Genomic DNA, 142,880 nt, shown 5'->3' on the forward strand with positions numbered 1-142,880 from the left:
ACAGGTGACAAGGGTTGGTTTCAATGGGGATTTTGTTATACCAACAGTGAGGAAAAAGCTAGGGTACCAAGGGACTTCTGAAAAGAGAGAAAGACGACTTTTCTTCTTGCAGTGACGGAAGAGAGAAAGGGCCATGAAGGCTTCGAGGGACTTAAGGATCCCACTAATCAAACTGCTCCACCGTCTAGCGCACTCATTTTTATTCAAAACGTAGAAATGCTAAATCATTCCAATCGGATTGATCCCTATGTCAGTGCCTGTGTGGCATTTTTATTCTCTTCTTTCCGCCATGTCCTCAACTTTGACATATCAGTCAAGCAAGGACAGAGCTGCTACAAAGAATACTGATCCAGAGGCAGCCTAATGGTTAAGAAGTGGCATTTTAAATGTTGTTTGCAAATTTGCATAAATTAATAGGCCATCCTGAAACTAACGGCTTCAAATCGCTTTGTCTACAGAACGTTTTGCCAAACGTTTTCGAGGATTAATATGATATCTTTGTCTCTATTGTTTCTCAAACGTTACTTAATACTGTGTGATATTATCAAAACTAGTACAGTGTTTGAATAAAGGGTGTGTAGCAACACATCATTCAATCATAACTGTTTAATACCTGATAACATTTCCTACACTCATTTAATGTTGAATTTCCACTAATGCCACTCTCACACCAACTGACGCTTCAACTGTTTGCAATGCACACCGTTCGCTAAATGATGATCACACTAAAAGTGAGGAAGCAAAAGGCTAGACGTACATTTAATGGAAGTTGAGAATCTCTTTAAAGCTATCCAATACCAGCGACTCTTAAACAGCAAATCAGTGACAGTGTGGATGACACACTTATCGATCGTATTTTTAACATAGCATTAATCTTAAACTTTCAGTTCAATAGATTCAGTTGACATTGCAAACTCTGCCACAAACATATATATTTCGACATCAATTATAATGTCAGCTTCTTTCAGACTTTGACCAATCACAGGTCTTCTCAGAAAGAGGGCACACATGGCGAATATACAAATGCATGTTGTGCATGCCCTTCACATCTGATGCAACGGTGGGAAAAAAAGCATGAAAAGATGCTATTCCAGTATTGGCAACAACTGCCTACGCCTAAAAGACAACCCAAAAAAGCATTTTTTGCTGTATCATGTGTCGAAAAAAGCATGTTGCATACCCCAGCTTTGACAAACTTCATTTATAAAACACAAAATATATATAAAAATGTTTCAATATTTATTTTCGACCATTTCACACTATAACATTTGTTTAATTCAAACGTTTACTTAAACTTTCAGTTTTGGGGAAATGTGGTTATAAATTTGATAATCTGTCTGCGTGTTTTATCTTATCTTGTCGGGTCTGGCCTGTCTGTGTGGATGTGTGTGTCTGTGTGTCTGTGTGGATGTGTGTTTCTGTGTGGATGTGTGTGTCTGTGTGGGGGGTGTTCCGTGTGTGGCATTTGGGAGGCATAATATCTGCATGGTTTATCTCAGTGGGCGGCGCTCACATGTTGTGGCCACTTTTTTCCTTCAACACATCCTCACACCAGACTTGTAAGCCTCTGTGCCTTTTAACTTCTCTTGTCGCGTTAAAAATTACTTATTTTCCACGTTACATTCTAAACCTTTACAAAGCTTCAGTTTGTGAAACTCATTTCAGCTCAGTTTCTTGGTCACAACATACAGGATAAATCAGTTTGTAATTGTTCTATTAAGGATTTCCTTGCCGTGTTAACACCAAAGTGTTTTCACCATATGGAGTACTGCTCAGCAGGTGAAAACAATCCTCTGTAGACTTCGTCTTTGCTTTGGCATCGCAGACTGGGGGCACGGATCTGACAAAACAATGTTGTTGTTCGCATTCTACGATGTGTGGGCCATGCACTTCTTTAGATCTTGACCCAAAGTCTGGTGTGAGTCCCCCAACTTAAAGAAATGCAATGTTAAATTGTTTGCATTCAACCCCCTCTCAGGTCCATACTTGACCTACAGTACTCAACCCCAGATCTACCATGTTGGCATATATTTACTTTATAAAACAGCCTATTGTTGATGCTTTTTTAAATACAGAACAAACTTCCCCATGGTGACAATATACCCGGTGATGGACAGTTGACCTGAGCTTAGCCTTAACATTACTTCCCCTAATTATGACGCTCTGTTAGGAACCATTAAGTAATAACAGGGACGTCATGTCCCAGACCAAGAACAATGTGTTATCATGTACAATAATTTACACGTTAGGAGCTCAATCAAAGCAATGCATGTGTTCTCAAGTTATTGAGCGAAAAAAACAATGTTAGTTATGTTTTTCTAGTAATTTCTTTACATCATACACACGTCATATGCAGAGTTGTTACACTAAATGTGCTCCCCTCGGTAACTGGACTAACACCAGAGTGGATTAGAGGCTGCAGTGAACAGAGAAACTGGTAATTGTATCTAAAAGAGACAAGTTTTGAGGGTTAAATACCCCTGCTGTGGCCCAGCCTGCCCGACGGAGAACATTTACCCAGGCAAACAGTGGCCTCTCCCCCAGCCCCCACCTCCACCCAGACACACCCACTGTGGTGGCAAAAAAGAAACAAGCACACTCAAATCTCATCCTCTGCACCACTGTCCGAGATTAAATCTTGAAATCATTTAGTGTTTGTGTGGTCTTCCCTGGCTGTGAGGAGAAAGGATGGAGCGGGCGCAGAGAGGGAGTCAGTGTGTGGGAACCACATAGGGAGAAATCCCCGGCTGATCCTGGCCAAGACACTTTGTTTTTCTCCCCTCCGCTTCCACCCCCTTCCCTCCCTCTCTTTCTCTCCATCCATTTTTGGGTTTTCATTTTTATTCATAGGGTGATCGGGGTGGAGGGAAGGGTGTCAAGAAGCAGTGTGTGCGTGTGTGTGTGTGCGTGTGTGTGTGTGTGCGTGTGTGTGTGTGTGTGCGTGCGTGCGTGTGTGTGTGTGTGTGTGTGTGTGTGTGTGTGTGTGTGGTGTGTGTGTGTGTGTGTGTGTGTGTGTGTGTGTGTGTGTGTGTGTGTGTGTGTGTGTGTGTGTGTGTGTGTGTGTGTGTGTGTGTGTGTGTGTGTGTGTGTGTGTGTGTGTGTGCAGGAGGAAGGGATTGTTGGCCGGCTGATGCCAGTGGTGTAGGTGCAGGCCTCAGACCAGGCCCTGCCAACAATAGCCACAGTGTTGTTTGGGTAGTTGCGTCCAGGACTCTTGGACATTCTTCCCATGTCAGTATAATCACTACTGGGAGGTAGCTCCATTACGGATTACCATATCATTAATAGTATCCATGACTTTTGTTCAAAGGCTACTTGTGTAATGTTGCCTTGTGGATGACGGCTAATCCGCTGAGCTGCAGCTGTAGGAAAGAAGAGGGGTAGATCCCACCACCAGTCTCTCTCTGCCTCACACACACACATGGTGAAGACACACTCACTGCTCCACACATGCTAACACATATAGAGGCATCTCTCTGTCCAGGCCCACGGGGATCAGGCCCCTGAAAGACAGATACAAACAACAGTCAAATACAAAGTTCCCCCCATAGAGAAAAAGAAACATCCATTCTACACTTCCCAACTGATCCCCTCCTTAAAGCCAAAGACCAACCCCCTGCCTCCCCCCTTCTCCTCCCCTGTCCCTGAGTTGGCTCTCGTCCTCCCGTTAAAGCCCCCGCTCTTTAGCGCAGCCCTCCTCTCAGATGGTGGGCCAGATTAGGAGGGGAACAATAACAGTTTTCAATGTAAAATGTGCATCTTGTTAGTCCTTTTTCTCTCCTCTCCTATCTTATGATGGGGAGAGAAAAGGAGAAGCGTAAGCGGCCATTCAGAAAGTTATCTGTGGGTGTCTTCTCCTCACAAACGCTGGCTTGTTCTGTGGCTGTTCTTAATCCTCCTTTTTCTACCGCTGGATTCTAGCAGAGAATACTCAACCCTATAGATAGGGTATCCACAGGCCTTTCAGCTCAGCATTCAGTAGATATTGTGGATGTATGTTTATGCATTTCTTTTTGCCAAATGTATTCAGAATGAAAAAAGAAACTTTGTGACACTATCAGGAATGTGTAACTTTAAAATTCCTATATTTTATTCTGACTTTATGAGGATTTTTGTGAAATAAGGAAACACATATATTAATAATAAAACATTTCTAAGGAATTATTTCAGCAAGACACACTTATAAACACACTACTAGTTATGGCACGAAGCATTTGATATCACTTGTGGATGATTTTTTACATTCATTGTAAAAGTTGACTGCATTAATGGGTCAAATGATAGAAGCAGCTGCAATAATTAATAAATCAAACATTTGTCTTTGAGACTTTTAATGTAATGGGAGCCTCTTGAAGTTTAAAATCAAATGTGTTAATCCCTGGGCGGAGGGAGAGTGTATTCAAATAGTGCCATGAGAATATCTCAATAGAAAGTTAGTTTATAGGTATCACAACTTTTGCGATAAGAACTAAGCTGACATACAGACATTATTTACTTTCATTCTAAATATTTGTGATATTGACTTTTTTTCTGGATCATTGTCTGATAACTAACGCCATAACATTGAATGTGTCTCTGTCCTTCAGAGAATCACAGAGGCAGTTTGTTTTCTCGTTGTTTGAATGGAGCCCGCTTTGGGAGCCTGGGAGTCAGCCCAAAGTTGGCATGATGTCGGGCTGCGCTGCCAACTGTGAGTGCTGCAGATACCTCTGAATAATGCTCTCTCAAGCCCTTGTTTGTTTTACTAATGGGTATTAATGTTGGGGTAAAAACACTCCTTTGTGTGAGTGTTGGCTCTGTGCTGATAGCAGGGGTTCAGAGGGGCAGCAGAGTGGAGAGAGGTTTGTAAAAGGCATATCAACTCATAGAAACAACGATGGACTAAATTAGCTTAACTCAAGGTCCACTTAATAATTTGTGACTCGAGTTTTAAACTGCATCTCACTGTCTCTGTAAATTGATGTAATAAAAGATGAGGTTAGATGAATAGAGGATAAGCAGATCTTTAAAATGTGTATAACTGTGTCCTATACTATTCACAAGGTAATAAATAAAATCATTTGTTCATAAATTAACTTTATGAATAAAGAAAAACTGCAGATAGAACACAAACTAAAATCTCAATCACTGTTGAGAATACAATGTTAGTTGTAAGAAAAAAAGAATAAACAAACAATAACAATATTTGAGCCTACAAAAAGCAAAACAACTCTTACCTTTGTATCCCTGTGCACAAAAACCATAAAACTATTGGAATGTTCCCAGATGCAATTACATAAACACCAGAAATTAAACAGATATATAATATGTACTATAAATAAATGTTAAATCTTTGGTATTCGTTCAACACCAGTTTGACAGCTGCAATGTTTGCACTCCAGTCATTTTAATGAACGTTATAATTAACCTTTTGACCTAGATAAAATCCAACAAGCACTTATCTCACTCAAATTGAAGACTACAGTACAGACTGCTGCAAAGGATAGATAACAGTTTTTTGGTTGGAAATATTGTCTTGAGTGCAGCCCAGGGTCCCAGTAGGTCGTTTTCTGTCATCATATTGTTCCCAGTCTTGGTCCGGGGGGGGGGGGGGGGGGGGGGGCGGCATTTGATGCATTTTTCTCCCTCCCTCTGCTCATTTCATGTCATCTCTCTACTGTTATTTAAATTAAAGTCAACAGAGGTCCAACAATATTCAAATATTTTTTTAAAACAGTTCAGACTCATGAGAAGTGGCTCAAAACACCGAAACTCTCAGATCCATAACCTGCTTTTGTTTTTTACTTTACTGCATTTTAACAAACATGTGTAAACTATAAAACACTCACAAACCAACGTGCGTTTGCTAGAGTATTTATATTATATATATATATATATACACACATGCAGTATATATACTTATAAATCAAACGTCAATGATCCTTCAAAATCCCCGTCTCATTTGACGAATGACTTTTATAATTTCAAACTGATTTTCTGCCTTATGTGGTTGTTGTTCCACGGTGTGTGTTGTGCTACATCGTGTTCTTGGTGTCGGACATGGGTGCCCTGCTGTGAAGGTCACGCTGAGGTCGCTGAGGGTATGACCGCTTCGGCCAACACCACAATGACCACTGCCGTACCAACCAATCTGACTGTTTAAAACACTGTAAAACCAAAAGAAAACAGTTTGAATCCACCTAATTGATCTTATTTAAAAAACGTCTCTCTTCTCAGTGTTTAAATGTCTTTCTTTGGTTCTGCTTTATCTTAATTTACCCTAAAAAAAAAGCTCTTTCAACTCAATTAAAAGCATTGAGCCCCAATATCAACATTCACACAAGAAAATGTGCTGCAACTCATTCAGTTTAAGACATGCAGTCACTTGAGATGAAGTCTTCGACCCTCACTGGCTGCCAATCTCATCTCTGCTTTATTTCTTTCTTTGGATTGGTTACTCAGATAGTGACCTCAGAGGGTGACCTGTGGCACCCCAGGGCCCCCCCCCCGCTGGCCCTACGCTGGCCCCGGACACAGCTAAATACAGAGGAGCGTCCGTCATCTCACCGGACAAAAGGGCAAACATACCATGCTCGCCCCTCATGAGTCCAGCCAAGCGCACAGGGAGCACATTAGGACCTCTGCGTTTTATTTACCCTTTCTTTTTGGCCCTGCAAAGAGTCGACTGGGGCGTCAAGTTTGTCAGGTGCCTCAGCTGTGACCGTCTGACCACATCACACACACACACACACACACACACACACACACACACACACACACACACACACACACACACACACACACACACACACACACACACACACACACACACACACACACGGCCTTTCACGTTCCCAAAGAGCTTCATGAAGCATTCTCCCGATTCATGTTGTCGGTTTTCATATTCTCCGATCGCCACTGAAGCGTTATGTTCGAGAAAGATTTCTGGCAGGAATAAACCGGCCTGAGTACAACCTAAAGACTTTCAAAAAGAAACCTTCACACGTGAATGCAGCCTCACAAGCACGAGAGTGATTGAAGCTGAAAGGACGGCTCTCCTCATTCAATCCCAAGACGGGAATTCTGCTGGAGATCTTGAGCTCGACTTGCAGAATAGAGGAGAAAGAGGCGACTTGAGTGTGTGATGCTCGGAAATGAGAAGTGAACTGACAACAGACACGAGAGCAGTTTTCAACGATTGAATTATTTCCCTTTTGAAGCAAAGACAAAACTCCAGCTTCTTGTAAATCCTGCACAATTTACCTTAAATGATGCTTGATCAGGAACATGAAGACCGTTTTTATGAACACCTGTTCCATCTTTTAAAGGACCGGTTCACCTAAAAAACAAGCATATTTGTTTCACTTACTCTGGTGGTGTCCAACGATGATGATAGTTATGTTATTTATCTGCTCCATCTGCTTTCGTCTTTGCTCGTAAAGATATATGCTTATTTTCTTCTAGAGGAAGTATTAGTACCATAACATTGAAGTACCTCCAATTTGTACTAAAATAACCAAACTACAATACATATATTTACCTTCCAACGCTTACAAGCTCAGCTTTTGGCCTGATTCACTGGGTTTTTCTTTTAATCTCTTTCCAGTGAAAACCCAGTCTGGATTTATTTATTTAAACCAGAAAGGGTTAATTGTGTGAAGCATTTTAATTGTGTGTCTAGATTAATTTCGGTTGCCAAACCGCAGCAAAACCTTTCAAATCAATAATATGGTTCCAGATCAACTGTAAATTGATTGGTTAATATAACAACATTTATTTACTAAAGAATAATCTGAAAATGCAGCAATATGGTCTGTTCCTATTTGTTGTATATTCAATTTAGAGATAAAAGTCAGACATTACCCAATAATGAATCTTTGTAATCTGAGAGTTGCGCGACGTGTTTTGCTCCTAACTGCGTGTGTTCTCACAGTTACCACTGAGAGCAAACAGTCAACAAAGACAAAAGCAAAAGGTTGCAGGAATTATTTAAAAATTGCATTTCTGCTGTTGATTTCTTGAGATGTTAGGGGGGGCAATAAGCTGATATCTTTATTAAAGGTTCTCCAAATATGAATAATGTATTGATGTTGTCCAACTTAATGCCATTAGTCTTTAACAAAAAGGCCTTAAATCATAAATGATGCCACTCTATTGCAGACGTCTTGTGAAATCACTCACATGGTGTTATTGTTACATTTGCCTCCTCTTAACACAAACTCCCTTTTATAAACGCACTCAGGAACTGGAATGTATGGCGCTCTTTGTCTAACTACCATGCAAAATTACCTGATTTATCTCGAGCACTTTCCGATGTCACACTGTCTGTGCTCGTGACAAAAGTGCCCCTTGTTGTGGCACACCAGATAACCAAACCCACCCTGGAACTCACAGCACAACATCTCAAACACGCTCGTTCAACCTTTTGTCCCCCAAAAACAAAGCACTTGGCAAATGATGCCTTAATTGTGCAAGTTAACAAGCTTGCTCTTTTTTCCCATGAATAACAAAGAGTTTGGTCCCAGTTTGTTTCTTTTTGTTTGTTGTTTTTGTTTCTTTTACTCATTTCTATGGTGTGTTGTTGCACGCTTGTTGGACTGTTCCCATGCTGCCTCCATATTTCTCAGATTGTCTTTGGCGGCTGTGCTCTTGACAGAAAAACTTGACAAAACAACAGAAGAAGACAAAGAGCGAGGGCGCGACAGTAATGATGGTCCACAGTGGGAAACTCTGTACATTATTCATTATGTTTTCATTAATATCGTAGATGTCTTTGACCCTCCTTCTTAAAAACACTGCTTCTTTTATCACTCTATTCATTTTTGGCTCAAAAATCTCAGTTCTAAATGGAGTAGTGTTGAATGGGACATCACCATGGATTTGCATAATCTGGTGGCATTGCTGGTGAGCACATAGAGGGTTGTGCCAAGTGCAGAAAGGTGAAGCCCCCATCGCTTAGCAGGGGGCAGAACACTGTAAAGAGGCAACTTAGTCAGATTCCATATCTGTTATATTGGGCCTATCATCATTTTTTTTTTAAAGAACTTTTTAAGTGTGCCAGAGTAAAAAATCAAAAGTTGTCTTCAAATTAAAAAATGTAATTGTCTTGAAAATTATAATTTAAATATATTTATTTTGTGTGTTTATGCCCAGAAACATACCTTTCTCTTTGAAAAATGCTCATCATCACATCACACATGTCTCCTTTACACCCAGCTCAGTGATTTGCTCTCACCCCCAGACACTCAGAAGGCATTGATATGTGCTGTTTTCTTTCTCCTAACAGACTCCATTCATGTCTCTCTTCTTACAGTGCCCTTCTTTCTTCAGACATCGCTGGTGCCAAGGCAGAGAGATGGCTGCCTCTCTCTGATGGGAAACTGTTGCTCATGTGCTCTGGGTTGGCTGCCAAGTTTTGGCATTATTGTTAAGAGGAGGGGGAAGAGGGAGGAGGAGGAGGTGGGGGGAGGTGTACAGAAAGGGGGCCCTTTAAACCCTGTGAGATAGTGGTATCTGTTGTGGGAATGATCTTCATCCCTTTTCCCCCCTTTTTCTTAACACTCCCTCTATCGCTCACTGTTTCTCTCACTCTCTTCTTCTGTCTCCCCCCCCCCCCTGCTCTCTGTCTCTTTTCATGCTGGAGATCAGACGACCATCCTGAGGTGAGCCGGCAGAGATCCGATGCCACTGGAAGACTTTAAATTACCAACCGACTCTGACTGTTGGATTTCTCACAGCTTGTGTACTTCTTCTTTGGCTCCAGTCCCAAAGCTTGACTGTACCCCCTTCACACACACAGACACACACAAAGACACACACTGACATCACTAACATACTACACCATGATAGGAGATTTGCCGGTGCACTCTCAGAAGCTTAGCAAACCGTCTGAGCCTGACTTTGAGGCTCGTGCGGGAGCAAAGATCAGAACAGCACCTACCAGACACCGATCAGACACCTTATGGGTGTCCCTTTGGGCGACAGCAGCCAATCGCTGGGCTAGTGACCCCTTACATCAGGGGTGTCAAACTCAAGGCCCGGGGGCCAAATCCAGCCTGTGACTTCATTTTCTGTTGCCCCACAAGAGCTTGCAAAGAATATTATATGTTATACAGTTACTTGATGATTTACAGAAGCACGTTGCCCATAAACTACATGTCCCACAATGCATCTCAAATTACACTTTTTTCTCAGAATTTGACTTTTTTTCTTCTAAATATGCCTTTTTTCTTAGAATGTGCCTTTTTCTCAGAATTTTTCTTAAATGTCACTTCCTTTTTTTTTTAAAAAGTCACTTATGTTTTTGACTTTTTTTCCAGCCTTTCCTTTTAAATCATTTTGTGACATTCTCACTGAAGAGACTTGCAATGATTTACCCCAGACTTCTGCTTTCAGACGTAGTTAATTATGAAGTTATTACCCTCTCCAATAATAATCCAATGCAGACGCAATAATGTAATATAATACATTATGTTATATATATATATATATATAAGTTACAAACGGCCCTTTGAGTGCAGCCATAATGCTGATGTGGCCCGCGATTAAATTGAGTTTGACACCCCTGCCTTACATGATTAATTTTACATTTGGCCAAACATAAACATTCTTAATTTCATGAGAGATACATGAGACCATTGATGACACTGTAATGCCTGTCCATTATAGATAATAATAATAATAATAATAATAATAAACTTTATTTATATAGCACCTTTCATGCATGCCCAACGTGCTTTACAGAGTATGACAGAAAATGACAATAACAATTGGGGAACATTATGAAAAATCAAGGTATAAACAGAAAGAGTCATATCACTGAACCATAAAACAATAAAACATAAACAGTGATAATACTAAACAAATTACAATTGCCCCAAATTATAAGCCAAATTAAAAAGATAGGTCTTTAATTTACTTTTCCAATTGAGGTTGCTGATCAAATGGGATTTCCCCAGTTTTATTGTAATGTACTCTAGGTACTTCTAAAACTATTATAAATACAGCCATCAGGTGGTTAGCTTAGCTTAGCATAAAAGAGTAAGCAGAAGCTCCTGAGAAGATGAAACAGTATGTAACATAATAACACAAAAAATATCACCTTGTGCAAATTAGTATGTTTTTTTTTTTTTTGAAATACCTACTTCATCGTAATTGTGATTGTTCCTCCTCTTAAGCCCCACGGACCCGAGCTCGGGTCCGAAAATGCTATATATGTACTCTAGCAACAGTGCTATATCTGAAGTGTCATTCATGAAACTATTAATATTCCATACCCATCTGAATGGAGGAAACTTGGCTAACTGAGGATACGAAAAAAAAAAGTCTCACAAGAAGCCTCTAAATGAGCCCATGGAAAAAACGGGCACTTGCTATTTCTGCTCATAACTCACAAAAACAATCATTTATAATTCATACTTTCTGCACAAACAACACCGATTCTGAAAGCTGAGATTCCACAGATTCCATGGTTATACACCCCATCACTACAGGCACAACATTAACCGAGCTAGCAGCCAGAACATAGCAAGTAAACAATATCAGTTTTCAAATCCATGACAATAATTAGGTCTTACCTTGGCTGTTTTGTGATCAAAAGTTGTGTTCAAAGGAATAAAAACGCTGCTCAAGGTTAATCCAATTTCTCTTGTCACTTTAAAATTATTACTGATAATCAATCCTTTCATTCACGGCAGAAGAGTAGGTCCAACGATTAACAGTCCGTGGCTTCAGCTGCGGGAGATGCAGTTTACGCATAGCTCCCCCTCCGCAGGCGTAACGTATTTACGTATTTTGAAACTGCCACTCGATTCGATTGGCTCTAACGATTCAAAAAAGGTGTTAATCACCCAAATCGACCAATAGGTTCCAGAGATAGAAGCTTGCGTAAGAATAAGTAAAGGCAGTATAGCTGGTTTATGCACACGCCCACTCTTTTTACAGCATAGTATAGCATAGCATAGCATGTCCCGCGGCGACAGGAGAGCAGAGAACGGCAGATCGATCAGCAGGATTTGTTTTCTTTGTCTTCATTGTAACAATGGAAGCCAGAAAGAAGACTTTTTTGTCCGTCGAGGAGGCATTGGACATCGTATTTCAGGACTCTCTGTCGGAAGATAGTGATCTCGTCACGCATAAAGGGGACAGTAATGACTCTGATTATGAACCTCCGTCATCGGAAAGGTATGTAATCTCTCTGTTTGTATCTATTACTTATTTATTTGGTGTAAGAGTATTCATCTGTTTTTATCTTTTTGTTATTTATTTGGTGTAAGAGTGTATTCATCTATAGTAATTTCACACACGTGACCGTAACATGACGGCATCCATCTTGTGATATAATGTTCTTTCACGCACTCAACAACAAACAAAGAAGATGGATGCCGTTTCTTGTTCTTGTTGTTGAAATAAACAAGACCTATACATGTTGAATTTAACACGGTATTACATTACATTTCATTTAGCTGACGCTTTTATCCAAAGCGACTTACAATTATTACTTATATTATATATATATATATATATATATATATACACACATGCATATATATAAAATATAAATATATGACAGACGGAATATTATTAAATATTGAAAAGATTATATGAACCCTGTCTCTCATAATTTACACAGTATACATTTTGAGTGATATAATGTTATTTCACACACTCAAAATTGATGTTCTGCTGTTGTTGTTGTTGTAGAGAAATTATTTCTGATTTCAGTTACATTTTTGAAAGTATAAGCCAGAGAATTAATCTATTTGTTTTTTCCACATTTGATTTCACAGTTACGGCCCCTACACAAGGCGGCGTGCGTTGCCGCTTCAACGCTTCTGCCCATTCAATTTGAATGGGGTGACGTCACGATTCGCCGAACTGCATTGTGGGAGCAAAGCGTAGCTTCTCTCGTGGTGCTCGCTGCAAAAGTAGAGCAATGTTCTACTTTTGCCGCCGTATGTAAATCTGACAGTACAAGCACTAGCCAATCAAACCGGGTGTATGTTGGGAGAGCCAGACCGCAGTTATTTCCCATATGTCAACAAAAGGAGGAGAAAATGATCGTGGCGGTAGGCAATCACCCGGTACTCTATGACCAGTCCCTCTTTACATACCGGGATACAAACTGGAGGAGCCAGGCATGGGGGGAGGTGTCAAAGACAGTGGGGGAAACTGGTAGGTTTTCACTTGTTTGGGGAGTTTATATCCAGTGTATTTCGTTTGAATGGACAGCTAGCAAGCATAGACAGTATATTTAGCCAGCATGGATGTAGCATGAATGCTTTGCTTTGTATGTCCGGGGCGGGACATTCATGTGGTTGGTTGTTGGTCGGGCTGCTCGCGTTGACTCCCCAAGCTCAAGACACGTCCCCCGCCAAGCGGCAACGCACGCCGCCGTGTGTAGGGGCCGTTAGGAAGGCGATGATGATATGGCTTCTGGATGCCCGAGTATTATGGGGAAGATGCCACCAAGGTCAGGAGGTGCTCTGAGGCTGGCAACAGAAGGGTGAAGACACCTGTGTACTGCATGAAGTGTTAGGTCCCTCTGTGCTTCACTACCAAAAAGAACTGTTAGAGGGCATGGCATGACTTACTGGAGTAATACTGTAACATTCAGGGTTTGGATAAAGTTTTTTTTTGTACCCAAAAAATGCTTGTTGTATAGTGTGTTGCTATTTTTTTTTTTAAATAAATCTGCTCCAGTTGGAGTCAAATTTTTCCTAATTTTTATTGTGCAAGTAACATGCATCTCATGCAAAGAGGGAACTTCACACACACCACCCACACACACACTTATTTATTTTTTACAATAATTATTATTTTTTTATGGAATGAATACCTATAGTGATAATTAAATGTTATAGAATGATTTTTACAGTCTGGTACCTGAAAAAGGTTAAATGGCACTGATGGAACCAAATGTGCCCAAAGCTTAGTCCGCTTGGACTATCTCTCTAAAAAGGTAAATTCTCTCTTGTTTTGCCTCAATCTTGATACAGGGTACTTATTATATGTTGTACTTTGGATTCCTAAAGCTTTGAGGCTACTAACCCATCATTCAAGGGTGGTTTTCACTATAAGTAATGGGTTTTATTTGGGCAGAGACAAGAATTTACACTTTTTGACTATGTTCCATCTGGATTTACTCTGACACTGAAACATCTTTATTGATTCTGACACTTCTACATCCAACTCACAGATCTGACCTTGCTTTGATAAAAGGTATTATTCATATAACCCTTTTAGAAGTTAAGTTATAGTCCTTTGTTTTGGGCATGTCATTTTCAAACCTGAAAAACAGGCTTGGGGCTTAAGAGGTTAAGTGCAAGCGAAGGATATCTTGGTTTGGTCTTCGGCTGCAGGCTTTAGACTCTGTGGTGTGATGAGGTTTATTCAACGTTACAAAGTGAAGCGTCAGAAGCGATGTGGTTCCTTGACAAAAAAACGACACTTTTTTTTAGTTTTTTTCTTGTAATAGTGGCACTTTGATTATAGAGGATGTTTTGCGGCATTATCCTAATTATTGTAACATTTGTATTTCTTTTAACTTTTTATTTTTATTACAGATTCTGTCACATTAATGTAGTGCATTAAAAAGTACAATACTTGTGTAATTTAGTGCATAAAATGGAAATACTAGAGTAAAAATGCATGCATCTTAAAATTATTATTGAGTAAATACACTTAGTTACGTTCTCCCATTGTCTCTTGCTCCATAAAATACAATATAACTTACAACAACATTTACTTTAAACGTATTAACCTTTACATTAGATGAGCTATTCAGAACCTTTAAGTGTTTCAGTAAGCACAAGAACCGAAGAAAATATAACTTCTACTGTTTTTAAACTTTATAAAACAAGAAGACTTGAAACATTATGAAAATCTACCATATATTAATAATAGGTACTGAAAGGTTTTGAGTTTTAATGAACAAATCATTACAAATATTTCTATAAACTGAACAAAGTTGGCAGGCAGTTTTAGATGTATTGTGTCTGCAGATAGAAGTGCAGCTTCAAATAAATCAAACAAAAACATTTTTATTGTAAAAGATAAAATAAGAAAATGTAGCTGGTTTTGCTTTGGTTCACCAATAAGAATTCATTTAGTTTTATAAGAAAATATCGTTGTCCCTCTTTCACACGGTGATGAAACTTGTGTTTTTTCTCATAACTCTCCAGACTTCACGCTCATCAAAGTTAAAGTTAGACTGGTAGTGTGAATTGCATTTCCTTTGACATTTCAGTGATGAATAACTTTCCAAAGGAGCGGATTGTTAATGTTCACCATGTGATATTAATGCGAAAGACAAACATTCTCAAAGTGAAGCCTTACCACAGCGGCTCAGTTTACATGACAATACATGTGCTTTAGAGTCTTTATTTATTATTATTCATGTGATGTGCTGCAGCTAAATCTTCTCATCTGGCTGAACATGAGTCTTTTTCCCCTGTTCAGAGTCAGGATTTAAACCAATATTGGAGCTGCAGGGATCCGAGTATTCCCTGAAAGGCTTTTCTCTTTTATCGCATTGTCACTTTTCCATCTGCGTGGACACTTGTCTTTCATTTCTTTCATTTGCTTTCTTGTTGCTTGTCTTTTTGGTCAGGGGCTGGTTAATGTGGGTTTATCCAACCATCCAGGCGATTAATGTGGGCTAATCCATGCATCTGTACCCATCCACCCAGAGACGATTCCTCCACCCATCATATCTGTCCATACGTGACAACATGAGGACACCTACTGCACACCTTGCATGTTGTCTTATAGTAAGGTATTATCACTTAAGTTGACACAAGATACATGTATGTGTAATGATTAATTTAGTTGCTTCTGAAAGAAAGGAGGAAAAGGTGTTTTCTTGAACTCCTCTCAGAGAGAAACTTGGATTTCATGGTGTTGATGATTTTTCTTCGCAATCACTCAAGGATAAACCACAAGAGACGTAGAGATTGTTCCCTTTTCAGATACACAACAATGGGGCTCCTTGGTTAAAAAAAACACCCTGATCCCTTTTTTAACTTCTCCAACACTATACAACTTACTTAAAGAACGACAGAAGGAGCCTGGAAGCAGTTTAATGCATTCATTGAGACTTTGTGGTCTCACACAAGCTTGGCAAAAACAACTCCCTTTTGATCAGAGTAATTTCTTATTCAGTTGGAGGCAAAGTGCCCTTTCTATCAGTGACTATATGGCTTCCCTTTAGAGAGTAAGAGAACATTTTAAAGGATTATGATCTCACAGATCTCACAGATTGTATCTAATGCTGCTCTCTAGATTACATTTTTTAATGAAGGAACTGGTAAATTTACAAACAAGCAACTTTTAATATCCGTATATCTGTCATCCCTCTATATAAATTGTCAACCTAATTTGTCTAAAATAGATGAAAATAAAACTTGGCTAATGTTCAGAAACTTTTATCTTGTTTTGACAATTTCTTCTTTGTCGCTTTCTCTCAAACCCATGAATTCAACTTTTTATAAAACAAGATGGATAGTAACTTAGTTTTCTTTATTGGGAAACCATTACCTTATTTTCCCTTGTGAGGTCCAAAACAGTTTTTGTATTCAATCAGATTTTTGAATGTCAATAAGGGGGAGTGTTGGGTGACTCAATGGTTTTGTTAACTGCAAGTTTGTTTAAGTCAGGAGCGGGTGGCCATGGGAATCAGGCTCATGTCTGCCCCCTGGAAACCTGCTGTGACACCCATTAAACCCACAGATCAGCCATTAAACAGGTCTGTGGACCAGACTCAGGAAACTAGTGTTAGTCTGAAGCAAATAGTGTGGCTTTTGATCAAGCTTGAGCCCATCCTGCCTTGATTCACTTTAACATTTAAAATTACTCCACATTTTTTTAATGTAGTAGTAAACCTCTGTTTGAGCATCTGTAACATTAGTTTGTTTTCTGTATATTTCCATTAATCAGTAAATACATACATATATCTGATGATTGAACATTTGACATAATTTAAACAAGTTGCACTTATATTATATAATGTTCTCACCCTCTCATCTGTATTGCTTTTCTATACACTTTTACTATACACGAAAACAACCGGACTGTTGGTTATCATGCTCAGGGTGTACGCACTTAGAGCGACACATAACCACTCAAACTGAGTGTAAATGATGACATAAATAAGTTGAGTTTTAGTATGAAATATTTATTCACAACATGTACAGAATCCATTTCCATCATTCACAAATATATAAATAAAAACAATAGCAAAACTTTTTACATGGCGTGTTGCGCACTGTGCAAACTAAACGTGTTTGCGTGCGTGTGGCCGATGAAGTTGAAATAGTGGTGATCGAGTCCCTGCACCGGTGACAAGTATCCACCGTGCTGCTGTGTGTGCGCAGAGAGCGGCACTGTTGGGTACGAGATGGCCGGGCTGCGGGTCGAGCTGTGCCAGGAGAAGTGTCCCGGGGGGCTCTGTTGGTACACGGAGTCGGACGGGCTGAGGCTCTGGTGCTCCGGGGAGGAGTGCAGCTGGCTCAGGAAGTCGCACGGTTCAGGCATCGAGGCTACAGAGCCGAATATAGGTTCGGTGATCACACGAGATTTAGACTGTAAGAAGGCGAGGATCCGTGCGTACTTGATGTCTTTTGTTTCAGCCCTGTCCTCTGTGGTCAGGTAGTGCACCAGGTTCTTCATACACTCGTGGTATCCGTAGTGAAAGTAGTTTGCAAACTCAGCCAGCAATTCACCTGGAATGAATCAGAGCGAGACAGCGATTACAACCCAGAAGATAGTCTGTGTGCGTAAAGCTGGACTTTCAACAATGTTTTACAAATATAAATTAGATTAAACAGAAAATACTTAACTACACAAATAAGTTAGAGTTATATCTAATCAGCATTGTAAAAATGTTCACAGAGTCGCTTAACAGAAATGTGAGGTTGAGGTGCGTAAAGTGCCGGAGCTCCGTGAAAAGTGTCCACACCTTTTTCTCTCCCACGGGGGAAATCTGCTGAGTGGAGCGCTCGGAGGTACTGAACTGTCATTTCCAAGATTTCAGCTTTCTCCAGTTTTCCAGAGTTCTACCAAAAGTACAAACAAATTAAAGATTAGACGATGTTTTAATTCAAAAATGACATGCCCAGATTCTTCATTGAACATAATACATATGCTCTTGCTAAAGTATTAATGTTGCAAAATATATAAAATAACCCTTAAAAAACATATATATTAGACATTTGACAATACCTGTTTTGCTAGTGCCATTGGTACAGTTTTCCCCAGTTCGTTAAGGCAGCGGTTAATGCGGTCCCGTCTGCGTTTCTCAATGACTTTGTGAGAGATGGGAGTTTTCTGTAATAAAAACAGGGAGAGAGACAACATGAGCATTCAAAGATAATATAAAACCTAACATTTACAGCTCATTCCTACCAAAAATATGAACAAATTAAGCATTGAGGAAGATATGTGGGTGCAGCAACGAAGTAAATCTAGAGACTTAAGGTTGAGATATACACTATAACTCTCTCAGAGTGTTGCGCGCCGCGCGCTTTGCTGCTCCAGCGCGCGCAAAGGACATCTGCGCTCCAAGAAGTTTCTTTATACCTATAACGTCCTATAGAAACTGTTTGAAAACTCTTATAGCAAATAAATCAAAGTAAAAGTATTTGTAGCCCAAATAATGACGCTATGATTCCCTGATATCCAGTATCTATCTGATAAGCTGTTTTTAGTCAGTTTTGCGCGCGTAGTTATCCTGTAGTGTGTGCCACAGAGGTTGTTGGCGATATTTTCCCTCCACTAGCATCAAAATTACTCCAAGTTGTACTTGAACAATTTTTGATATAATTGTAAAAATAAAAAATTCCATAAAATGACCCAAAAGTGTTAAAAGTGCTGCCTCTCCAAAGTAGTTCAGTCCTCATAAAGCAGTGCGCACAAGGAGCGCGTACCTTTCTGTCTTTCATTTTAGATGCCATCGACGAAAGTCCAACCAACTTGTTAAAAATCAGTGCAGCTGTTGGAGAGATGTGTTGCTCTGGATGAGATGAAGCAGACTGAGGTTCGAGGGGAATGATGGTCCTTATAAAGGGATCATCCAAGGGACTCTGGCATTCATGGTGTAAATTATTCCATGGGATTAGAGCCATGCATTTGGTAAATGTGTGCATTTAGGATCAGTTAAAGAAATAGTTAAAATCTAAAGCCATGGGCTAGCAGGGGGGCAAACCTGCTTTGTTAATCCACGTGGCTGTTCAAAAGACACGTGATTACTTTTGGAATATTATTTGCATAGTAACAACCCAGGCGGGAAATAAGAAGTGAGCGTTGGGATCGCCTGATCCGGCGGGGCGCACTGTGCGCACTGAAAACAAAGCCGGCGAAAAAAGAACCCCTCTTTCTTCCAACTCGCGTTTCTCACACGATCGCCTGTTTACAAATCCCAGCAAGCGATCTTAACTCTCATCCAAGCCCGGTCCGAGTTTTAAGGCCTGTCCAGTGTCATTAGAGTAATTAAGTAAGCCTTTAATAGGCTGTTCCGCCAAGTTCAGGGGAGATCTTTTGGAGACGGAGTCCCCCCGTTTGTTCTCGGCGTTTCTCACACGACTTGGTGACACGTCCATCTTTTATGAGAGATGGCAAGCTTTTTGTTTACATTCTTTATTTTGTTGGACTCCTCGGCAGGTGTGTGATTAGCCCTGGCACACGAGCGTCGTCTGCGTCAGGGCCAGCGTCTCCAGCAGCCTCTGGCACATGAGGGTTACCCACCACTGGAGACTCTTTGGAGAGGCTCAATTTGTATCCTATTATCCTATAAGAAAATGTCTATTCAGTCGAATGAATAGTTTCATTGGCCTAAATTTTAATAATGCTGTGAAAGAAAGGGAGAAATAAAGAAGAATGCAGCTGGTGTGAACGCGCATTATGCCCCGTCACCTGCAAGATGGGTAGCCTGGAGACCCCTATTCATTTGCCTAATTTCGGTCAACTTAACAAACTTTGGGAGAAATTATACTGCCATTGTTATGAAGGGTGAAGCTTTCTGATCGAATTAAGAGCATGTTTTGATCCGGTAAATGTCATTAGAAAGAAAGAAACAATCGCGTTTAAAGGGGCCTGGGTAATGCGCCAAGTGGAGACGCCAAAGCGCAAACTGCACAAAGGGTGCTAGTAAATGCCACAGGGGACTTTTGTACCCTCACATTGCTCAAGTTTTTCTCCCCAAACAAAGGGCATTATTTTATACTTGAATACATTTCATACAACAATTGGCTGTTTTCTTCAAACATATTTTCACAGCAAGGTTAACAACAGGTTTATTGTGTGCGCTCCTCACAGACTCAAACTGCTCTCATGCGCCAAAACACTGTGCTCCGATTCTTTTTGTCACTGAGAACGTTTTAATCTCGAAACTTTCACCGTGTTTGGATATATTTGATCCTATGAGCGATGTAGAAGAATAAAAAGCAGCGGAGGTTGAGAAAGAAAGGCTCACAAGACATCTGAAGCGTTTGGAGAGTGTTCAGAGCACCATGGAGAGAAAAGCGCGAGCGAGCGGGACGGGGGCATAAAATCCAATTACTCAACTGTGCAGTTTTAACACTTTTTATGTGTTTGTCTTTTGAAATATAGACAGACTTGTATGCTGTTGCTTTTTTTTCAAACCTGAATTAAATACTGGAAGTTTTAACAGACCGACTTTGTAACGCCAAGTGTTGCGTAAGAGGCCTGGTTATGCGTCAGGATTAACTCCACAACTTTATTTCCCTATTTGGTATCTTATTTTACAAAAAAACATTTAATTTATTTATAGTTAAAGGCTCCTCCGAGTAGTATATATGTGTCTCCAGTCACTGCATATCCACATTTTTCCATTTATTTTCTATATTTTTTTCTTCTTTTGGCAGCCACTATTAAGCTATTCCATTATGTATATGATTTAATAAAACATCTTATTGTTTGGGTGTTCTTGTTATACTTATATTATTCATAATATAAAGACATTACAAATATTTCATTATTGCTTAAATTTGACGGATGTATTCAGAATGGTGCATGGATTGCACATTATAATTCTGTATCGATTTTTACGACATGTATTGATTGCATTGGACTTATGGACACATATAATATGGCACAGTATGTATTAAAACATTTCATAACATACTGAATCACTTTTTTACACTTGGCTTTAATAAAAGGTTACAATAATTGATAGGATGCACAGAGATCACATACACAACCAATATGATGTACCAGGAAGAAATTAAGCTTTAGGGAGTGGGCTGTGATGAGTATATATAAATACTGGTCAAAACCGTTCTTTCTCCTGCACATGTATCTGCTGTCTAAGCTTCTGCATGCATACAACTTGAATATTAATACCTTTTACAGTCGTATTTTGTATGTTTGATGCCTTCACTCTCAGACATAGCTGCACATTTAGCTTGAATGGTTCTTGTACCTGATGTCACTATTTTGTGCTCATGGTCATATTGAACATATCCTGAAATCAATAAGAGCACTTAACATAATTGCTTATATTGCTAGTTTACTATTGTAAATACCTGCAGCATTTGGTTTTGCTCAACCAAACACAACATCCGTATAAAATAACACTTTTAGACTGTGTATGAAAAAATGTCTCTGCTCAGTGATTTTATGGTGACTAAATTGCTCGTGTAGTTCCGGAAGTATAACAGCACCTGCCACTTACAGGGGAAAATAAACAAGCCCCTATTTGTGACAGCAGCTCAGAGTGTGTCAGTGTGTGTGTGATTTCGTGTGTGTGTGTGTGTGTGTGTGTGTGTGTGTGTGTGTGTGTGTGTGTGTGTGTGTGTGTGTGTGTGTGTGTGTGTGTGTGTGTGTGTGTGTGTGTGTGTGTGTGTGTGTGTGTGTGTGTGTGTGTGTGTGTGTGTGTGTGTGTGTGTGTGTGTGTGTGTGTTTGTGTTCGCTTGTGTGTTGTCAGGCGCTGCGCTCTGACCCGTGGTGACCTCTGAGGGTCCCGGACACAATCCTTTGGTTCGCTGCGCCACCCTCCGCCTGAACCGCAGCAGTTCACACGGTCCCATTGAGCCTGCAACTGAGTGCTTCAGCTGCCACAGAACCCTTTGAAAAACAAATACAGCAGCAACACAGGCTGAATATTTACTCAGGAAAGCTTGTTAATATGGAGGTTACAGTTTATTGCATAGCTCTCACAAAAAAAGTCTATCAAATATATCAAAGTGTCCAGAAATGATCATGCATCACGATAAACTAAATGAATTTAACATTTACAGGAACATCACATTGATTTGGTATCTTGAGAGCATCTTGATTTACATGTTAAATATTCATTACAACTTAAAACTGTTTTACCACTTACTCCTGAGGTTTAGTGATGCTTTTTAAGCATTAAGAATGGCTAGTAAAAGCTGTATTATCCTCTCTTTTTAAAGTGTAAAACAGCTCCCTCTTGTGGTAAATATGGGAATTTTCAATGAGCCAAGTCTCTGGGAGAGATTTACAGATGAGCAGCTTTACAGAGTTATATTTTATAAAAACGGACTTTACAAACAGTTATCTGCTTGAAAACCTATAAACTATAATACATATATTAATAATTTTACAGGATATTCACGCAGATATTAGATCATAAATCTGAGATCTCGGAAACAATAACATTTGTCACACATGTTAGGATCTTTTTTTGGAGAATATGATTTTTGTGGCTTTGGGTAAAGGTTATAGCCCACAATAATATATGTCTATATCAATATCAGACTGATATACAAGACATCAAGATTTAGTCAATGTTTTTTCTGACAACTAGAAAAATAAAGCAGGGATTAATGTTCCTATAATCATTAAATTACTTGGAATACAATATGTTTTACCTCTTCTCATGAAATGATTGTGAAAATGTGATTCATTCTTGATTAATGTTATATTTTCTCAAAACCTTATTGATCAATCTCTTCCAAACATATCACAGTGAAAATTAAATAGGAATACAAATAGGAATGTGTCAGAAAACAAACTGATCCCAACTTTATGGGCAACATTAAGATTTAAAACAGGGTTGTGTGGAGCAGAAATGTGCACTTTAGGACAACAGTGTATTTTATAATTGGATAATTATAATCATAGAAGATAGATAGAAATACTAAGGCCAAAGAGAAAAAGTGGCACTCTTTTTATTTATTTTATTCGAAGTTCAGTTATATATTTTTTCAATGCAGTAACAAGTACAATACCTCCAGTTGTAGGGGAAGTGTAGCAATACATTATATAAACTCAACAAGTATCTCAAACGTATTCCTGTATATGTTAGAACTTGAGTACTTTACTCTTCTTTTTTTGGGTTATTGATGATGTGTTGGTATTCTTTTGCTTGTTGATTAGCTATATAAGTCTCCGCAGCTTTATACATCACCAGTCATTTGAACTGCTATAATGTGATGATGCTATTAATAGTTTTCAAGTTAGAGAAGATGAACATATATGTAAGTAACTTTCAGTTTACTCTAAAATCTTTAACTTGAGTATTTTTTCCTGTAAAACTACAAGTCTTTTTTAAATTTAAAATTCATACAGCAGGATGTGATGAAAGTATTACAAGTTTAAGTAATCATCTTGCCAAAAAAAAGCCCCTGTGACTGATATTCTTTTATGTTGTATTGCTGTTATTATAAATAGTGATGAATCCGCATGTTAATATAATTGTGCTATTATAAGTGGTTGATTAAGCAGGTTTTAACTCCTTTATATACAGGCAGCACTGGTGGATAATACATTTACTGTCAGAATCAGAGTCGGTTTTATTAGCAGGTAGATTTACACATAGGAATTTGCTTTGGTATAAATTGTGCATCCAGAGACACAGAAAGAAGGATACGTATAGCTACAAATAAAAAGTACTGTTACAAATGCTATTTAAAAAAAACGTTATACTTATTCAAGTATAACGTTTTGTTTAAATTTTTCTTCGAACATATTTTCACAGCAATGTTAACAACAGGTTTATTGTGAGCGCTCCTCACAGACTCAAACTGCTCTCATGCGCCAAAACACTGTGCTCCGATTAATTATGTGGGGAACTGAGTACAGTAAAATATAATAAAATATGACAATATGTACTATATTCAAAGTGGAGAGTTATGCTGAGAGTTAAAACAGGGTTGTGTGGAGCAGACATTTGCACTTTAGTCCTGGACTTAAATGTGAATAGTTTGTATGTTTTATTACTCCATGTTCTGGTAATCTACAACATTTATTTGAGTATTTAAGTTACCAAATACTTTTCAGATTCAGAATGAATTCTGAAGGTATTCAGAGCCTGCAATATTAAAGTACATACATATTTTCAGCAACATTGACTAAAGGTAAATTAAGTAGCATTTTATTCAAATGGATAATTGTAACTAGTAGTTAAAAAAAACGATATACATCAACAAATGATTATGGAATTGTATGCAGCAGCAGCAGTATACAAATGAATACTCTACTTTGATATACTGTAATCATCAATAATCATAACCCAGTAATTGAATTCTGAAAATGGGCCATGCAACACAATAACTACTTTTACTTTTGGTACTTAATTACATTGTCATGGCAATACTTTTGTACTTTTACTTAAGTACGATTTGGAATGCAGGACTTTAACCTGTAACAGAGTATTTTGTCAATTTGGTATCTCAAAATGTACTTAGGCGAAGGATGTGATTTCTTCTTCTACATGTGCTGGTTCCAGTTAAAATACACATTTTCTCCCCTTTACATACATCAAACATTATATACACACAACACATTGACATCAGGGGTACATACAGAGTAAAACAAATTAAATAGACGAATATAAAGAAATAAATGTAAAGAACATAGTGACAAAACCTACCATTTCAAGTATCAAATACACAATCGGGTTTGATAGCCTTGTTGTTTTTAATATACGTGGTGCCATATGGTTGTAATTCTAAGGAAACGTTTGGAAAATGTGGTTAAGAGTTAAAACCATAGGTTAAAAATATAACAATTTTGTATGGGATAAATCTACAGTAAGTGTCACATCATATTGACCAATGACAGCACGCCTCTCAAACTTTAGCCGATGCAACACGTATAGCTGCTCCTGATTGGCTGAGAGATGCACTGCTGAGTAAAATGTAGAGAGCTGCTGCCGCTTCCTCAAGATTAAGGAAGTCTCCGGATCTGCTGCTAATCACAGGTCAGTGCACACATTTACACCGTCTGCCTCAAATATTCATGAACACACCACCGTTTACTAGCAGTATCTTATTCAGAGGTTGTTAAAAACGTGATGCTTTAACGAGCCCTCGAAGAAAAATCTACTCTTCGCTAATATTTGCATTCCAATAGACCAGAAACAAGCCACGTTTTGCTTTTTTTCCCACTCATCCTATCTCTACTTCCCTTTTATCTTATCATGTTCACATCCACAGTGCGTTCAGTCAGCAGTGTGTCTTTTGAAATGTGTTCATCCCTTATCTGTCACTATCGAAACTGCGTGTACGTCTGAGGCTGATGCTCTGAAATAACAAGAGATATGGACACGTAGCATCAGGTCGTACTACGTATGTGCAATAATACTCTGCTTGGAAAGTTTTTTTTGGTTAATCTCCGCCTCACCTATTTAGCTGCCCTGCCCACTGACGCCATTCTGGGTTTAAAAATAAGATTACAACAGGGGTAAAGAGGAACAATGTCACGATATCAGGCGCAGGTTGTGGCTTGTTGTGACATCCACGCCATTAGCGTGTGTGAGTGTGTGACCTGGTAACATCCAACAGTACTCATTTACACACTGAGGAGTAGACCTGCCATTTTCAGATGGTAGCCACTCCCATTCAGTGTTTCATTTGTGAACATCTCGTTTTAAACTTTGTTGTGTGTAGAAGTTGTGTAGTGCAGTTTGGATTTGTTTCTTAAGACAAGATTACATTGTCAATGTGGTGTTTCATAGTGTTGAAGTGTCATATGCTTTTTTAGGACTGGGCAACATTCAACATGATAATCAATATGATCTTTCAACAAATCGTATCGAAATTGATCCTATTGAGGTATCGTGATACGCAGTAACTTTTTCAAAATTAATGGTTGCAAAAACACACTTGCTATCATTTTCTCAGAAAATCTGATGTGAAATATTTGAGGTAATATAATTACTTTTCTATTTCTACTCAGTTTAACTTGATTTCTATCTCAGTTAAATCACTATTGTATTGTAATTGTATGTTTATAGGACATATTAAATTAAACCATTGTCTTAATCTTATTACTCTGGATTTATCAGCAAGCATGTCAGCAGTCAATGTTCAGTATGCAACCAATATGTGTACTGAGCAGGGGCGGATCTAGACAAATATTCATGGGGTGGCAGGAGATTTGGAGGGGTGGCATCCCCTGGCAGAAGTATATAATCGCAGTCATATCAATCAATGTTATCTTGGAAAGCCACAATATTAATATTTTAACTCAATAACAGGATACATTATTGTGGCACATCAGTAAAGCCTTAGTTACATATAAATAATACATAAGGTGGCAGACTTAATTTAATGAATTTTAACTGAACAATAACTGAATGAGTTTGTTTCACTCTTAGACCAGCAGGGGTACCAAATCTTAACAGTTTTTTATGCTCATCGAATCATCCGTGAGCAGAGCATCAAGTTGGCATGCCTATTACAGCTGAATGGTAGTTCCACGATTACCATCTTGTTCAGCAAAACGCCTCACAAACTGATTAAGATCAACAGCTTTAGTGCGTTTTGATTCAATGCTGAGTACAGCCAAACTTGACGGTCTCTTCTCTGTCATTGTAGACCGCAAATACCTCATTCCTTTCGTCTACTTGAGTCCGAATGCTTCTCGTTTTGCGCTGTCCCCCCGTTCAAATTAAATCGCCGCCAATCATATTTCCAAGCTTGCGCCAGGGCCGGGGGAGGGGTTACAAGGCTTGCGTCTTGTGCTGCATTCACTTGCACTCGGACATTAGAGATTTTCTCTCTTAAATGTTCGATGAGCCACAACTTTTCTTTCAAAACAAAGCTGCCAGCTGGGGTGGCAAGGCTATTATTTTAGGGTGGCAGTGCCACCCCGGTAGATCCGCCCCTGGTACTGAGACACAATCAGCTTTATTTGCCAAGTATGTTATAAAATAATAGCGATTATGTGAACATATGCCTGCCTGGACTTTAGGACAAAATCAAATTTATTTGCATTTGATCAACTGTAAAGTACCTTATATATATTTTAACTCACACACGTTTTAAACTTCACTGCGTAAATAAGAGAGACAGATGTTAATACTATTGAATGCAGAACTGCTTCTGTGATTCCCACAGAAAACAGAAACTTCCAGAATGAAAACGGAAGTCTGATGAAGGTCTGATGAAGGTCTGATGAAGGTCTGACTCGTCGTGTTTCGGGATGAGGCCGCTCTAAAAGTGAACACCATGCATAAGCAGATCACAAGTCAAAGTCAACTTTATTGTCAATCCCAAAAATGTTTACTGTAACTGAACACCTAAAACAGGAGGCGTTTTTATGGAAAACTTCCTAGGAATTTATGGAATGAAGCTCCTGTGGGTGTTTGTCATCTCCCTCCCTTTTTTATAAACAGCATTTTTAAAACGCTATAGGTAATGCTCTTTCCCCTCTGCTGTGCACTGTGTGTCACATGAGCATGGGATGATCTTAAAGGACCATGCACAGTTGAATCAATCATGTCTTTTTTGCCCTCGAGTACAGGAGGAGCTTTCATTCCAGCAAACAGAGAGGGACAGTATGAGGTTTGTGATTCAGGAGCACACTGCCACCCTGTCACCACCACTCTGCTTTAGTCATTTGGGAATACCAGCATCAGCTTGTCAGCCTGTGTTGGGTTTGATGGCATGTGAATGACTTGTTGTTTACACTACAGTCACTAGCGGCTCTGATCTGGGACCTTTTTTTAAAGCAGGAAATTTCAGGTCAGAGCAGGATTTAGAAAAGTCATCCCAACTGACTTTCACTGATGTCACTAACTGTCTGAAGAACAGTTATGAGAGTCATGTGAGCGCAGCAAGTGAAGGATCAGGCAACCTCAAATTCATCATACTTCTTCATGGAGCTTTACCAGAAAAAATTAATTTATTTGAATGCTGTTTCTCTCAAAGGCGTTTTCATTATCAGAGACTATCACCCTGTTACAAGAAATCATTTGATTCTGTGGGAAATTAGCTTCAGTCGTCATCACCCCAGAGTGTGATGACGGAAAGCTTGAACAAGTTGGTGAATTGCGCTCCTGCTTGTTCCATTGAGCCTAATGTTTGTTCAGGTGTTATGTGTTCACTGGTAACACCCAGGGCTACTGTTAATGAGCTAAACCTTCCCTCAATTAGTAATCCTTTATGCACATGACCTTCCCTAAAGTCGTATTATTATAATAATAATAATAATAATTCATTTTATATAGGCGCCTTTCAAGGCTCTCAAGGTCGCCGTACAAACACATAAAAAACAAGATACACAATACATAACACCAGCATAAGAGACATAAATAAGACAATGCAGTATATAAATCAATCAAATAACCAAATATACAGTCTAATACAGTCTAATGCTACCAAATAATATGTTTAGCAACTCCAGTTTTTTAGTCAACAAAAACATTATATTATCAGATCACTATGAAGAACTTAGCATTATGTTAGCGCTAACTTTGTTTTAAATGCTATTGAATGAGCAGAGGCTCGTAAACAGCTGAGCAGCATGTTGTGTGTGGCGCACTAGCCTTTAACGTTACTCAAAACAAACAGTGCTGCTTCAGAAACGTGTCTTTGTCTGAGCTGCATTTATACTGTCAGTGCAGCGAAATTAACGTTTACTTCTGTTCTGACACGTCCGTGTGCCTCGGGCTGCAGATAGCAGGATGTAGGTATATGTAAATAGTGTAAACGATTTTGTTTACACAGTAACATTGGCGTCTGCATTGCTTTTTGTATTAGCTCGCAGCAACATTATTTAGGTCATCCACAGATACTCTCTGTGATGATTATGGGTTGTTTGGACAAACAAGGCATTTTGCAATATTTGAGTGATGTGATTCTAAAAATAGAAATAAATAAAGTGATCATTTTTCTGAAAGGAATTATTTTTTTCTAGCTTTGTTTTAACAGAAGAACTTGTGGTTTTTTATTTTTCAAAGTTATTAAAACTGACCTCAGTGGAAGATAAGTAGTTTAAAGGTAACCTGTTAAGTTGTTGACCTCTACCAGCAGTATAAAGTGAAGTATAAATGTTACGTGTGCCAACACTGTTTGTTTATGTGCACATGGATTTATAAATATTCTTGCTGATAGTTTGACATCGTTCTTTATGATTGATAGTTGGTTGTAGGGCCGAATAAAACATTATTTCTATTATTTTCACTGATATTGATAATATTTAAATATAATTCCGGATATTGGAGGGAATCATATAGTTTATATATTATTATTCTAAGTTTCATAGAAAAACGAATTTACGATGGTGTGATTTTTGCGAGGATCTGAACCAAACAAATACATTTAAGTCTAGTATATAATGTTTAGGCTGGACGTCTCTGCAGCCAGCAACCCAATATTAAATTCACATAGTATTTTGTGCCTCCTGCAATTTTTACATTTAGATAGGCCATGTTGTGATTTTGTTCAAATGTTTATTTATTGCCCTAGTTGCTTGTTGTGGTAAACGCAACTCATAAGGGCAATCTACAAGAAGGTTATCTATACTGTAAACATGGATGCAAATGGTGCACTTAAAGTATTTAGAGAAATAAGCTTTGCAAATGTTTAATCAAGAAGGACTTGCATCTGAGACATTTGTAAGACCTTTATGAAACTCTTAGTGGAGCAACATTAAATTAATACATAACTTGTTTCTTAATATCAACAACAATCTGACCTCTAAAATGATTTGCAGCCCACATTTCACTGAGACTCGTGCACAATGATTTCCAAATGCCAGCACGTTTTCTCTGACCTTCAGTGTAGAGGTCATGTGTCGTGATGCTGGTAGCTCTGTACGGGCGTGCGACCTTTGTTCCACTTCACAAATCCCATCCTCCCCTCCCTCTCCCCTACATTTCTCCACTGTGAGACCATGTGACTGGGAGTGTGCGATTTCACCAGGGAGTTTGGGACCTGGAGTGTGGTCGTCTTGTGCAAGGTCAGCCCTTTGTGTCCTAAAACCAGGGTCACATGTCCCTGGAGGAAGATGGACACGAGACAGACAGACAGAGGGATGAAGTAGAAGAAAGATGTCACAATGAAGCCACATGGGATTCAACAACCAGCCATTAAGCACACATTGAGAAATGTATGCGCTGAGCGGGTTTAGATCGTCTCTTCCTGTTCACGCTTTCACGTAGAGGGTTGCTTATCCTCCAAAATAATCAAGAAAAAGCAGTCGATCAGAAGCCCAGGATCATCATACGCTATTTCCCTGTAAACCTATGTTATCGGTTGTGCACAGGAATATATTGACTCATCTTTCTATTTAAATGACTGCTCGAATATCAATGAGGTATTGCTTTGGAGCCGGACTGAAGCAACCGGATCAGATAAATCAATCAACACGTGAATTTCACTTATATCGGTCGTCTATTGATTTTTGTCGGCTTAGAATAACAAATGTCTGGCAGATTTGACCTCTCATTGCAAGTAAGCACTTAAGCTTGCATTACATCATTAGTTGGTAGAAAGCAGTGTCTCTGGCTAAATTAAAAGATTTCCAGCTGACTTCATATAAGTCATCAATAAGCACTTGCAATGACATCGTGCTAAAAGTCAGCGCCGTCACCAGTGGATGATGCATGGAGAAGACGTGTGCTGTAACAGTTATGCTTCGCTGTGCTCCTTAGCCTTGGAGGTGCTTTCTTGATGATAGAGGTTGTGAGATAGCAAGCCAAACATGATAATCTAGAACATTTCGTACATTTTTTCACTTGTGCTTGAGGTGTCAGTAAGTCCTAGAAAGTTGACTTATTATCATAGCTGTGCATGACATGGATAAATGTGCAGATTTGTGTTACAGCTGAGAGAAAATAAGCTGCAGCTGGGATTTGTTGGTGATCGTCTAGTCTAGATGGGATTAAGTAAAGTTTGGGTAACACTTTATATTAAGGTACACAAATTAACCATCAACTAGTTGTTAATTAACATGCATATTAGCAGTATATTGGCTCTTTATTAGTCATTATAAAACACTTATTAATGCCTTATTCTGCATGTCCATATTCTACAAGATAGCCATTAGTTGAGAGTTTTTCCTCAATAACCCTCTAATTAGTGCTTATTTATTGAAAGTAAGGAAGTTGTTGTTCATGAGTTTTGGTCTTAATATGCGCTGCTCAATATGGGCCTAATAAGGCAGTAGTACCACAAGAATAGTAATTCTCCCATAATAACAGTTAACAAATATGATCTATTCTATTCTTATGTAACAAGACATTAAACTATAAGTGTTAATTAAGTCTAAATAACTTAAAATGAGGTATTTATATCTAAGAACATGTTCCCTATTTTAAAGTGAAGTCTTGTTCATAACCAATAAGCTAGTAGTTTGACTCTAATTGACCTGAACAGGTTCCCTATTCTAAAGTTGCCTCCTCTTCACACTTTGTAAATACATTATAGCACACAAATACTGAAATGAACCTCAACAGTACATGAACAAAGTAGGCACACGTTGAAATATCTGTTTTATTAATGAACCACTAAAGAGAGGTTCAGACACATCCCAAAACATGTCAAGTTTCTCCAAGGCTGAGAACAGATAATGCAGCCTGTACTTTTTAATAAAAACAACTTGTATGTACTTGTACTTACACAATAGGTGTACTGTTCTCTCCATGTGTTGTACTGTCTCAGTGCGAACATAGATTAAACAGCCAGCCAAACTCTTTTGAGAGCCAGGGAATGAGGAGCCATGCTCCTTTATTGACTTATTTGTAGGGGTGTAACGGTATACGTACCCGCACCGAAATTATTTGGTACGGGCCCTTCAGTTCGGTACACGTGTAGTCTACTCATGGATGTCTACTGCCATGCTACTCAGTTCACTTTCTCCTACTTCCTGTACCCGGTTTCCTGTCTAACCTTCAGTACAAATTTTACAAATATATAAATGTGCAAATATGAAACATACAGGTCAATGTCACCTTGCTATTGGTAGCTGAACTGTCAATACCCCAAAACATATATTTAGATATAAATACCTAATTTTGAATTATTTAGACACAATTAACACTTATAGTTTCATGTCTTGTTACATAAGAATAGATCATATTTGTTAAGTGTTATTATGGTAGAATTACTATTCTTGTGGTACTACTGCCTTATTAGGCCCATATTGACCAGAGGTTATTAAGACCAAAACTCATGTACAACAACTTCCTTACTTGCAATAAATAAGCACTAATTACAGGGTTATTGAGGAACAACTCTCAACTAATGGCCTATTACTTGTAGAATATGGTCATGCAGAATAAGGCATTAATAAGTGTTTTATAATGACAAATAAAGAGCCAATATGCATGTTAATTAACAACTAGTTGATGGTTAACTGGTGTACCTTAATATAAAGTGTTACCAAAGTTTGTTTAAAGGCTCCCTGCGTTAACCCTGAGCTGATACGTTTGTAATAATGAGCTTCACTCATTTAAAGGGGACCTATCATACAAAATGCACTTTGTGATGTCTTTTATACATACATGTGTCCCCGGTGCGTCTGGGAACTCACGCAGCATCAGAAAATAAAACCCTCTCTCTTTTCCTCCGTACCCAAATCTTTTAAAAATGGGTGTACAACGAGCGAATACAGATTCCATCCGAACTGACGTCAAATCGGCAGCGGACCCACAGAAAGTTGCTATCAGAAACAATGCCTGACGTGTTTTGGACGTAATCTCGTCTTTGTTTACATTAGCAAGCCTCGCTAACACTCAGAGCTAACCTGTACTGTGTAGAGCACATGTCTTTTTAAAAAGCAGGAAATAAAAAAAGTAGGGATGCTCCGATCGATCGGTCACCGATCGATATCGGCCAATACTCACTCTTTACCGATCGATCGGTGCTCTATAAACATGCCGATCGCGAGAGCCGATCGCATGACGTAAAATACATGACACTTTTCTATGTGTGCGGCAAAACAAGCTCGCCAAAATGGCTTCACCGGTCTGGCATTATTTTAAGGTGTCCGAAAAAGACAGTAAAATAGCGGTATGCAACGTGTGTGAAGCAGAAATCCTGCAGCTCCGCCCGCCGGACCGGTAAGCAGAGCGAAACACACAAGAGTTAGACCTAACACACTTAGCTATTTTATCTACCTCTGGAACAAGCTAAACTAGTTATAAATATATTTATTCTTCACTGTCGGCTCACTCATTACTGGATCAGTGAGCTGCATGAGATACTGACAGGCTGTCAGGAGAGGGAGAGAGGGGGGGAGAGAGAGGGAGAGAGGAAAAGAGAGCGCTTCTGCTAATTTCTCCCGTGTTATTATCCAAAGTGAATGTAAACTTGAATAATGTACATCATTTGAATGTAATAATTAAGTTGATTGTTGTTTGTGGAAGCTCCAGTGAATGAGCCCCATTAACTGAGTTTAAACATCACTTTAAATGGAAGATTTAAAGTGATGTTTAAATCTTCCATTTAGGCCCCGCCCACTCGATCAGATCGGCGATCGGTATCGGCCGATACTGATTCCAGCGATCGGCCCCGAAATTGGCGATCGGAGCATCCCTAAAAAAAAGAACTCACCTTGTGATAAACTTGCAAGAGAAAAAGCATTTGAGCTCCATACTATTTCAGAAATAATCCTTGACGTGGTTTAAACAGGATGGCGTTTTATCACAGCAGAATTGAACTTTATCTCCGGTAGAATTCTGATCAGGCATTAGCTCCGCCTCCTCTTCTTTCTTTCTTTTTCAAGCTAAGGACCCAAGATCCGCGTTTCTCTAACAGGGCAGCAAAAGAGGGGTTTGAGCAGTACGAGGGATGGCTACAATGGGTGATCTGCTTGGTATTTTGAAAAAAAAACTTCACAAAACATGTTTTGTATAGGTATGGCGCTACAATATATGTTTAAAATATAGTATGATAGGTCCACTTTAAGCTAACGCTCAACACTCACTAGCTGTCGCACAATTTTTGGATTCAGTTTATTATCAGTGCACTCTTTCACATGAACTAAACATTTATTTAGCAGAAAATCCAGTGCGATTGGCCAACCCTCTGGGTGCTTTTGTTACTTCCGGTCTGTGGCTTCAGCATTACAGCTGCAGTCTGCTTCAAGCTGCAGTCGTGGTGTTCTGTTCTGTGTCTAACGGACCAGCTGCCCTCTCCCCCACTTCTTTCCAGTGTCTGTGTGTGCTGGTGTGGGGTGACTGGAGAGCGGGCTCTGCCATTGGCTTCTCATCTTCCCAGTCCAAGTATGGAGAGCAGAGGTGGTGGAGGAGGGTGGTGCGCTTGGGGGGGGGGGGGAGAGTTGCATTAACTTTTGCCCTCAACAACTCTCTGCCAATCATGCAATTAATGTTTTGATTAATAATGGTTCAGTCTGTGAAATGTTGGATTGGATGTTTGAATAGAAAATATGTTACAAAGAAAGCTACTTCATGGAACAGGTTGTGTTGAAATTTAAAATGTTTTAGTGCTAAAATAAAAAACTATTAATTTCAGCGATTTTCAAGTAAAAGAAAAGTGAAATTATGGCAAAATGTGCCCCTCTTCTTTATTAGCTTTCTTTTCAATAAATAATAAACTGAACACCTTTTGTGTTTTGACTCATGTTTACACAACATTTGTAGACATCATCTTGGGCTCTGTAATGTTGTGACAATGTTTCAAACTTGTTCATATCCTTTGATATATAAAACAACAAAAAATTAAGTAATCCAAACAAATATTGTGAAATTGACTGATGGTGAAAATAGTTGAATCTTTACAGGTTTTGTTTAATATAAAAAAACATAATTTTTAAAGCTGCAAAGTATTTAACCAATCAAAACAAATGTTCTTGATATTTATTTACTAAAATAAAATATTTCTGTGGATTTCATTAGGAGTGGCAATATGATGATTGAGCATCTATTTGGGAAATATCTTGATTTTTGTCTGGTATTTCTTAAGGATTAATTAATCAAAAACTGATTAAGACTTTTTTTGTTTTATCTATAACATCCAGGTCGAATGGAATCTTACTGTATTATCCATGATGGGATTTAAAAAAATATGTTATCCATACTGCCCAAGCAAATACGTCTCAGCATCGCTATATGTTTTATCTATCTACACACACATCCATGTATATTTTGCTTGCTATACACACAGCTGTTTACACTAAGTTCACTCTCAGGCTATACCTTTTTTGTAGCCGACAAAAAATGTACGAATCACCCTTCATTCTCCTCAATTGAAACACAAGACATGGAAGTTGTAGATTGTACTTGAACTGTATTTAATTAACTGCAAAGCTTATTATTCATCTTAGACTCCAAGGAATCTGCACATATGATCAGGTTTGTGTGTGTGTTGGTTAGGTGCTTAGATACTCCGTGATATCAGTATACAAATCGAGGGACTATTCAACATTTCTATTATGTGCAATACAAAGTCATTCTTTCTTCAACTAGTTTCATCAGTTTCGACGCTCAGCAACACATGAATTGCACACACTGTCTCCAGATAATGTGTATGATAAGATATGCGTAATTTAGTCTTGAACACACATTGCTGAGGCTTATTCAAACCAGATTGACTATCAGTGTTATCTAATGAATGTGTGGCCACTATCTATTACCTTTGACACTGTTTGTTGTGTAATAATGTGAAAAAGCTTGTGTGTGTTTTAAATCGACATGCTACTAAGATGTTGCCTCAGTGAGTGGGTAGCTCTGCCTCACGCGTCTGTGTTTCTGTTTAGGAGGGGCGTGTTTCTGCTATTCATAGTTGTGAGAACCTCAGAGGTCTATTAGAGGTCACTGCGAGTCCTTCTAATAGCAACTGCTGCAGCTAAGGGCCTGTCAGATAACTGCCTCTGCCCTCGGACACACAGTTTGTCTGTACGTTTCTTCATAATCACTCCGTGGGACTGTGAGTAGAGATCTTTTATTTCTTAATCTGTAAATGATCAGTGCTGAAGCTTTAGAAAATCCATTTAGCTGCTTTTGGTGTGATCATGTGGTCTTTCATAATGTCTCATACAGTAGGGACACCTGTAAGACGTACAGTAGAGGAGCGTGTGTGAGGTTTATTAAATGTTTATTTTACTTCAATTAAGCTCATATTGAATTATTTCAATGAATCATGTTAGTGTTTTTATAGTTGAATATCCAATTTAAGGAGATTATATTAATAACTTTAAATCTTTTGGCATTTTAACAATTTATTTTCATTATATCTCAATAAAAACACGCATTTTGTCTACAGTACCTTGTCCCAGTTGGCATGGATCGCAGTAGCCATGAGACTGGTGTAATAATAGAAGTAGGTGAGAAGTCAATTGTTGCCTACTGTGTGGCGGGTGGTCAGCTGTCCCTTTACCTACAGTCTGTTACTGTCTGATGTAAAGGTCACAAGAGTTTCACAGGATGTACATAAAGGCGCCCAGCCGAACAACGAATCAAAGAAAGCATTACATTTTGCAAGTTATTTAAATGTTTAGTGACATTTCCCTAGATATAACCATCGAAATCTATAAGCTTATCTAACCAAGTGCTTTGAGGGTTTGATAGCTGGTGAGTCTGAATGGGTCTTTCTTTCCACAGGCTCTTTCTTTATGAAGTGTACATGAACTTGTCATTTGACTGTTCTATTCAAATGTTTGTGAAACAGAGCAATATATCCAGGACTTCAACATTTTACTTTCCGGCCATTTCCATAACATCCAGAGCAGAAAGCCTCACTTCCCTCCAGACACGAGGAGAGTTGTTGTCAGTGCTTAGTGTCTGTGGTCGAGACTTTGTATCTCCATGGAGGCTTGTGATCAGAAAATGTGTGCAGTCATATTTCCTTCCTGTGTCGTTGTTCCCAAAGCTGGTGAATGGGATAGCACATCTTCCTTTTGTGTTCATTGTTCCTCAAAGTGCAGAACAAGAACCATGGGGAAGATAAGCAGCGTACCTCGCCCTACCGAGTCTTTAGTTAGTCAGTCTACCTTCTGGATTTTAAACGTAGACACATCTCAAAGAAGAACGTTTTTCCATTCATGGTCACATGACTAGTAGTATATGCTTTCTGCTCTGAGTAATCAAGTACTTCTTCTGTATGCAAATCACTCAGGGTTTTATTATCTATAAAGAATCACTTGCATCTTCAAAGCTAAGGTTTCATCTTATCTACGGATTTGAGGAATTAAACACTCAAAATGCCAAATAATCAATATTGCTGAAATGGGGAGTCACGTCTGAGTCACAGTGTGAACACAGCTGCTGCTGCTGCTGCTGCATCGCCCTGCGCTCTGTGATTCACGGGAGATCTATCCTTGGAGCTTCTTTTGGTTTTAAACCGTATGTTTATCTTATTTCGTCATTGTGCCAGAAACGCATATTCAAACCAAGGCTGTATTAAGTTCCAAATGTTCTTCCTGTCTATTGCTTGAAAGGGAGGAAATAAAGACTAAGATCAGATATATTGCAGAAAAAGGAGAACACTTTCTGACATGTTGCTCTTACTGAGATTAGTTTAGCTGGGCAGCTGCTGTTGTTCAAATGTTTGTCCTCTGAGTGTAAACATTTGAGAAAAATGTGGCTTCCTGGCAGCCTTAGCGTTAAAACACAACTTGTTCTGTAGTTTCCGCTGTCCGATTCCAGCCTGGGACCTTCGATACACGTGAGAGGCGCAGCTATCAATCACTTTCATGTTTGTTTAATCAGCAGATCATTTTTGAGAAATGCATTAATCCATATAACAAAGAAAGGCTTAAAATGCCTCTTTCCTTGAAACCAAGGGACTAGACCGTCTTGGTTCGTCTGACCAGCAGGCTAAAACCTAACAATACAAGAATTGATACTTTTAAGAGCTCTAATGTTGGGATGTATTAGATGGAAAATTGCTCTGAATCATCTAATCGTTGCAGCTCTAAAGCGAGTGTCTTTCTTCTGTCTCTTCCTATGCTTCCTGTCTGTACATTTCTGCTGTCAAACTATCCAGTAAGAGAAAGAAGATTCACATTACATACAGTACCTCAGGGTATGATCAGTACAGTATGTATTTGTGAACACATTGACACAGATGGTAGTAAATTGCGTGCTGCTCTGAATGGAACCACTATTCTTCTCTAGTGTGAGCGGCTCTCATGTCGTTGTGTAATTGTCTAACACAAGAGGCCCATTCATAAAAACATGGAAATACTACCTGCTGTATCCCCACATCCTAACAGAACCACATTCCATAATGATCCTATTCCATTGCGAGACATGTAAAATAGCAGAAACATTTTTGATACTGATGATAGAAAATGTTGTGCCTTATATCCATATATTTCCCATACATATCTCGGAGGCACACGTGCAGAAGCAATGCAGACCTAAAGTGTCGTAATGTCCTAACGTTCCTCTCTGTTCCCTGCAGGCTCACTGCAGAACAGTCATGCAGGCTCAGGAAGTCCTGAGACAGCTGCGCTTCCCAGAGCTGGAGGATTTTCGGCATTACATGCGCGGCCTGCCCACCAACGCACTCATGGGCATGGGAGCCTTCGCCGCCTTCACCACCTACTGGCTGGCCACCCGGCCGAAAGCCCTCAAACCGCCCTGTGACCTCGGCATGCAGTCAGTGGAAATGCCAGTAAGTGATCTCTTTCATTTTCTTCTGGTCATATCGAAAGTCCTCCTGCAACACAGGAAACAATGATGCATCTGTCCCTCCTCCGCCTTGTAAGCCCCTGCGCTAGAGAGGAATAACAGAAGCATGAGCAACCTCTGGAAGGAAACTGGTCAGAAGACCTCATTCAGCAGGAATGTTGATGGATCCTTCCCACAGACTGAAATCACAGCTGAAGCTCTTTGAAATTACAAGCTACATCCTCACTGCTCGTCACATGTCAACATTGGCTTTTCCCCTTTTGATTTGAAAATTGAATTTGAAAAACATGACATTACATTTAGCTGATGCTGTTATCCAAAGCAACTTACAATAAGTGCATTCGACCAAGAAGATATCAGGTTTCATAGAGCCAAAACATTTCAAGTGCTACTCAACTGGCTTTAGATAAGCCAGTCCTTTATTAGTATATAAGTGCTTTGTTAGTACTTTTATTGCTCGAAGTGGAGTCGAAAGAGATGAGTTTTCAGTCTGCGCGACACACACAAAACAACACTTACTAAATGCAAACCTGGCAAGCTTTGCTCAATTGAACTGTTGAGTCTCTTTTTAATTGGGCCCTTTTTATAATTAGCTAATATTTGAAACATATGTTAGGATTAGTTACCCAACGCTTAATTTAGGCTGTTGAGAAGAACAACTCCTGAATTGCCAGGGTTTTGAAAGTTCCCTTGGCTTGGTGTTTATCCTCCTTCCTGCAGGACGACAGACCCTTTATTAATAATGTATTGACATTTACTGCACAGATAATGGCCTATTAGGAAGTGACTGAGTGACTTTTAATAATTTAGTCGAGAGTTGCACGGATTTTTCACAGCCTAGCATCAGAGTGGTTCTTCTAACGGTATACATGATGACTGACAACTGTTATAGAAGATCATAATCAAACTCATTAAAAAAACATAGTGTCATGTGCAATGAAAAAAGTCTCAACATTTTAATAGTATAGTTTGTGAAAACAATAGTTTAAGTATGACAGTATGACATAAAGGAATGAAAATAACTCTTTGTTCTTAAAGTTTAACTGTAGAATTAGGTATAGCTGTTTTTGATGGCCGACACGTGTCCGACTGAATCCAGAATCCTTGTAGAGTTGGGTATCACCAACAGCTTTCATTCCACATGAGCAACGAGCGGCTAAACTCACAGAGTTTCCTCCGCCAGAAGACATGACGGGACCCGTTAAGAAAACAGTGACTCCACCGCCTGTCTCGCGTCTTCTCTATTTACAGACCTACTGCTGAAGTATGTGTGTCTCTTAAAGTTACATAGAAAATGTACGGAACAGGTTGTTCTAGATAGGTAAGAAAACACCTATTAAAGCGTACTCCAGTATGATTCATTTACTGTTAAAATCCTAAGCTTCAAAAGAATTCCAAATATACATCTGTGGGAAAACAAACACACCCTTGTCTCACACATATTGTATGTCGTAAAATGTCATAGCAAGTAGTGTAGTAAAAAAATAAAACCGTATCAAAATGTCATTCGTTTGTTTACATTTCACAAAAAGTCATTCTATAGTATGGACATGAAAAAAGGCATATTAATAGTATCACATGTCCTAAAAATGTCATAAGCAATAGTATAGTACTCCATAAAAAAACAAACATACACATACTGTAGTATAGTATGTCTTAGGGCTGTTCGATTATGGCAAACATCATAAACTCGATTATTTGGGTCAATAATTGATATCACGATTATTAAAACGATTATCCATTTATTTTGAAAACATCAATTTATTTAAAAAAAAAATGTGAACACTATGTTTTTAACAGTTGATTACCCTGAACTTTAAGTATAATTCAACTGAAAAACCAATAAAAAAAAATTGTTTTATTTCGATTATGTTGTTTTCATAATCGTTGAAGGCAAAATCGTAATTGCGATTAAAATAAGATGAATTGAGCAGCCCTTGTATGTCTTTATATGGAATATATAGAATTAAAAAAAAAAGTATACTATTTCATATTAAAAAGAAAAGGTCAGGGTCCCTGTTCCTGTCTCCTAACTGAGTTCCACAAAATAAATAATAATAATTCCTCACGTGTGCTGAATGTTTGTCAGTGCTGATCATAACTCCTCATGACTTCTTCTTGCAGGGAGATGAACTCGCACGCAGGTCGGTTCTGAACGACAGCGACGAGCACGTTGCATATTACTACAGCGACGCACGCACCATGTACGAGGTGTTCCAACGAGGGCTCCGGGTATCAGGTGAGTGTCTCTCTTGAATCACCTTTTGATGTATTTATTTCAGTGAGTGTAGATAATAAGAAGCTTTATTTCCTTTCGCAGATAATGGACCTTGTCTAGGATCGAGGAAACCAAACCAGCCGTACGAGTGGCAGTCCTATAAACAGGTGAGACGTGGACAATGACGTGGAAATCTAAACTAATTCAACTTATCTATAATTCAAACCTAGCAGAGTCACAATATATTTAGAAACAGACTTTTGTTTTTTTGCGCAGGTTGTGGACCGAGCGGAGCACATTGGCTCTGCGCTCCTTCACAGAGGACACTCCAACACCGGAGACAAGTTCATTGGGATCTTCTCCCAGAACAGGCCAGAGGTACAACAAAATGCATCATCTCTAACGTTGCTTAAATCTAAAAGAATTTCAGATGCAAAGTATAAAAGTGTGTCTTCAATCACTAGTTAGAAGCAAGAGTTAATTTCCATCGTCCATAGCAAAGACTGAACAGCTGTAACGTGAGAAATGTGTTCATTAGTTTCACAATTTGAGACTCTACATGGAGACTGGTTCCACTCCTCTAAATCTCAGATTGATTTTAGTGAGTCAAATAGATGATTAAATGGATTCAGGATGAATAACAAACATAATAATAATAATGGGTTTCATTTATAAAGCACTTCATATTTGACTTCAAATCCCGAAGTGCTACAGGCAGTGAGCATACACAAGCACATTGTATTCCAGTCCACAGGAGTTTGGGTTATATCTCAATATAGAACTATTGTTTACACCGTTTCACACAAAATACATTTAAAGTGTTTTAGCTCTTTGAAACGAATGCACCAGCACTTACAATGGTTCGGCCTATTTGAAGCAAATGTACCTGCATGTTTCTTGCTGTATCTTCATGGTTTATCGCACTTATTGTAAGTCGCTTTGGATACAATCTCTAATCTCTGGGTGTGTATGTCTTGTGAGTCTATCCCCTTCAAATGAACATTTAGTAATGTCTATCTGTTTCCTGTGTTTGTCTCTTAGTGGACCATTTCAGAGCTGGCCTGTTACACGTACTCCATGGTGGCCGTCCCTTTGTACGACACACTCGGCACCGAGGCCATCGGCTACATTATCGAAAAAGGTACACAAAAGTTCACCTTCAAACGAACACACCACTTGCAGCGCTCTAGATCGACGACACTGATACAAACTAAGTGGTTCAATTTGTGCCGTCGGTTTTTTCCAGCTGACATCTCCACGGTGATATGCGATGTACCTGAAAAGGCTGGGATGGTCATAGACTGCATGAAAGGGAAGGGGCGGTCGGTGAAGACCATCGTGCTCATCGAGCCGTTTGACAGCGAGCTGGTGACGCGTGGACAGGACTGCGGCATCGAGGTTCTGAGTTTAAGGGAGTTTGAGGTGAGAATACCAGCTAATCTTCTTTCTGTGTATTATTACAACATCTGTTTACTGAACGCCCAACATCAGCAGATCTGACACAGTGATTAGTTGTGGCTATAACCAAATGGAAATTAGGACCTGAGGCGCTGTTTGTTTGAAGCTAGATTGTTATCAGCTCCCTCTGCGCACGTTATATCTCACTGTGCTTTTAATATTTGTGCCAGGCCCTGGGTAAAGCAAACCTGCAGAAACCAATGGTGAGTAGTAACAGCACACCTCAGTTGACCTGATGATGACATGCCGAAAAACTGAATTTCAACAAAAGAATAATCATTTAAAAGTAGATAATTCTCCTATAATCAGCAGCACTCTGTCTGACCCCTGTACTAAAACAAAGGATTGCACATTTCTAATGAAATAGCTTCATATGCATGAGTGTAGACCTGTGATCTGATTACAGCCCCCCAATCCAGAGGACCTCGCTCTGATCTGCTTTACATCTGGAACCACAGGTGATTACACAACTTGTTTACGACGTTAATCCTTTGGAAATGTTTTTCTCATATAATCACAATCATCGTTTTCTTTTCAGGGAACCCAAAAGGTGCAATGCTTACTCATGGAAATGTAATCTCCAACACTGCAGCTTTCATTAGAATAACAGAGGTAAACACACACACCAGCTAAACCTGAAGACACAACATTTACGCTTTGAAACTTAAGATAAATGACATAATAATGTCTAGTCACTGTGCTTGATGTTAGTCCTCTTCTTTGTAAGGTGGCGGCTTCTGCTTTCCCTAAATTATTCATTTTTTCATTAATGAAAAGTTACATTTCCACTGGTGTTCCCCTCTCTCTTTTTCCTTTATGTTTGTGTTCATTTAGTCTCAGCCTGAGAGTAAAACTGCAGCTGTGAAAGCCTCCTCTGCATCATTCCTTTAAACGGTTTTGCTTACAGTCTTTATATCCGCCTATAGGGACATCCAACATAAAGCAGTAAAGGACATTCTTCTTTGCAGTAAATGAGCAAATACTATTTTCTGCATTAATGAAACCTGTGATATTGAGTGGGATTTATTCATTAACTTTGCATCATTTCACACAGCACATAGGATAAAGCTTTATTGATTCCTGTAGGGAATTTCAGGTGTGATAGCCACAACAGAGCATGAGTGAAACACAGGCAGTCCAGCTAAGAGTTCACTCAAGGATAATACAATCAAAACATACGATTAGATATGCAAGTAACAGTTTGAAAACAATTATCATGATACCAATTTAAAACACTGATCAGTTGACACTACATATATACAGATATGCGTTAAGATCGCTTTATATATTTAAATGTGCACATGCGAGTGCAAACCTTATATTCATATAGGGCAGGTTGTTTATACATGGTTTACCTTTGACAGTGCAGAGAACAGCATCCTCTGCACTGTCAAATAAATCAATAATATAAAAAACATTTAGTAAAATTGTACTAACCCAACTTCTTAAACCATCATGAGATTTGGATCACATACAATGTAATCGTAGAGCGTTGCTTAAAATCTAAGATGTCTCCGTTCAGGTTGGAGCTCCTCTTTTTGCACCTTTTTTTATATTTTCCTTTCCTCTCTCATCTGTTTCTCTCCTCTCGTGTCTGTTCGTCCTCGCCGTCGTCCTCCTCCTCCTCCTCCTCCTCCTCCTCCTCCTCCTCCTCCTCCTCCTCATCCTCCTCCCCTGCGTGTTGTCGTCCAGGCCATTCTGAAGCCCAGCACTGAAGATTGTCTTATGTCCTTCCTCCCTTTGGCCCACATGTTTGAGAGGGTGGTGGAGGTACAGTACGCCCTGCCTGACCTGCGTACCTGCATGTGTTTTGCTTTGTGTGTCCTCCGCAGGTACACTGCATGCTGGACCTCCATGACATTCATGTGTCCTATCTCCCTCTAGCTCACATGTTTGAGAGGGTGGTTCAGGTAGGTGTTTGACTTGTTTACATTCAAATGTTCTGTATAAGTGGAGTTTTAAGAATCATAGCACTGCTGTCCCAATTACTGAAATGTTATCCTTTTAGGCTGTGTTCCTTTATTACATTCATGTTGCAATGTATTAAAGTGAACTGTTTCATAAGTAGGTTTTGTTTGTCTAAATAAATTGCGTATTGAAAGGAACAGTGCTCTACTTGTTGTGTTAACACAGGTACCAAAGGACTTCAAATAAAATCAACTTCATGTCTTTCTTAACTGTTTTAATGATATGTGACGAGTAACAGCTTTTGTGGTGGTTTGAATAACAAACACTGACTATATAGTGAGATCTTACCATCATTGCCCTCTTGTGGTTAAATTGCTCCACTGATTTATTTGCAACAAGGAGTAACTTCCTCTTTCCATCAGGGTGTCGTCCTCATCCATGGAGCTAGAATCGGCTATTTCCAGGGGGACATTCGACTTTTGATGGATGATTTGAAAACGCTGAAGCCAACAGTGTTTCCTGTAGTCCCACGACTCCTCAACCGCATGTTTGATAAGGTCAGAGTTTATCTAATGTCACTCATTGTAAAGTCTACCAAAGCCATATTTAGGAGAAGAGCATGTTTATTCACTATGTCCTCTTACATTTCTTTCAGTAACTTTCTTTTGTGACTGTAATTACTTTTCTTTTTAATTTATTTACACAAGTGCCATTTCTCTGGTTTGCTGCCCTGTTTGTTAGATATATGTTTTAAAATAAGGTGTCTCAATTCTCCACAGATATTTAGTCAAGCCAACACGCCGCTGAAGAGATGGCTGCTCGATTTCGCTTTCAGCCGGAAGGAGGCAGAGATGAAAACTGGTGTGGTCAGAAAAGACAGCATGTGGGACAAGATCATCTTCAACAAAGTGCAGGTAAAGAAAGCACCTATTTAACCCTTAAGAGTCCCTTAAAAAAACAAACGTATTTGTTCCTAAGGCCATAAAATGCCACCTTCACAAAAACTGCTATAAAAATATGATATATTAATATTTATTTCCACTTTAAAAGAGTCAATCTTTTAAAACCACTCCAGCCTGTAATACACATATGAAAAATGAATTATATTTTAGGAATTTTAACCCTTTAAATGCCAGTTTGTTGAAAAAACTCCACAGTTTTTTTTAATTGAAAAGAACAAAAAACTAGAATAATTTTCAAGGAATATTTGATTATTGTTATTATTAGGTCCCTAGATTGATCAATGATTGGCAGCAAAATTCATTTGAATGCATTCTTATTTTTTTTGCAGTGTTAGATTTAAAGAAAAACTCACACCCGTGTTCCTAAGGCCAAAAATTGCCACCTTCACAAAAACTGCTATAAAAATATGAAATATTCATATTGTCTAAAATGAATAATACAAGATCATTTTGAATCGTTTCTGCTGCTGCGAGGATGGCTCGATTGATGTCCACAGGACGTAGGCGTTGTAATGGGAAATGTCAAGGTTGTGGAAGAGGGCAAGTGGCCAGCGATTTGTTCTCCTCCTGTGGCAACAACCTAACAAAAACATAAAACAAGACAATTTGAATAAATGATTCCAAGCCTTTTCTCTCATGATACAAATATTAATTATTTTATAAGAAAATGCTCATTTGAAAAAAACCTACATATATTTCAGACAAGAATATAAGAGTAAGAATACATGTGTGCCTACCTTATCAAGGTTGTCGACACCTCCTTTGCATCGGTTGTCGTCTTTGATTATGACTGGCTTTCTCTTCATTTCGTCGCTTACGTCTGGACTGCAGTGTTTCGTGCTTAGAAGCAGCACATTCCTGCCCCGTCGAGGGATGTAAGAGACCACTGTGTGGGTCTTCGTAAAGGCAAAGTTGGAGGAGAGGATCGCTCTCGCTCTTGCCTGGAGCAAAATAGGGGGAAGCTCAGGCTTGTTTCGGCGAATTGTGCCAACCAGGGCCAGTTTTCTCCTGAGCAGCTCCTCAGCCAGTGAACACATTGTCACAGGTAATGATGTGTCCCTGGAGCCCCTCTGTCATCTCCAGGACCACCCGCATCCCCTGGTTGACTTCAGAAGGACTGCCAGCTGCTTTGCCTGTATACACCTGCAGTCTCCAGGCGTAGGATGATTTTACATCACAGTTTGCCCAAATCTTTATACCGTATTTGGCCGGCTTTTTTGGCAATATGTACTGCTTGAAGCTGCACCTGCCTCTGAATGGGACGAGCTGTACTATTATGAGCTGTTCATCCACGCAGACGTCGCTGAATGGGCTGAACAGCATCGGCAGGCAGTGCGTCCACATATCCCAGACTTTGCGGAAGGCAGCCAGCTTGTCATCACGGCGCCGCAATCGGGATAGCTTGTCGTCGAACCGCAGTGTTCGGATGATTTGGTGAAACCTCTTGTGGGACATCGTGGCTCGGAAAATGCTCCGTCCCGATTTCTCACTCCAGAGGCTCCAACTCAATGCGCGTGCGCAGAAGTTGTGTGAAGTCTGAGAGCGTGTAGCTCCCGTAGCAAACTTTTTGAGAAATCAGGTTATGATCAGATGAGCAAGTTGATCACTCAAAGTTTATAGCGAAATACGACGTGGGGAATGTAATGCCACCGAAGAAACCAAACAAAAAGGCTAACGTGCCATTGAATGAGAGCAGCGGTCATTCGGGAGTGAGTGACACGCAAGCAGCAGAGGAGAACGCCATGGAGAGCGGGGCCTCGCAGGTGAACCACTCGGAGCTGTCGGTACTAATACGCTCTATAATAAGAGAGGAGATAGGGGCTGCTTTCGAGAAATTCCAGCCGCAGCTTGATGCTTTAAAGGGAGAACTTGACTCATGTTGTCAGAAGCTCGTGATATGGAGGAGGGGATAACCGACATGGATTGTAGGGTTGCTATACTCGAAACCGCAAATGGCAATCTAATGAAGGAAAACAAAGAGTTCAAAGACAAAATAGAGAGGATGGAGATTCAAAGCAGAACGTTTAATCTTGTGTGATTGGACTGAAAACGGACATTGAGAAGAGCGATCCCATTGCCTTTGTGACAAACTTTTTAAAGGAGGTGTTCGGAAGTGAGCTCTCATGTGAACCGGCAGTCAAGATTGCATACAGGATTGGGCAGGGGACTGATTTGAGACCCAGACCTATGATTGTCACTATGCAGAGATATCAAGCGAATGAAGCTATCTTGAAGCTGGCAAGAAGCAAAGGAGAGATTATTTTCCGTGACATGCGAGTGAAGATATTTCCTGATATTACTCCGGATATTGCCAGGAAGAGAGCCCTATTCAATGACGTCAGGATGAAGCTGCGCAAGGCTGAGGTGAGACATGGACTATTGTTCCCCGCAACGCTCATCGTAACCTTCAATGGACAAACCAAACTTTATCGGGACTGTAGTGAAGCTGAGCATTTCTACAAAACAGTGATAAGCCCGGTTTCAGTTCAAACCAGAAATGAAGGTGGGAAATGACTGATTGACATGACCTGATAGATGGTATGATTATACATATAGGAGAAGAAATAAATTGTATTATGAAAATGGGAATTGTTGCCGTTTTGGTGATCTCCACAATTGTTTTATTTTCTTGTAGGCCAATATTCACTGGTCTGAGTTATCTACTGATTTATTTGAAGTTATTTACTTCATCATCTGCGAGTATGAATTTATGTTTATTAGATTTTGAATACAAACAAATTTCAACTTGTCTCTATTGTTGTTTATTCCTCCTAAAATGTAATTTTGATGTATTGATTAGATCTAGTGTTGCGAGACATTACCATGAATATATTTCATACTATTATTTAAAAATGTTTGGGAGCTACCGGGAGGCTCGTCTAATTGAGCGAGTGAATATCCACATTTATAGCAATCTATGTGCAGATACATGTTGGGTTGTCTATGTGATGGTGTGTGTGGTTGAAATTGTGTTACATGTATGTTTTAGTTCAGCTCTCATTTTGATAGGAAGTGAAAAAGAGATAACATTTAAATTGCCATCTTAATGTTGAATAAGTTACCAAGTAAAGGGTTTAAATTGGCTCACATAAATATATGTAGTCTAAGAAATAAAGTGTCTGAGATAGAGGAAATATTATCATGTGGTATTCATTTGTTAGCAATATCTGAAACTCACTTAGATGACACATTTAATGACGCTGCTGTGGACATTGATGGATATAGAATATTTAGAAAGGACAGGAATGCATATGGAGGTGGGGTGGCAGTATACATTCAAAAGCAAATACCAGCTAAAGTGAGATATGGTTTGATGTCTGCTGATATTGAAGTACTTTGGTTGCAAATGTATTTACCTCACTTGAAACCTTTGTTGGTAGGATGTTGTTACAGACCTCCAAATGCAAACTTAATTTATTTAGACAAATTATGTGAAATGTTAGACAAAGTTTGTGATCTTGACAGAGAGATTTATTTTATCGGAGATTTAAATATTGACTGGAATATGTTGCACTGTGCCCTTAAAAACAAGCTGCAGACAATAATTAATACATGTAACTTGGTACAAATGGTGACTAAACCTACTAGGATATGCATAAAGAAAGATGGGTCAAAAAGTGCAACTTGTATTGATCATATATTTACTAATTTTAGCCATGTATGTTCTCAGGCAATATCAATTCCAGTAGGGTGTTCTGATCACAATTTAATAATTATCGTGAGAAAGACAAAGGTGCCATAAGCTGGACCAAAAGTAATTGTGAGGAGATCAATGAAATATTTTAGTGAAGAGTCATTTATACAGGATGTTCAAAAGATATGTTGGAAACATGTTTTTGAGAAAGTCGATCCAGATGATGCTCTTGATGTCTTTCATGTGTTATTCATGCAGGTGATTGATAAACATGCTCCACTTGGAAAACAGACTGTAAGGAACTTTAGAGCACCCTGGTTAGATGAGGAATTAAGGGATCTAATGAAACAAAGAGATGATGCCAAAAATGTAGCTCTCTCATCAAGTTATGAGTCAGGTGGGCAAATGTATAGAAGGTTAAGGAATTATGTTACAGCATTAAATAAAAAGAAAAAACAGTTGTATTATGGAAATAAAATGAAAGAGATAAAGGATGACAAGAAAGAACTGTGGAGTTTAGTGAATGGCATGATGGGCCGTAAGCCGAAATCCACCTCAACATATCTTGAGGTGGATGGGACATTTTTGACACAACCAGTACAAATTGCTAATCATCTGAATGATTATTTTCTTGATAAAGTAAAACATTTGAGGAGAAATATGAATCAAACTATAAATAGTAACTCCACATTGCTAATAAAGGATTTAATTATTAAAAATAAGAAGTGTACATTTAAAATAGAAAAAGTGACAATTACAGATGTTGAATGTCTACTAGGTAAATGTAATGATAAACCACCAGGAGTGGATAATTTAGTTGGTACATTTCTTAGATATGTTGCTAATTTTGTTGCAGAGCCTATCTGTCATATTATACATTTGAGTATTGATAAATGTATTTGCCCACAGGCATGGAAAATAGCAACAATTATTCCACTTGCAAAAAAAATCCAGCAGGACCATTTTCTGGTACAAATAGCCGTCCAATAAGTTTATTACCAGCATTAGCAAAGATAATGGAGAGAATAATTTACAATCAAATACAATATGCAATAATACTTTGAAGGTAACAAACTTAATACTGCGTATCAACATGCTTACAGACCTGGCCATTCCACCTGCACCGCTTTAACACAAATGACAGATGACTGGAAGGGCGAACTAGATAATAGGAAGTTGGTGGGTGCAGTACTACTCGATTTTAGTTCTGCTTTTGATGTCATTGACCATTCTTTGTTGTTACACAAGCTGGAACAATATGGTTTTCATTTTGAAACGCTGAGGTGGTTAGAAAGTTACCTGACAAATCGAAGTCAAACTGTTTTTTTTAATGGAAGTCTCTCAAAGATGAAAACAGTCACTTGTGGAGTACCTCAGGGTAGTTGTTTTACAAATGACCTACCATTAGTGTTAGAAAAAGCTAAAATTGTAATGTATGCAGATGACTCAACAATATATTATGCAGCATCAACTACAAGAGAGTTGACAAATGTTATGAATAAAGATCTACTACTGATATCAGAGTGGGTCATAAATAATAAGTTGGTACTTAATGCGGGAAAACAAAATCGTTATTAATAGGGTCAAATCATCAGTTAAAAGGTGAACCAAAATTGCAACTACATTTAAACCATATTGAAATTGAACAGGTCAAGGAGACAACATTGCTAGGTATAACCCTGGATCATAAATTATCTTGGTCTAAACAAATTGATAATGTTGTATGTAAAATGGGAAGGGGTGTGTCACTTGTAAAAATAATTGTAAAATATTTGCCTATGGATGTCAGTAGACAAGTTTTGGATGCTTTGGTTCTGTCGCAGCTTGATTATTGTTTGGTTATATGGTCTAGTGCTGCTGAAAAAGATTTAAACAAACTACAAGTAGCACAAAATAAGGCAGCACGATGTGCACTGCAGTGCTCCTACAGAACCAGAGTCACTGAAATGCTGGAGACACTGAAATGGTTAACTGTCAGACAGAGGTCAACTTATATTTTATTAAATGTTGTCAGAAATATTACAGTGACTCACTCACCAGATATATTATCACAAAGGTTTATAGCGCAATATGCACAACATAACTATCAAACACGACATACAATAGAAGGAAGGTTTGTATTACCCAAATCTAAATCAAATATGGGACAGAAAACAGTCATGTACAGAGCCATGATCAGCTGGAACTCTTTACCGGTTCACATCATTCAGGAAAATTCTCAAGTACATATCAAAAGGTTGCCGTTTTGTTTTAATTTTGTTGTATGTATGTTTTGAGTGTGTGAGGACCCCAGGAAGAATAGCCAATGCTCATGCTAGTGCTAATGGGGATCCTAATAAAGACAAGAGGCTGAGGGTCGATTCATTTTGACCTGTAAACACCGGCCAAAATGAGCAGCCCCACGTAAGCCTGCAGTTCCTCTGTGTCCATATCTCGCCACTCTTGACCGTCTCCCATGCAGGTTTGTCATGGACACAATATGCTGCAGGATGTCATCTGTCAGCAGCAGTGCAAAGCTGGATGCTGGGTCACTGATTCGAGCGACAGCATAGTGTGTTGGTCCCGGGGTCAAACTTCTGGCTGCTGGGACGTAGCGGAGCGTCTCAGTGTTTGTGGGAGATCAAAACACTTTACCATTTTTTGAAGTCCATCCTGCAGCTGCTTTCTCCAACTCCCCTCCGCTCTCAGTTTCAGATGAGTCCGAGTTGGACTCTAGCTGGTCTGTTCCCACCTCTGAGGCGTCCTCCGAGGACTCTGAGGCCTCTTCTGTGTCAGCCTCAGAGTCCATGGAGGAGGATGAGGAGCCATCCTCGCAATCAGAGTGCATGATGATGTCCAGAGCTTCCCGTGTGCTGTAATGCCTTGCCATTTCCAAATAGACTACTCCTGCACTAATAGTAATACTTATAACCATGGCTGCAGTGCAGCTGTATAAACAACCTGACCGAGAACCAAAACAAAGTCCAATTTTGTTTTGGTTCTCCCAACTCATTGTTTTTTATTATTGAATTAGATTATTACACAGTGTGGCCTTCTAAGAGAAAAGTCTTTTGAAGTTGGACACACACACACGCACGCACACACACATACCATTATCCAACATCAAAAGTGACACACATATCATTTCAGTAGCAAGTGACCCTTGCAGAAAACAGTAAAAAGTGTGACATTTTGCTGCAGGCTTCAAAGGGTTAAAATTATCGCCATCTTGTAGACAAATGTAAAAATTGAAAGCTAGAAGTCCAAAATGAAATCTTAACATAAAGGAAATCGAGAGTTTATGATAAGATAAATGTGGGGTCAAAAAAAGCATTTTCAATGGGGCATTTTTTGCCGCTAGGAACTAATGTGTCGGTTTTTGTGTAGCTTAGCCATTTTAGGCTAATTAAAAAAACTAAGACGACAATTCAATATACAACTAAAAAAGAATATCCTCTGGCAAGTTTGAGCAATATTCATTCAACACAGCCAAAATGGCATGAACCTGAATGGCTGAAAAATGGCCCCAGGGACTCTTAAGGGTTAACTTACTCATCCACAAAAAAAGTCTGATACTTAGATATTACCCTGGCTTTGAATGTGGCTTGGTCTTACAGAACTTCGCTTACCCTTTTTAAACATTTTATATTTGAGTTGAAAAGTCATACTATCTTAAAGGTTAGATAAACACCTGTCACAAGTTCCAAGCCCATAAGACATTTCAACAATTGCTTTACCATTGATATGATGTCATCAAACAATGGTCTTCCTGTGTTTTCTCTCTGCAGGAGAGTCTGGGCGGTCGCGTCAGACTGATCATCACAGGAGCGGCTCCGGTGGCTCCGACCATCCTCACCTTCCTACGAGCCGCTCTGGGCTGTCAGGTGAGCGGCCTCCACTCCACCATCTCGCATTCGTTTGGCTAATCTTTATCAATTAGTTTTATGTTCAAACATGTCACTAAAAACCCGCTCTGCTCTCCACAGTTTTATGAGGGCTACGGTCAGACTGAGTGCACCGCTGGCTGCTCCATGTCCATGCCCGGGGATTGGACCGCAGGTAAATCCCCCGTCTGTTCTCGTGTAGTAAAGCCTATGAGAGAAATTTAAACAATTCTTTCTGTGAACTTTGAAACTGAACTGTGATGATTTTGTGTCTCCAGGTCACGTCGGGCCTCCTCTGCCCTGCAACGCTATCAAACTGGTGGATGTGGCAGAAATGAACTACATGGCAGCCAATGGAGAGGGAGAGGTGAGGAGTGCTATTCAGGAACAATCAAATGCATGAAGTCAGTGGAGGAAAAAAGTATTTATTGGCTTTGTAATTAACAACCGGTTTGGATAGAAATAATGAATGCAAAGTGTAATTATTATTATTAACAAAAACCAGTGACTTCACTTGAAGCCTCAATGCCATACCAATTACTTTTAAGAATACAAAAGCAGAAATACGATTTGCACGTGTGACATCTAGTGTTTCTTCACTATAATGAACATGGTCAGTGAAGCTTACTCTACAAGCTGCATATCAGGCAGAATTAATAAAAATACAGTGGAAAATGTACAATAAATCATTCATTAAAGTGTAGGATATGAATTACTATTATTAAAACACTTTTCTCTGCAGCAGAAAGATCTTAACACGAATAACACATGGATAAGCATTTCATTAGGTTAAGAGTAAAGTAAAGACAGCCTGTCAACCTACTCATTATGACAATGCTGATGTTCAGCTAATATAATGTTTACAATGTTCACATGCCATGTTTTTGCAATGAGTCTTAAACACAAATTACACCAGTGTTGGACAAATGGTCTGATGGTGGCGCCACATTAAAGGAGATCCCTAAAATGATAGCGATTAATCCTGAGGGAAATATGTCCTTCAATAAATATGATGCAAGCCATCCAGCTAAATATTAGTTAAATATTTGCCCTGCTGGTGGATCAAACGTCAAACCAATGTCACATTTATTCTCTAGGCATCATAAATATCTGTTTGGACATTTCAGAAAAATTCCCCTCTTATATTTGTTGAGATATTGCCACCTGTACTAAAATGGTGCCATTAACAGAGTAACCGTTATTGCTCCCTAGCGTTGATATACACTTGATATAATCTGCACGTGTGCTTGCTTCTAAATATCTGTAAAATGTGAATTTCATTAACTTTGTCATCTCTCCCTCCAGATATGTGTCAAAGGACCAAATGTTTTCCTGGGATACCTGAAAGATTCCGAGAGAACTGCAGAGGCCATCGACGAGGACGGGTGGCTGCACACGGGAGACATCGGGAAGTGGCTTCCTGTAAGTAGAACATGTTGAAGGGCCCATTCATCTTTAATTATGAGTACATGTAACACACCTCGTGCATTATATTGTTGTATGCAGTGAACTGGGGGCAGCAGCTAAACCTATGACGTCATCAAATTGTGAAAACAGTGTTTTTTTAAGTCATAACAAATATAGCACATCCCAGTATATGTAGTATGTGTTAAAGATATAGTTAAGTCATAAAAATGTCAGTATGTTGTAAAGAAAAAGGATGGTAGATAGAAGTTATACAAATACACTGACCATGGATAAGTGTACCTCATAAAACACTCTTTTTTGTGTTTTTTTGCAGAACGGCTGTCTTAAAATCACTGACAGAAAGAAGCACATTTTCAAGCTGGCACAAGGAGAGTACATCGCCCCCGAGAAAATAGAAACGGTGTATAATCTCAGTGATCCAGTGGCCCAGATATTTGTTTACGGCGAAAGCTTACAGGTGAGTTCATGAATGTGTAAACATCAGATATTCTTATCATAATGTGCAGTATCAGTTTCTAGTTTGGTTCAATATGTGTGGCTCTGATGTCCTTGTTGTGTTTCTAAGGCATGTCTGGTGGGGATAGTAATTCCTGATCCAGACTTTTTACCTATTTGGATGAAGAAAAAGGGGATCGAAGGCTCCTACTCTGAACTGTGCAGTAACAAGGTGAGGTGTCACTGTCCGCTGCTTACACACACAGCCATTTGCGATGTGAGCTAACGTGTGTGTGACTGTTTGTAGGATGTGAAGAGCGCCATTCTGGAGGACATCCTGAGGCTGGGCAAGGAGGCGGGACTCAAGTCCTTCGAGCAGGTAACTGTTGCCATGTTTTATCAAAATGCATCATTTTTGATTCAATAATTATTCTTTATTTCAAATTTTCAAATTACATCTGAAAGGATTAGTCGATTAATTATTTTCATTGACAGACCAATAGTCTGTGTATTTTGATGTTAAGACATTTTAATGCAATAGTTACATCGAATCAGTTTTTGAAAGGATAATGAATATTACTTTTGGACTACATTTTAATAAGATAAGATAGAACTTTATTGATCCCATTTTGGGAAATGTTTGTTGCAGCAGCATAATGGCATGGCATTGTACAATACAAATTAAAAGACAAGAAATAAACAAAGTATAAAATACTTTGTTTATTTCTTGTCTTTTAATTTTTGTGACTGTAGTTTTCTTACAATATGTGAGAATATACAGTGCAATTATTAAGATGTAGTAGTCTTTATTGTTAACTTTTCTATCCTTATTTGCAGATATTATCTTGTAAATCACTATTTTTGGTTGTATTAAAATAATTCACAAAGTAATTGTAAGTTGCAATTACTAATAGATGTTAGTTGTAATTGAGACACTGCATCAAATGTTGATTTGCCGCTTTTTGTTCCTCCTCTGCAGGTGAAAGACATTGCGTTACACACCGAGCTGTTTTCTATCCAGAACGGCCTGCTGACCCCCACCCTAAAGGCCAAGAGGACTGAGATTCGTAACCGCTTCAAAGAGAACATTGATGAACTTTATGCCAAAATTAATATGTAAACTGGGATCGAGGAGTAGAGAAGGTGACCATTCAGAGCACACCGCCAGAACCAAATAGTTAATGGAGAGGAAGTATGTATTGTTCCTGTACTGCTAAAGGGTCCCTGCTGTCACCATGTTACTGGAATCACTTATCTAAGGGTTGAGGTTAAAAACACACAAAGGGGAAATCTGACTTGCTCATGCCTTAAAACTGCCTTCGACTTCTCCACCGTCAGAAGGTAAACACATTTCTGCCAATTTTGTATTCTTGGGAGCCACAGAAAGAAATCCTATTAACACGCTTTTACATCTGACTAATATTGAGTATTAATGTTTTGGTCTATCTATTTAAGTCGGTATTTAATGTAATCATTCAACTGTAAATATTGTATCTGCTAAAAAGTCTATTTGTATGCAGAGTATTTTGCCTGATACTCTGCGGTTTAAATTTCCTTCATTCCTGTGTGTCTCCATGCTGAAGGACTGATGAACCCCTTCCTGTGCACAAGTTAGAAATTAGAGTTTTGGGAAGCTTTACAGACTTTTGGTGCCTTTTTGTGTTTTTTTGTTTAACACTGCACACGAAATAGTGAATGTTCTTCTGAACATGATGTTGCTCTTATTTCACATTTGGTTGCCAAAGGTCGCAGGATCGTTAGTTGTATTACACTTGAGGTTTCTGGGTAAATATTTGAAACAACAAAGATTGAATGGATCACTTTTCATTTGAAGAAGCACGTTTTTAAAGAGATTTAACGTTCTTGTCGACATTTCACGTTAACTTTTTAGTGTAAAACGGAGCAGCATTTCAGTTGTCATGATTTCAGATGTTATGTCTCGGTTCTCACACACATTAAACACGTCGAGGCCTCCTTGACATTTCAAGCCATATTGTTCTTATGTTTTTTTAAACACTCTGAAATGAAAAGGGCAAAGGTGCAGTTTTCGGCTAAGTACAGTGATATCATAAACCTGTTAATGTACGCATTCAAACATTTGTTCTTTTACCAGCTGTATTCACCTTGCAGGTGCAGCTATGTGGCTTTTATCCTGGATAAAGTGTTTAAGTCATGGATGTTTAAAGTTTAACGTCATCATATTTGTCTAATTATATAGTTGACTTTTCATTCAGGAAGTATGACGCTGCGCTGTCAGTACGCTTCTCCATGTTTGGTCAAATGCTCCAGATACCACCCCTTTCATGTGAACGTGCACCTAACTAGATAGGACACGGCTGGCTTGAGCGATCCACTTGATAACCAGCGTCGTAGTACCGTTTAGCGAGAGCGTGTATGTTTTGGATTAGGCCAACCGGCTAACTCAAACATATTAGGTTGAACCAGCTTCGTAGTACAGGCCTCTGGCTTCAATTACAAAAGGAGTTTGACTTTTTGACAAATCAATAAACATACGTAGCTTGCAAAATATAGTGGCTTATAAACTATTTATTACATGTTGGTCAATTATAAATAGGAGGACATTTGGTAAAGTGGGTGCAAAATAACATAAGACTCACCCTCTAATGGGAGTCAAAGTCTGCCATACATTTGAGCAGAAGCAGATCAGGGATATCCCCGCTTTTTTGTTCGAAGTCGTCCAGGCTCTGTAAATAGTCCTGGTCGTCCTGCCCGTCCCCCCAGCCGTCTGCAGGTCCCTGCTCTGGACACGCTGTCCTCTGGGGGGTCGAGGCCTGGCTGAGTTCAATGTTGCCGGCATCGTCCATTAAGTATGCCTGGTCCTCCTCGTCCTGTAAGAGAAGAGAAGACACGATCATACACTGCTGCAAGTTGAGGAGAACAACATGGGTTTGAGATTTAGAAAAAGACAACATTATTTCATGGCAAGTTAAGCGTAGTTAGGAGTAAAAAAAAAAAGAAGCAAACCAGTGTCATGATGTAGCTGACGCAGATCTCCTGTGGCAGTGGGTAGCCTGCAACGTCAAAAGACACGTTCTCAGACACCATTTTGCAATCTGTCAATCCAAAAACATCACGTGTGCTAGAGTTGTTGTTTGTTTTAAATGCGGCCCTTAGGCTCATTGCTTACTTGAGGACCTGAAGTTCCTGCACTCAGGGTCGAGACACTTCTGGTACCACGCTTCCTCTTTGAGGTCAACAACAATCCTGCAGAGGAAGGTGAATCAGAAGGGAAGTGGAGCGCACTTTAAGATTGTCAACATATAACCTGAAACATACATACATGATATTGTTGCTTTTGTGAAACCTTTCCACGTTTGCACACCAGCGGTAATTTGCGATGTCGTAGACAATCAGCTGTTCAGCAGCAAAGTAGTTCCATCGTCTGATGTCTGTTGAATTAAACATGAGAAGAAACTCCTGACAAAGATCATACACTACGTTTTGATGTACATTTAGTTGCCAGGTACTGAATCAATCCATGTTCAATTACGTTTTTTCTTGTAAATTAAAATGATCAATCATGAGTTTATTAAGAAGCGGCCGTTTAATCAATAATAAAAAAAGCTGGATTCAGCTCTAGGTCTGAACCAAGACATGCAAATGTTTGGAAAGTGACCCACCTTTTGTAAAAGCATTTCATGTATTAGTCCAAACACTTACTTCCATGTACGCCGTCCTTTTTAACCACAGTTAATACAAAGTTGTCCACTTCTGGATAAGGCGATGACAAGTGGCCCGAGAGTGAGCCTGCCACTGATGGATGGGGAAATAAATATTGCTTTTTATAAAGAGACATATGAGGTAAATTATGGCTGAGCTAATTATACAATACACTTTGCATGTTTGCATAGTAGAGAGAAGGCTTCTGTCGTCAGTGTTACCTGGGTCTGTGGCTGATTCCTGCTGACAGGGAGATCCCAAGGTTTTGGATTTCTTTGTTTCAGGGATGTCTGACGTAAGAATTCTCTGACCTGTGAAGCTAATGAAACACAGTAAGAAGATCTGAGGATGTGGGTTTAGGAAAGTAATATTTAAAGAATATAGAAAATGCAGCAAAAAGTGTTTTACCTTATATTACAGACTAAAGAAGCCAAGAACACGCTTTCCTCCGCAGAAATTCCCTTCTCAGGTTTGTGAATGAACTCGTTGTCGTCTGCCACCGTGAACGCAGCGTTCTTTCCCACTTTTGATGACTTGTAAAGGCGGAAATTTCTGTTCTTGGTGTAAACACCTGTTTTTGTAAAATATAACGAGTAATATGTATTCATTAAAAAAGGTTTACAAAGAAATCATCCAAAAAAGGTTTGCTGAATATATCAAGAGAAGCATTTAACCCAAGTTGTTGATTTAGGTTAAAACATGACAAATAAAAGCGTATGATTTTCTTACCAAGATCAACAAAGAGACAGTGTTGGCCATCTTTGTTTTTCACCTGGAGGAAGCTGAGGTCTCTCTCTTCCTGCTTGCACCTCTTGGCCTCTGGACTCTCAGATGTCTGCCCTGTCGTCTCTTCAGACACAGCATTTGCTCTGCTGCCAATATGTCATTAAGACAAGTTACACAAAATGATGGTAGCTAAGAAATGTAATAAGTTATTTTCATAAGTTAAAAACACAGACCCTGTTTCACAGTTTTTCTCCTCTGAATTCATCCCAACGCTCAGGCTGCTTTTGGGTGTGCTCAGGACCGATTGAAGAATTGAATGGATAAACCTGCCTTAAAAACAACAAGGAAATATGAATTGAAATTGAGGTAAACAAACAAGTGTTGTTACCTCAATGCAAAACACTGACCTTACCCATATGCAAGTTGTCTTTGAAGGCTGCATTTTTCAGATTAAAGATGAGATGCCGACTGAATTTGTCCGCCGTGCTGGAGTCGAGATTGAGGATATTTTTTGCAGAGCATTCAATCCCATAAACTTCCATTAACTTGTCGCATACATACTGTCAACACACAAAACACAGACAGGTTCAAATACTGTATCTCCTTCATCTTTAAGGAAGCAAGCAACAAGATAAACTACTACACATAATATATCCAAATAAAATGTAACTACTGCATTTTCTCACAAATTGGAAGAAAACTAGAGTCCCAACATTCTCTAAATCTAATAGACATTGGCCACACCCATTTGCTGCAAAAACTCTCCAGCTTCAAATTAAAAGAATGAGGGAAAAGTAAACGATAAATGCTTTTTTTATATTGTTTCCCCTTCTTTAACTTACTGAAAGAAGGTCAAGTGGATACTTTTACAAAGCATTCTTTGGATATATAAATGTCAAGTTGATCATCTTAGTGGTATTTATATCGCTATAGAAATATATTATAGCTTACTTAAAACAAAGATATATTAAAACACAATATAGTAAGACCTTTTGTCAATGAGGATGTGAAAAGTACCCCACCTGGATAAGTGAAGAGACCATGGATTTCCCATCAGCCCCTTGGTTTGAAGGCTTATGGAACTCCAAGTCAAAGTAAAGTTTACAAACAGCGCCCTCTGGTATCACCTCGTAGCAGTGCATCAAGGACTGTGGGTAAGTCCTGAACGAAAATCACAATGAATGCACATTGTTTTCTTAACACACGGAAGAAGAAGATGAATGAATTTGAAATGTTTGTTATTTACCTGTAGTAATGCCACAGCTCACTGTAGCTGGTCACCAGGAAGATCCTTTGACCCAGGGATGTCTTTTCTTTTTCAAGTGCAAACACATGTACAGCCTAGGAAACGCAAAGTGCCAGCATCAGATTTCCCCTGACACACAGGATGTACAATCTTAAAGGTGCAGACCAATGATAATAAGTCTTGTTTTATTACCTCCTTGCAGCTCTGAGCGAAGCTGATCGCCATACTTTGACGAGGGAAGAGCTTCCAGATGGAGGACGGCTGGCACGGCCACAGCCGAGGTTTGTATTGTGCGGCCAGAGGATTCAGCTGGAAGGACTGAGCGAGCTGCTCCACCTTCTTCATCCGCTCTCCCCACTTACTCATCTTGAATTGATTAACAACCCTTTATTACAACCACAGGGGCAACATGTTTCATTACAAACAAGGTCAGAGGTCAGCTACAATGCAGCACCTTCCTCGTACTGTTAGAAGTTTAGTGATTTGCTAAAGGCAACTTCAACAGATTGGATGCTTGAACTTCGGTCCTCCTCTCATCCTTCAACCTGGTTTATATATAATAATAATCATAATAATATTATATAAAGACTAGAGGTGTGTCTGTTATTTACCTCAATCCCTCACATATACAATAATAAAATAATGTGTGTGCAATGCATAAAATCCATACACTTTGAAAAAATTGTATATGATCACAATAATCCTATAAAATTAAAATAAACTGAATTCCAATCTTAAAATGTGACATAGATATTTCCCCAGTGTAGTAATAATATCTGGTAACGATTTGGAGTCACTGGTCTTCATGAGATGGACACTTATAACATACATCAGAATTTAAAAGGAAATGCACCATTTTCATTCAAATGTTCATAGAAAACAGACGGTAGATACAAATCCAATAAAAAGAGTTGTGTCCTACTTATCCAATGTATTAATAATCTACAATGCTGCATTGATTTTGAATCACTGGGTCACATTACATGACAATGAAGCATTTGCATAAATGTGACTTTTCAATCAAGACACAGCAACATTTTCATAACAATATTCATATAAAATCGAGACAAATAATAGAAATGTGGCCTTTATGTTCAATCTAGTAACACAGTTCCCCATTGAGTCATCAGATCATATGATATGGAACCTTTTGTATACAACTGAAATTATCTTCTTTAAAATTAGGAAATAATATAATTCAACGACCAGTACATAAAGCCAATTTATTATATTTTTTAAGAATAATTGTCACTAATATAGGCACAGAGATATTGAAATAACATTGGTTTTGAGACATTGAAATAAATGTATTGATGGTCCCTAACCCTAACTGAAACGAATATCCAACCTTACACTGACTTCAACGCCCTAACGTTGACTTGTAATATTATTCACTTTAACGTTATTTTAGGTAGTGGGTTTCAATTTGCCAGGAGTCATTGTCAGTAAAGAGTCATCGGAACAACAGTATCGAGGTTACGTTACCGTTGTGTTTATGTCAAGTGTCCACTCCTCTCTCACATGTTGCAGACGACACACGCAACTGTTTTCTTTTTGGCGCGTCTGAACCCGGAAATGGTGCCGTTTCCGGTAATAAAACGGAGTCGAAGCGGTAGCACCAGATTATAAACATTAAAATATTTACTGCCTTTTATTCATTTATTATTATATATATTTTTGAGAATTTTTATTAAAATATGCAGCATCATGATAGAAGACAATAGACATTTGAAGTACATGCATTGTAAGCGAGTTGTGTCGGTATCAAACATACACGATAACTACTTCCGGTCACTGTCTTAAAAAAATAAAAGCCTTTGAACCCTTTAACTGCCAGACCAAGAAAAAAGCTATGGAACAATAATTGTTTTTGCATTTTCTTATCAAATGGGCCACAAATAACCACAAACAATTTTATTTATTTTGACTGACCACACAGTTTTGTTTTTATGAGCCTCTCATTTTCAACAATCATCATACAGTACAGTATATGCATCAAACTCAAATAAAACACAAACTCAAGTACATTTGTTTCTTTTATGGAAAATGAGCAATATATACAATCAGATATATTCATAAAAGGTAATAAATTATAATTGGAAAAAAAACAATTGGAAAAAAGTAATGTAAAGTGTTTTTCATAATAAAAAAAAGACTTGCTCATCTTACTGTAGGCTATATTGAATTAGCATAACAACAAACAGCTGGCCTAACAGCAAATGTCTATATCCTGTGTTGGCCTAACTTGCTCATCTGTGTGCAACTTTGGGCTGAATGCCATGCATGAAAGGTGCTATATAAATTAGTATCACTCTTTCACTCTGAGACTCATAAGGCAGTACTAGATTTAGTAATATTACCATGATTTACCATTACCATTACCATCTAGCCATTTATTTACCATACTTTCATCATCATCATCTTTATTTAAAGAGACTCTTGGTCCATTATTACAAGACATACAACACTCAAATATAAATTAAAAAAGGCAGTTATACCAATGTTTCCACAGAGGTGACTGGTATCGTACAGCACTGAGACACGGATTTGACAGCAGCATAATGACAGAGTTATGAGAAACATTCAATCGACAGATGAATTTGTACATCAGACCTCTCAAAAGAGCATGGAACGTGTTGACTCGTGCATTACAGAACATTTCACTTGCACTGCACCACCTTGGTTTTCTAAGCAGTATATGCAAACAGTCATTATATGCAACCTGGAGCTTCTGGAGGCTCTCCTTCTTATACTTGACCCACAAGAGGGCAGTATAGAGAGGAGTACAATAAGCTCTAAAGAGGTTCACCTTAACCTTATCTGAACACCAAGAGAATTTTTCTAGCCAACATGTTGGCTTGTATATAAAACACACCGCTGGCTATACATGTCATCATCATCAGCCATTTAATCTGTGATGATGTGTCCCAGATACTTGTGTTACAGCAAACAGACAGCACCTGTCCTGATAGATAGAATGTTGGAAAACAAAGGTTCTTATCCCCTTTTGCTCTGCAGATCATTACAGCGCTCTTCTTAGCATTGTATTTAACGTCAAATTTGACTCCGTAATCAGAACAAACATTTAGCAACTGTTGAAAACATCTCTGAAACTCTGAAAATGTCATATTGCTAGTTTACCATAAAAGGCCAATTCGACCGATTGGTTGAGCATATTTTCCAAAAAATAATTACACCCTTGTTAAAACTTTTTTTGTGCATCAAGTTATCTAATTATGTTCAGTCAGTGCCCTGCCACTAAAATATGTCAAAAAGGATATAGTTACCTTACAAAAGTTGACCAAAAAGAGTGATTTCTTCAGCAGTGATTTTTAGCATTGCCAACTTCCTCAGAAGAAGCTAGCTGAAGGGCTTTCTGTTCAAACCACAGTGACATCTAGAGGTTGTTTTGTGCATAACATGTCAACCAAAGGGTAGAGCTGGCTGAATCAGATGGAGTTCAACTTTTTTTCAACAAGATATCAAGACACAAAATGTGCTCTACCAAATGGTGGTGCTGGCAGTTAAAGGGTTAAAGAGTTGTTATTTTATTGGTCATACCTGAAGCTTATAACATGTCAACATTACACCAACTAGGCTGTTGGATGTGTTTAATTCTCTTCATGGATACTTTTTAACTATGCCTATTATTGCTATTGTGGGCACCTTAACAACTAAACACACACACACACACACACACACACACACACACACACACACACACACACACACACACACACACACACACACACACAGACACACACACACACACACACACACACACACACACACACACACACACACACACACACACACACACACACACACACACACACACACACGCACACACACTCTTGCACACTTTCTGATTAACTAGCAGTTTACACCATTTTGTTCACAAATGACATGGACTTTTATCTTAACTATATTGCTAATACTTAAGTTTTATGTAAAACACAGTGCATTGGTGATAAGATAAGAGCATTTGTTAGAATTACAAAAGTGCTGTCACGCTTGGTTGAGCTTCTACTTGTTTCTGTGCCAGCAGGGAGGGGAGGAAGGAAGGAAGTAGGAGGAACAAACTTTTCTAAGTAGCAAGTGCTGACTGTCTCGGGGGAGCACCAATGAAAACAGCATGAACAGTATGTTCAGGTTAGTGTTTGTGTAGTGAGAAAAGTTACTTAAATTTGTCAACAGAAGAGTATGCAATTGTCTTTTTTGTTCATCAAAACTTGTTTCACTACATTTTAAAGATTTCATTTAAAGGCAAGTTTATTTATAATTTATTAATCTACTTTTACATTCAGTAGAGCATGTATGCATTCATTCCTTACTGAATACAGCAAGTGAATGCTTAATGCAAGTAATTTGTTTCCAGTCAAGCTATAGGTAAACTGGAACACAGCATGTTAGAAAAGGGGAACCCATAGGAACAATTTATAGTTTATCAATTAAAATGTGTGTAAAAATAAAATATAACCATCCAGCTTTAGCCATTTGTAGGCTGAACTATTTATATATTTGTTTCTGTTGTTTCTTTTCATCAGAAAGTGCTTACTTCAGTAATTCAGTAGCTCTAACAGAAGGAATAGCTCGACATCAGCGATCTGAATGGCATGTTATTTCCTTCCACAGGAAAGGAAAAGGTGTTGCTCAGCCTGATAAGTTTTGACTTCACCAGAGACAGTGTTCTGCAGAGAATTATCACTCCCCTGCAGTTCGATGAAACAAGACGTGATTTTGGTTCCAAGAAATTAATTTGCTTATCTTAAGGTATGTGTCTTTCAATATTTTCTTTTCATTTTAGGGTTGCAAACGTTCTTGTTATCTAGGGTGCTTTTTTCCTATAGGGAGGAAAACTGTTAATGGTAGATCTAGGATGGTAGGCTTGTCCAAACAAAGTATTGGAGCAACAAGATAGATCATCCCATTGTTGGACTGTGTACAACTTTCTGTTCAAGTTTGGTCCTGCAAAGCTTTTCTGGGATTTCTGTTTCAGCATTCTGCGCAGACAGTACACGGGAAAAGGCATTAAAAATGTGCAACAGAAGAAAAATGCTTCTAGCCTCAATTGTTTTCACAGCTCTCTTCTACAAAGTAAGTTGTATTGATCTTACTAATAGCCATCAAAACCTGATGTTATGTTAGAATAAAATAATAATATTCACCTCTCTATCTATATTTTAAACTCCATACTCAATAAAGGTGACTGCAGAGAGCGCAACACTGGACATGGCCCCAGATGCCATAGACGACATGTACAATGGATGCCGTAAAGAGGCCTTGGAGAAGTTTGTCCACTCTGGGCTCCTAAAGCAGGAGCTAAACAGCAGTGAGGGATTCCAGAAAGCATGGAGCGCAAATAGTCTGTGTTCAAAGCCGATCCCTGGAGGAACAAAAGAACATATGGCTGCACTTTTGGCATATGTTGAAGGGGATGACGATTTTTCCAAGACTTTTGACAATGCAGTACAGACAATGGGAAATGTTAGTACCTATGAAAGCCAGTTCCATTACAAGTCGCTTCACTTCCTGCTCATGGATTCAATGTCGCTGCTGCATCCAAATACGTGTGAGACTGTGCATATTATCAGAGAGAAATACACAGCACAACAGGGCTCAAAAGTGAGATTTGGAAAATTCACCAAAGTTTGGTCAAGCTACAGTTCAATGAAGTCTATGGAGGATTTTGATGATCAGGTCGTCTTTAATATCACTTCTTGCTTCTTCATCAAACTGGGAACCAACATTTGCAGTGCAGACACGGGCATGGCCCTCTTATCTCCGGCGGAAGTGTTTACTGTGGTTGCAGCAAAGGACATAAAGGATGAGGATAATGATTCTAAATACACTGCAATCGTTTTGACACACTCATCCCTGCAAAGCACACACAACTGTTACAGTCTGTCACGGTAAGACATTTTTTGGATTAAAATATTGCATGTTTTTCTCAATCCCACAATAAGTAAGAGTGATTAAATAATAATGAATTCAAAATGCTCCTTAATCAAAACGTTGTTTCATCTATAAATTCATGAAATATTACTTGGCGTCTAATTTGTGAAATAACTCAAAAGACCACATCGTTTTATCTGGCCTCATGTACATTTAACAGCATTCTCATCCTTATATACATTTGAAAATGAGCAAATATGCAATAATCAAACTTAGAAGAGGAGTTTAACCCTCGATAGTCAAACTTACAGCCTGTGTGAGCAGAGGTAAAGGTTTGGGCAGGGAGTGTTAAGACGAAGAGGTTCTTAGAAAAAAAGAAAAAAACATGTAACTGCTAATGTTTTAAGCAAACAAGGTCATGATTAAATTGGTAAACAATAATGTTTACAATAATGTAAAAATGCATACAGCCACATACATTGCTCTTTTATAATGAGTCTTTGACAATATTCATAATTTTCAAAAATATCTAATAGTTGTCCCTTTTCTGTTGCATTTTCAGTGTCAATTATTTATTTATTTTGACAGACGATAACCTACAAATGGGGGGGGGGGGGTGTTGGAGGGAGCATGTGCAGGAACAACTTACGACATTATTCAATGTCCATAATAATTCCCTTTATCTGAAAATAAAAAAAACATCTAAACTATTTGTTCACCAAAAAATACAGAGGAGTTAGGGGATTATTTACGACCAGATTAGATTGAAAGTGGTGACATTAACTAATTACCCACGCATGTATAAAGAAAACTATTAACCCTTAGAGCATTAGTGTTCATTCAAACAGTCCTTAGTGCATTTCACAACATTGGGACCTAATGATTAAATAATGTTTTTTTAAGTAACAGGATCTTTATTCATCACAAAACAAATTATCATTCACTTATTTACAAATGAATTCTAAGTGTCGAAGTATTTTAGGGTCGAATGTTGTAAATGGTACGAAAGTTGTTGAGGTTGTAATTTCACAGTTTGCTCACCACCAACATTGTTTTTTAAGGCTCAGGGCTTTTCCTGGGGGCTTGTAACAACCCCCCCAACGTTGGATTTTGATTATAATGTTGCTGTTTCCTGATTGAGGCTCAACAGCTTAACCCTGTTCACTTTATACCAGGAAGAAGAGCACAGAGGAAACAACAATTCCAGAAATCTGTTAAATAAAATCTCTGGAATATCCAAAACTGTTGATTGTCAGACATTTAGATTTGTGTGTATGCCTTCTCACTTGTAGTGAGAAATTGGTTGGGAAAAATATATATTTCCCGGTCTCTAAGATATTTAGACATAACAATATTACCCAGCATATTCATCACTCTCTCTTTGTCTCCATCTCTCTCTAGGTCCCCAGCTGATGTCTCCAGCCAGTGGCTTGTGTTGATGCTTGTGACTTTCTCTCTTTTTTTCTTTAACTAGACAGATGAAAAAGTAATCAGCAACTCAGATTGCATTGGGAGTTACTAAAACACAAAATGCTGCTTTGTTTGTAGCCGAACAACAAACCATCTGTGTGGTTGAAATGCTGACAGTTAATGTCGCGTAGGCTTTTGTAGTTGCTTGCAAAAAATACAGTAATTTCAGTTTTTCTTTATTACTACCAAAACATTTTCTTCATGCATATCAGCAGAATTATATACTCTCTGATGAGACCTCTGCTTTTTTGTAGATATTTTTTGTGGATATTTTAAATGTGTGTTAGTGTGTGTGCAGTAGAGAGAGGGGAGGGGGGCTTTAAGATGAGTTGAGCTTTATATAAACACATATACTGGTTGGATTGCTCTTCTATTCTCTCAAAACTTTTTACAACCGTTTATACATTCACCTTTGAGAATCTTTCCATGTGACAACTACACTTACAGCAGTTTGAAAACTTTGGATTGTCTGGATCCTGGCCTATACAGTAAAGTGGCCTCATGCAATTTGACCTAGAAACCCAACCAAATGTCCTTTAAAATCACCACATAGTGTAATTTAAAGTCATGCCGTCGTTTCTTTCTGGAAGAATTACAAATAAAGACAAAACTGCTCACCAATAGAACGGACACATTGTGAAGCATCACACACAAACCAATCAACAAAGGAATCAACTCATGTTTTATCATTGACTCAATGTGAATATATGTTTTTATAGAAGACTTCCCAGCATGCCTTTTTCCAAATTACATTTTTATTTTTCAGAGAACAGACTTTTAATCTTTTTTTGTGGCTATGTGAAATGTAATGGTTGTTTCTTTTTAAGATGAAAACAATAAAAAAGATGATGAAGAGTTGTGGTGAATGTAATCCTTATAGCTGCACCCATATTAATACTAAACATTTCAAGTGGAACAAAGTAAGAGCAGCTGCAGAGATCTGTGTTGAGTCATGAACGGACTATTCAAACTGTAAGTGACTTTAAATAATCTCGTTTTCTGTTTTTACAGCACTAAAACAACACCAAAACACAAATGTACCGTAAAGGCTATATTTACTTTGTGTGTGTGTCAAATGTGTGTTTAAGTCTGCACCGAACATCAGAATGTCATAACACATACTGTACATACACTTATTATATACAACAAGTAACTCTTACTGAGTTGAGTGAACTACAGTACAGTACAAGTGGATTTGAACTTGGCTTAAATGGCACACACTTTCTACGACAAACAACAAATACAGCAACAAGCACTTGTGAATTGAAATCCAACCAGGATCATTTGAGTCAGTCACTTTAATGGATTCCAGGGCATTATAACGATGTAAGAGCAGCATTAATACCGACCCTACAGTTCATTCAGTTCGAGTAACTGTCTGAAGGCATTAAATACACGCATACCATGAGTAGAGCATTATACCAAATGCACATACTTCCATGTTATATTAAAGCATCTCGTTTAACATTAAATAAATAGTATTATCATTGTGATGTGTTAGATATCTAAATAAATACATTTCTTATGTTTGAACATTTTTATATAAATAAATAATAAAGAGATGTACTGTGTGACTATTGGTGGAATTGAACTCAGTGGGATATTTTACCAGCAGAGATTTTTTTACATTTTGGCAAATTAGCACCATTGAAGTTATGCTGAATACGCATTAAGCAGTTCCTTTGCACGACTTCTGCAGTTTTAAGGAGGGTTTATACTTGATAATAATATAATAATAATAGATTTATTTTGTTAGCGCTTTTACAGGTGCTCAAAGTCGCTTTACAAAGATGGTGAAAAAATGAAATATCCCTTGAAAGAGTTGGTTACACTTAATCCAAATGTATGTGTGTTATGTCTGAGTGCTTTAATGCTTCCAGTGTGTCACACAAACTGCTGCAGCTGTTGATAAACGGGTCAAATGATCGGGGAGACATGTCTCACAGCTAAAACAGTTTGAGGCGTTCACCACAACTGAGTTAAGTAAATCATTTGAAATGATCAGCTCTAAGTAAACCAAATACAGTCCAATCAGCATTTTCTATCTCAAAGTAATGTGCGTATTAAACCTGTTGAGCTGCATTGTGTCGAGTGGAGAAAACTAACTGTCTTTATGACTGGGCTCAGAGTTGAGTCTGAGACAGGTGCTCTTCTTTTTGCTGAGGATGCTGGGGTCCACCCGAGAGAGGGTGCACACGGTGCTCTGGCGACCCGGTCCAAGTCTTGTGTTTCGGAGCTCCAGCTCATCGTAGCTCGAAACGTGGACAAAGGGACACCAGCAGAAAGCCCTCTTGAAGCCGGCCCGAAACCTGCACCCAAATCACCACGACATGTAATCACACTGCAGTTTATGGGAACAGTTCCTGGGTTGTTGTGGAGGCTTATTTGCACTCACCTGCTGTTGAGGCAGCAGTAGATGATGGGGTTGTACATGGTCGAGCTCATTGCCAGCCACAGCACAGACAGGTAAACCTGCTGGATGTACTTCCACCTGCTCAGACACTTGTTGAGACCCGTCACCATGAAGTAGACATGATAGGGCAGCCAGCAGAGGGCAAAGGTCACGACTACGATGATCATCATCTTTACCACCTGGAAGAGGAAGGAGGGAAATGACTAGTAACTCAACATTTCAAGAACTCTCCTCAGCATTCAAACTGAACAACTGCAGCTCAGGTTTACCCTGTTTGCATTGAAACGACAAACTGATTATATATTCTATAGGCTGTTTGGGAAAAGCGCAATTATCAGGCAAGGCTGTTATAGTTGAGGCATAAAGTTAAAACAGAGAGGAAATCAAATCCGATGTGAACAACTAAATCGCAAAGTTGCAGGCTGTCAAAAGGAGCAGTACGGCAGCAGAGTCACTTCAAAGGATGTCTTCCAAAGGGTACTTTAATATTATTGTTATTAACATTTGATTGGTGCAGCTTTTAAATTATCCATCTTTTTTCACACTGAATGAAAAGAAGAAAGCTTAAAAAAATTACGATTCGTCCCTGAGGTTAATATACCCTTTCAACTGGAGAAACATCAAATGAAGGAAGCAAAACTCTCTAAATGTCATTTCACTGTGATTTTGAATATCTGAACCCATGGATAAATATGCAAATTGTCTCTGAAGTAGGGAGCATGTTGTCCGTTCTCCTTCATTCTGATCCCAATAACGTTTCCATTCAACGGAAGAGAGGGAAAGGTTGGTGATGACGCATCGGACCCGGCAGGTTCCAGGTGTGACAGATGAGAGAGCAGTCCACAACTCATCAGCGCTTTGCAGCATAATGCAGAGCTGTGGGGGGGGGGGGGGGGGGGGGAGCAGGAGGCCATTACAGCATCAGCAGAGGCTCATCTGGGGGACGGAGATGAGAGCAACTTCCTCTTATCTCCAGCCCAAATGGCATCTTGTCAGCACAGGCCTTTGAATCAAGCACGACATTGTCTTGAAACCTTTGTCTCCTGACATTTATAGATCTCTTTAATCTCCCACCGCTCAAATTGGCCAGCAATATGAGCCTCTGATGATTTCTGTTTTTCTATAAAGCCCTGGAAAAGATTTTGAATGGCAACTTGCACCTGTTGCTGTGTCGATTTCTGCATAATGAATATGTGTGGTATAGTGATGCCAAAAAAACCTTAACAATACAACTTTTTTTAAAGTATTTGTTTTTGTAGTTTGTTTCTCATCTAACATGTATTTCACAAATACAAAAAAAGGTGTATTAAGTTAAATTGATTGTAATTTTGATATTATCGAGAAAAAAATGCAAACTAATTATTTGCGTTTTTTAATCCAAAACATTGTTTGTCACTGAATAATCCCCTTGTCCTGGAACTGTCTGCTCACTAATCCGACAGTTATACCTGCAGAATTTCTAATTTATCAATACATTCTGTATTTCTGTATAGTGTTGGGTGATAATCCTGCGGCTGTCTTTATAGATGCTCATCATGACAGCTGTGATGACCTTAATCCCCCCCCCTCCTCTCTCACAATAGCTGCTGCAGAGTCTGGCTGATGATGAGCTACACTGGGATATGATCCTCTGGATGCATTCTAAGTCTAGACTCTAGACAATTGGATAACATGTTTTCAGAAGTCAATATTAAAAATGACAAGTATAGTTCTAACTGTTCTGAGGTAAGTGTTCTCAGTTTGCACATTCATAGCACTGAACTCTGTGCCCTGCAGCTCCACATGACAAGTGAGCCAGTGTTTTCTCACCCTGCAGCAGATTTGCATTTAGTTGCCGATGCTACATTTAAGATTTTGGGTTGAGATATAACACGTCGATCTGATGGTTGTTATTTGTTGGTTTAGGGTTAAGAATTGATTGAAAAACGGTTTCTTTCTTCTCACTATTTTTTAAATAAAGACAACCAATATTTCCTAGCCTACTGACGTTTATCTTTATCGTCAAATGTTTGCTTACTTTTATTTTTTATGTAAAGGCTCTCAGTGTGAATGCTTTAACCAATTCCTTCATCTCCATACATATTTTATCACACATTTTATACAACATTTTGTTTTCCTATAATTTCAGATTGTAAAGAACAATTTTGTCTTGATACATCATTTTATACTTGAGAAGTAACCTACATAATATGCCTACAAATACCCCTTCTTGCTTCCACCCGAAGACACACAGAAGAAAAAGTATAAATAAAAAGTGTGAATGCATTAAAGAAATGTGCGTTTACCTTCCTTTTAGCGATGAGCTGTCTGTGGTAGTTATCAGATGAGTCTCCTGGGATCTCCCCTCCCCACAGAGTCACACCTACGATGGTGTAAGTGATGCCCATCACCACTAAGGGCAGCACGTACACCAGAACTGTCACTATGATATGATACCTGCAAAAGAGCAGAAACACAAAATCTAGTATTTATTTTTAATTGATTTGACAATGACTAGCAGGATGAAAAGGGGGGCGACAAGCACATATTTGGAGTTAATGATGCACAGAGAAATTGCCATATAAGAAACATGATAACAGCCCTGCTTGGTTATGATTATGATGATAAAGCTTGACATCAGCTAGAGGGTTCGTCAGTGAGTTTAGTGTTCTCACATGAAGGGGTCGTCTGCCATGCGGGGCCAGGCCACGTAGCAGAGGGTCCTGCGGGGCAGAGCCCGCGTGGTGGAGAAGTAGCAGAGAGGGAAGGCCAGAACCACGGCCAGACTCCAGATACACACGATAACTCCTGTGGTGGCCTTCGCCGACAGACGGGGCTTCAGAGGGTGGATTATGGCCATGTACCTGCAGGTCAGAGGTCACAGCGTCCTCCTGAGTTATAACTGCACACACATGAAAGTCTACAGGAAATGGGTTTTAAGAAGAGGTTTCTCGTTCTGTGACCCTTATCACCTGAGGTGGGTCGTTCCAAAGTCAAAGGGTCGTGATGGCAAAAGTATTGCTGCCCTTCAATTCTTAAAATCCCAGAAAAGCCCAGCCTTAGGATATGGGACTTTTAGTCATTTCAAATAGGCAACACATTTTGCATAGTATTCTCTGATTCACTCAATGTATTGCTAAGATGATTTTCAAGTAAATTATTGTATTAGGTGATCCTTCCTTATTTGTGTTATAACTCTTCACTGTTTATCACGTAACTGATTAAAGCAAAGGTTTTCTCAATTGAATACTAGACAAGGTTATAAAGTAAAAACACAGAAGCATGAGATTTCTTTTCCGATATGGATTAATAATGGTCATCACAACTACTGTATAAGAGCAATTCATCCTTCATAGAGAGTTAACAATCCCTTTAATTATCATTCATAGTGCAATCATTTACAGATATCTATATATTGATATAGGCTATTCTTATATAAAGTAAGTAAAAGTACCCAAATGTTTGTTTATTTACCAAATTACTGTGGAATGTAAATGCGTAACATAATCTGTAATGCAAACACTAAATGGAAATAGAAAACAAGTTATGATATATGATCAAGACATAAATATCCCTTGCATTGCCTGCTGTTGGTATATCATATTTCCCCCCATACCTGTCGATGGCTATCGCGGTCATTGAGTAGATGCTGGCGAACACAGCAGTGACCGGGAAGAAGTTGTGAAACCTGCAGTAAACCTCTCCAAAGTACCACTCTCCGTGCGCCGCGTAGATGAAGTTGATGAGGGTGTTGAAGGCAGCCATGGAGACATCAGAGAAAGCCAAATTCAGCAGGAAATAGTTGGTGACAGTTCTCATTCGCTTGTGTGCCAGAATAATCCAAATCACTATCAAGTTTCCGAAAACTGCCACCAACAGGACCGTGCTGTAAGCCACCGACCACAGCGCGATGCGCCACGCGGGCTGCACGAACTGGTTGGTCAGATTTCTGGTTGAGTTTGATTCATCGCGTTCAGAGGCCATTCCTCTGTCCTCGGTCTGATCTGCTGCTGTCAGCTGCTGGCAGGACAACAAACACTTTGAGTCTGATACGCAACATACACGCAGCATGTGACCGAGAGAGAGAGAGACAGAGGGCTCCTGATGCAGCCACTCACACAGATGTAGTGAAGGATAAAAACATAGAAAATCTATTCAGGTTTTTTTTACCATCTTTTTAAGCCTGTCAAAATTCCTTATCATGATAGGCTGCCAAGCTGATATAAGTAGGGCTTGTAGACTTTTTAAAACAACTTTACAAGTTTGCTCAAAAATTGCAACTGCATTGTTGTAATTGTATCCCATCCCATGGGACTATTTTCTAGGCATACTGCTACGGTTTTCCTTGCATTAAAGCTGTCTAAAGTGACTTGATTTACTTTCAGTGTGATAGAGTTAATCCCTCATAGCTGTGCCATCAAAAACAATGCTTCAGAAATGTATGTGTTTTATAATCTCAAAACAGATCAACTCTAAAGGCCATAAGTGTTGGAAAAGCGTTTTGATGATGTAACTCTCGGAATATTTGTCAATGTATTGTTTGGGTGAATAACATTTAATTCAAAATGTTCTTTTCATGCTTCTCATCCAAAATTATTTTGTAATGTGTTTTAATTTTCAATTATGTTTGACTGCAAGAGAGATTGTATTTCTCTAAAATAACCACATCTTCTAAAATAACTACAATTACATTGCATTATATCAAACATGTATTTAAACAACATATTACAATGTTGAAATCTCTCAAAGTGCATGCCCTGAAAAGACAAAGCCACCAAAAGTGTTTGACAATGTGCATGTCAGAGATACCATAATTATCAGTTTCATGTTAACATGTTGTTACTACAATTGTGAAGAGTTTATAAGCTCAGATAGATCCCATTTATTGACCCATCACTAACTAAACCCAAATGGTTAAATAGTTTTAATCAAAATAGTCTATCATTTTAAAACCATCCTAAATATGTGAACGTTGGTAAATCTTGAACTTGGGAATCTTTCCAATTGCCTCCACCAATCCCATATTATGTGATATCAGCATTTCCAGAGTGCCTAATATGTTGAAATCCAAACTGAGGCCAGTGAAGACATCTCTGCCCCGATAAGCACACGGTATACTACTTGGAACAACCTTAAAAAAGCTTTTGAGTGTACTTGCTGTGCCTATTTTTATAAGCTCCATTTTATAAATTCTTCTTTATATTATCCGGTCCGGTCCACAATACAAACACCAGAATGTCAGAAAGTCTGTATCCTCTCAGCAAGACCTCATTACAGAGGCCACCTCTTTTTGGCCACTCCCTGTTTCAAATGTCAATGTTCAAACCTCTAACGAACACACCCTGTTCCCCCTTACTGAAAAGGTTGCACGCGATTAGATAACAGCTGATAATATCATTAGCTGCATCAACAATTATTTTTCCTCTTTTCATATGAATAATTTAGCCATCACTTAATCCCAAGGGAGGCAACAGCAGTGGAGATGAGAGCCTTACTCTGTCTGGTTTCTGATCTGTGTGTAACAGGATGACGTTTGGGCTCCCATGCTGTTTAACTGCAAACATTTCATTGAGTGCAGTTTTATTATTATATGTCTGAACCTATTTGAACCCCTGTGAAAAGCCACACAGACTGACATACATTTATGCCCAGCTGGTGTGAAAAGTTGATTGGAAATCACAGAGAGGTGAGAGGAGTAATCACCGTTTCTCCTTAAGAAAGCAACTTCTAATTTCGAACAGTACAACGAAAAATGAGAAGGCAATTGGAAAGATTACCATGTTCACGTTTTACCAGCGTTCAGGTCATAAAGATCGTTTTAAAATGATAGACTATTTTGATTAAAAACTATTTAACCATTTGGGTTTAGTTAGTGATGGGTCAATAAGTGGGATCTATCTGAAAAATGCATCTAAAAATGTGACCTCAACTACATACTTGATTTTTGTGAGGGGTCAAAAGCAAAACCATTGTTTTTATCTTTACCATGAGCTGCCTTTTATAAACTCATATGTTTTAGCATGTACATTTAAACTTACTGGTTGTCAGATAAGTGTAGTATAGTAAAGGTACAATATTGCTTTTTAAATTGTGGTCGAGTAGTATACAGTAGAGTAACAATTTAAGGACAAGTACTTAAATTGTCCTTAAATTGTCATTTAAGCATGATTCTTAAATGCAAAATGTACTCAGGTACTTTCCACCACTGGAGGGCAGTGACTGTAAGTCATCCACTCATCACATCTATTCTTGGGCTTTGAAGCTTTTCTGCTGTCTTCTGGCACGAAACATTAGGGTGAATGTGTGTGCATGCATGTGTGTGTATTGTGACGGTCACACATTTGAGCATAGTATGAACACAACTGTGAACTACAAGTGCACACATTTAAATATCCTTTAAACCGACAACTCAAAAAGTAAAATACTGACTGAATGTTTTGTGTGTTTGACATTGTAACAGGGTGGCTCTGTTATAAATCGTGATATTCAATCATATATTAAATGTTAAACAGGTTAGGATGCTACTGTATACTGAGAGAAATGTGTGTGTGTGTGTGTGTGTGTGTGTGTGTGTGTGTGTGTGTGTGGTGTGTGTGTGTGTGTGTGTGTGTGTGTGTGTGTGTGTGTGTGTGTGAGAGAGAGAGAGAGAGAGAGAGAGAGAGAGAGAGAGAGGAGAGAGAGAGAGAGAGAGAGAGAGAGAGAGAGAGAGAGAGAGAGAGAGAGAGAGAGAGAGAGAGAGAGAGAGAGAAAGGGAGAGAGCGGGAGCAGCTTATGATCAAGTGACTGATCCGACTGGATTACACGTCTAAATGGAGCTCAGGACTTCCCTTTAGAGAGAGTGAGAGGAATGGAAGTGTTCGGAGGGGTCTTGTGGAGGGGAAATATATGAAAGGTTAAAAGGTCATCAACATTTTAACATTTACTAGATTAGTGATTCCCAACCTCGTGTTCAGCACCCCTCCGAGCGGTCACAAGATGCATCTGTGGGTTCAAGGGATGATTTAATGGACAGGAAGGGAAATATATATGTTTTTTAGACATTCATTTAGACTCTTTTGGGAAATAGAGGGTTATTGATACAAAGGTTTCCCTCTATGAAATGAATGATTACATCAACAGCAAGGCTTATAACTATATGGTTTAATTCAGCAAGATACCTTTTACAGCCTCAACTTGTTGTGCAAGTAGCTAAAGTTAAACTATGATTTGTTGGATACTCAGCTCAACGATAGTTATGGTTCTCGCCAGCGGATTGTTTTGAAACTAGCACTTAATGTGTTTTTTGGCATTGTGTCCACCATTTCCAAAGCTCTTAATTGCGTGATTAAAATATGGACCCGAGTTACAACCTATTTAAACCTATAAATATAATATGAATGTCAATTACATAGAGCTATATTATATTATAATGTTGACAAGGTTAACACTCAAACTGCCCTAACACTCATGGTGCAAGCACCTATTCCATGTTGGCCCATCTAACCCCACTGACACTGACTATAAACCCTTCATCCCTTTAACTATGAACTGCACATTCCAACAATATATTTTTCACATTTCTAACACTACCTCATATAAAACTGCAGATTTCTCCAATTTAAATGACACATGTTTTTTTCTAAGTTTGAGTAATTTGGCATTTATATTGTTGTTTGTTTATTTATTAATATTTCTTATAAACATGTATCTTACTTTTTTTATTAAACATTTATTTTAATAATAGTTGTATTTTTGACAACTTCATTTTCTGTACTGTGTATACAACATAGCAAATTCCTATCATGTGTAAATCTACCTAAACCTTTTTCTGATTCTATTTCAGCCATATCATTCAATTATAAGACGGTTAATTTTATGTCTACATACAGTGGTGCCAGCAGAACTTTTCAGGTCATTCGTCAGGTTTAAAGTTACCATTTTACCAAAACAGTAAATCCACTGCTGCTTAACCAGGGTGCAGAGTTCACCGAGGTCACAGTCGACTCACTAACCCCTGATTCAGAGCCACCTATAATGATCAACCCTCAGCAGCTGTGAATGTAAATCTGTAGGCTCTTGTATCAGTGAAGCTGCCTGACCTAGCATGTAGTCTAATTGTTTTTAGAGAACTTCAAAGTTGTACCCAACTAACAGAACGACTCTGATTGGTTTAGAAAGCAAACCACAAGTGGCCAACTCTGTTAGGGTTGAGTGAAGCAGGCAGGACCCAAATGCAGAATAAACAAAAAATAACTTTATTTCAAGGTTTTAAATATGAACAAACTACCCCGTGAACACAGTCATAGACAAACAAGGATCCAACAATGACAGACAGAAAAACTAGAACTTAAATGCACACAAGACTAATCACACAAACAAGACACAGGTGAGGATGGAGGAGAAAACACAGGGGCACAAAGTGAACACAATCAGGAAATCATGACCACCACGCTCAACATCCTGGCTCCGGAAAAAAAGAGGAAATCCACTTTCCAACGGTCTTCTCCCTGGTTCACGGATGCCCTCCATCGCATGAAAACCTGCGGTCGACAGCTGGAGAGACTATGGAGGAAGCAGGCTCTCGCCGTCCACCTACTGGCCTTCAGAGAACACCAAAGTGCCTATGCTACTGCTCTAAAAAACGCCCGCTCTGCATACTTCTCGTCAATAATAGACAACGGCAAAAGCAATCCTAGAACCTTATTCTCCACTATCAACCGCCTTCTCAACTCCACCAACACAGGCCCCCCAGCTGCCTCTCCAGAACTCTGTAATGACTTCTCTGCTTTCTTTAAAAACAAGATCGCAGATATCAGAGCAACCATTACAGCCTCAACAGTAGCTCGGACCCCACCCACCTGCTCTCGCTTCATCAACGGAATCACCCTCTGCAGCTTCAACGAGGTGACGTCATCTGCACTGCTAGCCATCATAGGCAAATCAAAGCCTACCAGCTGCTCCCTCGACCCCATACCCACCCCGCTGCTAAAAGCCTGTTCGCCAACCCTGGTTAATTTCCTGACAACACTCATCAACAAGTCACTACAGACTGGTGAGATGACATGTATGAGACCTTCCAATCAGGTTTCCGCCCTGCACACAGTACAGAAACAGCCCTAATAAAAGTAGCCAACGACCTACTGATGGCAGCCGACTCTGGGTCACCCAGCATCCTGGTCCTTCTTGACCTGAGTGCGGCTTTCGACACAGTGGACCATACCATCCTCCTCCACCGCCTCGAGACCTACACCAGGGTGACAGACACGGCTCTGAAGTGGTTCTCAAGCTACCTCACCAACCGGAAGTACCACGTGTCTCTGGGGGGTTCCAGGTTTGACGACACCGCAGTGACATGCGGGGTCCCTCAGGGCTCAGTGCTGGGGCCGATCCTGTTTTTAATCTATCTATTACCTCTGGGTCATATCATCAGACAACATAACATCAACTTCCACTGCTATGCCGACGACACTCAGGTCTACATCAAAACACAACCCAATACCACCACTATCCAAACACTAAACACCTGCCTGGAAGACATCCGCTCCTGGATGACCACCAACTACCTTCAGCTCAACAGCAGCAAGACGGAGGCAATCCTGATAGGCACCACCGACCAGCTTGCCAAGGCCGCCAACATCAGCCCCTCCCTTGATGGTCAGCTCATTCCTCTCTCCTCCGTTGTCACCAACCTCGGTGTAAGGTTTGACCCCACTCTGTCTTTCCAAGCCCACATCAAACATATCACCAAGACCTCCTTCTTTCACCTGAAAAACATTTCCCGACTGAAGCCCTCACTCTCAACTGATGACATAAAAAAACTGGTTCATGCACTCGTCTTCTCAAGACTAGACTATTGCAATGCACTCCTCTCCGGTCTCTCAGCCAAATCCATCAACCGCTTGCAACTTGTCCAGAACAGCACAGCCAGAGTTCTCACCGGTACAAAAAGGTCCGCACACATAACCCCCATACTTGCAAAACTACACTGGCTCCCAGTCCACTACAGGATCCAGTTTAAGGTTCTGTTCCTCACGTACAAAGCCCTGAATGGACAAAGCCCAAAATACCTCTGTGACCTCATTCATACCCAGACATCTACCCGCTATCTCCGCTCCAGCCACGCTCCTCTTCTTTACATCCCCCGCACACGTCTCCGAACAATGGGAGACCGAGCCTTCTGCTCATTCGCCCCGCGACTCTGGAACTCCCTCCCAGATCAGCTGAGATCTGCCCCTTCCACCGTGGTCTTCAAAACCGGCCTTAAGACCCTCTTCTTTCGGCAGGCCTTCCAATAAACTTTGAGCATGGTACACCTGGAGTACTGCCATTTTTATCGCTATCTCGCTATATTTTTGTACTCTATTTTATATTTTATTTTTTTATTTCTTATTATTATTACCATTATTTGTTTAATCTCTCAAAGTGTATCAGTATCCGTATTATTATTATCAACAGACAAGACAGGGGACGGATCCCAGACGTCCCTAAAAAAAACAAAGTGGAGGGACCGGAGGAGGGACCCAGACGGACATCCCGGGGCAAAGCAGATGTAAGGGTTTAGCCAGCATGCTGATGTTTTTGTTATTGTTCCTGTTCTCATTGTTGTTTCTCTCATTTCAGTCTCAGCTTTCCTGCCCTTGATTGAACTCCACCTGCTTCCCTTCCCTAATTAGCCTCACCTGTGCCCCATTATCATCTCTCCCTCTGTCTATTTAGTCTGCATCCACAGTCCCTTCAGTGCCAGTTCGTCTTAGTTATTCCTAGCGTTCCAGCAGTGTTTTTCTAGTATCTGATTCCCGTGTACCGAACCTTGGATATAAAGACCTTTTTGCATCCTAATCCTCTGTCTCCGAGTCGTGCTATTGAGTCCTCCACTTGTGTTCATTCAGTCGTTACAGCAGATGCCGAGAAGGGGGACTCGGGCGGACGGCCCGGGGGCAAAGCAGAGATCAAGGAGGGGGTCTCGGGCAGAAGGCCCGGGGGCAAGGCAGAGTTCGAGGAGGGGGTCTCGGGCGGACGGCCTGGGGGCAAGGCAGAGTTCAAAAAGGGGCGAAGGCCACAGCGGGCGAACTCAGGGGGCCGGGCACAAGGTCGGGCAAGAAGAAATCCGGTGGAACCCCCAACGAAACAGGACATGAAGTTAGCAGGACATGAAGTTAGCAGGACATGAAGTTAGCAGGACCCTCAGCGGAACCCCCAACGACACTGGACGTAGATTTGGCAGGCCATCAGCGGAACCCCCAATGACACAGGACATGGAGTTGGCAGGACCCCCTACGAAACAGGTGTCGGCTGGACCCCCAACGGCACAGGACATTGGGTTGGCACTGCAGGACCCCCGACGAAACAGGTGTCGGCTGGACCCCCAACGGCACAGGACATAGGGTTGGCAGGACCCCGGCAGAACAGTAGTCGGCGGGACCCGCAACGAAACAGGGCATGGGGTTGGCAGGATCACCGGCAGAACAGTAGTCGGCGGGACCCCCAACGGAACAGGACACAGAGTTGGCAGGACCACCAGCGGACCAGGACATTGGGTTGGCAGGACCCCCGGCAGAACAGTAGTTGGCGGGACCCCCAACGGGACAGGACATAGAGTTGGCAGGACCCCCGGCAGAACAGTAGTCGGCGGGACCCCCAACGGCACAGGACATAGAGTAGGGACTTGAGTAGGGAATTCGAGAGGTGACTTGAGAGGGGACTCGAGAGGTGACTTGAAAGGAGACTCGAGAGGTGACTTGAAAGGAGACTCGAGAGGGAACTCGAGAGGTGACTCGAGAGGGGACTCGAGAAGACACTCGAGAGGGTACCTGAGAAGGAACTCGAGTAGAGACTCGAGAGGAGACTTGAGAATTAACTCGAGAAAAGACTTGAGAATGAACTTGAGAGGTGACTCGAGAGGGAACTCGAGAGGGGACTTGAGAGGGGACTTGAGAGGGAACTCAAGAGGGGACCTGAGAAGGAACTTGAGAGGGGACTCGAGAGGAGACTCGAGAGGGGACTTGGAAAGGGACTCCAGAGGGGACTTGTGTCGGCCGGAAAGCCAACAGGACACAGGGCCGGAACCATGGCTGCTGGGGCCGGTACTGGAGCCCAAAGCATGGCTTCTGGGGCTCGGAACACAATCATGAAATCAGACACAGGAGGGCAAACACAGAGACAGGAATCAACAGACAAGACAGGGGGTGAACACTTTTCAAAATAAAACAGGAAATCAGAGACATACAAAACACAACACAGACAGACCATGACAAACTACCTGACATTTGATCTGAAGAATATAAGGAGGAGGGAAAAGAGTAAGCAAAACTCCCCAGGAAAGAGTGAATGAAACACAAGGAAATAGAGGGCCAGCTAAAAACACTCTATATTGTGGGGGAAACTTCTGTGTAGCAATGCAGGAGGAGTCACCGACTCAAAGGAGACACGGGGAGAGCTGGAGCTTTGATGGCAAACACTGATGGGTTTATTTGGAGCTTCGGCCGGAGAATTCACAAAACAAGTCAAAGAGTCAGAGGTTCTGACTTCACGGTAGAGTTGCAACGTCAATTCTGAAGAACTCTACCTCAGATCCATGTATTTAGCTAGTTCAGAGAGAATAATCAACATTTCATTTCATTTCAAACCTTTATTTATCCAGGTGTATCCCATTGAGATCATTGATCTCTTTTTCAAGGGAGACCTGCTCAAGTAGGTTCCACATAAAACATAAAAACTAGGGCTGTCAAACGATTACAATTTTTAATCAGATTAATCACAGTTTAAAAATTAATTAATCATGATTAATCACCATTCGAACTATGTCCAAAATATGCCATTTATTTATGTATATTGTTGGGAATGGAAAGATAAATGAAAGCAGGCGGATATATCCATTTAACACAGTATCTATGTTTATTATAACATTGTTCTGTGTGTCAAAATGAAAGACAACCCACACACCTATCAATCATCAAACCGTGGGGTCTTAATTCATTACGTGTTGATTTCTATCAACGGGGGAGTACTTCAGGAAAGTCGACAGAGGGGGGGGGGGGCTAGTGGAGTACTTCAGGAAAGTCGACAGGGGGGGGGGCGGCGGCGGCTAGTGGAGTACTTCGTGACCACAGAGTGTGAACGTTGTGATCAGCTGTTTTAGCGCAGTTCTCCAGTGAAGGGGGGAGTCTCCCTCCGCAGCCGGTTGCCGTAGTTTTGGCACAGTTCCGTTGTACAGACCGACGTTAACAGCAGCCCTGTCTGTGCACGGAGACCGACTCTGTCGTCCGGTGATCTAACCGCCTTCTGGAAAAGCTTCACAAGTACGTCGGTACGCAAATGCGCTTTGTGACACAAGTGACGGTACCATTTCAGATTACGCACATAACCTGCGTACCAGTTATGTGCACCCCTGTACTACAGCAAAAGTATTCTCCGTCGGGACTTCCTGCAACAACACCACGCCGTTATCAAAGATGTTCTATTGAGAAGACGATCACTACGTGACAAAAGTTTTCAAAACCGTGGCTACTGAAATCAATCTGACTAACTGCTGTCTGTGCAATTTACTTTAGTTTGCTTACTTTAAAGAGCCTGTGACACGGTTTTCCCCCATCATCCAAACCCATCAATTTGAGTACATATTGTCCCCTTGAAAACCGTTACTGAACTGATTTTGGATATTTGTACTTTGATAACCATTAATCTGCCTTCAATGTTGACAATTTTCTGAATCTTCTCGCGGATTCTTCAAGTCCCGCCAAATGATGGGTGACGTCATTGCGGGCACAGCGCTCCAGCTGCACCGTCCAGGATCCCAGCATCTGCATGTAAACCTTTATATATATACAGTCAGATGTAAACGCACGATGGTGCACACAGCAGCAAGCTCAGACAGCGATGACAGGTTAATGTTGAACGTGTCTGAGAGCTCATATGAGGCTGAAGGATCGGTTTATGTTGTATCTTCTAAGTTTAGGAATGAGGTGCGTCAATATGGGCGATCATAATGGTCATGTAGCCAGTGGTGGACTGGGACTAAAAATCATCCCGGGACTCTCGACCGGCCCACTTCGGTACCGCTAGTAAGCTGTCAATGGGGGGAGTGGGGGATGTAAAATACAAATATAATGTATAATGTCTGTGTCTTTGACATTAGCGCATTAGGCTGGACATTAGGCTGGAGAAGCTGACTCAGATAAGGAAATATATGATATATTATGATATTATCTGATCGATGATCTGATTGATGATGTAATATGAATGATAAGGGCGACACGTCGGCGTCTTCTCTGCATACGGCAGTTTACACTGTATTTTCTTTATCCTGTAATATGACTTGAGAGATTTAAATTCCGCACACTGAGTGGATCTCTTTTCTATAGACGCCGGAGGCGGACAGCGTCAGGTAAAATAAGTTATTTAGCCTTCTCAAACCTGAGCCTCACGCGCCGCCTATGGGGGATGTGCTAGTTACTTATCCGACCGGCCCACTTCGGTACCGGCCCATCGGGATTCGTCCCGATGGCCAGTCCGCCACTGCACCCACAGTCCGCCACTGCACCCAGCCCACGTAAACTGTCAACGGGGGGAGCCTCGCTGTGGGGAAACGGTGGACCTAGTGTCCCGATCGGAGTGGGAATAATAATAATAATCCGTGCATTTTATCTATTAATTTCCCCAACATTGTGGTAAAAAACCACACGTTTAATCCACGTTGTTGGTGTACTACAACTACAAAAAGCATCGGCATCGGTAATCATCATCCTCACTCATCATTTAATGTATCATATGTTCGCCGAATTGACATGAAAGCACTAATAAATGTAGTTTCATCCACTTGAGTTTATAACCACAAAAATAATCGATTTGTTTTTATATCACATCCGACGGGAGGAAATTCAGCAGCTCTCACTCCCGATTTTTAATCCTAATGTAATCATCATCTTCACCACGATCATTTATGTTTATGTCGCCGAATTGACATGAAAGCACTGACAAATATGAATATACTGTAGTCAACTTCATTAAAACGTTCTTAACGTGCCTAAACTCAGTAATTCACCATTTCTACGCATGACACAACACACTTTGTCCGTGTTTGGCTCTCGAAGCGTTCCCGCATTGACGTCACTTCCGGCTTCCCCCAAAACTTCAAAATGAGTGAAGGAATTTCCCCGCGATGTTCGAAATTATTGATATTTAACGAAACGGTATCGCTTTTTCTTTTTTAAACTGACGTTTCGAGATTAGCCCAATATTTCATTGCACAACAGTTGTTGGGATGGTGTCACAGGCTCTTTAACATCATGTCTCATGGTGGGGCTAAGCCATTTCTTGGTATGGGTGTAGCCTACCCCAGCCATACCCTGGCGCTGCCACTGGTGGCACGTATGGGGCGGGCCATTCTGCACATGCGTTAAATGCGTTAAATATTTTAACGCAATTAATTCATAAAATTAATTACCGCCGTTAACGCGATAATTTTGACAGCACTAATAAAAACATAAACAGAACAACAAAAGGACGGCATCATTACAGGGATTTACAATTTACATAACTATCCACATGAACAGGTACCAACAGCTTCCGATTGAGTAGCATCCAACCGAGCTTTAAAAACATTTAGTGGAACCAGATTGCTCAGTTTCCATTTCAATTGCAGACTATTCCAAGACAGTGGAGCTGAGCATCTAAATGCCATCTTCCCTAAGATTGGCACATTTGGCACATTTAATAAAAACACAGCATGCGATCTCAGGCAGTAGCCACTTACAATTAGCTGTGAGATCAGGGAGCAGATAAAAAAAACAAAAAAAACATAAAACATCTAAAGCTTATAAGAACAACATTGTGCATAACAAGATAGAATGATAACACCTCCAACAGGCAGGAACAGGGAGAGCACAGCAGCCAAGTCAGGACAGTATGAACTGATCAACTGGGTGAAAGTTATGGGCCTTGTATTATATTTATAATATACAATATTTCCCCAACATGTATGTGTATGTCGTTTTTGTATCAATTTGCATTCATTTGTGTCTGTGTCTGCATGTGAATGGAGTGCCTGCATTACTTTGCTTCAGGGGCGGTTCTAGTAATGTATATTTTCTGGTACTCGGTTTGCCAAAAACTGCAGGATTTTGTTGCTGTAATGTGAGATTGTGCAGACATCCTTATGTAAAGTAGAGATCTAACTGTTCATTGCCTTTATTTTTATATAAATATGGTGTTAGTGCAAACATTGCACTATAACGTAAGCTGAAGCTAACAGTAATAACTATAAGATATATCTGAAATAAATAAGTGTACTGAAACAAATACCAATAACTATATTGCATTGTTTTCTTATGCGCAATTACTTCATACTGTCTAGTTCTCTTTTTTGTCCTGCATTTATTGTGCCCCCTTCAGAAAATAACTGGCCCCCCAGTGCCCCCCCCAGTCAAATTGGTCTAGAACTGCCACTGCTTTGCTTGCAGCTTACGAAATACTACTTTCCTGATAGGGCTTGCCTTTTAGGTCAAAGGTTGCTGAAGTCGAGTGAGTGCTGAGCAGAGCTGAACTTCGAAAGAAAGGTAAGCCGTGAAGGCGTGAACGTTGTGTCTTACATGTGTTTAAGTACAGTTTGCTTTGAGTTTTCTCTTCTGTGATGAGGAGAGGGTTGAAAACCGAAACGGTGTATTAAAATAGAAAAGATATCCGAAACGTCGAGGTGCCATAAAAGCGATAGTTGTGTTTTAGTTTTGCCTCGGCAATAGTGAAAGGAGTTGCTCAGGAGGTTGTTTAGCAGAGTTGTGCATTTGTAGACTTAACACTTATCCCCAACTCTAGAAACAAAGGACTTATAACATATATTATTATATTATATACATATCATCGTGAGTAATAATTAGCTATTCTGTCCATTAGCTCGTCTACTGTGCTGTTTGTTCTCTGAAGCAGATCTTTGTTTTCAAGCAGCTGTTTAACCTGTTTCTGATCTCATTCAGTCAAAGCGCGTTCCTGCCTCAGGTTTTCTCTGAAACTACAGTTACAAGAACAAACAAGACTTCCTATTCACACATAAGTTAAAACAATTTCGAATTAATTCCACAGGAACAGTTTTGGAGATATGTCATATTATTCCAACTAAGAATAACTATGGTACAAATATTTGTATCAACCACATTACATCCTAGTAATAAGTTGGAACATATTCCTACTTCACAAAGATCAAGTGATTGTAGAACAATTCATTGAAAATATAGACTATGGTGTTGTATTTAAACTCAGTAAATTTGAATTCCCCTTCAAGCGAATCAGAAATGACAAATGAAAACTACTGCTTTACTTTAAAGAAAAAATATACACAAAAACCTTCACCCCTGTCATTGATTATCGAGTGAAATAAACAGCCATAAAAACACTTCAGGTTTATGACTTCCTCTGACAAGTTGCTCCTGTTGATGGGACAGAAGAATAAATGGTCAACGGCAGTTTAATGTGTTCAGGAAGTCGTCTGCAATCATTCAAAGAAAGTTCCAACAACAGACTGAAACACTTTAATCTCAGTTTCTGACCATCAGCTTGAACCTTATTTCAGCATCCGGTCACAGTAGTGTCTGGTTTATGTATAACCTGTTCATTACACTTTAACAGGTTTGGACAGACCCACGTGTTTGTCCCTTCACGTGTGTACGCGTGGGCTTCATGAGAGGGAAGGGCAGAATAAAGTAAGAGTTTTAAACATCTAACAATCTTACTTTTTGTTCCTGCCAACAGATGGAGAACGCCATTTTCTCGCCAGTGTCCCGGGTTGCCATTTGTGGTGGCACCCATGGAAATGAGATGACAGGCATGTACGTGGTGAGAGAAATGCAGAGACAGGAGGTAGATCAGACTGGATCTGTTTCTATAACCACCGTAATATCAAATCCACGGGCTGTGGAGGTGTGCAGAAGATATACAGAAACAGATCTCAATCGCTGTTTCACAAAAGCCTTGCTGAGGTAATGTTGAAAGAAAAGTAAAAGTACCAAACTTTAGCAATAGTATTTTAAAAGCAACTCACATTTGAAAACTGCCTATAATTATAAAAACGGCTAGTTTAATATGCATGTATAATAATAATGAATAAGCGCTTTTTCAATTACACATACAATGGTCACTGTGGACAATACCCACAGGAGCAAGTTCAGGTGAAGTGTCTTGCCCAAGGACACAAGGGCTTTACAGACGCAGTAGCGGCGGGTTTCACCCCTTGATCTGATGATCATTGCACAGCGCAAAGACACAATGGCCTGACGCAGTGGCGGCAGGAGCGGGTTTCGAACTGGAGTTCCCCAGCAGCACCCCCCTTCATCTGATGATCTGATGCACAGACCACTGCGCCACCTGTCCTTAAGAAAACTCATTACTTTTTCCAACTACCAGTTCTCCCATCACAGATTCAACCCCCTACGAGGTGAGGCGCGCCCAGGAGATTAACGCTCTGCTCGGGCCCAAAGAGAGCCAGGAGGCTGTGGATCTGCTGTGCGACCTCCACAACACCACCGCCAACATGGGAATGTGCCTCATCTTTTACTCCTTGGACTGGCTCACACTGCACATTTACAAATACATTCAGGTAAGAGCATGGAGTCATCAAGACTAATATTTACAATTAGATTTCATGACATGCATCTGACCTGGACTGTAATGATGCCAAAGATTAAAAACCGCAAATGTAGACCATAAAGTGCTGGAGCTGTAGGTCCCATAAGGTTCAAATTAAATTATGTTTGCATTTATAAAGAAATACTGTATTTTACTTACATGTATTATAAAGAATACCCTATTTATCAATGAGAAAGGGTCTGAAGACTGTCTTTCTTTATGTTCAGGAAAACACAATAAGAGACCTGGGCGGTGGGTGGCACTAGAAGAGAGGTTCATAAAAGTCTTTACTATTCATACTGGGGACCACACATTTCTGTGCAGAATATCAGACATCAGAAATCTTATCAAATCAAATCAAGTTTTATTTATATAGCACATTTATAAACGATTTTTTGTCGAGCCAAAGTGCTGTACATATAATAAAAATAGCCTGCAGTAGAGACACCTTACAGCAAATACAACAGCACAGATTGTTCAGAATATCAGTATGAGAAAAACGACACCCTCTATCCTTAGACCCTCACATCGTACAAGGAAAAACTTCCAGAGAAAACCCACAGTTTAAGGGGGAAAAATGGGAGAAACCTCAGGGAGAGCAACAGAGGAGGGATCCCTCTCCCAGGACGGACAGACGTGCAATAGATGCCGTGTGTAAATCGAAGAGATAATACATTTTACAGCATATAGACCGAATGTTAGGAAATGCATGTGTCTGTAATAAGAAGATGAATCCACGAGGATGTCAGCTACAATCCTGTATTGATCCCACAGCGGGAAAACCTACAGCGTTACAGCAAAAGGGATAGCACAGATAGAAAAGGAATAAATAAAATGAGTTCACTAACCCATGAAATTAAGAGGCAATCACATACTGCAGGAAGAAAGGACCTGCCGTATATCTCCATGAGGCAAAAACTGAATCTATGGTCAAATTCCAGATAAAAGTGTTATAAAGTATTTTATGTTAAAAGTTAAACTCAAAGGGCTTAATTGAAGCAACTTTTCTGGTTTTCAGAGCAACATGACCTCTGCGCCTGTGAGAGCAATGCTAATGAGTTCACCCAAATCTGAGGCTTATTCCATGGAGTCAGTGGGTAAACATGGCTTCTGTAAGTGTGTGTATGTCTGCATGCATCCAAATAATTCGACTGATTATTGTGTAAAATACTAGAATTGCTTTTCTTGTTTTCTGCAGCGATAGAAGTCGGTCCTCAACCCAACGGTGTGCTCAGAGCTGATATCTTCAACATGGCGAAAGAGGCAGTGGATCACACTATAGAATGGCTTCATAAATTCAATTCAGGTAAGAAAGACATATTTAAATAGAGAGATTATCAACAAAAAAAAGTACATATTTTCAAAGGCACCTTCATTTTTCCTTGTTTTGCTTACTGGGTAAAAATGCTATGCTTCTTGATGATTTAAAGAATCTGAATTTGAAGTTTTCTTTAAAAATAATGTTACTTACGTAATTACTTATCCATAGTGTTATCTAGAAATTAACATAGTTTAGTTTTTATTTGCTCAAGTTTGAGATCAATTCTGTCTAACCCAAGTACAACGTAGGGTCGTACAGCAGATATCTTAAAGCCTGGCCAAACCATAACCTTCTGCAAGATTCCATCAGGGTTAAGAGACATTTTTTTCTTATCATTTAATAAAGCTGTTATATTACCATGTTACCTCTGACACTTAGCCACCTTGAACACACCAACATTACAACTCATTACTTTGCCAACAGGAAGTACTTTTGAAGGAGGTGAAGTGGAAGCATACACTGTCGTGGAGAATGTAGACTACCCAAGGGATCCAACGACCAATGAAATTACTGCTACCATTCACCCCGAGCTGCAGGTAAAGGACAAGTACATCTGGTGGAGATACATGCAAACATAAGCCTTCACTGAAAGCGCCTATAGTCTAACAACATTTCAAATAACAATGCATAAGGGTCTCGATGGGTCTACAGACAATAATCGTCTGAATCTGCAGCTTCCCTTGGCTTCATTGAGCTTTATAGCTTTATAGGTTCAGTCAGAACTCTGTTTGTCCAAAGGCAGAGTCATTAAACCATCTTTTCTTTAGCTAATCACAGGGTCAAACTGGTCAGGAAGCAGAAGAAATAGCTGGGAAGATACAGTATCTTATCAGTTTGTTAGCTGCCTTGTGCCTCTCATTCTCTGCTGGAGATAACACTTGCAATGTTTAGTCAAAGAATGTAGACCATTCTTTCTGGAATATCAACAAGATAGCAAGAGAAACTCAGAGTTGGTTGGGCAGAGGCTCTCTCTACGGTGTCTCAGCATATGCTCGTCAATTCTCTGGCCCACTGATATGTTAATGTTGTGCTCACATCCACTCTCTGTTGCCCCTATATTAGATATTGCAGGATTAGCTCTTTGCAAGAAATCGAACAAGCATAGTTACCAAAATGTTAAACTATTCCTTTAAATAGTGTGAGGGATTAATTTTGTCTTTACTCCTAAGTGTCAAAGAATAATTCTCCTTACTCCTAAGATATTTGACCTTTCGGCCTGTTGACGTTTTACAACCAAGCCGAAGTCTGTTATCTGTCTTAAGGAGTGGGAACGGTCAGCTGTGGCTGACCTTACCAGTTTTATGACCGGTCAACTCTCGGTCATAGGAGCCATAGAGTCAGATAAAGTGATTCAGTGCCCCCCAGGTGTTCACAGATTCTTTCCCCAATATGGGGGTTAACTCTGAGTGAAGCTAATTAAAGGTCTGCCAAGATGAGAAGAGATTCAGAATTGACATGGCAACCCACCTGAGCAGTCAGAACTTTTGACTGTGTGACTTGTGATGTGAATTTCTCCGGCCGATGCTTGTATTAAACTACCAGTGTTTGACATCAGAACTCCTGCTCGTCCTGTGTCTCCTTCATGAGTCGGTGACTCCCACTGCATTGCTACACAGAAGTTTCCTCCACAAATAGTTTCATAGGGTAGTTTTAGTTACACAGTTAAATGCAAACATGCACGATTGCTGTGATTTAGAAAACTATGAGGGTAACAGTTAACTTGTTACTTGCATTGAAAAGCTGCCCTGATGCGTTTGACTAATCTATGAGAGGTCTCTATCTTCTCCAGGATAATGACTTCAAGCCTCTGCAGCCAGGCGACCCCATGTTCCTGTCTTTTTCTGGGGAGACGGTGAAGTACGAAGGAGAGGACCTCCACCCTCTCTTCATAAATGAGTGTGCTTACTATGAGAAGAAGATTGCCTTCCATTTAGCCAAGAAGATTACAGTGACCCTCCCGTCTATAAGTGTGAAGAAGGACTGAGACAACGGAGACAGAAGGAAACCAAGACTTAATTTCCATACTTCAAATTATAATACTATATCTATAATCATGTTTTAAATCATATCAACAACAAAAATGTACTCGCCTGTGCAGTGACTAAATATTTGACAGTTGCTGGACATGACAACATAACATAACATAACATAACACCTCCTTATCCTTATCACTATACAATACAGGAGCAGCTGTGCAACAGTGCGATCTCTGGGAGGCAACAAAGGGTGTTTTTGTATTAAATCAGTTTATTCTGTACTTAAGTGACATGTATCCATGCTGGAATTATAATCTGTACCTTCTCTATAATAATTAGACTATGACATTGATATTTTATAAACTGTGGCAAATATGCAAAACACGAATCAGTGAAGTTTTTGATGGTGTGATTTGACTTTCAAATGATTAGACGCTGATGACTTGCTGCTAAAATATGTTTGTTCACAAACTAAGTTTAGCAAGTGAACTTTTGCTCATTGCCACGTAACACAAAGTTGAGTTGAGGTTTATGGGAATACCTGGGAATTTAATATTTCTCTCTCGAAAAAAATAGCAACAGAAAAGCATTTTAGTTTTTCTTACATAATTTCAGTCTTAAGGATTGACGATTACTTTTTACTATTAAAGTACACCACAAGAGAAGAAGTCAGCAAATGTCAATTTATCAATACAGAAACAGGAACAGTGTGCTTCAGAATACATAAAAACATTTACAAAAGCCTGTGTCTACACATGAGACGAATAACAAAACATTGTGACACAAAAACATCACAATTTGTAATCTGGTACATAGAAATGTGTAATATTGGTCACACAACAAAGTGACATATCATTCACTTTCCAGGCAGATGTTGAGTGTAGAGGCTTACATTTCTGAGGATTTTCACTTGCAAGTGAATTCGGCAATTTCAACTGTTGTTTAAAACACCCGTCTATTTGCTCTGAAGTATCATGGAGCAGTATTTAAAAAACTTTAACTGATGCATTATTTGGCTGTCAAACCAGTCAGTTGGGTAACTGAACAAACAGACCTTGAGAAAGGAACAGACAACGACTGCAACCACGTCTAGAAAAACATTTCAAGTAGTTTAACAAATGTAAAGTGGCAGTAGTATAACTTTGGGGCTGAAACATTAGAATTTAAATGTTACAAAGAGGTATCAAGTTTGCGAAAATGGCGTCAAATCAACTCAGTATTTTACGTGTTAATAGATATTTATTCTATAAACACAGCTGCTAATGGGAGTGGTTACAGTTTAAGTGACATTTCGTGAACACATATCACAGGCTGAAATCAACAACTACCACAGATGACAGTAATGTCAGCTTAAAAAAAAAAAGGCATGAAAAAATAAAACATCATAAAAAAGGCTTTTATAATATTGGTCATGCACTAATAGAGAAAGCTACCCTGGCTTAGATAAAGACGGGTTTAAAATCTACCTATTACTGATTTAAGGGCAATGTGGTGAGCAGCTTTGGAAACAATGGCAAACAAAAAGAAGGCATTCAAATACAGCACACCAACACAGTTAACAACAGATAAAACAAATGATCCACAATATCTGGTCAAATAAACTATAGAACATGCTTTGGCTAAGATATAGGTTAGAGGTTTGAGAAAAAACAAAAAGGTGAAATAACCTGACAGGTTTTAAACCTTATTATAAGCACTTATGATTCGCTGCAAAAATGGTTAGGTGTGTCCCTGCCTAGATCTATGATATCCTGTTACTGCTTCTTTCTATTTAAAGATTGTTACAGAGGAAGTGACCGGTACAGATGTGTTTTTAAGAAAGTCCTCAGAGCAGAAGTCTGATTCAGGTAAGAAGTTGTAGCAGTCTCTCTTTAGGCTACCCTGTACGCCGTCATGCGGCTGTAGTTTTTGCGGTGACTCCTCACCGCCCACAGAAACAAAGCAGCTGCCATCATCTGCAGGGGGAAGGAGATGAGGGCAACACATCCTCACTCCCAGGTCGGCCTATGTTGACGTTATGTCAAGTCCACTGTGTCGGCTTTTTCCAACGCAAGGGGGGGGGGCCTTAGCGTCCATTTTCAACGCAAGGGGGGGCCCTAAGCGTCCATTTTCAGCTTTCCGGGATGTCCATATGCTTCTATGGACGCTCATGGAAGCACGGCATTCGTTTGTGTCGGCTGCCCTTAAAGGCAATGTGAGCGTCCATTCTCATTGGATAATGGAGAATTGTACACCCGGAAGTAAGTATTCCCCTTACTGTCGATTGATTTTACAGTGATATCTGCACTACTCATCGACTAAAAAACACCAGATTATCCTTGTTAATTACACAACATTGATTGGTTTAAATTGTGTGCAATGCTTTTGTATTTTCCCCCTTCGATTCGGAGAAACAAATATTTTTTCGGAGTAAAGGATGGCAGAAGACACTACACTACCCAGAATCCCCAGCTATCGTTTGGACTACACCATGTGCTCTGTTTATGATCTTCAAATTTCTCCCTGCAGAAAAAAAAACATGGCCGAGCTTCGTTTTATTCTCGGTGGAAAATGCCTATTTTAAAGTTAGTTTGGCCATTAAAATGCGTTTTGATGTCATTTGATGTGAGAAATATGAGTTGTTATTTCAGATTATGTGTGCAGTGGATGTACATGATCTTTAGTTTGCTAGTTATTACGAAGATTAATTCAGGAAATTGCGTCCATAACGTTTTCATTGTTACCAAGGTGGCTGCTAGGGACAATAGAGTCTGGCTGCAGACCGCAGCAAGGAGGCGGATCGTATAGGGGCGGATCGTATAGGGGCAGATTGTATAGGGGCGGATCGTATAGGGGCGGATCCTATAGTGAACGATGGGAGCCGGTGTCAGTCAAGCCCCCAGGAAGTGCGCCGGACTCAGATGGAAATGTTCGTGCTGGCCAAACGGCGGTACTGCACATCCGTTTGGTTGCCAGGCCCGGAAACACTTTTTCCCATTGACTTACATGGGGAAAGAGTGGTCTGTAACTCGTTGGATACTTTTTTTTTAACTAAATAAACTACCCAGTATGAACGTTTGTATAGCCCTTATTAAAAACATTCGGTCCTCAAGTTGTAAAAATGTGCTCACAACGTTATTCTGAGAGTTATTTCCCTCTGCATTATGAACGCGCATCTAACCCACGGGACCGCGCCGCCCAGCACGTTCATGTTACGTGTTCAGCACTACATGCCACATGCGTTTATCTTTACCCATGGATGCACAATAACAACGGACCCATATCGCCTTACTGCCAGCCCACGGAGCTGTAATAATGGATATATTGCACATGTTTGCTGTAATTCATCATTTGTAAAATATTATACTACATGGGCTGTATGATTAAATCTTGTACCGTAAATGTTGTATTAAATAAAGTTAATATTACCGACGTTAGATTAACATCCATGTAGCTTATTATTGCACTAAGAAGCTTATTGCACTGTGTGTATATATATATATACAGTGCAATAATTATTTCATGCTAAATGAAGCTCTGGCCCTTCATATCACTAGACCCTGTTATAGCGTAATGTACGTACATAACGATTGATGTGCACATTAGCATCATTACTAGCTAGCCGCTAGCTGCTAACTGCCGCCTCGTAAATATGAAATCCATGATAACAACAAATCATTACCATGCTGTCATGAACGCACGGTGCTGTTACGTGTACGCAAATTGACGTGCTTGATGTGAACGAGCATTTTGGTTAAAGTTGCGAATGCTCTATGAGTGCACATACGGGTACTTCTCAGGCATGCCGGGTAATCTGTGACGTTTCGCTCTCTCAAAAGTTGGGCCATTTTATCATCATGCGCCAATGAGCAACTCTCATAGGAATGAATGAGGCCCCGCCTCCCACGCTGTATCCAGTTCTTATTATACATCCATGCCCCGAACACATCTGGTACCTACACCGGCTCTCGCCCGCGAACGAGACGTTTTTTGTTTTGTTTTTGCGGAGGGATCTAGATCGGCATGAAGGCACACGATGCAATTTGCAATGTGGACATTATCCCGCTTATTACACATGGCCACATTCTCAACAAAGTAACGACATGACTCCCAATAATAATTGAAATGCTTTTATGGATTTAGAAAAATATTTTATTGATTTAAAAAATAGTTTTATGTATTGATTTAAATTGACATGCATCCGCTAAGAAAAGTAGTCCGTTGTTACTGTTTGAACTAACGTAGCAACGGCAGGAACTGCTTAGATGTGTTTTTGAGGAGCTTTTTGATTACAGATTTGAAAACATCGTTGCTTGCTTTAAAAGTAGCACAATTCATTATGTCAAACCTTGGAAAGTATCTAGATATCCCTGCCCTAATGCCAAAAGTAACTGGCAACTGAATATGTGTCGCCGTTTGATGTCTATGTCTGGACCGCTGCGTAAAAAGGAGGGTTTCTGCCCCATTACTTCTCTTCTTACTTCTATAAGAATAAAACACGGAGGACGGAGATCTCTTTTTGTCCCCCTCTTCTCCCCGCTGCAGCCTAGCAGCTGATCTCAAAGCACGCTCCCCTCTCCTGCAGGGAGAAAAACTATATTTTATATACTTTATATAGGTTGAAACAGTAGCCCCTTTTTAAAAATAGTTTTTATAGGTGTTGCTATCTGTTTTGTGTAGCGTGGTTCTACAAGCAAGTCAATGCATTCATTGAGTGGTATCAGAGAGTTACACGGGTCTGTAAATGCAATGAAAACAATTGGCCACAGCAAATCATTTATATTAAACATGTAATTTTTACTTTTGAATACTTCACTTACTTCACATAAGTGATATGTGTACACATATACCTCATTCATTAGTCAAAACAGGGCTACCTTTGATTTAATTAAAAGGTATAATATGTGGTAAACTGAAGAGCCCTTTGGGAGCCGAAAGAGCCGGCTCTTCTTGGTGAGCCGAGCCAAATGATCCGGCTCACCAAGAAGAGCCGGAATTCCCATCACTAGAACGAATGACTTCTTCTGCGAGGATTTATAAAAGCAGCTGGAATCCCTTAAGTTGCTATTGGATAAAAAAAGTTAGGAAACGCCCCTATACGATCCGCCCTATACGATCCGCCCTATACGATCCGCCCCTATACGATCCGCCTCCTTGCTGCGGTCTGCAGCCAGATCCATCTTGCTAGGGACGCTGCTATCGATATTATTTCTGTTATGTTGTGTAACTGTTTAATGGTGTTATCTTTATTGCTACCCCCTTCCCCATCAATGTATAGTGTTGGTCCACAGCGCAAACATATTAGTTTAACAAAATCCGCATCTAAAGATAGCCTACGTTATTTTCCCCTGTGCAATTCCAGTCTCACATCTCACAGCACATCGTCATTAACAAATACCGGAAACAGACCGAAAACATTTAAAAAAAAAAAAAAAAAAATACTAATAATACTATTCCGAGTGTGCTTGCTTTTGTTTTTGAAAGTCATCACATACCGGCATTGTAATACACGGTTCGGCTGCATTAAATATTACATATCTGCCGTAGTTCTGTATTTATAGAGCCCTGATGAGAAGACTTCTAGACAAACATGAGGAACTGAAAACGTGACGTGGATCATAAATATATCAGCCATTAAACAACATCTTACATTTCTTTTCACACAATACGTCTCCTTGCAGTATCAACACTAATTCGGCTGACTTTTATATTTGATCCAATTGGTAGATAGGCTGTATTTACACCATAAAGGTGCACAGCTGATATCAAGGGACACCTAGTGGTTAAAGCATGTTATTGCATTTCATTATTTTTATATTAGATATTAATAGGATCCCTATAAAGTATATTCATTACTCGTTATTCTCTACTATTAGTTAATTAAAGACTGTATATAATGACTATTTTGCACATCCCTTTCAAGATTTCAAGATTTTCTAAGGTTTATTGACATATCATATAGGCCTACACAACTATGGTGTAGTTATGCATTGAATGAAAAACTTGGGTCGCAGGTTCCTCAATAGTGCATTACAAGACATCTATCAATATTTGTGCATACCTCCAGCAATGTTAACTATGTTGAAGCACTTATTTTAACTGATATTATACATAATGTATTATACTCTTATAAGATGTATGTAGATATTTCATCTCCGGCCTTGTCAGGTATTGAACAATCAATAAATAAAGAACACAGAATTGTTGAATATAAAACACAGAATTTGTGTGATTATACTAAGTGATTTACAAATAAACACCACTGCATATGTAACTGTTACACATGCTGATGTAACGCAAATGTTCCAACTTGGGATCAATAAAGTATATCTTATCTTAAGCTGATCGATGGCTACTGCCATATTTGCAAAATGTGCCTCTGAACCTTGACAAGTGCATGTTTCAGGCTTATCAATTAATGTAATGTAATGTTATCAATTAACAACAGGGGTCACAAACATAAGACCAGCTGTTAAATAAAGCTCTTCTGACCTTAGCTGGCATGTGTGTATATATATTAATGCTGCCCATTATGGGCACAAGCAATTTTCACCCATTTATTAATTATATGTTTTAAATGTGAGTGTTTCCTATCCCCTAAACCTCCAGGGATGTACACAACTTAATACTGGCAACTTCTTATTATGGGAAATACGAAAACGTCTTTTAAAACTACAACTCCCAGTAGAGACGTGCCATAGAGAACATGTTGCGAAACAGAATAGCCAGCACCTGCTGTTCTGGGGACCCAGTTTTGGACAGTCTGCCGTGGTTCCATCCCATTTCAAGTGCTGTTCGAGGCTCGTCGTAACCCTCGGAGCACACTCTCCAATCACAGAGCTTGAGGACTATCACGGGGTTTGTCAAACAGAGCACATGGTGTAGTCCAAACGATAGCTGGGGATTCTGGGTAGTGTAGTGTCTTCTGCCATCCTTTACTCCGAAAAAATATTTGTTTCTCCGAATCAAAGGGGGAAAATACAAAAGCATTGCACACAATTTAAACCAATCAATGTTGTGTAATTAACAAGGATAATCTGGTGTTTTTTAGTCGATGAGTAGTGCAGATATCACTGTAAAATCAATCGACAGTAAGTGGAATACTTACTTCCGGGTGTATTCTCCGTTATCCAATGAGAATGGACGCTCACATTGCCTTTAAGGGCAACCGACACAAACGAATGCCGTGCTTCCATGAGCGTCCATAGAAGCATATGGACATCCCGGAAAGCTGAAAATGGACGCTAAGGCCCCCCCCCTTGCGTTGAAAATGGACGCTAAGGCCCCCCCCCCTTGCGTTGGAAAAAGCCGACACAGGGGACTTGACATACCGTCAACATAGGCCGACCTGGGAGTGAGGATGTGTTGGCCTAGTACATACAGTGACAATGTCTCAAGATTTTGCAAAAATACACCTTTATTGAACATACAGTAACACAAATACTACAAATCCACATAACAAACAATCAAAAATGAAAAAGGGTTGCCACTTATTATTATTATTATTTTAATTAATAAAAAAAAAGAAGTAAAACAAATATATATATTTTTTTGTGGGTACCTGGCTGGCGCCCCCTAGCAGCGGCGCGCACATTTCAGCAGCGGCGCTGCGCCACCACTATTTGTATATAGGGGAAACACTGACGTTAGTTTAGCTGCTATAGGCTTGGACTGTTGGGGGGGCACCTTACTTCGTCTTTCTGTCTGTTTGTACCTGTACCATTTCTCTCTTGTCCACCATAGGGAAAGCCCTAGCTCGGGTGTTGGCCAACAGACTCACCCCCCTGTCAGAAAGCATCCTTCCTGAGTCTCGGAGTGGATTTTGCCCAAACAGAAGCACTACAGACATGATTTTCACTACTCGCCAACTGCAAGAAAAATGCCGGGAACAAAATCAACCATTATACATGGCCTTCATCGACCTCACCAAAGCCTTCGAAAAATACGTCCGGGTACTGAGACTGCTGCATGACAATATGTCAGCCATGGTACTCAGTGGCAGTGGAGACAAAACTGAACCCTTCCGGGTCGACACAGGAGTCAAACAGGGATGTGTCATCGCTCCAACGCTATTCTCCATCTTTGTTGCTGCTATCCTACATCTCACAAGAAAGCATCTGCCCCAGGGAGTCAACATCATGAACAGAACTGACGGCCAACTCCTCAACATCAACCATTTCAGGGCTAAAGGTCAAACCACCACCATATCAATCATGGAGCTGCAGTATGCGGACGACAACGCCTCTCTAGTCCTCTCGGAAGAGGACCTACAGAGTATCCTATCAGCCTTTGGGAAACCATACAAACAGCTTGGTCTAGCCATCAACATAAAAAAGACCCAAATCCTCCACTAACCACCACCAAACAGCAGTACGCCTGTCCTACCCCCAAACATTTCCATTGACAACATCAGACTGAAAAATGTGGACTACTTCCCATACCTTGGCAGCCTCCTATCATCAAAAGCTGTTATTGATGATGAAATACACCATGGCCTCAACTGTGCCAGTGGGGCTTTCTCAAGGCTAAGGAAGAGAGTCTTTGAGTACCGTGACCTCCAAGCAAAGACTTCGAGTCGTGGCTGAACCAGTCTCTGCGGTCCTGCCTGACTCTCACCATACTACTTCCCTGATGGCTCCCACAAGATTGCTGACATTCTCGTGGATTCATCTTCTTATTATAGACGCATGCATTCCAAACATTTGGTCTTTCCAAACATTTGGTAAAATGTATTATTTTTTCGATTTACACACAGCATCTATTGCACGTCTGTCCGTCCTGGGACAGGGATCCCTCCTCTGTTGCTCTCCCTGAGGTTTCTCCCATTTTCCCCTTTAAACTGTGGGGTTTTCTCTGGATGTTTGTCCTTGTACGATGTGAGGGTCTAAGGACAGAGGGTGTTGTATTGTCATACTGATATTCTGTACAAACTGTGAAGACCACTGAGACAAATGTAACATTTGTGATATATGGCTATATAAATAAACATTGATTGATTCATTGACCTTTTCGCTGGGTCTCGTCTGGCCTTTGGAGGACCTCTGAGCCTCCACAAGGCATCAAGGCATCATTGAAGGAAACGCCTTCACCCTCGAGCCTGGCCCCCTGACTTTCACAGTCGATGCCTTCGCCCTCGAGCCCGGCCCCCTGAATTTCCCTGCCGATACCTTCGCCCTCGAGCCCTGTCCCCTGACTTTCCAAGCCGCTGCCTTCACCCTCTAGCCGGGCCCCCTGACTTTCCCAGCCGCTGCCTTCTCCCTCGAGTCCGGCCCCCTAATTTACCCCGGCGAGGCCTTCACCCTTGTCTTCGGCCCCCTGAGTTTCCCCGCCGCGGACTTCCCTGCTCTGTTGCTGTTCCCCCGGGCTGTCCGCACGAGTCCCCCTTCTCGGCTTCTGCTTTTCCCCGGGATGTCCGTACGGCCGCTTAGGGCCCCGCAGCCACTAAGGGGCCCCCTAGCAAATAATAATAAAAAAAAATCTCAGTACACCGTCACCGTGATAAGTATGTTTAATTAATTGTGTTCATATGCCTAGATTGCCTACTCTCAAAGTCATGTATTATATTATTGAGTCAATAATATAATACATTAACCGTGCTTTACCTGAACCTCATTATGACACAAGAGAGGATGGCAGGATAGTAATTTCCCGTGTTCAGTGAATGCAACAGAGGTAAGACACCATGGCTGCAGTCGAATAGTCCAAAAATCAGCTCCTACGTTCTAAGCCTATCGTCTATTCCTTGACCTCTGAGTGAAACGTCATGGGGTTAAGGGATAGTCGATAGGAGAATTAAAAACGATTTAGGAGAAGAGACTGCGGTACTTTAGAGAATCGGACTGCACTTTCACTATCCGACGTGTTTATGATGCGCCAGCGGACGTCATAAATGTGGGTCTGCTGCTGTGGGGAAACTACAGTTTTCTATACAGCGGACTACAACATGGATGTATAATAAGAACGAGGGACTACTGTAAACTCATCTAGAAACTCTGCACCGTGCTCTGATGCTTTTGTTTTATGCTTTATGAACGTGGACAACAGAGAAACATATTCTTCATGACCAAAGTTTGAATTGCTTGTCACCCTCTCCCTCCGGTCCACATTAATACAAATGATCCCAAAGATTGTATGAACTATGAAAAGATCTTAAAATCAATACAAATGTATTTATTATAAACGTTAGTCCTTAACATCTATCACTGTGTATATCACCATTCAAACATCTTTTAAAAGTTGAACAAACCCCACACAGCTCAGTAAAGACTGTGAAATGTTGACTTTATTTGATAATTTCAGTAAAAACTAACGTTCATATTTCTCTTTTTGATTATAATACTGATAAACGTTCAAAACAAAGCACTTTGGCAAGTTGCCACCTACGTTTTAAAAAGCTTAATAAGCACCGTAACTTTCATGATATAATTTCTCGGTCATAATCGGTTGTTTCCGTGAACGGCCGACTGTTGTGTGACGGCAAATGCTGGTGCTGCAAGGCATTGTGGGGCAGCATTTTCTCCTCTCCTTTCGTCAAGGGAGGTCCAGCGGTTCCTAAGCTAAAGGAGGTTATAAAGGAAGTTTGAAACCTCCTTTCCTATCATCTAGAGCAGTGGTCACCAACCTTTTTAAGCCCAAGATCACCGACCTCGGCCTAGGTGAAAGGCGAGATCTACCTATTGCAGAATTGAGTGAAAAAGACGGCCCAGACAGTGCTTCCAATTTGAGGCCTTTTATATAGGCTAATTGCATCTGAATTACTGTTACAATGAAGGCTCCATAATCAGCTCACAGCATAGCAGGGGTAAAGTGCTATTTTTTATGAGTGGGGGGTGGACCTCACCTCCTCTAGGGGGGTCCTCACCTCCTCTAGGTCCTCACCTCCTCTAGGGGGGTCCGGGGGGATGTTCCCCCGGGAAGATTTTTTTTTTTTAAATATTGAAGTTGAAAGCATCAATCTGGTGCACTTTGAGAGCAACATGAAGAGATCTATGGATACCTCTCTCAGCACCCATATGAAACACAACTGTAAACAGATTTTCTTTTTCTTTATGGATATTTTACAAACCACTCCCCTTTTAAACTGTATTCTTGTTTTACTGCCATATAATATTTCATACCTGTTTTTCATTTATTCTCTTATTGTTTGTATAACTATAATGATCATATGAAGGTGTGCCTCGGAAATAATCTTTTGAATAATTTGTGACAAAACCGTTCTAAACACTCAGAGAGTCCTTAAGCTCACCTGAGCCCCTCAGTCTGACAGGGGAGGACTCTCCTCCAGCCTGTTGTGGAAACTGCTCCTTATGTCCGTTAGTGCAGCTAGCTAACCAGATGCTAACATCACGGTCCCCGCTAGCACCGGTTCCCTCTCTCTCTCTCTCTCTCTCTCTCTCTCTCTAGAGCGGTCCGTCCACACAGCAGCGTGCGTTGAAGCTTCCAACGCTTCTGCCCATTCACTTTGAATGGGGTGACGTCACTTTTAGCCGAACTGCATCGTGGGAAGCGACGGGGAGCGTTGCTGGCGTGGCTCGCTGCAAAAGTTACAGCTTCGGTTCATGTTCATTTACAAACGTTTTCAGATTTCACATCACATAAACACCAAATCCCAGCATGCATTGCGGCTAACCATCCAGTCATCGAGCTGAGGATCTTGCCTACGTCTGTTTCCGGTTTCGTTTATGACTGATGTATTTTGTTATACACACATTCCTTCACATTTACATTTTAATTTGCATTAAAGTATTTTGTGAGGCCTTCTAACATGTTTTTAAATATAACTACGGTTGTAGTTGAATAGTTTGTAAATTAACATGAACCGAAGCTGTTGCTTGGCAACTCAATCGCACAACGTCACGTCCGTTAATTCCACATCCACACGCACGGATTAACATCGATTTAATACATTAATGTAGCCTTTGTTTCTGCTAAAAGAGGTGTCGACCAGCTGGGGCAACAAGAAAATTGGCGTAATCGAGTGTGGCTATTAAAAAATAAATCATTATGTCTGTTAGGGATTAATTTTGTCTTTACTCCTAAGTGTCAAAGAATAATTCTCCTTACTCCTAAGATATTTGACCTTTCGGCCTGTTGACGTTTTACGACGAAGCCGAAGTCTGTTATCTGTCTTAGGGAATGGGAACTGTCAGCTATTGCTGACATTATGAGTTTTGTGACCGGTCAACTCTCGGTCACAAGAGCCATAGAGTCAGATAAAGTAATTCATTACCTCCAGGTGTTCACAGATGCCTCTCCCAATATGTGGATGGACTCCCTGTAAACTGGTTAAAAAGTCAACATTGATGAGAGGGTGATTCAGAATTGACATGGCAACCCACCTGAGCAGTCAGAACTTTCTCCGGCCGATGCTTGTAATAAACTGCCAGTGTTTGACATCAGAACTCCTCCCGTGTCTCTCTGAGTCCTGACTCTCCATTGCTACAGAAGTTTCCCTTACAACGTCGGGGTAGCAACAATACCATGTAGCTGTCACATTTGAAGGGATGAAATCGTGACATCTTCACGTCTCCCAGCATGGTAAATCGTCACATGTTCACGTCTTGCCGTGATATCGGGTTGCTGGGAAATGTTGACTTACTGTTCGACATGAAGCTAGAAGCTACCTTACAGTACACAGTTGATCCGGAGTCCTGTCAGTTAAAGTGTTTCATAGTTAGCTTAGCTAAGCATCAACCTAGCACTGAAATATATGGATGTTATGTGACAGTATTTCTGAGAAAAAGTCAGCTGAAATGGTGGCATAGTTGCCACTGCTTTACGTGTGAACAGCATGTTTGAACGTATTTGCAGCAGTAAATGTGGCTGTTTGGCCACTGACATTGCCATAACAACACCTGAATTTAAACCTGCAACCTCTTTTTGTGACAGATTTTTGCAAGAAATTATAATTCTTCTGAATGATATTCCTATTGACAGCTAGTTTCTATGTGAACATTATGAGATGGACAGCCAGAGAGAATAAATGAAAAACAGTTATGAAATACTATATGACAAAACAAGAATACAGTTTAAGTGACTTGTAAAATGTCCAAAAAATCTGTTTACAGTTCTGTTTCATATGGGTGTTGCATCCATAGATCTCTTAATTTTGCTGTCAAAGTGCACCAGATTGATGCTTTTAACTTCAATATTTAAAAAAAAAAAATCTTCCCGGGGGAACATGCCCCCGGACCCCCCTAGAGGAGGTAAGGTCCACTGTGTTTACATGATTATTTATACAATATGTGTGCTCATGCTAACATAAGACAAAAGTTGGTTCCGTGTTGTGTGTAGTGAGAACGTGCTAGAGTGAGCCAAAGCTCGCTTAGGGCCCCCAAAAGTCTAGGGCCGGCCCTGAGCACATCACCTGCTGCCACAGCAGCCAATCGCGGAACTGCCACCAAGACCAGAAAGATCTCATGTGCTTTATACATGTAAAACACACACGAACATACACTTGAAACAGCATACGTGACAGAGATGTTCCAACCTTATACAGTCATATATGTTGCATCCTCTGAGTTCTACATGATCCCAGATTTCATGACCTTATTTAGCAGCTACCACACATGCCAATGTATACAACTGCTGGTGAAGAGTTTCAGCTGATTGCCTATAGGTGGGCCTCCTTCCGGCAAACCAAATGAACAACACACCGTCCACTATACTGTATAGCTTATACCATGTGACATTAATGAATATACCAGAAATACGATGTAATAAACATTCTGCTATAACAATATACATAAGTATAAGTAACTCTCTCGGGAACCAAAAATCCACCACATGAGTTTTATATTCAGATGATCCACACCATGTTTTATTACATTTTCCATATCACATACAAGTTTAAACAAACAAGTTGGAATTGTCCCATTTCGTCCATGAAAGATGGATATCATCAGAAAATTCTTCACTAACTGTTTTTTTTTATACATACATAACGTTACACAGCATGTAGTGAATATGGCAAAACAAAATTCCCTCTACAAATATTTATTTTTTCATTATTACCATAAGTAATAAGGCACAGTTTATTGAAGTCTTACAATTGTAATGCAAAAAATATTTTTACAGGAGCTATTTATTTTGTTAAGATACCCTGTGTATTGATTAATGGACCAATAAGAAGAAATAACATATCGATTATGATTTAAAACTGTACGTTTTCCATTTTATTAATCAGGCTGTTCCCAGATCATCACTCAATGATCAAACGCAGTATTGTTTCCTTCCACCACAACATTATTTAACAACATGCAGTTTTTCCCTTTCCTACTTTGGTTAATATGAAGGTGAATTTGGCCAGCACCTCAGGAACATATCCCTTCTGATATTCAAATAGCCACACTATTTTCTACCTTTTCTGGATCCATGTATGTGTATGGGACCTCCAGGCTCAAGTTTCTAAGACGGATGTGTGCACTCAATGTTTGAAGCTCTCCTTGATAGGCCCTTATCAGCTCGCAGGGGATCGTCTCGTCAAATTTGGCATCAGGGTAGTGGCCAAGATGTACCTGATGGCATCAATTATACATCAAAAATAAAGGTTTCTGCTCAAATTTAAATGTATATCAAACATAAAACATAATTTGGCTATATAATATATATATAATATAATGCTAATAATATTAATTGATTTGATACAGCATCTAAACATCTTGAGGTGATATGTAATATATTTCACAGGACGTTTTGGGCACTTACGGTGTCAGAGACCGAGTTGCTGAGTAGCCACAAGGTGGCCATTGCGTTAGCTGTCTCACCCTTGTTAGGCAATGCCTGCAGCAGTGTTTCCTCACTTGTTGTCCCCTTTCTGGTTGGTGGAGGAAGTTGCATTGTGGAGGGAGAGTTGGGCATCCAGCCACCATAATCATACTGCAACAAATTAATATTTGTCTGCCATTACATTTAGAACAAAACATGTGCAGACATTAATGGTCCAGAGAGGATGAGGAGAGGACCAAGTCTTCTGTAGTGCCTCCTTGACGTTCAATATTTGTCTTAAGATATATATTCACTATTAAGAAAGAAAAGAAGAAGAAGACAGAGCCACATGCAGGACGTAACAAATGGGTTAGGGTTAGGGATAGGTGGCAGAGTGAAGAAGCCAGGGAGCAGTTACCAGGAGGTGAACTGGCTCCAGCTACCAGTGCACACTCCTCATTTTCTTTTGGTCTGATCGGGACATGAACCTGTGACCCTTCGGTTCCCAGGCCAAGTCCCTAGAGTCTGAGCCAATGCTGCTCTTATGATATGGTATATTATATAGTATATTACATAGTAAATTATATATCCCTCAGCCCCGTGTCCTGGATTTTTAGTGTCAGCTCTTTCTGCTACTACATCCACAAACTCACGGTACCTGCCCGTTTTGCAAGAAAACCTTTTTCAAGTAATACAACTCCTGTTTCTGTTCTCATTGTGGGTTCAATCCAGTTTGCTCTTGTGAGTTTAACAACATTAAATGTTATAGTTTGTTGGTTGTGGCTTAAAGCCTCACTGTGCCTATGTACTGTAAAGCCTTGCTGACTTGCTAACATAGCTTTCAAGTATTATTTATTTTTAAAGACTTGCTTACAATCCTCTGAGTCTAATGTAATTTGTTTTAACAGAATTCATCCATCGTTCTCCAGGACAGAAACATACTAATAAAACCTTATTTACCCATTCCACACACATACATAATAATTGTGGTATATTAGGAGGCTTCACCTGTCCAGAGTTCACGGCTGAGTGCTGTCCTGAGCAGGTGAAGATCACCATGGTGACAAACTTCACCAACTCTTCCACGGTGGTGAAGCTCTGTGGGATCCCTGAGAAGCAGAGGGAATGAAATGCTTTACTAAGATGCCTTTTTTTTTTTTAAATAATCATATTACAATGGTACATAAATGTGCACAGTTATTATCTAAAACATTTAGCTTTTCTTTAGCCCACCTGTTGATGATTGGGAAAGAAATCCATATTTAAAGATTTCTGAAATCCAATCCTGCAGTTGTCCGTCCTTCCAAACCTCGGCATCACTCTCGTAGTGGAAGCTGAGCATTCCCTGCACAAACCTGAAATGTAAAACACATTTCTAGCTGGTGTATTATGCACACTGCACTAGTATGACACTTGTTAGGAGATATAAATGTTAATTAGGCCGCATTTCCAAATCTCCTCGCGTCCCTACACAAGCCATTATCTTACAGGAAGGGAATCCAGATCATACAAGTAACCGTTTAACAATAATCCATTTTAATGGTAATATACAATGCAATACAATCAAATACATTACCATACACAACCATATCGTATCATGTGTACTGTCAGGAGTTTGGCCTACTCCTGGCTCCTGCCCACAGGCCCCCGGACCTCCAGTCCCAGCGACGCGTGAAGAGAGAGACCGAACACAGCGGGGTTTCTGTCTATATCCCTCGCTGACCCAAGGAGGAGTTATCTGCGCCTCCCTTCCAGACCAGTGATTGGCTGCCCAAATTATCATCAACACCATACATACATATATTTCCTTACACACTCTGTTGAGACATCTTTCAATGGCCCATTCCTCTAGAAGAGCCAGGTCTGTGCTTTTGAAGATTTTGGTGAAACATTTGAAAAAGAGGATCCGAACTTTGAGGAATAGTTTGACATTTTTTAAGACATGCCAATTTAGCTTTTTTGCTGAGTTAGCCCAGCTTAACCTGGCTTCCATGATGCATACCACCAATGGGTGTCACTTTGTTATGAAAATAGTAGGACTAGTGCTCTTTAATGGAGCAAAAACTGCATTAAAACAGATCTATAGTCTTTGTGCGTGCCAGCAGATCTATCCTTTCTTCATTGACATAATGCGTTTTATGTGATTCAGTTGTTTGTTTGGTTCCAATAAACCTAACCCTAAGCATCATCTGACTGTTTCTCGCATGGCAACCACATGTGCCGACAATATACATTATTTGCATTCCTAGCACTGATTATTATTACAGAATAGAAACTGCATACACTATAATACCTTTGGATGATATCCCAGAGCTTGAGTCCATCATCCCTGTAGTAGAAGTTGGGCACAGCCTCCAGGCCACGCTCAGTGATGTCCTCTGGTATGCAGAGGGAGCTGTAGGTCAATGAGGACAGTGATCGCTTCAGGATGGTCTTCAAAGCCTCTCCACCAGAAGATACAAACTAGGAAACAGTCAATATTTCAGGATATAGTTACAGAGACAAATACTGTACATGATATTAAAAAAGTTGGTCTTTCCGTACCTGTGAGAAAGCTCCGTTCTCAAATATGAGTGTTTTTCGAGCTAGGAAGTTGATATGCAGAGTGTACCGAGTGTGAGGTAGGAGCAGCTGGAAAGAGAGAACTCTGTTAGTAGTAACACATTACATTCTAACAAAGTAAGCAAGTTGAAACAATACAGCTACAGTGACTCAAGTATTCTTCTTCCAGGTACCTTATGCAGTAGATGTGTCCTTGACACATTGCGCATCAGAGACATTGTGAAGACTTCAGCCAGCAGATGTGTGCGCAGCAGGTGAAAATTGAGTTGATGCAGGTTGAAATCTGCACTTCTCACGAAAACCTTGGCCATCAACCAGTCGTACTCAGAATCAGTAGGCAGGAAGATGGGGTTGTCTCCTGCTGGAGTCTGCTTCAGCTGCAGGAGAAGGAAGGGTGATGTGGTTCCTTCAATCCATTGATAAATGTTCTGTAATTGTTGTTTCTTTGCCTATTTACTATAACTTTTCTCTGCTTTTCAATCAATCTGTTACACGCTTAAATATGGAAGTTAGAGCAGAGGGACTGCCTTCTCAGACTGTGACTTCATTCACTGCTTAGGTAATTCTGATGCCCCTGTGGGGTCATCTGGAGAGGGTGTGGCTGTGCTGCATCCAGCCGCCTTGATTGCAGTAACTCAGGGCACCTGAGTCTGGTGCCCTGCAGCTATTTAAAGCCTCTCTGCTCCTCTCTGTTTCCCCCTCTGCTTTCTCATACAGGGACCTGGTTCGGTTGAGTATGTTATTAGTTATTTCAGTTGTTTTACTTTGTGCACCTCAACACCCTCACACATACATGTTCATGCAATCCTTACCCTGCAGTTACATTACTGCTAACGCTGACATTCACACCTCATGCTTTACTTGCTTTGCACTTGATTCATTTGGCTAATTTGAACCACTTGCTTTAATAAACATATTTTGTTAAACCGTTGATATGGTGTGTCTCCTCTTTGTTTTGGCCTTTTGAGCCAGGTCATAACAGTAATCAATACTTCTATATCTTTAGCAAGTACCTTCATAGCAACTATTTGCTATGTTGCTCAGGAGGAAGAGCGCCGTCCACCAATTGTCGGTCAATGGTTTCAATAGTGTCCTCAGACAAGAAGTTGATCCCTAAATTGTTCCCGATAGAATGGCCAATTGGGGTGTAAATTAGTCTCCCCTAATTAGTGTGTGAATGGATCAATGCTGACATGAGAGTAAAGCGCTTTGATTGGTCCCAGAGACTGGAAAAGTGCTATATATATATATATATATATATATATATATACAGTATATATCCTTTTTAAGGGCACATTTTTCATTTTCATTGAAGCCCATGTCAGACCAAATGGTTAAATTTAGAGCAGCAGCCCCACGTTCCTTTGTCTTTTATACATCAAAGCTTTTGTGTCTCGTAAAAAAAAAGTTGATCCGACTCAACTATTCCTGCCTGGCTCTGGATCAAGCAGGATTAAATAAACATATAGGCCGACTTCATCTGCAGTTTTAATGATAGTTGAATCAATGATAGTAATCAATGCATACATATTTTACATTAGCTACTTGAGTGCAAATCTCACCTGAATAGCAACTGGCTTCAGCTTGTCATCAGGTGTTTTGTGGAGCAGGACGAGGGGAGCCGCCATGTACTGCTGCTTCCTACTGATGATGTTTGCTTTCAGTCCATCCAGAAGCTTGTAGTCACACAGGAATATGTTGCCTTTCTGTTTTAGAGAGGATGAGAAACTAATGTATTAGAATCACATCAACACAGTATAGATATTACACATATTAAATGAACATGTTATTGTGACAGACAATTCTTAATTCACCATGTCATTAGGCAAAACAAGTTTCTACTACTGAGAGTATCAAGACAATCACCTTAATTTCCTCTGCTAAGCTACACGGACCACTGGGGAAGACCATCTCATCAGTGACAGGAAAGTTGTTGGGCAGAGCTGAACAATGTCGGATCAACATGGGGTTGACACCATTTAGGTACTGGTAGCCAAAGAAAGCATCCTCTTTCCAATGTTGCCGGACACACCCTAGACAAAAAAGTGGCAGTTTGACTTTATTGAGTTTCAAACTAGAAATGTTAACACCTTTACTGTACCCTGCATGGGAAACTTTAAAATAGGAAACCATGTGTCACACGGAATGCAGACACACACATATTATTGGACACTGTTTGTATTTGTCTGGGTCTTGATTGTGTGATTAATCACAGTTTCTAGTTCTTCCTACACAAATGGCATAATATCAGTGTCTCATTTGCTTCTGTAAAATATATGATCATTGTTCAATGTATGAAAATAATCCTCTCAACTGATTGCAAAACAAGGCCATTATACCAGAGGCCATTTTGAAAGAGAGAGTGTGAGACTCCTGCCCACCTTTACTTTAGTAAAAATAGCTACATGTTATGCATGATTGTGCCTTGTCCTCCATGCCACTCTCTTTTGTGGGGTCGCTCAGGGGTCTATTCTCGGTCCCACCTGATTTACCATTTTAGGCTACAACATAAACACCATTTAGGTACTGGTAGCCAAAGAAAGCATCCTCTTTCCAATGTTTCCGGACATAGTCTGGACAAAAGAGCTACACTTAGTTGAGTTTAAGATTTTCTTTTATAAAATCTTTATCTTAAAAACTGTCTTTTGTGGGGTCTCTCGGGGTTCTGTTCTCGGTTCCATCTGATTTAACATTTTCGTTCACAAAATCAATTAATAATTTGAGATTCTATGATAGTACACCTGATACATGGTTATTGGTGTGTACTATTCCCCTGATATCATCAAGATCAGTCCATTTCTCTTTGGAATCAGCAAGTCCCTTCAGGTTCAGCTCAGTCAGCCTAGAAAAAAAACTTTTATTACAATACAATAACTTTATTTGTTTGTTTGTTTGTTTGTTTGTAGGTAGGTAGGTAGGTAGGTAGGTAGGTAGGTAGGTAGGTAGGTAAAACAGGGAGACTGTAAATCCACACAGTATTGGTGAAAGGAAACACAACTGAATCAATTAGTTTTTCCCTGCTCTACAAAGCAAAAAAGGCAACATCATTACAAGAATGTCTGTAATGTTTCACTCTGACAATAAGCAATGTTTATTTGACATGAATCTTGAGTACACATGTGTTTTGAAGACTTCACCCAGTGAGGAGATTGAAGTAAAACTCAAAGGACTTGGTCCAGGAAAAGTGGACCTCCAAGGGCAGATCATCAAGACTTTTTGCCTTCATGCAATGGGGCATTCCTTCTCCATATGAATGCCAGCTGTGAAAAATAGAAAATAGCAAAGTGGTGAGGCCATTATCAGCAAAAACTATTACTTTAATGCTTAACCAGGGGGAAACTGCACCTCCAAGTAGGCCATTTTATTTGTAATCATAAACCCTGGTGCAACAATGTCACTTTGTGATTAATTTGTCATTACATATAATGAATATATTTCCCCATAAGTGGAGGAGATTCCGATACATGTTATCTTTGGATTAAATACAATTAAAATGTGAATACGCTCTGAGCTCTTACTGATAGTGTGTCTCTCGCCAAGCCGGGTCAACCTGAGGGCTTTTTGCCATAACAGACGTTTTTATAGGCGGCGTAACCGGAGCTTAACAAAATAATCCAAAAAAAATTAACATACAGAATTTTTTCTGGACTCCTTATAGACCAGCTGGAAGAATTTGTTATAACTTCATATCTTCTGGAAAGCGCACATTGTACAGGATGTCAAACAAACATTTCACAAACCTTTTTCCTCATCAAAGTAGTGTACATCACTGGTAGTGATGGAGCGGAAAATGGGAAACTTGTAGGTGTCTCCCTCAGGGGATTCGACTACCACCTTGACAGGGAACCAATCGTCTTGTATTTCTGGTGGCTTTTTGTCTAGCTCTATCTGATGTAGCTCTCCAATGGAGACAGGGCAGGAAACAGTGAAAGAAGACACCTGGTGTAATGACAGAAATTGTTTGGAAACATTGATACAAGAGATAAAGTGTATTTGATAACCAATAAGCTTTGACATCCAAATGATTATCACAAAATGACTGAATGTATAAGGTTTGAGAAAATAATAAAAATGTGCGTAATACGGAAGATATGTTCACTGTCTTTGCTTCCTCTTCCCAGAGAGCAAATAGATGTCAAGGCTGCAGAGTGCTCCTTGTATGAACACTTACCTGTGCTATTTTGTATTTCTATCTTATTCATGTTGCTTAATAAATTATTTGAGTTTCTGTAAATTAGTACTACTGTGTGTTATCTCTTGTTCAGTTTGAGGAACCATGTTAAAGCCTTCGTTTAAAAATAGAAAGGCATATTTAAGACTTACAGCTCCTGGGATGAAGGAGGAATCTACTTCAAGCCAGGTGCGTTTGCTCTCCCCATCTCTTCCCATCAGCTTAATGTAGACCTTGTGTGAAGTGCCGGCATCATCGCGGCAGCCAGTGGATACTGTCACTTTATAGTCCACCATTTTCGCTCTGGAAAGCAGAAGAATCCTGGTTGTGAGAGAACTATAATAACCATTCAGTACTAATACGAGTAACTGTGATTACATCAACCTCAAATCATAAAGCATCTCTCTTACCTTTTAATGAGAGCGGGAAGTTTCTCTAAAGAAAGGCTCTTTCGATAAAAGTAATCCCCACTGATTCTGCTATTTATACAAACAGTTTGTGGGAGTGTCCAGCAAGAAGTGGTAGAATAAAGTTATGGTGACGTAAAGTCAGACATGTAGGACATTGACCCGAAGGTTGTTCAACTTAGTTCCTGATAATCATTGAGAAATATGTTTGCATATTCATTTCATTTCAAACCTTTATTTATACAGATAAAATCCCATTGAGATCATTGATCTCTTTTCCAAGGGAGACCTGCTCAAGTAGTTCCACATGAAACATAAAAACATAAATAGAACAACAAAAGGACATCATCCAGCATCATTTACAAAATTATCCACATAAACAGGTACCAATAGCTTCCGATTGAGTAGCATCCAACCGAGCTTTAAAAACATTTAGTGGCACCAGATTGTTCAGTTTCCATTTAATTTGCAGACTATTCCAAGACAGAGGAGCTGCGCATCTAAAAGCTGTCTTCCCTAAGACAGTCCTAGCAGTTGGCACATTTAATAAAACCACAGCATTCGATCTCAGGCAGTAGCCACTTACAATTCTCCGTGAGATCAGGGAGCAGATATAAGATGGAAGTTTCCCTAACATGGCTTTGTATATAAAAATGTACCAGTGACTGAGCCTCCGTACAGTTAGTGAAAGCAAACCAGCCCTTGCATACAGGGTACAGTGATGGGTTAATGCTTTACAGTTTGTCACAAATCTCAGTGCACTGTGATACGCAGCATCTAACTTGACCAGGCAATTGGCAGGTGCATTCATATAGTCCAGCACAGGTAAAAAGTTCACAGTGACTAGCCTTTTCCTGGCCTCAAGCGAGAAACAGGACTTGTTTCTGAAAAAGAACCCTAGCCTAACCCTCAGTTTTTTTAGCAGGTTATTGACATGAAGTTTAAAAGAGAGACAATCATCAAGCCAGATACCAAGGTATTTGTAACAGGCAACAACTTCAAGTTTTGTTCCTTGCCTAGTTACAATATCTAAAACAGGCTCTGGTGTCTTTTTTGCTTTTGAAAAGAGCATTACCTTGGTTTTATCCACATTTAAAAGAAGCTTTAATTCAGAGAGCTGAGTCTGAATAGTGTTAAAAACAGCCTGTAATTTAACAACAGCCTCCTTAATGGTGGGACCTGCACAATACATCACAGTATCATCCGCATAAAAATGTAAAGTAGCTTCATCCACATTATCACCTACGCTGTTAATATATATATGGAGAATAAAAGTGGTCCTAAAACAGAACCTTGTGGTACACCATTAGAAATGTTTAACCACTCAGAAGACAGTCCATCAAAATGAACACATTGGGACCTTTCAGAGAGGTAGTTCACAAACCACCCCACTGCAAGGCTGGATATGCCAATACTGAGTAGCCTCTGCTTTAAGATGCGATGATCAACGGTGTCAAACGCTTTGGAAAGGTCAATAAACAGAGCTGCACAACTCTGCTTATTATTTAAAATACTAGTAATGTCATTCACCACTTTCATCGTGGCAGTGATGGTGCTGTGTTTCTTTGTGAAGCCTGACTGATGTTTAGACAGGATGTCATTTGTACATAAAAACTCCTTTACCTGTTCACTCACTAAGCGTTCAAGAACCTTAGCCAGAACTGACAATTTAGAGATTGGCCTATAGTTATTTAAAATAGTTGCCTCCCCTCCTTTCAGTAAAGGCAAGACATAAGCAGACTTCCATACTTTTGGAATTGTATTTGTGCTGAGGGAGAGGTTAAAAAGAGAAGTAAGAGGTGGAGCAATAAAATCTGCAGCTATCTTTAAAAAGAAAGGTTCTAAGTTGTCCGGGCCAGCCGGTTTCCTAGGATCTAGCTTAGATAAGGCTTCATGAACAACATTGACAGTAAAAGGAGTAAAACTGAAAGGGTTTTCCAGACCACATTGTTCAGAGTCACAGACTGTAGTGTTCACAGAAGCAGAGTTAGTCACAGAATCAAACATAGAACCGTAGGACACAAAATGCTCATTAAAGCGATTTAGCATAGTGGCCCTGTCCGATATAGAGCCAGATGCTGTGGTAAGGCACGGAGGTAGCTCATTACGGATCTCACCGGTTGATATCGATTTTATTGCTTTCCAAAATGTCCTAGGATTATTTAGGTTTTCTGTGGTAACTGACAAATAGTACTTCGACTTTGCACTTTTGACATTTGAAGTGAAGCTATTCCTTAGCTGCCTAAAACGCAGCCACTCTATCTCTGAGCCTGATTTCCTAGCCTTTGCCCAGGCCTTGTTTCTCTCATGAAGGAGACTAGACAGCTCAGCAGAAAACCAAGGATTGTCTCGTCCCTTTACTCTAAATTTACGCAGGGGTGCATGTCTATCAATGATCTCCATAAAACCAAGATAACATTTCCACATCAGCACACAGATCGATTTTACCCCAATCAAAATCAAACAGATCATGCACAAAACCCTGCTCCACAAAATGTTTTATGTCTCTCTTGATGATAATGCGAGGTTTAACCTTTTGGACCTTAGTGTCCCTAATTGTGGCTACAACACAGTGATCGCTCAGATCATTTGCAAATATACTGAACTTATTCTTAACATAAATTGCAACGCCACCACCTTTATTAGGCCGGTCGGTACGATACACATTAAAACCATTTAAGGCAATGTCAGAGGCCAAAATAGACTTATTTAGCCATGTTTCAGATAAGACAATGACGTCAGCGTCAGTCGATTTTGCCCAGATACGGACAAAATCTAGTTTACCTAACAGACTGCGCACATTCAAGTGGATGAAACCCAACCCAGACCTAGCTTTAAAATCAGCAGGAGTAGCGATCTGACTATTACTACTGGGCGGACCAGGGTTAGGTTGTACATTTCCTGACAGTAATAACAACAACAAAAACAGGCATCTTTTCCTCTTAAATGACACACATACATTGTCATCTAATTTAGAAACACCGGAATAGTCTGCGAGAGTGTGATTAGAGCTTAAGAAGCAGTCCTGAAGAACCATCAACGCAGGAAAATAAAAAAGACAAACATATTTTGTCGAGCAGATTCACTGTGACAAGGCAACCGGTAATTGTTTGAGCAACATATCCGAACCTTTGCAGGGGATGCCCACTGCGGGTGGCAGAACAGACCTGAATCCAGTAGTCTTCTCAGAATGACTAGAGATCTTCTCATAGTCCAAAACAGTTAACAGGCACAGTAGAATTACGATATGGGCCATTTTCCCAGACCAGCACAGCATCCGGATAGGCGTGCAAGCATGCCCGAAATGTGGAGGCGCTCCGTTCTCCTCGCGATATCCCCGGTGCAGAACCTCCTCAGTACAGCAGGATAGGCGAAGCAGGACCAGCTCGAGGCGTAGAGGCGCTCCGGTCTCTCCGCGATATCCCCGTGGTAAAACGTCCTCGGCACCGTAGAGCACGACAGGTGGAGCAGGTGGATACAGGCCTCAACTACAGCAGGTGTAAAGCAGGCCGCAGCCCGAACGCGAAGCCGCTCCGGTCTCTCCGTTACGCCCCCCGGGGCAAAATCTCGCCAGGACAGCAGCACACGACAAGTGGAAGCAGGTCCCCGCCACAGCACAACTGGGTAGGTGGAAAAAGGGGGCCCAAGCAACAACGTGCAGCCGCTCCGTCTCTCCGCGACAGGTAAACCTCCTATCCACGCCGACGGAAGAGAGGCAGCCCTGCCCCTCACTTTCCACGTTCCGTGAGGCGGATGAGAAAATGTGCTCTGATCGACGAGTGTAGAGTGACGCACTTTCAATGGTCTTGCTCGTTTGAGCGGGAATCCAATATTAAAACAGGTAAAACAATATGAACTATGAAACCATTAGTTAGTCCTGAAGGCCTTTTCCATTCTTCTATCTATCTTCAACCCCTTATCCTGGGTCAGGTTGCGGAGGAAGCGGTTCCACCAGAGGGCCCCAAACTTCCCATCCCCTGGCCACATTAATCTGTCTGCCCCTCTATACCTGCCTGGAACACCTCCCGAGGGTGGCGGCCAGGTGACATCTTTACCAGGTGCTCGAACAACCTCAACTGGCTTCTTTTAATAGAAAAATCTTATACTCACTTACTTATTTTAACAATATCATTGTGTGATTCTTATTTGATAATGTTTATCTATATCAACTGTCTTTCATTTCTTTGCTAAGCTTGGGAAATGTTCTTATTAAGAATGTGTTGCAATGTTGTTAGTTACACTCTATGTGCACCAGCAGGGTTAGGGTTAGGGTTAGGGGCGGGCGCCAAAGATCGCAGGGGGGGGCGCCAGGCCTCAGATGATTTGAGGCCAAATATCATATTTAGACTTTTTTTTTTTTAACATATAATTGTAACGTAATACATGATTGTCACTACAAGCCTTGTCTCTACATTACAATAAAATATAAAAAATAATTGATTCATGAATACAAATTCAAGTTAGTAGCTATTAAAGGCATAAAAAGACAGAAATGTATAATTCTTTCTTTAATAGAAATGTTTCTTCTGCCCGTAAAGTGTCCAAACCAGGCTTTTCTGGATAAGCGCATTTTTAAAACACAGTCATTGTCCATGCCGGTTTCAGTTGGATTATTTGTCACAGTTGCTCCGATCAGATCGGTCTCCTCCATTTTGTAGATTATTTACGACTTTTGAATCCACATAAACACATCGGCAAAATCCGGCTTACTTTGAGCATGTGTTTTAAACAGTTTAATCCCTTTGTGAATTGTTTCCACTTGCGCCGTCCTTTAATTTCTTCATACAGCGGGAATACAAAATAATTAATCCTGAGTCCAATAACCATCAAAGTCACTCCAATAGTGCTCCTTAATTACGCTTTCATCCTCCTTTAACAAAATACTTCACATTCATCCAGTTTGTGACAGTAGTTGTAGCATTTTTGAGACTTTTAAACTTGAATTACCCCTGTTGCGACCCCCCCCCCCCGTGTGTGTGTGTGTGTGTGTGTGTGTGTGTGTGTGTGTGTGTGTGTGTGTGTGTGTGTGTGTGTGTGTGTGTGTGTGTGTGTGTGTGTGTGTGTGTGTGTGTGTGTGTGTGTGTGTGTGTGTGTGTGTGTGTGTGTGTGTGTGTGTGTGTGTGTGTGTGTGTGTGTGTGTGTGTGTGTGTGTGTGTGTGTGTGTGTGTGTGTGTGTGTGTGTGTGTGTGTGTGTGTGTGTGTGTGTGGGCGCAACTTCCAACAGGAGTCATTTGGGGGGGCTCTTGGGAGAAAAGGTTGGGAACCCCTGCTATAGCTGGCCCTCTGTGAATGTACAGAGGGACCAACAAGCTCTCCGTCTTCACATAACTGTTGTGCGTAGACAGCTCTGCTAAAGATTCTTCCCTAGTTTAGGTTTTATGTTCTGTGTTTAGATAGGTTCCTGTTTTATTTTGATAGTCTTGTCTACCCTCATGTGTCTAAAGTACGTTCTATATCGTATAAGGCTTCGCCCTCTAAGGCTATCGCTATTGGGTAATCCCCACTGCACGTGTGCAGCACTGACAGACTTAATCCACGCCCACCTATGACGTGGGCCCCACCTCCGGGCTCACTTCCATATAAATAGGAAGTAGGCCCTACAAGCCACTCCTACTTTTCTTCAGCACTCCGTTGCAGAAGCATTGTCAGGCAAAACAAGTTATTTTAAGAGCTACTTACTAAAAAGCAGACATTCCTGGTTCCCCTGGGCTCATCCTCCCTCTCCTCCGGACAGGGGAAACAGGGCGGGGGCCCGGTGTCAACCCGACATATGGCGAGGGCTCTGGCGTGGCTAGTCACCATGACAACCACAGCACATCCAAAACATGTCGTGCGCTCTCAGAGTATCACTCAGAGTGGCGATGCCTATAACCTGTCGGTTATAGGCAGCCTGGCTCGCTGCATAACCGGCTGTCTTTAAAAACCTTTTGGTTTTTAGGCAGCTCGGATTTTTTTCCTCTGTCCCAAACCTACCTCCTACACACGGTCGTAATGAGCCATGAGTGCCATTTTTACAGTGTGGACAGCACTGCACACACCTCCGCTGATCCCTTAGGGGTGTTTAGCGTGAACGCACCTTAAATGTCCGGTTTACGAGTCTTCTCCTAAACGCGACATAAGGAGAGCCTGTGTGAAATGCAACGTCTCTGGCGTGGCTCGTCACCATGACAACCACAGCACATCCAGAGCAGGTTTGCGCCTTGAGTAATATGCAGCAAGGCTCCCCGGTTAAGCCGGCTGCCAATAGCCTATTGGTTACTTGGCAGCATGGCTCGCTGCCTAAGCCGGCTGGGTTTTTTAACTTATCGGTTAATAAAACAGCAGGGCTTACTATTCAATCCGTCCACCTTAAACCTTTTGGGTTTAGGCAGCATGGATTTTTCCTCTGTCTCAGACACCTCCTACCCACGGTCGTAATAAGCCCACGGAGGGCCATTTTTACGCATCGTGTGGACAGCACTGCACACACCTCCGCTCATCCCTTAGTGGTGTTGAGCGTGAATGCGCGGTTTAGGAGTATTCTCCTAAACGACGACATAACGAGACCCTGTGTGAAATGCAGCGTGTGGAGGGCTCTGGCGTAGTTTGTCACCAACCACAGCACATCCAGAGAATGTACACCCGGCGCTATCAGAGTACTGTATGGTACTCAGGGTGGCGGCGCGTGTGTCTGATGGACAGATGGATGAGCAGGCGGATGGGCAGAGGGTAGTCTCTGCAATTCGCCTCTCCCCCCCGCAGTTCTACGGGATACAGGAAGTCCTGTCATCCCAGGAACAGTGTCTCACGCTCCGTGCAGAGCGGCAGGAACTCTGGTTAAAGAAAGCATTTTCCCAGGGTTCCTCAAATGGAAGAAAATCGGGTTTTTTTACTCCCGCTATTTTCTGGTCCCGAAGGACCATCTGTCAGTGTCCAACAAGGGAATGGCCTTTTCCCATGCTGACGATCAAACAGGTGCTGGAGTGTGTTCACCAGGGAGGTTCACATCCATAGTCCTGAAGGATGCTTTGATGGAACCATCATCCCGAAACACAGCAAATTCCTGCGTCTCTCATTCCTGGCTCCACGCACTTTTTTCAATGTGGGTGGAGACGGTTGGAGCAGCTACTCAGAATGGGGATGAGTGTTATTTTACCTGGACGACCGGCTGTGGCTGGCTCGCTCCAGAGAGGAAGCGGTTTTTCAGACGATACAGCTCGTATCTCATCTGTCAAGCCTGGGTTTCATTATCAACTGGAAGAAGAGCTGTCCTCTTCCCTCCCAGACATTTAACTGGGAGTGGAATTGAACTCAGCCCGCATGAGAGCGTGACTCTCACAGCAGAGAATGGAGAAAGTGACAGCTCTCCTCCGGTGCAGCTGTTAACCTGTCGGTTAGCAGGCAGAACGGTTTTTCCTCTGTCCCAGATGTGCTTACTACACACGGTCGTAATGAGCCCAGGGCTGTTATTATGCACTGTGTGAATTGCACTGCACACACCTCCGCTCATTCCTCAGCAGGTTTGAGCGTGAACGCGCCTCAATGTCCAGTTAACGAGCCTTCTCCTAAACAGAGACAGGATGAGAGCCAGTGTGAGATGCAGTGTGTGGAGGCCCCCTCGCAGCCTTTTCGGACCGGGCCCCTCTTGGGTTGCTTCACGGGCAACGGCGGCGAGGGTTCTGACGTGGCTCGTCACCATGACAACCGCAGCACATCCAGAGCATGGTGCGCGCTCTCAGAGTATTACTCAGAGTGGCGACGCGCGTGTTCGATGGACAGATGGATAATAATAATCAGCAAGGCTCACCGGTTAAGCCGGCTGCCCCTGACCTGTCGGTTATAGGCAGCATGGCTCGCTGCATAAACCGGCTGTCTTTAAAACCTATTGGTTTTTAAGCAGCTCGGATAGCTCTCCTCCGGCGCGTCACACCCCACGGGGCGGTGACAGCCCTCTCCGTGATGCAGCTGTTAAGCATGATATCAGCTGGTCACGTGGAGATCCCCCTGGGTCTCCTTCACAGTGAGAAGATTTCCAGAGGTGGTTTATTCGCCTGCGTACCGACCCCGTGCGTTAGAGGAGACGCATGGTGTACATTCCTCCTTCCGTGGGTTTGGATTTAACCTACTGGAAAAATCTCCACGTCAGTGGGGGTGCCCCTGAGCAGAGTGACGTCACACACTACGCAGTGTTCACAGACGCATCTCTGAGGAACGTGCATGTCGCAGGCAGTGGGGGGACAGTGGCCTCCATATAAACGTGCTGGAATTACTATATGGAAAGTAATCCAGCACTTCGCCCTGTTGCTGTACAATCAACAGGTGTTGATTCGAACAGACAACAAAGCAGTGGCGGCCTACATACATCGCCAGGGAGGTGTTCGATCAGCGCAGCTGCTGAACACACATCCTACACAGCCAAATGGACAATGTTCCGTTTGGTATGTAGGGAAAAGCCTGGACCCCGTTACGGGCCCCCTGCCTCGTGCTGTCGTTCCTCCAGCTGTTGCTGGACAGGAATTGGCCTATAGCACGGTCAAAACATATGCTGCTGCCATTTTATCTTGCCACGTAGATTGGTGTCAGAACGGCGTTTAGTCACCCTCTGACAAAACGTTTTCTATGGGGAGCACAGAGACTCAGACCTGTGTCACGCGCTTTGGCGCCTCAATGGGTTTTAGCTTTAGTGTTACGCGTGTTGGCTCCATCATGTCTCCGGATCCAAGGAGATGGCAGCTCAGCTGTTTTGCGCCCTAACCCGGTTTTTATTCCAAAGGTTATCACAAGCTCTTTTAGATCGAGGGTGATAACTTTGGATGGCTTCTTTCCTCCTCCTCACCTCCTCTACAGCGTTGCACGGAGGAATGACAGTGAAAGACATTTGCACGGCACTTGGTCTTCCCCCTGTTCTTTTATTCGTTTGTATTTGAGGGATGTTTCCCATTCCTCTCTGACACACTCAGTACTGAGTGTCCTGTCAGAGTGAGTAATGTCGGGGACTCAACTGCGTGCCCTCTCTCCTGCCTGTCGGCACTTAGAGAGCTGCCCTTTTTCCCCCTCTCTTGATCGTTTTTAACAAGTGAGACTCGATCTCTAAGTTTTATAAATGACAGGTAGCCTAAGTAAGCCTACCTTCGTTCCCTGATGGAGAATATTCATTTTTTAATGCTATATTCCCTGGGAATGTGATGCTCCATTACGCATGGCGAAATGGACCTGGGTTATTAACTGAGTAGGTGTGCTTTGTGCTTCTGGTAACGGACGGAACCAGTGGGGCGTAGACTACATCCTGCTTCGCCCTTAACCCAATAGCGATAGCCTTAGAGGGCGAAGCCTTATACGATATAGACCTGGGGTTACGTACTGTAACCCAGTTTCTATGAGTATAGGCGCAGCCCTCTGAGGTTCGGGCTCCACTGGCTCCGGGAATAGCTGAAGAAAAGCTGTTGGAGTGGATTGTAGGGCCTACTTCCTATTAATACGGAAGTGAGCCCGGAGGTGGGGCCCACGTCATAGGTGGGCGTGGATTAAGTCTGTCAGTGCTGCACACGTGCAGTGGGGATTACCCAATAGCGATAGCCTTAGAGGGCTGCGCCTATACTCATAGAAACTGGGTTACAGTACGTAACCACAGAGTCCTGCATTGTCTGTTTTCCCGCTGTTGTGATTGTCTAAATGGTCTTCACCTAGTGTTGTCTGTCTAGTATATATAGTTCTCGTCTTCCCCTGTCTCGTTGCCAGATTGTCTTGTGTGTTCCAAGCATTCCAGCGTCAAGATCTTTTGTCATTGTCCTTAGAGTTATCGTCCATAGAGTGTTAGGTTAAGTAAGTAGTTTTTTGATAGTATAGGTTAATTATGTATTCAGAACAGAAACTGAACAGGCAGATTCAAAGGATTTATTTCTTTGGAAATTTTATTTTAAATACAATTAAATCAAGTTATTTTGGTCAAACTAATGAAAAATTCAACAACAAATTATTATTATTTTTACACTGGAGAGGAATAATCCTGTAAGGGAAAACATAATAAAGAAGTTGCTCAGCACTAGTTTGGGTTGACTGTGACTAGATAAACCCGAATGCAAAAAATAACAATATTTACACTGGAAAGCAAAGGACAAACCTGAGGGCAAACTAAGTTGGATTAATACTGGTAATACAATGAAAATGGCATGTGCAAAATATATAATATAACAAATACTACTATCTTTGTCAATTGTCACTTATTTATACAGTAAGGCTAATCTTTGCTAAAAGAAAAAGATCATAAAGCATCTCTTGTACCTGTTAGACCAAAAAATCCTTTGGTGAATGGCTGATGTCTATTGATTCCTCTTGTTATATGTTTGTGGGAGTTTCATAAGCAGTGGTGGAATATTGGATACTTATTTATTAATTATTACCTGTAAGGAAAAGTGCTTCCTCATTACGATCTCTATTTTATAATGACTTACATACAAGGATGTACGCCTACATTTTTCTCTTGGTTTGATCTTTGTCCATGGTGGGGGCGGGGGCATCTCATTTTATTTTCAAGAGCCAAAACAAGCCAACTTCCTGGTAGAAATCTGTTGTGTCCTCACCTGCTGTACACTTTGCCCTACATCAAAGTGACACACAAACACACACACACACACACACACACACACACACACACACACACACACACACACACACACACACACACACACACAGACACACACACACATACACACACAATATATATATATATACAGTAAATATTCTAAAATGTTTTATATTTATTATATTTATATATATATATATATATACTTTCAAGCTTTTTATCCCTAGCTTCTCACGTTCCTCTCTGCCTTCTGCTGTTTGTCAACCACAACGACACGTTTATTTTATCTTTGACCATGTATTGTTGGCTACTTTCTACCTGTATGGGGACAGTCCTGTTAGAAAAGTGCTTCCTCATTACGATCTCTATTTTATAATGACTTCACGTATCGTGGGTTCTTGGATATTTAACTTGACAAAAAACGTGGTTTTAGCATCTAAGAGTTTAAGACCTCATTGTGCGTATAATGTGTTATCTGTGTGTCCTAAGAAACTAAGGATATCCATACATATTTGACCCTTTGTACAACAATACCGGACATGGGTGAAAAGAAGGTTAAGTTGTAGGAATTAAATGATTTGCCACGGTGCTACACAAAAGGAATGCGAGCTTGGCAAAGGAAAAGCAACTATTACAAACAAATACACAAATCATTCAACTGTGTCTCAGGAGGTAGATGGTTTTCCAATTTGAAGGCTGAGTCGATCCATGTTGATGTGTCCTTGGGCGCTTGGGCAAGATACTTGGGCAACAAGTCCTCCAACTCATACGACCAAATAGGTCAATTGTTCACCAGCTTATTACAACCTATAATCACGTTTTAAAGTTATTGACCTCTAATGCTCCTGTTGACTGCAAACGCTCCGGTGGGTCGTATATTCACAAATATCCCTCTCTGGAAAATCCTAAATTGTAGGATAGTTTAGCCATTCAAATGCTTTTTGATTACATTTCTAGCGAGAAGTGTATATTGTACTTTTAGAATCCACGTCCAGTGGATGTGTAAAATCTAAAGTTTGATATATATTACGAAGATTATTTGAGGTCTCGCCAGGAGAACGTGTATATACTACGTCTTTCCCCCTATTAATTTCTATTGACGGCATGTAAAGTAAAGTTCCATGTAAAGTTAGCGTCAACCCTCACGGGGTGAAAACAGTATTTCCGGTCTCGAAGTTTTCATAATAAAACCGTATTCCCCTCACTGTCAAATTATTTTACAGTGATATCTGCAGTACTCATCCACTAAAATACATCAGTTTATCCTTGTTAATTACACAACATGAATTGGTTTAAATTGTGTACACTGCTTTTGTGTTTTCCCCCTAGGTTTTTCCCTTTCGATTCTGAGAGACAGATTTATTTTTTCAGAGGTTTTGATAAACATAAATGCTAAAACATCTAACTACCCATAATCCTCAGCTATCGTTCAAGCTCGTTGATTGGATGTTTTAGACGCAATGCACATTGGGATATGGTGTTTATGCGATATGAAATCCGAAAACATAAAAGAAAAAAATAATAATAATACTTTTACTTACATAACGGCATTGTAATACATGGTTTGGCTGCATGCATTAAAAATTACACATCTGCCGTAGGTCTTTATTTTTAGAGGCCTGATTAAAAGACTTCTGGACAAACTGGAAGAACTGCCACCGAAACTGAATACGTGACGTGGATCATAAATATATCAGCAATTAAACAACATCTTCAATTTCTCACAATGCCTCTCCTTGTAGTATCAATACTAATTCGGCTGACTTTTATATTTGATCAAATTGGTAGATTGGCTATATTTACACCATAACGGTGCACAGCTGATAGAAAAGGACTTGTAGTTTATAAATATATTACTGATTTTCTTTGAATACAATAATGTAAATACTGAGTTGAGTGAATAGTCAGGGGATTTGGGTGATGGGAGACACATCTATGAAATCAGAATTTCAATAGCTTACCGTTAAATGACGGATATACCTTTCTGTCTGTGATGTTTTACAAATCAGATATTAATGTGTAGAACTACAATATGTGAAATAATATAGCAATATCCTGTAAAATTATGTGAAAACATGAATAAAACTACACATCTTCAGATGTTATAATAAGTGTCCTACACTAATAATACAAAGTTAGAGAAGCCCTGCTGTATAGTATGTGTATAGAGAACCGCAGTGACGCGTCCTAAAACCCGGAAGTAAACTTCTTCCGGTTCCTTCGACAAAAATGCAATGCAATTTCTCCATAGGATTTGGTAAAATAGCTCGAAATAAGGTCTGTGGTTCACACACATTTAAGAGACAGATCACGTTTTGTTAAGCCGGATAATATCCACATGTCTACCCTACTTTTAGAATTTTCTAATCATAAATCTAATCGATAGATTTATGATCGATAGATTTATGATTTGAAAATGATAAGAGATGGGTATCTCTCTGATTGCACTGTACAATCTCTTGTAGATTTTCTTGCCAATGCATGTTCTGGTCATGTCTGTCATTAAGCAGTTTCTGGGCTTCTGTTTTCCGGACACTCTCTGCAATATCTGGCAGGATACTGTTTCCTAACCCTCAAACAGCTATTTTTGGAGCTGTTGCTGTTATGAACCGAGACACAGGACCCAAAAGCAGGACTCGGAGACAACAGAAACTAAATCGTACTTTCAAAAAATAGAAAGTAGTTAAACAGCCAAAACTAAGTTGTACAGCAACACAAAAACTCACTTGGCAAAAGGTCTAAATCGCAAGGTAGTCAAAAGGCCTAGGTGCCACGACATGAAACATAACGAACTGACAAAGGAACAAAGAAACACCAGGGCTATATATAGGTGGGGGGGATGGGCACAGGTGAAAACAATCAGGGCAGGGCCAAGCAATCTCACGGGCGGGAAACACACAAGGCAGGAAATGTGGGATCTGGAATGACAGGAAAGATTACTTTTGGGGACAGACATGTCTCCAACACTTGATTTAATCTCTCCGTTTGTCCGTTGGACTGGGGGTGATACCCAGAGGAGAGGCTAGCGGACGGGGGCCGAGTGCCGGGCGGCCCGGGCCCGGGGGCAAGGCAGAGTTCGAGGAGGGGGTCTCGGACGGACGGCCCGGGGGCAAGGCAGAGTTCAAAAAGGAGCTCCGGAGGACGGGACAGCTCCGGAGGACGGGACAGCTCCGGAGGACGGGCACAAAGGCGGTGATGGGATAGCTCCGGAGGACTACGTACGCTGCAATGGGACCCCTCCAGTGTCAGCTGGATGGCCGGAGCACTGGGATCGAGAGCAGGAGCTGGTGGGACACCTGGTGGGACAGACGTAGACGGGACCCTGGACGGAACATGGGCCGGTGTCAGTGGGACCCCCGACGGAGCAAGGGCTGGTGTCGGCAGGACCCTCGGCGTAGCAGGTGTCGGCGGGACCCCCAACAGTTTAGGATCTGGTATTGGCAGGAAATCCGGCGGAGCAGGTGTCGGCGGAACCCCCAACAGGACAGCATAAGGTGTTGGCAGGACCCTCAGCGGAACCCCCAACGACACTGGACGTGGAGTTGGCAGGACCCTCAGCGGAACCCCCAACGACACAGGACATGGAGTTGTCAGGACCCCCGACAAAACAGGTGTCGGCTGGACCCCCAACGGCACAGGACATTGGGTTGGCACTGCAGGACCCCCGACAAAACAGGTGTCGGCTGGACCCCCAACGGCACAGGACATAGGGTAGGCAGGACCCCCGGCAGAACAGTAGTCGGCGGGACACGCAACGAAACAGGGCATGGGGTTGGCAGGACCCCCGGCAGAACAGTAGTCGGCGGGACACGCAACGGAACAGGACACAGAGTTGGCAGGACCCCCAGCGGACCAGGACATTGGGTTGGCAGGACCCCCGGCAGAACAGTAGTCGACGGGACCCCCAACGGCACAGGACATAGAGTAGGGACTTGAGTAGGGACTAGAGAAGGGACTTGAGTAGGGACTGGAGAGGGAACTCGAGAGGGGACTCGAGAGGGGACTTGAGAGGGGACTTGTGAGAGGGCTTGAGAGAGGGCTTGGAAGGAGACTCGAGAGGGGACTTGGAAAGTGACTCGAGAGGGGACTTGGAAAGTGACTCCAGAGGGGACTTGAGAGGGAATTCGAGAGGTGACTCGAGAGGGGACTCGAGAGGTGACTTGAAAGGAGACTCGAGAGGTGACTCGAAAGGAGACTCGAGAGGGAACTCGAGAGGTGACTCGAAAGGAGACTCGAGAGGGAACTCGAGAGGGGACTCGAGAGGGAACACGAGAGGTGACTCGAGAGGGGACTCGAGAAGGGACTCGAGAGGAGACTCGAGAGGAGACCTGAAAAGGAACTTGAGAGGGGACTCGAGAGGGGGCCTGAGAAGGAACTTGAGAGGGGACTCAAGAGGGGGCCTGAGAAGGAACTTGAGAGGGGACTCGAGAGGGGACTCGAGAGAAGACTCAAGAGGGGACTTGAGAGGGGACTTGAGAGGGAACTCAAGAGGGGACCTGAGAAGGAACTTGAGAGGGAACTCGAGAGGAGACTCGAGAGGGGACTTGGAAAGGGACTCCAGAGGGGACTTGTGTCGGCCGGAACGCCAACAGGACACAGGGCCGGAACCATGGCTGCTGGGGCCGGAACTGGAGCCCAAAGCATGGCTTCTGGGGCTCGGAACACAATCAGGAAATCAGACACAGGAGGGCAAACACAGAGACGGGAATCAACAGACAAGACAGGGGGTGAACACTTTTCAAAATAAAACAGGAAACCAGAGACATACAAAACACAGACAGATCGTGACAAACTACCTGACATTTGATCTGAAGAATATAAGGAGGAGGGAAAAGAGTAAGAACAACTCCCCAGGAAAGAGTGAATGAAACACAAGGAAGTAGAGGGCCAGCTAAAAACACTCTGTATTGTGGGGGAAACTTCTGTGTAGCAATGCAGGAGGAGTCACCGACTCAAAGGAGACACGGGGAGAGCTGGAGCTTTGATGGCAAACACTGATGGGTTTATTTGGAGCTTCGGCCGGAGAATTCACAAAACAAGTCAAAGAGTCAGAGGTTCTGACTTCACAGTAGAGTTGCAATGTCAATTCTGAAGAACTCTACCTCAGATCCATGTATTTAGCTAGTTCAGAGAGAATAATCAACATTGTACATAAGAATATAGAATGATAACACCTCCAACAGGCAGGTACAGGTAGAGCACAGCAGCCAAGTCAGGACAGTATGAACTGATCAACTGGGTGAAAGTTATGGGCCTTGTATTATATTTATAATATACAATATTTCCCCAACATGTATGTGTATGTCCTTTTTGTATCAATTTGCATTCATTTGTGTCTGTGTCTGCATGTGAACGGAGTGCCTGCATTACTTTGCTTGCCGCTTATGAAATACTACTTTCCTGATAGTCTTTTAGGTCAAAGGTTGCTGAAGTCGAGTGAGTGCTGAGCAGAGCTGAACTTCGAAAGAAAGGTAAGCCGTGCAGGCGTGAACGTTGTGTCTTACATGTGTTTAAGTACAGTTTGCTTTTAGTTTTCTCTTCTGTGATGAGGAGAGGGTTGAAAACCGAAACTGTGTACTAAAATAGAAAAGATATCCGAAACGTCGAGGTGCCATAAAAGCGATAGTTGTGTTTTAGTTTTGCCTCGGCAATGGTGAAAGGAGTTGCTCAGGAGGTTGTTTAGCACAGGAGGTTTTGGTCTCTGTTGTGCAACAGCTGTTTCCTATCAGTGCAGAGGCCTCTCTGTCACCCTCGCTCTTGCTTCACACAGCGGCTAGTGAAATTATAATTTTTTAACTTTTGCAAGCTGTGACCCGATCTTCCAACTTGCTGATTGTATAATCTCTGCATTTCTCTGTAAGATGTACTCCGTCTGTGTAGAATCAGCATGTCTCAGTGTTAAAGAGGAGGAGACGGAGACAGTTGTAATACCTGATATTGCACTAACTTTTAAATGATTTATGCACCAATAATGCCAATACTGCCATTAACTTTAAATTCAAGCACTGGCAGACGAAATGTCCTCTATGCAACTTGTTGTCAGACCATTTCAAAACACAAGCAGCCAGACAGCAAACTAAAACAATAGAGAATTGATCAATTTTTCCCTATCTAAACCCTTACAGTTTGAGCAGAGTTGTGCATTTGTAGACTTAACACTTATCCCCAACTCTAGAAACAAAGGACTTATAACATATATTATTATATTATATACATATCATGAGTAATAATTAGCTATTCTGTCCATTAGCTTGTCTACTGTGCTGTTTGTTCTCTGAAGCAGATGTTTGTTTTCAAGCAGCTGTTTAACCTGTTTCTGATCTCATTCAGTCAAAGCGCGTTCCTGCCTCAGGTTTTCTCTGAAACTACAGTTACAAGAACAAACAAGACTTCCTATTCACACATCAGTTAAAACAATTTCGAATTAATTCCACAGGAACAGTTTTGGAGATATGTCATATTATTCCAACTAAGAATAACTATGGTACAAATATTTGTATTAACCACATTATATCCTAGTAATAAGTTGGAACATATTCCTACTTCACAAAGATCAAGTGATTGTAGAACAATTCATTGAAAATATAGACTATGGTGTTGTATTTAAACTCAGTAAATTTGAATTCCCCTTCAAGCGAATCAGAAATGACAAATGAAAACTACTGCTTTACTTAAAAGAAAAAATATACACAAAAACCTTCACCCCTGTCATTGATTATCGAGTGAAATAAACAGCCATAAAAACACTTCAGGTTTATGACTTCCTCTGACAAGTTGCTCCTGTTGATGGGACAGAAGAATAAATGGTCAACGGCAGTTTAATGTGTTCAGGAAGTCGTCTGCAATCATTCAAAGAAAGTTCCAACAACAGACTGAAACACTTTAACCTCAGTTTCTGACCATCAGCTTGAACCTTATTTCAGCATCCGGTCACAGTAGTGTCTGGTTTATGTATAACCTGTTCATTACACTTTAACAGGTTTGGGCAGACCCACGTGTTTGTACCTTCACGTGTGTACGCCTGGGCTTCATGAGAGGGCAGGGCAGAATAAAGTAAGAGTTTTAAACATCTAACAATCTTACTTTTTGTTCCTGCCAACAGATGGAGAACGCCATTTTCTCGCCAGTGTCCCGGGTTGCCATTTGTGGTGGCACCCATGGAAATGAGATGACAGGCATGTACGTGGTGAGAGAAATGCAGAGACAGGAGGCAGATCAGACTGGATCTGTTTCTATAACCACCGTAATATCAAATCCACGGGCTGTGGAGGTGTGCAGAAGATATACAGAAACAGATCTCAATCGCTGTTTCACAAAAGCCTTGCTGAGGTAATGTTGAAAGAAAAGTAAAAGTACCAAACTTTAGCATTAGTATTTTAAAAGCAACTCACATTTGAAAACTGCCTTGTAATATAATTATATAAAATGGCTAGTTTAGAGGATGCATGTATAAGAAAACTCATTACTTTTTCCAACTACCAGTTCCCCCATCACAGATTCAACCCCCTACGAGGTGAGGCGCGCCCAGGAGATTAACGCTCTGCTCGGGCCCAAAGAGAGCCAGGAGGCTGTGGATCTGCTGTGCGACCTCCACAACACCACCGCCAACATGGGAATGTGCCTCATCTTTTACTCCTTGGACTGGCTCACACTGCACATTTACAAATACATTCAGGTAAGAGCATGGAGTCATCAAGACTAATATTTACAATTAGATTTCATGACATGCATCTGACCTGGACTGTAATGATGCCAAAGATTAAAAACCGCAAATGTAGACCATAAAGTGCTGGAGCTGTAGGTCCCATAAGGTTCAAATTAAATTATGTTTGCATTTATAAAGAAATACTGTATTTTACTTACATGTATTATAAAGAATACCCTATTTATCAATGAGAAAGGGTCTGAAGACTGTCTTTCTTTATGTTCAGGAAAACACAATAAGAGACCTGGGCGGTGGGTGGCACTAGAAGAGAGGTTCATAAAAGTCTTTACTATTCATACTGGGGACCACACATTTCTGTGCAGAATATCAGACATCAGAAATCTTATCAAATCAAATCAAGTTTTATTTATATAGCACATTTATAAACGATTTTTGGTCGAGCCAAAGTGCTTTACATATAATAAAAGTAGCCTACAGTAGAGACACCTTACAGCAAATACAACAGCACAGATTGTTCAGAATATCAGTATGAGAAAAACGACACCCTCTATCCTTAGACCCTCACATCGTACAAGGAAAAACTTCCAGAGAAAACCCACAGTTTAAGGGGAACATGGGAGAAACCTCAGGGAGAGCAACTGAGGAGGGATCCCTCTTCCAGGACGGACAGACGTGCAATAGATGCCGTGTGTAAATCGAAGAGATAATACATTTTACAGCATATAGACCGAATGTTAGGAAATGCATGTGTCTGTAATAAGAAGATGAATCCACGAGGATGTCAGCTACAATCCTGTATTGATCCCACAGCGGGAAAACCTACAGCGTTACAGCAAAAGGGATAGCACAGATAAAAAAGGAATAAATAAAATGAGTTCACTAACCCATGAAATTAAGAGGCAATCACATACTGCAGGAAGAAAGGACCTGCCGTATATCTCCATGAGGCAAAAACTGAATCTATGGTCAAATTCCAGATAAAAGTGTTATAAAGTATTTTATGTTAAAACTCAAAGGGCTTAATTGAAGCAACTTTTCTGGTTTTCAGAGCAACATGACCTCTGCGCCTGTGAGAGCAATGCTAATGAGTTCACCCAAATCTGAGGCTTATTCCATGGAGTCAGTGGGTAAACATGGCTTCTGTAAGTGTGTGTATGTCTGCATGCATCCAAATAATTCGACTGATTATTGTGTAAAATACTAGAATTGCTTTTCTTGTTTTCTGCAGCGATAGAAGTCGGTCCTCAACCCAACGGTGTGCTCAGAGCTGATATCTTCAACATGGCGAAAGAGGCAGTGGATTACACTATAGAATGGCTTCATAAATTCAATTCAGGTAAGAAAGACATATTTAAATAGAGAGATTATCAACAAAATAAAGTACATATTTTCAAAGGCACCTTCATCTTTCCTTGTTTTGCTTACTGGGTAAAAATGCTATGCTTCTTGATGATTTAAGGAATCTGAATTTGAAGTTTTCTTTAAAAATAATGTTACTTACGTAATTACTTATCCATAGTGTTATCTAGAAATTAACATAGTTTAGTTTTTATTTGCTCAAATTTGAGATCAATTCTGTCTAACCCAAGTACAACGGAGGGTCGTACAGCAGATATCTTAAAGCCTGGCCAAACCATAACCTTCTGCAAGATTCCATCAGGGTTAAGAGAAAAAATGTTCTTATCATTTAATAAAGCTGTTATATTACCATGTTAGCTCTGACACTTAGCCACCTTGAACACACCAACATTACAACTCATTACTTTGCCAACAGGAAGTACTTTTGAAGGAGGTGAAGTGGAGGCATACACTGTCGTGAAGAGTGTAGACTACCCAAGGGATCCAACGACCAAGAGTTGCAGGTAAAGGACAAGTACATCTGGTGGAGATACATGCAAACATAAGCCTTCACTGAAAGTGCCTATAGTCTAACAACATTTAAAATAACAATGCATAAGGGTCTCGATGGGTCTACAGACAATAATCGTCTGAATCTGCAGCTTCCCTTGGCTTCATTGAGCTTTATAGCTTTATAGTTTCAGTCAGAACTCTGTTTGTCCAAAGGCAGAGTCATTAAACCATCTTTTCTTTAGCTAATCACAGGGTCAAACTGGTCAGGAAGCAGAAGACATAGCTGGGAAGATACAGTATCTTATCAGTTTGTTAGCTGCCTTGTGCCTCTCATTCTCTGCTGGAGATAACACTTGCAATGTTTAGTCAAAGAATGTAGACCATTCTCTCTGGAATATCAACAAGATAGCAAGAGAAACTCAGAGTTGGTTGGGCAGAGGCTCTCTCTACGGTGTCTCAGCATATGCTCGTCAATTCTCTGGCCCACTGATATGTCAATGTTGTGCTCACATCCACTCTCTGTTGCCCCTATATTAGATATTGCAGGATTAGCTCTTTGCAAGAAATCGAACAAGCATAGTTACCAAAATGTTAAACTATTCCTTTAAATCAGGGGTCTCCAACACGTCGATCGCGAGCTACCGGTAGCTCGCGGGCAGCTTTTCAGTAGCTCGCAGCTCGATTATCGATTATAGCGTAGTGACGGTGCTTCCTGATTTTTCGGCCGGGGCCGGGCAATTAAGTGTTTTTATTTTAGAATTGTTTCTGTCACACAAATATAACATTGGTCCGTGACGCAGAGATCAAGGAGCAGACGTGACAGCGGCACAGCGACACCACACATGGAACAGTCTGCTTTCTCCAGCAGCACCAGTCAGAACCAACAGCCGAATGACCCGCTCTGAATCAGGCCGCGTCGCTGCGGCTCAGAGACACACGGGGAGGGATTTGTGTTTTTGAAAAACACTCGTTATCGTAATGTCAGGTTTTTGGTGGATTTAATCAAGTCTTGGATTGCAGAGTATGAATGTCCTCTCGCTATTTTCAGTTGATAAATACGTGTGTAAAGTTTGTGAAGGCAGGAGGAAAGCTTCCGCAATCACCGTCTCCTCTCGGTTCCTCCAAACCCCGCCCCCTCCTGAAAAATAACTACTAATAAGAGTGACAGGCTGATAGAAACTTTATTATTCACTGATTGAGATGATGAAGCTAACTTAATCTCATACATTCATGGGATTCATGTAACAGTAAGACAGAGAATGTAAGTGTGCACCCACATGCACTATTTTTGTTTTTATAATGCTGTTGTAAATACTCCTGTTGTCTGCTGTGTTCAGACTCAAGTCCTGTGTGTGATGCCACATTCAGTGTCCTTTTTTTAACAGAAGACCGTTGCTAGAAGCTGCAGCTAGACTGCAGAAGAATTCGTTTTTTGTTTTTGAGGATGGAACAATGTCACACACAGATATAGGGAGGCTAGACCTATACAATTGATTAATTATGGTTTATAATTTAATGTCAACACGAAGAAGAAGAAAAGATGGCTGCACTGTTCAGTGTCAATCCTGTGGAGATGGAGATGGAGGTTATAAATCTCCAAAATCATGTTCAGCTGAAGTCTCAGCAAAACTCACAACATTTCTGGAGCCTTGTAGACCCAGAAAACTATAAGAACATTCACCAAGCAGCACTGAACATGTCTGCTTTATTAGGCTCTACATCCCTTTGTGAAGCAGCTTTTTCCGGCATGAATGTCATGAAATCTAACTACAGAACAAGACCGACTGATGAACATGTAAATGACTCTATTAGAGTGAACCTAAGTGGGTACACTACAGCATACACCTGTGGACTCCATGCAGCGCCAGTTATCTCACTAACTGTAAAAGAGTGAATGCACTTATTTTACACGTGCCATAAGATGCTTGCAAGGTGGTGATTAAGGCGATGTATTTACTATGTGGGCCATAATAAGAAGTGAAAACATTGTATTTTTCTCTTGGACATGTATGTGAATCTTCAGTGATGTACTTACTATGTTGTCCATATTAATATGTGAGAAATTGTCGTTTTCTTGGACCTTGATGTGAAGTTAAGATTTTAGATAAGCTTTAGGTATTGCAATTTCACACACAATTAGCTTAATTCAACTGATGAGTGCTATGTGAATAAATGTAAGCGATGCGATGCAAGTAGCTCTTGGCCACTTTCATTTTTTCAAAGTAGCTCTCAGGTGGAGAAAGGTTGGAGACCCCTGCTTTAAATAGTGTGAGGGATTAATTTTGTCTTTACTCCTAAGTGTCAAAGAATAATTCTCCTTACTCCTAAGATATTTGACCTTTCGGCCTGTTGACGTTTTACGACCAAGCCGAAGTCTGTTATCTGTCTTAAGGAGTGGGAACGGTCAGCTGTGGCTGACCTTACCAGTTTTATGACCGGTCAACTCTCGGTCATAGGAGCCATAGAGTCAGATAAAGTGATTCAGTGCCCCCCAGGTGTTCACAGATGCTTTCCCCAATATGGGGGTTGACTCTGAGTGAAGCTAATTAAAGGTCTGCCAAGATGAGATTCAGAATTGACATGGCAACCCACCTGAGCAGTCAGAACTTTTGACTGTGTGACTTGTGATGTGAATTTCTCCGGCCGATGCTTGTATTAAACTACCAGTGTTTGACATCAGAACTCCTGCTGGTCCTGTGTCTCCTTCATGAGTCGGTGACTCCCACTGCATTGCTACACAGAAGTTTCCTCCACAAATAGTTTCACAGGGTAGTTTTAGTTACACAGTTAAATGCAAACATGCAAGATTGCTGTGATTTAGAAAACTATGAGGGTAACAGTTAACTTGATACTTGCATTGAAAAGCTTCCCTGATGCGTTTGACTAATCTATGAGAGGTCTCTATCTTCTCCAGGATAATGACTTCAAGCCTCTGCAGCCAGGCGACCCCATGTTCCTGTCTTTTTCTGGGGAGACGGTGAAGTACGAAGGAGAGGACCTCCACCCTCTCTTCATAAATGAGTGTGCTTACTATGAGAAGAAGATTGCCTTCCATTTAGCCAAGAAGATCACAGTGACCCTCCCGTCTATAAGACTGGACTGGACTGAGACAACGGAGACAAAAGGAAACCAAGACTTAATTTCCATACTTCAAATTATAATCACAGAGATGTGTACACTATATGTATAATCATGTTTTAAATCATATCAACAACAAAAATGTACTCACCTGTGCAGTGACTAAATATTCAACAGTTGCTGGACATGATAACATGATTACCTCCTTATCCAATACAGGAGCAGCTGTGCAACAGTGCGATCTCTGGGAGGCAACAAAGGGCGTTTTTGTATTAAATCAGTTTATTCTGTACTTAAGTGACATGTATACATGCTGGAATTATAATCTGTACCTTCTGTATAATAATTAGACTATGACATTGATATTTTATAAACTGTGGCAAATATGCAAAACACGAATCAGTGAAGTTTTTGATGGTGTGATTTGACTTTCAAATGATTAGACGCTGATGACTTGCTGCTAAAATATGTTTGTTCACAAACTAAGTTTAGCAAGTGAACTTTTGCTCATTGCCACGTAACACAAAGTTGAGTTGAGGTTTATGGGAATACCTGGAAATTTAATATTGCTCTCTCGAAAAAAATAGCAACAGAAAAGCATTTTAGTTTTTCTTACATAATTTCAGTCTTAAGGATTGACGATTACTTTTTACTATTAAAGTACACCACAAGAGAAGAAGTCTGCAAATGTCAATTTATCAATACAGAAACAGTGTGCTTCAGAATACATAAAAACATTTACAAAAGCCTGTGTATACACATGAGAGGAATAACAAAACATTGTGACACAAAAACATCACAATTTGTAATCTGGTACATAGAAATGTGTAATATTGGTCACACAACAAAGTGGCATATCATTCACTTTCCAGGCAGATGTTGAGTGTAGAGGCTTACATTTCTGAGGATTTTCACTTGCAAGTGAATTCGGCAATTTCAACTGTTGTTTAAAACACCCGTCTATTTGCTCTGAAGTATCATGGAGCAGTATTTAAAAAACTTTAACTGATGCATTATTTGGCTGTCAAACCAGTCAGTTGGGTAACTGAACAAACAGACCTTGAGAAAGGAACAGACAACGACTGCAACCACGTCTAGAAAAACATTTCAAGTAGTTTAACAAATGTAAAGTGGCAGTAGTATAACTTTGGGGCTGAAACATTAGAATTTAAATGTTACAAAGAGGTATCAAGTTTGCGAAAGTGGCGTCAAATCAACTCAGTATTTTACGTGTTAATAGATATTTATTCTATAAACACAGCTGCTAATGGGAGTGGTTACAGTTTAAGTGACATTTCGTGAACACATATCACAGGCTGAAATCAACAACTACCACAGATGACAGAAATGTCAGCTTAAAAAAAAAAGGCATGCAAAAATAAAACCTCACAAAAAAATAAATCATAAAAAAAGGCTTTTATAATATTGGTCATGCACTAATAGAGAAAGCTACCCTGGCTTAGATAAAGACGGGTTTAACATCTACCTATTACTGATTTAAGGGCAATGTGGTGAGCAGCTTTGGAAACAATGGCAAACAAAAAGAAGGCATTCAAATACAGTTAACAACAGATAAAACAAATGACCCACAATATCTGGTCAAATAAACTATAGAACATGCTTTGGCTAAGATATAGGTTAGAGGTTTGAGAAAAAACAAAAAGGTGAAATAACCTGACAGGTTTTAAACCTTATTATAAGCACTTATGATTCGTTGCAAAAATGGTTAGGTGTGTCCCTGCCTAGATCTATGATATCCTGTTACTGCTTCTTTGTATTTAAAGATTGTTACAGAGGAAGTGACCGGTACAGATGTGTTTTTAAGAAAGTCCTCAGAGCAGAAGTCTGATTCAGGTAAGAAGTTGTAGCAGTCTCTCTTTAGGCTACCCTGTACGCCGTCATGCGGCTGTAGTTTTTGCGGTGACTCCTCGCCGCCCACAGAAACAAAGCAGCTGCCATCATCTGCAGGGGGAAGGAGATGAGGGCGAGGTAGAGGGACCAGCCCAACGAGCCCACCACCCCTTCTGGGGGAGGGGAATACTGCTGGAGCAAATCCACGCCCGCCAGGAAGCAGCAGACGGTGCCCAGAGTGCACAGACCTGAAGAGGAGAGACGCAAAGATGAAACACAAAACAGACAATTTGACGCACTGCTCGGTTTGTGGAGGTGTGAAGGCAGGAGCAGGAGAGAAACTAGAGCGTGAATGTACCATATTGAACAGAAACAGATTAATGCTGAGGCAAAAATAATTTTAACAGCAACAGCTGGACCCTGGCTCAGAACAACTCCACTATCTTCAAATCACTGTCAATCATGATTTTGTTCATACTACATGTTGTAGCAGAAATATAAATACTTAAAGACCACCTCGGCATACCAAATATCACATACCAAATCACTGTGTATTGTCACAAGTCAACAGAGGTCAGGATCTACAACAATGATCGATGACATAAAGGTTTCCCTCATATTACTTATTCAAAGCAGAGAGAAAAACAGTCTGATGTGTCTGGGAAATTAAAAGCTAAAGGTTTCATTACTAGAAGTCAGATATGAATGTATGAAGAGAAAACTGACCTTACAAGAAGAGAGCCATAAGCAGCACCGCCAGGCTGATGTTAGTTTTAAATTTGAGAATCATCAGCTGGACTAAGGCACCATGGCGCTGATGGCTAACGTGTGTTCAAATGCCTCCAGCAATTATTTTCTATTCAAGCTCACACACTTGCACCATCATTGTGAGTGAGTCAGGACACTACATTTTAAAACAGTCCACATTGGCAGCCTCCATACGAGCTACCGTACCTTTACTACTTTTAGTGTGTGTATTGATGCCGTCATGACATGCGTTAAATGCTTAAGTGTTATTAGATGTGGTTTGTTAGTGTTACACTTCACAAAATAAAGTCTGCTGTGAGTTTCATTTAGTACAAGGTCTTCCCATTTAAATAAAACCAGCAACCTGGTACAAAAACAACCTATGGTGTATTTACCCTGTCCAATATAAATGATACATTGGGGGTTGCATAAATCCCAAGAGTCTCTTGCATTGTGTTTTCTTGTTTACATATTGCAAGATGGTGGAAAGCATCTTAAATCCAAATGTCCCTTTTGAACATTTGAACAACTATTTGTTATTTATTCTGTGGTCCATGGGTGAAATAAGGTAATGAGTAGGGGTGCAACAACTAATCGACTTAATCGATTACCAAATTAGTTGCCAACTAATTCAGTCGTCGATTCGTTGGTGACGTCATCACGTGTGTTTTACGCGCCGTTAAGCTCCAACATGATGGGTCTTTTTATCGGTACTGGAGACATTTAAAAAAGATATGTCATGTATTATTGCTACAAAAACATTATATCGCAGTCTTAGTGTCGCCAACTAGTTTCTAATATGCAAAAAGACAAACAAATGTGATGTCTTTTCGATCAGACGAGATCTCTCTCCCCCGTCTGTGTGCGAGGGGACGGGGCAGTTTACACACACGAGGCTGCTTCATGCAGCAACACACTGCGGAGATGGCGGAGTGAACGCGCTCCGAGGTGTGGTTAAACTTTACCCGTCTTGAGGTGGACAATGCTCGTTGCCAAAAGTGCAATAAGAGTTTAGCATGTACAGGCGGTAACACGAGCAATTTGTCTAAACATTTAGCAAAAGAGCTCCACATTCAGACGGAGAAATGCACCGGGTTCGACTGTCTTTCTAGTAGCTCTGTAGCCCCATCCACGAGGAACGTTTCCACGTCAGGTGTTATGCTAGCAGCATGGGTTAATGATTAGAGGTAACCGAGTTATTTATTATGTTAAAGTTTGAGCTATTCTGTTTACAGTTCTGTTATGGGCAGCTGTGGCTCAGTGGATAGAGTGCTGGACTTCGAATCAGGGGGTACCAGGTTCGAGTCCCACGGCAGTCAGCTTGTCGTTGTGTCCCTGGGCAAGACACTTCACCCCAAATTGCTCCTGTGGAGATTGTCCACAGTACTGCTTTGGATAAAAGCGTCTAACAAATGACATGTAATTTATCACATTATTTAATACGATTTGTTAAAACACTGTCGTTTCTTTTGATGTGAAATATTATTTATTTAATTTAAATAAAGAGCAATGTTAATCTTGTTCAAAATGTGTTTAGTTAATTTAATAATAATATATGTATTTTTTAATCAAGTATTCATCTTCATTGTTAGTTTCCACATGCCTAAAACAACCTCAAGCTACATATAAAAGTTGATGGCTAAATAAGAGCGTTTGAGAAATTGTGCAAGGCATAATAGTCCAAATAGTCGATTAATCGTTTCATTAATCGACAGATTAATCGATTATCAAATTAGTCGTTTGTTGTAGCCCTAGTAATGAGCATGCATTTTGCTCACCTGCGAGCAGATGGAGCACTCCCACACCCAAGGTGGGGGTGAAGCTGCGGCACAGGCAGGCGCAGACCCCAACAAGGCCGCCAAGGAACACCAAAGCCAGGGACACCAGGGGTAGCAGAAACTGGCACCTCCACAAGTCTGGAAAAATAGAGAACATTAACTAAAAAAATACTTTCAACTCCTAAAAATAAAACATTAATGTTATAAAACATGGCAGCTACACATTAAGACATTGAAGGAAGAAAACAAAGAACATAGTCACAATTGGATGGATATAAAAAAGCATGAGGAAGTGGAGGCTGAACAGTATATTGTGACTACAATTCTGTTTTTACAGCCGTTTTTATGGTCTAGTGAAATTGGGTTCAAATGGAAGCAGGGTGAACAGAAAGCACAACACAAACGTGGATGAGGAGAAACAGGGTGGACTCACATGTTCTCAGCAGATCTTCCTCACTGTTAGGGTTTCCGAGATGTTTGTACTTTGGACTGAACTGCTGAGGAAGAGTGAAGCTCACACACTGCCTCTCCATCTTCGGATCTGAAGTCAAAAGAGAAAGCACATTTAAATGAGCAGTCATCATTTGCTAAAAAACCCATGGTGCAATGTAAGCTTGAGCAGCACGAGCATAAGCAGTACATCATCAGATAATACACATGTGTTATCATTTGTACTGAAGAAGCTAGCTCTATCATTGCAGGTAACACTGCAAAACAATGAGCAATGCAATGAGTCATTCATTACACAGATAATATCACATTTGATTTTCAACTTTTACCCTTAAGTAAATTTCCAAGCTAGCCAAAAAATAACCATTCTGTACCATTTTAAATAATCATAACTCTAAAGAGGTATTCATCTGGCGTCAAGAAAACAATCACAACTTTCATCAAAATAAAATGATATACGTCTACTCGCATTTCCCTGTATTGCAGTCAGACATTTGGTGTCTCAAAGTTTGTGATCTAAACTGCAATTTGAAATAAATCCCTCCCTAACCATGCATGCGTTTGCTTAACATCAGCTTACAATGTCAGTGCTTCCTAATAGGTACAAGTACATTTCAAAAGTTCGTTAAAAAATCATCCCCGTATCGTAATGTATAATTGAACTGTGTCTGTGGGTTAGTGCAAATATTTGTATTATTTGAGTTTGATTTAATGATGGCTAAAAATAGGATGATGTTTTTTGTTGCCTGGAATTATCTGTTGTTTTGCTTTGTTTTATGTATGTTTGAGTGTGTGTGTGAGGACCCAAGGAAGAATGTTCATGCTTATGTTAGTGATCCTAATAAAGTATAAAGAATGAATTAGGGAGGATTCAAGAGAATGTATCTGAAAGAAACCTGTAGAGATGGATAATCTGCAATAATGCACATGCTATGGACAAGCTTGCACTAATGTACATTCTCATAATATTGAAGTGACTGTTATTTTGTACATATTGATTGTTGTGTTTTTATTTAGGTCTTAATGTGTCTTTGACTGTGTATGTATATTGGCACACATCTGTTTATATACATTTGTTTTAATA

At 40.4% G+C, this 142,880-nt stretch overlaps 9 protein-coding genes and 1 pseudogene across 15 annotated transcripts in view; 4 read left to right on the forward strand and 6 right to left on the reverse strand.

Moving 5' to 3' along the window:
• Positions 1-17,223: 17,223 nt before the first annotated feature.
• helt (helt bHLH transcription factor) lies at positions 17,224-18,985 on the reverse strand. The gene is made up of 4 exons (XM_034082536.1): positions 18,903-18,985; positions 18,199-18,303; positions 17,936-18,032; positions 17,224-17,699 (listed from the first exon to the last, which is right to left on the reverse strand). Exons 1-4 carry the CDS (start codon positions 18,927-18,929, stop codon positions 17,224-17,226), a joined length of 705 nt encoding a protein of 234 aa, XP_033938427.1. The 5' UTR covers positions 18,930-18,985.
• A 6,094-nt stretch (positions 18,986-25,079) lies between these two features.
• On the forward strand, positions 25,080-56,682 carry acsl1a (acyl-CoA synthetase long chain family member 1a). Of its 3 annotated transcripts, none has more exons than XM_034084140.1 (21): positions 25,080-25,162; positions 38,556-38,768; positions 40,910-41,024; positions 41,106-41,170; positions 41,280-41,381; positions 42,045-42,144; positions 42,250-42,425; positions 42,632-42,664; positions 42,868-42,919; positions 43,000-43,073; positions 44,154-44,231; positions 44,792-44,926; positions 45,149-45,283; positions 52,733-52,828; positions 52,931-53,003; positions 53,107-53,195; positions 54,134-54,250; positions 54,570-54,713; positions 54,822-54,923; positions 54,999-55,070; positions 55,671-56,682. In XM_034084140.1, the coding sequence occupies exons 2-21, from the start codon at positions 38,574-38,576 to the stop codon at positions 55,809-55,811; spliced, it is 2,094 nt and encodes a 697-aa protein (XP_033940031.1). In that variant the 5' UTR covers positions 25,080-25,162; positions 38,556-38,573; the 3' UTR covers positions 55,812-56,682. The 3 variants fall into 3 exon arrangements, with proteins under 3 accessions (XP_033940031.1, XP_033940039.1, XP_033940023.1); XM_034084148.2 differs by lacking the exons at positions 25,080-25,162; positions 44,154-44,231 and adding exons at positions 35,969-36,077; positions 44,294-44,371; XM_034084132.2 differs by lacking the exon at positions 25,080-25,162 and adding an exon at positions 35,970-36,077.
• LOC139434865 (piggyBac transposable element-derived protein 4-like) lies at positions 45,422-46,786 on the reverse strand (annotated as a pseudogene).
• On the reverse strand, positions 56,576-61,908 carry primpol (primase and polymerase (DNA-directed)). 3 transcript variants are annotated; one of them, XM_034084177.2, is made up of 14 exons: positions 61,830-61,908; positions 60,537-60,729; positions 60,345-60,439; positions 60,121-60,259; positions 59,511-59,658; positions 59,332-59,428; positions 59,102-59,241; positions 58,781-58,943; positions 58,594-58,691; positions 58,373-58,465; positions 57,993-58,101; positions 57,840-57,916; positions 57,677-57,723; positions 56,576-57,540 (listed from the first exon to the last, which is right to left on the reverse strand). In XM_034084177.2, exons 2-14 carry the CDS (start codon positions 60,708-60,710, stop codon positions 57,313-57,315), a joined length of 1,608 nt encoding a protein of 535 aa, XP_033940068.1. In that variant the 5' UTR covers positions 60,711-60,729; positions 61,830-61,908; the 3' UTR covers positions 56,576-57,312. The 3 variants fall into 3 exon arrangements, with proteins under 3 accessions (XP_033940068.1, XP_033940050.1, XP_033940058.1); XM_034084159.2 differs by having other exon boundaries at positions 59,102-59,244; XM_034084167.2 differs by having other exon boundaries at positions 59,102-59,244; positions 60,537-60,710; positions 61,830-61,900.
• A 2,514-nt stretch (positions 61,909-64,422) lies between these two features.
• On the forward strand, positions 64,423-68,564 carry LOC117447445 (erythroblast NAD(P)(+)--arginine ADP-ribosyltransferase). 2 transcript variants are annotated; one of them, XM_034084199.2, is made up of 5 exons: positions 64,423-64,496; positions 64,980-65,117; positions 65,344-65,441; positions 65,550-66,256; positions 67,641-68,564. In XM_034084199.2, exons 3-5 carry the CDS (start codon positions 65,382-65,384, stop codon positions 67,711-67,713), a joined length of 840 nt encoding a protein of 279 aa, XP_033940090.1. In that variant the 5' UTR covers positions 64,423-64,496; positions 64,980-65,117; positions 65,344-65,381; the 3' UTR covers positions 67,714-68,564. The 2 variants fall into 2 exon arrangements, with proteins under 2 accessions (XP_033940090.1, XP_071059393.1); XM_071203292.1 differs by lacking the exon at positions 64,423-64,496 and adding an exon at positions 64,506-64,610.
• An 83-nt stretch (positions 68,565-68,647) lies between these two features.
• Positions 68,648-74,113, reverse strand: tacr3l (tachykinin receptor 3-like). Its single transcript, XM_034084190.2, has 5 exons — positions 73,718-74,113; positions 72,777-72,965; positions 72,408-72,558; positions 70,105-70,301; positions 68,648-70,018 (listed from the first exon to the last, which is right to left on the reverse strand). The coding sequence occupies exons 1-5, from the start codon at positions 74,083-74,085 to the stop codon at positions 69,811-69,813; spliced, it is 1,113 nt and encodes a 370-aa protein (XP_033940081.1). The 5' UTR covers positions 74,086-74,113; the 3' UTR covers positions 68,648-69,810.
• Positions 74,114-86,544: 12,431 nt separating this feature from the next.
• On the forward strand, positions 86,545-92,377 carry LOC117447460 (N-acyl-aromatic-L-amino acid amidohydrolase (carboxylate-forming) B-like). Its single transcript, XM_034084200.2, has 7 exons — positions 86,545-86,633; positions 87,820-88,046; positions 88,471-88,663; positions 89,711-89,804; positions 89,891-89,998; positions 90,437-90,549; positions 91,803-92,377. The coding sequence occupies exons 2-7, from the start codon at positions 87,820-87,822 to the stop codon at positions 91,995-91,997; spliced, it is 930 nt and encodes a 309-aa protein (XP_033940091.1). The 5' UTR covers positions 86,545-86,633; the 3' UTR covers positions 91,998-92,377.
• A 13,381-nt stretch (positions 92,378-105,758) lies between these two features.
• LOC117447477 (polyunsaturated fatty acid lipoxygenase ALOX15B-like) lies at positions 105,759-113,903 on the reverse strand. Of its 2 annotated transcripts, none has more exons than XM_034084201.1 (15): positions 113,818-113,903; positions 113,560-113,710; positions 112,977-113,175; positions 112,755-112,836; positions 112,374-112,496; positions 111,978-112,078; positions 111,103-111,269; positions 110,799-110,942; positions 109,410-109,613; positions 109,219-109,305; positions 108,968-109,137; positions 107,908-108,029; positions 107,683-107,783; positions 106,675-106,845; positions 105,759-106,484 (listed from the first exon to the last, which is right to left on the reverse strand). In XM_034084201.1, the coding sequence occupies exons 2-15, from the start codon at positions 113,701-113,703 to the stop codon at positions 106,305-106,307; spliced, it is 1,995 nt and encodes a 664-aa protein (XP_033940092.1). In that variant the 5' UTR covers positions 113,704-113,710; positions 113,818-113,903; the 3' UTR covers positions 105,759-106,304. The 2 variants fall into 2 exon arrangements, with proteins under 2 accessions (XP_033940092.1, XP_033940098.1); XM_034084207.1 differs by having other exon boundaries at positions 106,370-106,484; positions 106,734-106,845.
• A 15,864-nt stretch (positions 113,904-129,767) lies between these two features.
• Positions 129,768-136,970, forward strand: LOC117447506 (N-acyl-aromatic-L-amino acid amidohydrolase (carboxylate-forming) B-like). The gene is made up of 7 exons (XM_034084218.2): positions 129,768-129,846; positions 131,478-131,704; positions 131,858-132,050; positions 133,090-133,183; positions 133,270-133,377; positions 133,816-133,903; positions 136,807-136,970. The coding sequence occupies exons 2-7, from the start codon at positions 131,478-131,480 to the stop codon at positions 136,871-136,873; spliced, it is 777 nt and encodes a 258-aa protein (XP_033940109.1). The 5' UTR covers positions 129,768-129,846; the 3' UTR covers positions 136,874-136,970.
• Positions 136,971-137,647: 677 nt separating this feature from the next.
• Positions 137,648-142,880, reverse strand: part of LOC117447516 (claudin domain-containing protein 1-like) — a 6,265-nt gene continuing 1,032 nt past the window's right edge. The window contains exons 3-5 of the mRNA XM_034084228.2: positions 141,780-141,887; positions 141,347-141,484; positions 137,648-139,069 (exon numbers count right to left, since the gene is read on the reverse strand). Coding sequence (XP_033940119.1) covers positions 138,849-139,069; positions 141,347-141,484; positions 141,780-141,887 — 467 coding nt within the window. The 3' untranslated portion in view covers positions 137,648-138,848. The remainder of the gene's footprint in view (positions 139,070-141,346; positions 141,485-141,779; positions 141,888-142,880) is intronic.

Source organism: Pseudochaenichthys georgianus, chromosome 1 (genome assembly GCF_902827115.2).
Source record: "Pseudochaenichthys georgianus chromosome 1, fPseGeo1.2, whole genome shotgun sequence".
In the NCBI taxonomy this organism is placed as follows: Eukaryota; Metazoa; Chordata; class Actinopteri; order Perciformes; family Channichthyidae; genus Pseudochaenichthys; species Pseudochaenichthys georgianus.

Coding starts and splice junctions, on each gene's coding strand:
- LOC117447477 (XM_034084201.1), bottom strand. CDS start 113,703: ATGGTGGACTATAAAGTGACAGTATCCACTGGCTGCCGCGATGATGCC. Junction 111,270..111,977: donor CACCAATAACCATGTATCAG/GTGTACTATCAT, acceptor TTTTTTGTCTAG/GGTGTGTCCGGCAACATTGG. Junction 109,138..109,218: donor AGAACGGAGCTTTCTCACAG/GTACGGAAAGAC, acceptor ACTGTTTCCTAG/TTTGTATCTTCTGGTGGAGA.
- LOC117447460 (XM_034084200.2), top strand. CDS start 87,820: ATGGAGAACGCCATTTTCTCGCCAGTGTCCCGGGTTGCCATTTGTGGT. Junction 89,999..90,436: donor GCTTCATAAATTCAATTCAG/GTAAGAAAGACA, acceptor CTTTGCCAACAG/GAAGTACTTTTGAAGGAGGT. Junction 90,550..91,802: donor CCATTCACCCCGAGCTGCAG/GTAAAGGACAAG, acceptor TATCTTCTCCAG/GATAATGACTTCAAGCCTCT.
- helt (XM_034082536.1), bottom strand. CDS start 18,929: ATGGCATCTAAAATGAAAGACAGAAAG. Junction 18,304..18,902: donor CTAAAATGAAAGACAGAAAG/GTACGCGCTCCT, acceptor TTTTTATTACAG/AAAACTCCCATCTCTCACAA. Junction 17,700..17,935: donor CCCCCGTGGGAGAGAAAAAG/GTGTGGACACTT, acceptor GATTCATTCCAG/GTGAATTGCTGGCTGAGTTT.
- acsl1a (XM_034084140.1), top strand. CDS start 38,574: ATGCAGGCTCAGGAAGTCCTGAGACAGCTGCGCTTCCCAGAGCTGGAG. Junction 42,665..42,867: donor CAAACCTGCAGAAACCAATG/GTGAGTAGTAAC, acceptor ATCTGATTACAG/CCCCCCAATCCAGAGGACCT. Junction 52,829..52,930: donor GAGCCGCTCTGGGCTGTCAG/GTGAGCGGCCTC, acceptor TGCTCTCCACAG/TTTTATGAGGGCTACGGTCA.
- LOC117447445 (XM_034084199.2), top strand. CDS start 65,382: ATGTGCAACAGAAGAAAAATGCTTCTAGCCTCAATTGTTTTCACAGCT. Junction 65,442..65,549: donor TCACAGCTCTCTTCTACAAA/GTAAGTTGTATT, acceptor TACTCAATAAAG/GTGACTGCAGAGAGCGCAAC. Junction 66,257..67,640: donor AACTGTTACAGTCTGTCACG/GTAAGACATTTT, acceptor ATCTCTCTCTAG/GTCCCCAGCTGATGTCTCCA.
- primpol (XM_034084159.2), bottom strand. CDS start 60,710: ATGAGTAAGTGGGGAGAGCGGATGAAGAAGGTGGAGCAGCTCGCTCAG. Junction 58,466..58,593: donor GGAATCAGCCACAGACCCAG/GTAACACTGACG, acceptor CCCATCCATCAG/TGGCAGGCTCACTCTCGGGC. Junction 57,917..57,992: donor CACAAAAGCAACAATATCAT/GTATGTATGTTT, acceptor CTTCCTCTGCAG/GATTGTTGTTGACCTCAAAG.
- tacr3l (XM_034084190.2), bottom strand. CDS start 74,085: ATGGCCTCTGAACGCGATGAATCAAACTCAACCAGAAATCTGACCAAC. Junction 72,559..72,776: donor ATGGCAGACGACCCCTTCAT/GTGAGAACACTA, acceptor GCTCTTTTGCAG/GTATCATATCATAGTGACAG. Junction 70,019..70,104: donor TACTGCTGCCTCAACAGCAG/GTGAGTGCAAAT, acceptor ATTTGGGTGCAG/GTTTCGGGCCGGCTTCAAGA.
- LOC117447506 (XM_034084218.2), top strand. CDS start 131,478: ATGGAGAACGCCATTTTCTCGCCAGTGTCCCGGGTTGCCATTTGTGGT. Junction 133,378..133,815: donor GCTTCATAAATTCAATTCAG/GTAAGAAAGACA, acceptor CTTTGCCAACAG/GAAGTACTTTTGAAGGAGGT. Junction 133,904..136,806: donor CCAACGACCAAGAGTTGCAG/GTAAAGGACAAG, acceptor TATCTTCTCCAG/GATAATGACTTCAAGCCTCT.